Raw genomic sequence first — 120,032 nt, forward strand, 5'->3', positions numbered from 1 at the left:
AAGCATTCACCAATTTCCAAGAAGATATCAAGTCATTCAGACTCCCAGGATGAAATTTAAAAAAATAAAAAGCATCGACATCATTCCAAATGGTGCATTTTACACACCATCTTATCAAGTAATAATTTAGATTAACTTGTAGTAATTACAAACTCAAAACATAAATAATTTATATATCAGCTAAATCACTCGGCCTTCCTCAGTTGTTATTGTATTCAATTCAATGATGTAGACTTGTTTGATTACAAGAGGGCATTGTATATAAACGGCATTTCTAGCCAAAATATACGAGGTAAATTATTTAAGCTGTGAGTTTGGAACTACTACAAGGTAGGAGTCGAGAGTAAGAAAACAACGTCTTTGGTAATAATTTAGATAAGATTGTACCTGACCCAGTACACACACAAATCAATATTATATAAACAAAAGTATAATTATTGTAATTTTCATACAATATTTTCATACAGTGAAAGATACAAGACAAATGAATTTTTTTCATTGATGATTCATCATTAACATAAATTTGAATAACACGGTAATTGATTTAACATAAGTGAATTCATAACAGCCTCTTATTTTGCATTGGATATGATGCTGAAATGAGATATTTCTTATTTTAAGAGAGAATATGAACTTTTAAAAAGTAAATAAAATGTATTTAGTTTATTGATATCAGATACATTATAGTCAAGCATATGTGACATGTATAGTACAGCAAGCATAGTAGCCAATGTGAGTAAACTCAGATGTGTTATGTCACCCACTTGTCTAAGACAAGCTTATTACATTTACTTTGTTTCAATCGTCATGTATATTATATGTTCATATTTTCATCTTGAGCAATATAATAAACATTTTGTCAGACATTAAAGTAAAACATAATAATAATAATATGGTTATTAAAATCAAAACAAAGTACATTAGAACATTGGATAAAACAATGAGATGATCTTTACATCAGATTATTAATCATAGTTAGCATTGGAATGTCTATTCTTACTACTGGTTATTTCTCTTTGTGGTATCATATATATATATATATATATATATATATATATATATATATATATATATATATATATATATATATATATATATATATATATATATATATATATATATATATATATATATATATATATATATATATATATATACACCAAATTACATCATTACAACCCAGATTCAGAGACAGTGTTGCTCTATTTAGCATGACTGCACTAAAGTAAATAAAATGTATTTGATTTAAATTTTGATAGCAATTAGGATGAAATGGATGTTAGATGATAAAAAGGGGAGATGAAATAATCACATGGCTTGCTGACAGTCAGAGGATTGTATTTATGGGGTAGGTTTACACCATCAATCAATCAATCAATCAATCAAAAAATATAATTTTATAAGGTTCCTGCATCAAGTACAAAGTGGCATTCAAAGGCACAGAACAGAAATACCAAACGGAAGGGTTTAAATGCCCTTGCAAAGAGATGTATCTTGCAACATAATATCTTTGGTTCTGTAATTTGTGGAAGACCGACATAGTTGAACAGGTAGACTGACTGTTCCATATTAGTAGGGCAGTGCACATGAAATGTATGTTCACTGTATGGTTTAAGGTTACATAATCATACAGTTATAGAGATGAATAGTTTATATACATAATGTGCTGGCTGCCCTTGGTAACTGCTTTCCACCAAGGTTGGACTAATTAGATATTCGTCAAATGAGACTTTACAGATAGTTTAAATTTTTCAGCAAATGAATAATGTCCATGACTAAGGAATACATTAATATAGATAATTTTCAGTGAAATAGTCTAAGTATAAATAGCTCATATCACAGGAATTCTGTTTAATCATGGTTAACTTTGAAAGCAAAAATTTTGAAAGCTAGCAAATTGCATGTAGATTTTGTGTATAAAAAATAAAATTATGTAATTATCTACTTTTTGTTCACTTTTAATTTATTCAGCTTTTGTAACAATGTGTGAAATTTGTTCAAAGGCATTGCATTATATTGATGAAATTGTGTAATTTTGTATTTAAACATAGTCTGAATTCAGACTCAAGGTATGAATAAATTAGTCTATCAGTACTGAAAATAAATTAAATTTCAGAAAGTCTGTTTCTAGAATAATCTGTGATTGTATACATTTACCTACTGTTATTTTTTAGAACAAATGTAAGAATTGTAGTTTTCTAAAGTATCTTTTTGATGACTTTGTAAGATATTAAATGTATCCACAGTAATCATGCATTATAATATTATTTTCTAAATTAAATGACACAGACAAGTGTTCCACTCATGAATATGTATATTGCTAAATATAGATGCAATAATTATATATTTTGCATCCTGATTGGTGGATGGTGTCAGCCATATTGGTTCAGTGTGTTGGAGATATATTTACTCCACATTGTAAACAACATGGATGTGTGCAACATTGTGAAAGTGAAGTGCAATGTGATGTGTTTTCAGATTTTAGTTCAGCTGCAGGATGATCCGCACACTGCTGGTCAATAACAAATATTTGACAGAGAAGCATTTAAAACTATCATGCTAGTAAAATTGTACCCTGAAATCTGTTTTTGTTTGCTGCTGTAAAGTATTGAGTGCTTTTTTTTTTTTTAATAAATATTTTTTTCACATGACTGCATTGCTGTTTTTTCTTGGCTAACTTTACATTTCAAAATAAACATTAAGACAACAAGTCTTCAGAGAAAACATATACCCAAAATTGTGAAATTGTGAACAGCTTCAAGTTCTCAGGATCTATTATTTCTGATGATTTAAAGAGGGATAAGAATACTGATAACATCAGGAAAAGGGCACAGCAACATCTTTACTTTCTAAGGCAGTTAAGAAAGTTCAGAATTAATAAGACTAAGAGTACAATGGTTCAATTCTACAGCAGTTATTGAAAGTTTACTAACTGTTTCGATAATAGTTTGGTTTGGAGCTGCATCCAAAGGTGATAAACTGAAGCTGAACAAGATCATGGCCACTGCATCAAAAGTTATTGGCACAGATTTGCCCTCTCTTGAAAATCTCTACCACCAACGAATTGTCTATAGAGCCTCTCTTATTGATAGTGACAGTATGCATCCCATAAATTTCCTTTTTCAGTTGATCCCTCTATCTTCTTTGCCCATAGCTTTCCCTAAATAAAAATATGATCCGGCAATAAAGTATACATACATTATAACACAACTAATGTTGTGCAGAACAAAGTAGTATTGATGTCTGGACCTGCATTCCGCCATCTTTACTTTGTTTTTCCTAGTGTATTTTAAAAATGCAAATTGGCAATAAAATATATTATTTTTATTAGGAAGATAGACAGAACGTATGTACGTACGTGTATGTACATACATACACAGTACTTGTATACAGACATACATACATACATACACACACACATACATACATACATACACACATACATACATACATACATACATACATACAGACAGACAGACAGACAGACAGACAGATAGATAGACAGACAGACAGACAGACAGACAGACAGACAGATGGATTGATAGATGGCCTTAGACTGATGATTTATACTGTTTATATTTAAACCCCATCTCCTGTTACATGTATATAGGCTTGAGGATGAGAATATCTGAAAAGTCTAAAACAATGTTTCACAATGAGTGGCCAAAGAATATTCAAAGCACAGTATGAGTGGCCATATATATTCATCACATTTTTAGCACAACTGAACTGAGGTTCAGTAGTGCTATAGGGATCGCCCGGCGTCTGTCTGTCTGTCTGTCTGTCTGTCTGTGTGTGTGTGTAAACAACTTAAAGTCAAAAACTGCTGAACCGATTGCCATGATATTTGGTGGGTCCATTACCTTGGGAAATTGTTCAAATCAAAATGATCGCATCACAGGTGTGTGATTTGGGTCAAAAAATTTGATTTTTGGTCAAAAAACTTAAACTCAGAAACTACTGGACAGATTGGTGTGAAATTTGGTGGGAAGATTCTTAAGGGGGTGTAAAGTAAGATTTGTTCATGACATGATGATTCCATCAGTGATATGCAAATTAGGGCTAAAAATGTGTCTTTTTTGGTTAAAAATCTATAATTCCAAAACTACTTAGCAGATTGGGCTGAAATTTAATGGGAATGCATCTAGGGATGTATGGTCGAAGATATATTAAGCATACCATGATTCCATGAGTGATATGCAAATTAGGTGTAAGAATGTTCATTTTTGGTCAAAAACTTATATCTCAAAAAGTACTTGGTCAATGAGTCTGAAACTTGGCGAGATGTTTCTGAAACTGTTATTCTGCAGATTTTCTTCACAAAATTGGCCCTAGCGAGATGTTTCTGAAACTGTTATTCTGCAGATTTTCTTCACAAATTTGGCCCTAGCGACCATGACCACGCCCTTTAGCAACAACCAAATGGCAGTATATTTTGGTCAAATAACAACATCATGTGGTAGGCAAGTGAGTAAACATTCAAAAAATGTATGCAAATGTGCCTAGCAACTATGACCACGCCCATAGCAACAGCCAAACGGTGGTGTATTTCACAAAGATAACAACAGGGTTTAATAGACAATTGAATAAACATTCAAAAAATGTATGTAAATTTGCATAGCAACAAGACCACGCCCATAGCAACAGCCAAATAATCACGTATATTGCAAAGATAACAACAGGAATAGAAAGACAAATGAATAAACATTCAAAAAATGCATGCAAATACCCTAGTAACCATGACCACGCCCATAGCAACAGCCAAATGGTGGTGTATTTCACAAAGATAACAACAGGGTTTAATAGACAATTGAATAAACATTCAAAAAATGTATGTAAATTTGCCTAGCAGCAAGACCACGCCCACAGCAACAGCCAAATGATCACGTATATTGCAAAGACAATATCAGGAATTCATACACAAGTGAACAAAAACATACACAAATGTATGCAAATATATCTAACAACACGACCACGCCCATAGAAACAGCCAAATGATAGCATTTATCGTAAAAGATAGCAACATGGTTGGATAGACTTGGATAGTTATTCAGCAAATGAACACATATTGTTAGCATGGACTAGCATATGGATAAACATTTTTAAAAACTGTACAGTTGTGCTACAACGCCATTGGTGGTATTTTTTTTATTACACTTTACTGTCCCCAAACAGGCAATTATCTACACGATTAACAAACAAACTAAAACATGTGCACACTTGCATGACCTTATAATGAAATGCAATTCTAAAAATAGGAAAACAGAAATGAAGCTTTGGGGCAGATACAATAAAAGTCATGAAGACAGCATGACATATCATTTATCACCAATGTGTAAATGATATCAAGTAAAATAATGAAAGTAATGAAAGTAAGCCAAAATCCACATGCTGCAGTCAACTAACTAGTTCAACTACCTGTATGTATAGTTTTTAGGGGAAGTGTGTGATTATTTAGTGGGTAGGCTTGCTTTCCCTCTAACTGTTTTTGTGAGTGTGACGTAAAAAATGTGAACCTTCTCATTGAAGGAAACATTTGAAGGCTATAGGGGTCGGATGGATGGATGAATGGATGGATACATACATACATACATACATACATACATACATACATACATACATACATACATACATACATACATACATGCATACATACATACATACATACATACATACATACATACATACATACATACATACATACATACATGTCCTGGTGGACTAAAATTACAAGCACAAATGCTATAAACAAAGGGTCAAATGTTTACATACATACAGCTAGAAAACTGAAGTCAAAAGTCCCGGAAATATTGAAAATTGACAACTTGGAAACCACGTTGGCCAAAATAAGGGGATTAAAATTGTAAGTTCATTCAAAGAAGGGAAGAGGGGGGGGGGGGTCATTCCTCAGTACAATGCTTAAACAGATTTAAACTGAATGTCTTCCGTAACACAATAATTACTATACAATCATTCATTATGCAAATGACTCATTAAAACTGAAAGCTACATCTTAAGAATGCACGCTTCAAATTGAATATAATTTGGTACATCCTTAAAGCACAGATATCATGAAAAACCTATTGATATAGCTTAATGACTGAAAATTTCAATTATGTAAATGAGTCATTAAAACACAGACAATTAAGAAGGTGATTACAACTACAAGGTAAATATGTTAGTTGTGGTGTGAGGAGAGGAACAGGCCTCAGAGCAGTAAATGGAGAACAGCGTGGCAAGATATTCTAGATAATGTGGTAGACTGGAGATATTTACCTCAGTCCTTAGCTTGTCAGTTGTGTACTCATCTAGTCTGTGGGAGTTCTGGCCTTCAGCTCAGCCAATGACATCCAAAATACAGGCATTGATTTAACAGAAACAGAAACTCACTGTGATGGTAATATGTGGGAAACAATAAATGGTGAGATCTTACTACAGAAAAATTCGGCATTAAAATATTTTTTCATTCAAATATTTGAACGGGGGAGGGGGTGTAATATTTTAGAGACAGGAAATTGAGGGAAGGGTCATTTTTAGCACAGCGGACTGGGGAGGGTAACATTTTATTCCACAAACTGGGCTTGGTTTCCCCCACCCTACTCCCCCTTGTAATTACTGGAGGCTTCCGTAGATCATCATGTACCGTGAAGCATACTAGTTATACCAATGAAATGAAGGAGTTGAAACTTTACAGCAGTGTCCACCTAGGAGGGTATGACGTCACAAATTCTCAGAATGACCCTAGAGGGCGGGTCAAACTAGGCTATATGACGATATTCATGAACTTGAAAAATTGGACATTAAAATTAATTTCAAAAGTTATACAGATGAAAATTAAATGCAGTAAGTGGTAGACCTCAATTTAAACATCTTGTCAATCTGATTCATTAAAAGTATATTGTTCTTTAAGCTAACGTCTCCTTCAACCATTTTAAAGGGCATAGACTTAATAGAAAACGGGATTATATTAAGTTATAAGTCGAAAACCAGTCCTTTGCTATTGGTGACTAACCCCAGTACCTAATAATAGTACAGTTCACGGTATACATTGGTAGTATAACACCTGGAATATAATACATTACATGTTTAAACAGTGTTTGTACTTACTTTCCTCCTATACATACGATTAAATTCAATGCGATGGATTGAATGTGTAATTACTGTGTTTGGGTTCAGACATGATGTTGTTTATACCTGTCTCCAACCACCTAGTTAGAGAAATGAATATATTTTATTGCAATAGCTCACATGGCTGTTAAGACAATAGGTACTGATATCGTATGTCTGGAGATGTCATTCAAGTTAAAGTTTAGTGACTTTTATTTCATTTCTGTGACGCTCATAATCATGCATGACCTATTGTTACCTCAGTTAGCTCATCCCCTATGTGACTTATTGTGATTTAATTATTGTGACGACCATATAGAGTAGCATGTTTGAGCAACTTGGGTTTTGACCGCGGAGCAGGGAGCACCTGTCTCTCGTAGCTCTGGGCTTTAATAAAGGTGCACGTCCAACTCGGCCCATTTCCAACTCGGCCCACCAACTCGGCCCACCGTCTACCAACTCGGCCCACCAACTCGGCCCACCGTCTGCCAACTCGGCCCACCAACTCGGCCCACTCTCTGCCAACTCGGCCCACTCTCTGCCAACTTGACTATAGATATTTTGTCCCCTATTCGTCAATTCGTAAATACTAAGTAGTCAAGATGTACAACTCGACGTGATTGTAACTTCAAAACCGAAACACTTTGAAATAAACGATTGCGTTTATTACTAACGTATCGCCCACTTCGACACGACATGCACTCTAAAATGGGTTGATCTTTTTTTTTATTAATCGTTGGGAAGACGACTGTTGAAATTAAAGTATTTCGTGAAACTTGGCCTGTCCATGGAAGTACAAGGCGCTTTTACTTCCAAATTGAAAAGTCTGCCCATTTCAAATTTTTGATCATCACTTGAAAATACAGTACTAGTATATCGTTTTATGAAGGCGTTTGACAACTGGCACTTAACACCTACTCAATTAGCGTCGCTCATCGTCCTCTCAATTACACAAATAAACAGGAAATGTAGACACCTCCCTGTACCACAGACAAGAAAATCCCGTGACTGAAAACACTACTATTACATTTATTTCCGTTCCCAAATAACAATATAACAGTGTAGTTTTTTGGTTGAATATCAGTATTGTGATCAGTTACAAGATAATTCATCTCAGCATATTAGATGAAAAGGTAGTACGGTGTAGTACATTTCGGAAGGTCAATGGTATCTTACAGTCAATTCATAAAAGATTTCATGACACACATGTACCACATCCTGTAAACAGCGCGACACGCCTATCCCCGGCAGAAAGGGGGCATGGAACTAGACTACCCCGGAACCACGCCTCCAAACCCGTAAGCAGTTGTGATCAGTCACATATCTCAGGAGCACCACCAGCGAAAAATCATGTAAATTTCGATCTCTCATAGCGATGTTCGGGTGAGCCCGTGTCGCGACGGGGCATGGATGTATTATATGAATATTACTAGTATTTGATATTATCACGTCATCGACTCAAGACCTTGGCTTTAAATGACACAAACATTTTCGTCATGACGTGCGTGGGCCGAGTTGGCATGTAAATGGGCCGAGTTGGCATGTGAATGGGCCGAGTTGGCATGTAAATGGGCCGAGTTGGCATGTGAATGGGCCGAGTTGGCAATAACGTGGGCCGAGTTGGCGATGGGACGAGTTGGCAATGGGCCGAGTTGGTCCTACCCCTTAATAAAGTCTATGTTCCAATCATACTCCATACATCGTCTCATATGCAGTTTATCTCTCTACTACAAGACCGGCTGATCCAAAGTGTTGATAGCGATGTCACATAACGACAGGAGCACCGTCCGCATTTAGCAACAATCGGGTACACCCCAGTCAACATGTCATGATCGGATCATGGAGGCAGCATATGGAATATCCCTTGCTTTGGGGTCAGCGTTGAGTTTTAGTTTATCGATTCTATTTTGTGTAATGGTGTCATCCCACGGAGTTCCACCTTTCCAACAATCACTTTTGATGTCACTGACAGTTTTTGTCACCTTCCTCCCGATCGTACTCCTCTCCAAAGTGAAAGTCATCTTCAGTATGAAAGACACATGTTTGTTGATTGGAATTGGTGTAGCTGAAAGTATTGGGTGCATTACATACGTATGTGCGATTGCTCGACTTCCAATTGGGGATGTATCGGCAATTACAGCAGGAACGGAGCCTATATTATCAATTATTGGCTCATGGATAATATTTCACGAGAGTTTTAAATTCACAGATACGATTGGAGCTGTCATCAGCATTGTCGGTACGTACCTGGTCTGTCAACCGACGTTTTTATTCGATTATGGCCATCTAGGTAAGGGCAGCAGTGACATGGAATATGAACCCATACCAAATGAACGGAGTATAGGATACGCCTGGGCGTTTGTCGCTGCATTCGGATACGGTGGAGTCATGTTCATTGTGAGAGGTTTAGGACAAGTGCCTGTTCCCACAAAAGCTCTATATTCGAGTCTTACCTCTTCCTTGATATGCTTGACAGCAATGCCATTTTTCGAAAACATGGTTTGGGACATCGATTCATCTTGGATGTATCAAGTCACATTGACGTGTGTATTTACCGCTATTGGTCAAGTTACCTTGATTGGCAGTGCACATTTGGAAAGATTGGCCACAGTAACAATTCTGATGAATATTGAAGTCCCATTGACGTACATTCTACAAGATTACTTCACAAGCATTAAACCAACAATTGTGCCACTTACTGGAGCAGCGATTATTTTAGTTGGATCGAGTTTGACATCATTGCAAGCAGTATGGGATAACTGGAAACGATCGCGACAAAATATTTTTGAACATAAACTTGGTTATGACACTATTGATCAGAATAATTTGGATGACCTGTAAGTATTATCTTGGTTGTAAATTATAGTTACATTATTGTATCTTACTCCATTTCAACCTTATATACTATAATATTGCCTCTGACAAAAAGATTTGAGTTTGAATGCTGAAGTATAATATTTTTTACAATGAGTATCATCACGTCATGACCACAAAAGGAGCCGTGGTATTAGTATGATATACAACTCGGCGATCTTGCACCTCGTTGTATATACTGTGTGTGTGTGTGTGTGTGTGTGTGTGTGTGTGTGTGTGTGTGTCTGTATCTATCTATCTATCTATCTATCTATCTATCTATCTATCTATCTATCTATCTATCTATCTATCTGTCTGTGTCTGTCTGTCTGTCTGTCTGTCTGTCTGTCTGTGTCAGCCTGTCTGTCAGTCTGTCTGTCTGTCTGTCTGTCTGTCTGTCTGTCTGTCTGTCTGTGTGTATCTGTCTGTCTGTCTGTCTGTCTGTCTGTATCTGAGTATGTTTTTTAACCACAGAAGCTTGCAATTGTCCATATTTGTTTACAGATAGTTGTTTCTTGTTTAGTGTTTAATTTCTTTGTTTACAAAAATTGTTTATTATTTACTCTTTTGTTTTGCTCTTTAAAACTATATTTTTCCTGCAAGGTGTCATGTAATAAAGTAATGATTTGAAAATCTTTTGTTGTATTATTTCTAAATCAATTTTGAACGCTTTCTTTTTGTTTGTTTATATAAACCAGCTTTACTATGAATACCTTATTAATTATTTCTGAGTTTGTTCTACTGAGCGCCCGCAATCATTTACCCTTCCTCGATCCCATGGTCTCACCATGTAGTAGATGGGTAGAAGGTCAGTCTGGCCCAAGCTCGATATGTCAGCGAAATACAAAATCTGCTAATGTAATCTCAATCAGACATTCGTGGTCTTTCTTGTCCATGAAACTGCAATATTAGCTATCGAATGAATTTTATTTTTAGGTTCACATTAGGATCCAAAGATGTGAATCCGTCATTATATTTTTTGTACATTTTTGATTAGTTGTCGTCAGGTTATTTTTCTCCTGACAGCAATTTTCCATCGGTTATGATTTTTTTTTTCAAAATCACGATGATCCTGTTCTAGAAATCACGTGCACATTTTCACATCGATTTCATATTGATTCTTTCTTTTACTTACTGGGTGCGTTTAAGAGCAAAACAAATGATTTGTCATTGCTTGGACAGAGGCACATGACATCTCCAAGCACATTTAAAATGTTGCACGTGAAAAACAAAAAAGATGCAGTCGCTCATATCGGCAAATGCTTTCAGTATTTATTGATGACACAGGACGATTTACACAACTAAGCTATACCATTGCAATAGATAAGATACATTATGATATAGCTTTATAACAATTGTATAGCAATTTGACAATTCTAGTTGGGCACATACGTGTAGGACAAGAATGTATGAAAATATGCCGACTTGTCTGCTGAACGGGATGAATGTTATTGCTATTCACTTATTACCTAGCTTTTCTCAATTCCAATAGCTTATTCTCCATTTCGAGATTGGTATAATCATGTCTCTTTGTCTTTTTTTGTTGATGCGTACTTTTGACGTGCAATGAATGTTAATTTCAACATGATCCTCAAGCCAACTTCACAGACATGATTCGAAAGCATCATAATATGAATATTATTTGTCTTCCGTTCTTGTAATTTTAAGACACTATTAGAATCAGGGATTTACATTTCCATGGATTATTGTATCGATATTCACAAATTTAAAGATTAGATGTTCATCGCACTATTTTTGCCTTTAAAGTGGCCATACGGATGAGGATTGGGTATTTATTTTGGATTTTTTTTAATTTACAGAACAATTTTAACATGGCTTCCAGGCTTCCTACTTGAAAAATCAGTGTGTGAAACAAAATAGACACGTCTGTGTTTGTAACTCAATACAGTGCAAAAAGCTAAGAAATGTATTAAAGTGTGTTCATTGTCTGTGATTGTATGTACAACAACAAACATTTACATATTTATTAATCTTTTGCAATTTATTAAGCTACAAACAAGGGCTTGGCATATGTTGTTTTGCATTTATTTTCAAGTAGGAAGCCATGGTATAATTGTTTTATAAATTAAAAATCCAATATACCCATTCCACACCCATATGACCACTTTAAAGTGGAAGAGGGATGGAATAAACGTACATCTAGGATATACATTTTGTGAAATGAAGGGTCATAATTATATTATAAATGAAATATTATTGTTTATTTGTATCATTATGAAATGTATCTCTACCCCTTCCATACAACGATAGTCAATACGTTGTATGGAAGTATTCGTCAATGAATTAAAGGACTTCTAAAAGGGGTAAATATAATTTGTCACAGATAAGTCAGGTTTATTTCTCTGCCTTAACATACTTGCATTGAATACTGCTATCACCTTACATAAGTTTGGGTGATAAAACAGCACCTCGGATACAACATAGCATTGAAATCGTGAAAAGAAGGCTTAGCTACACTTGGTATGTGTTCTGCCATCTTGGGGATTTCCTCCAAGTGTTAACGTTTATGGGACTATGTTTTGTGACTAGTGATGACGTCACATTTACAATCTAGAGTGTCAAGACGGAGAGACTGTGGGAATTGTGATGTCTGTCTGTACATACAGTGGTCCCATAAATCCTTGCAGCATATTCCCCAAATGGCCAAAAGCATGTAAAGAACATTTACAATTACATTAATTTATTCACCTTGAGCATTGCTGCTCATCAGTAACGTAGTTTCTAATGTTAGTATTATCTTGTCAAAAGAGCCATCAATATTATAGGAGATCAGTCTTGTTTTGGATCAACATATTATAATTAGCTCTGTCAGACAACTATTGTTCACACCACAATGGTTGGCATGATGCTACATATAGTACCTGTATCTCCATTTACACATTTACCAATAACATAATTTACGAGACATTTCATGTAATATCATGATAGACATGTTTTGTTCACACAGTAAGCTTAATCTATTTAAATAATGTACTAGGTAGACACTGAGAACAATATGAAATGTGACCTGTGTCATCTGATCATTTGCCGCGAAGTCTTTTTGGTGACTACACGGATGTTGTTCCAGTTGGTGAAAGTACCACCAAAACTTCACAGTATGATTTAACTGGTCTGTAGATGTCATAAACTATTTTAAAGTGGCATAAATACCTCACCTTATGGTAAATCTTAATAGTTAAACATATGGTATTAAAGGTGGTAATATATAAAGGTGGTGTCAGACTATAAAAAAAATATGTATGTATTTAATTTTGCTGCTACCATATAACTGTATTTTATTAATATCTTCACTGAATGATCTTGATTATGTCCTTTAATAATTAAGATCAACTAGTGAACCAGAATCCAACCATTTCTACAAGTAAAAAAGTTCATAGCTTTATTTACCTATTAAATCATCTTTATTTACGGTTGTTTCTGAGGCCGGGATTAAATGTCTGATGTACTATTATATGTCAGTTTACCAAAAGTATTTTGTTACCTTTCGTGTCTGTCTGTCTGTCTGTCTGTCTGTCTGTCTGTCTGTCTGTCTGTCTGTCTGTCTGCCTGCCTGCCTGCCTGCCTGTCTGTCTGTCTGTCTGTTTCTGTTTGTTGTGCTGTCTGTCACGCTATCTGTCTGTCTGTCTGTATGTGTGTTTATGTGTGTGTCTGTGTGTGTGTGTGTCTGTCTGTCTGTCTGTCTGTCTCGCTGTCTGTTTCTGTCTGTCTGTCTGTCTGTCTGTCTGTCTGTCTGTCTGTCTGTCTGTCTGTCTGTCTGTCTGTCTATATATGTATGACTTTTGATACGATATATATAAAGTTGCTGCATCAATTCTAATAACATTTTAGACATCCTCTATAATGGATTTTGGTAAATAACCCATGAATATTGCTTCATTTGCATGCCTAAATAATGATACTCGGTAATACTTTAAGCTATACCTCAAGAACGCAAGCTACAAATTTCATATAAACTAGTGCGAGTATATGTCCTGTAAAATGTGCTGATACAGCTTTCATTTTGATTTGACATTAATTTGCATAATTATTTGGCAATCGCGCAATTCTTATGTGATGATAATTCATGAAATGATTCTCCAGGACCCTAAGTTACGAAAATACCTTCTTTTTCTGGAGTGATGCCCCCCCCCCCACCCACCCATTTAAAATTTTTTTTTAGGAATGTGCACTTTAAACCTTATACAATTTGGTACAGACATTTATGATAATGAAGTGCAAATGTATAGAGCTTGCTGTTGTAACTCTTTATTCAATTAATCATTTTCATAATTTAGAGAAGACGTACTTAATTCCCTTTCACACTTTAAAGCAGTTGAAAGTTCTTGGGTTGACCTTGAAATAGGCATCTGTGTGGTACGATAATACTAATGAACTTATATCTAAGTGCACTGAATGTTATAGCATAGGCAAGAACAGCTTTGAATTCTGGTCGGCAAATGGTATAAGTTTATTTATATTCCATGAAGTGTGGGTAAGTATCGAGATTGATGATTCAACAAAATTAGTAGACAGCGATTCGTCGTTGTAGCATTGACGTCAGGTGTGGCTTAAACGAAATTGCCATAGCGCCCTCAACGACAAATATTTTAGTCTGAGGTACTCGTATTTGACACAAGACACATAACTCGACCCTAACTTAAGCCCCTGGTCTTTTACATTTTTTTTGGTGGGGGGGGGGGGGGCAGTTTACTTCTATTTCCTTTTTGTATTCATACCTTTACATCATCTGTGATCACTTTTGAAAAAAAATCGTATTCCAGAGAGAAACCATGTCTTTTTAGACAATTATTTATAGTACGTCTGCATTACGTGTTCGTATTTAATTGTATGTATTCATTTACTCCTTTTACACCCAGCTAATGACAAACTCTCACGGAAGTATTATGACCGACGAGTATCTTATCTTAAAAGTATCTTATCTTAAAGTAATTTTAAAAATTTTAAATCAAAATTAAATAAAATTTCAGCCTACCTACCTATGTGATCGGAAACAACATTTTCATTTTACTTTGCCCAACCGCGTTTATAAGCAAAAGAAGCTAGCTAGAACCCGAATTACCGCAATGAAGCACGGGATACTTTGATTGATCGGCCGGATGGTAACTCGATCTAATTGAAATTATAATTTATGACTCGGTCTTTACTAAAATATATACTAACAAATTGGGGAATTTTTTCAAAGCAAGCTTTGTAACTACTTAATATATCTTGCCTTTATTCTGATTAAAGAATATTAATTCGAAACGTCAGATAGCGTGTTCCCGTGAATGTCGGATGCCAAAATCACAGATGGTCGTAAGGCAATGGAAATTTAGAGAATAAAACAAGTTAAAGTAAAATGCGAACCTCCCCCAAGAACCAAATTGTACCCCCCCCCCCCCCCCCCCGCACGATGTAGGTGGTCATGTGGTCAATGGTACACTCCTCATTCATGCCTATTAATCATTGGGCTACAATGTTTTATGTGTACTTTACTTTTGAGTCCACTTTTCGAGAGAGCAAAAATGATTCCTAGAAAAAAGACTTGGAGCTGTGTTACAAACAAACAAACAAACAAACAAACAAACAAACAAACAAACAAACAAACAAACAAACAGACAGACAGACAAATTCTGTTTCTACAGGAACATAGTTAATTAAACATAACATGCTAGTATATATGCATGTACAGATATGATAAATTATTATAAGTCCTACAGATAGCTATTCACACTCACGCATGTTTGTTTGTTTGTTTGTTTGTTTGTTTGTTTGTTTGTTTGTTTGTTTGTTTGTTTGTAGCTCTGTTCCATGCATATGGCTTCCCGTAGAAGTCAAGCTTCATCCACGATCACATCAAATGCCAAATGAGTTATGCAAACGGTATAAATGAGTTTCCCGCTGGCCTGCTGGAATGTTTGGTGTGGATTTTGCTTTACAGTGTGTCACAACCTTCTCTTTATTCTAGTAATCAATCTGACATTGTCGAACTCATAAATCACAAACCATAAAATCATAAAATCATAAAATGAATAAATCTTTAATTTACCATACAACATATTGTTATAATTGTTGTCAATATCATACTGCTACGGTTCATATACAATAATTATCATCACTTAGTAATCTGCACTTCCAATCAAAAAATGATAATGTTTCAATTGTTACAGGAAATTCGAACACATATAGATAACTTGATATTTGTAATCTTCTTCCGCTTAAAAGCAATTAGATCGTGACGTCATCAGTTCAGTAACCACAGTAACGTTCAAGTGCACTATATTTGACCTCAGACAACAATGTGATTCGCCTACGCCGTATGGTATCTTTCAAATACGTTAAAATAAAAAACAACTTCCAAAACATTTTCCCACACGTCATACAGTTGTCATGGTGATAAAATATATCCACTCGCGTGCTACATGCTGAGATTTTGTTTATTTATTGTCTCAAATAAAGTTGACCTAATGATATCATTACTACCACATCATGAGAAGTAATGCAGCCAGCTCATTAAGAACGAGAATTATTCAGTAGTCGCCTTATGAATATTTAGTTTTATCGATTCTCAAGTGTATACTACACGGCTTCTACTTAAACGCATAAAATCGAATTTTACATTGCGCCTGCTCGGTTACATCTCTGCTCAGCTGTTCTTTTCCTGACGAAGGTAGGATTATATCGTTGTTGGTGGGGACGCGAGTGTATCATAGACAAAATGGATAAATTGGGATATACTTCGTATCATACGCCATCGTGGACGGCCAAGGTGCGATCAGCTCTCCACCAATTCACCGATCTTTTCAGCGCCTTTGAGAACTACATAAGCCCTCAGTACCACCATGACCGGTTGTACAGGTAAGCCGAAACATAAACACTTTGCGTCTATTCTCATCACAACCTTAATTTAATAGAACTCAGTGGAATGCCATGGTCCTGAAATTCGATTATATTATTTAAATTTGATCGAAATCAAATCGCACTACGTTGCTGCGAATTGTATATGTATTTATTAAATTCGTCCTACGCATTACGGTAGTATTCTAACATATATACAGAACTGTGCTCATCGAGCTGACAACCAGGTCGGAAATCCCTCACGCTCACATGATAAATCATGATGATAATAATCGCAAGCTCACGTAGTATAAAAGAAAATTGAGAGAAACATAAAAAACCCACGTGATTACATGACATTAATAGGCTCAGTTCATTATTCTCACACATTTTGTTTTATTATTTTAATATTGTCCAAATTATTGATGGCGCACTGCGTAGTATCGTCTTTGTTGTTATCTTATTTGCATATGAATAGACCCACGGCGATTTCAAACACATGCATGGATGTTTTTTTTCTCACTAATAGAATTATAGACAAACCTCTCCACTGTCTATATGATAGAATCCAAAATACCACATATAAGAGATATCTACCATATTCTACTCGTCGACATTCTAAACAAACACGATAATAGCACGGATGCTTCTTCGGGTCTTTAAATTGAATTGATTTCAATGCAAGTTAACCATGAATTCAAATGGGAACAATGTACATGTCTGATATATTTAACTCGATTTCCACGGTCACGCACTGGTTGTGGTTGTATCGTATCGGAGTAATAAGTCTGTCTCTATAAAGTGATATACTACAAATAATGTAATGACGAAATATACCAGCTTTGATGAAAATAGAAAACATATTTTCAAAAAAACATTAGTTCAATACTAAATCAATATAATAATAAAAGAAACTATCGACTTAACAATCATTGTCAATAGTTCATTCAAGTTCATAGGAAAGCCAAGGATATTATTCACTTTCATGCGATAAAAAATGACTATATTTGAATTAAAAATGCTCATTCAGTTAGAGTCATCTAAAAAAACAACAACATAGCGTCACAGTGTTCCATGCGTTGACCATAGACCCTACAGTTGGTGTAGGGTCTATGCGTTGACGAAACAAATTTATATGTAAATAAACCACTGTATGTGTGACAGCAGAGGAAATCTGGACACCAACACACAGAGATCTAAATAATAAACCTTGGGTGTATTATTATACATACATATACATATATTGTTCAGATACATACACCTAACACAAGGCGAATGAAGTCTGTGCATTTTGACTTTGTATGAAGCCACACTGCATTAATTGCATCGCTAGATAGGCTAATAATGGGATGTGTGCTTTAATTTGACCTCTTTTTTAAAAAAAATATTTGTCGCGTTCATTTTTTTAATACGTGATCTACTGAAAATAAAGGTTTAAAAATAGGTATAGCGAAACGGTGACATTCAGAAATAGATAAATTAAAACACAGCATGATTGAATTAGTGAGCCGAGTCGGTCAAAGCACTTTCATTCAAAATTTGAATAAACACTGTGTCTTTGACCAAGTGGATAAACCATGGTTCTACTTCCATGGATAAACACTGTCAAAGCTATGTTTATGAACATGCTTATGATTTGAAAGTTACGTGGAATAAATGTCTAGTCTTTGCATTATTGTTTAGAAATATTATTTTTTAATGTTATGACATCTCTAAATAGCATCATATCATGTGCAATACGATTACGAATCGACTCTTTAATAATGACGCAAGCGCTGAGTGCGCATGCGTAAACGTGGCAATCGCCATATTGCAGTTCCCTACATTATTGAGTTCCGCTGTACGTTTGTAAGGAGACCGACCTAAAAATGGTGATCGCAGAACCGTAAGTACCTAAAAATATACTAGATAGAGGGTTAAAGATGTATATCATTGTGTGCTGTTCATGAATTAATTGATAGTGAACACGATCCGAGGCAATCCGAATGAAATATCAGGTTTAGTGCGAGAAGAGCCTCATCGTGTAGAAAGCCAAATCGCTCGGGAATCGGGTAACATGTTATACGAGGCTAATTATTTTACATAGACATGTTGTTTTTTGTAATTGGGAAATGCACGTTGATTTCTACAATTTTTCAAGAGGTATGCTCGTAATGTGCAACTGGTAAGGTTTGTTCTTCATATTATAAAGCAACCAGCAAATACAACGAAGCGACAGAATGTAAACAAAGTTATTTTGGCAACGTGTCTGTCTGGACTTCCGTGTTGATGTTTGTGTTGTCTGGAAGTTGAAACACGTACATGTACATCAATCCCCGCATGTATCCGTTGAGTTTGACTCGAAAATACAATTTTACATTTCTATAATTGTTACTAGGTTTTCATTTTTACATGCTCGTTCTGTGTTCAGAAAAAAACACAGTGTATTCCCAAAACAGAAATAGTAGATGAGATTTTTTTTTAAGTTTGCATCATTTAAAAAATGTACTTGTGTACACTGTGTACTATCGACTTTGCTTTTCATTTGTATACGGTACACTATCAGCTTTTTCCTGCAACTCTTCAAATCAAAAATAATATGTAAAAAAAAAAAGCATATAAAATAAGTAAATATTATGGTCATATATGAAAAACATTTAAAGTCTTGGAAACGAAATGGCTGCCTACAATATTATATTAGTATTTTAATATGTACACTTTCAAATGATGTGTTTGACCAAGGTGTTGTTCTTTAACTTCAGTGACTAATTGCATCCAGTTCATAGTTCAACTTTTGTTATGTAAAATATTACAATGATACATATTGCATATTTGGATTATAATGTTCACACATTGCCTGAAAATGGTAATAAAGTTTGTCGTTTAGAGTGATATTACATTTATAATAATAGAATTTCAGGAAAAAAATGAGTCATCAGTTTCACACTTCCTGCAAGGATGGAACTCAACAGCATGGAATCCATACTGTCATTTTATTTTCTATACTGTAGAATAGGACAGCATGTAATCCATACTAACTACAGGGCATTTCATTTCCTATACATGTACATGTATTGTAGAACAGGACAGTGTGGAATCCATGCTATCTATAGGGCATTTCATTTCCTATACAGTGTGGAATCATACAAATGTAGACCCTCACCAGTGGAGGGTCTATGGTGGAATCCATGTTAACTATAGGGAATTTCATTTCCTACGCATGTATTGTAGAACAGGACAGTATGGAATCCATGCTAACTATAGGGCATTTCATTTCTTTTGTACAGTATAGTAAACATGCATGAATCTATGTGCTAAGATGTACGTCATATCACAGACAAGTAAATATGTTGTCTACTCTCATTGACCAAATCTAGAGGTTACATGTATCTGTGGCACTAAATCTCTTCTCAGGGGGAAGACATGTACAGATCTTCAAGGCCACAGTACATGTAACCTCCAAATTTGGCCAATGACAGTAGACAACAGCTACCATTGACCTTCTGTTCCCTTCTCTTCGTTAGAGGTGTATAGGCCAATGTGTGAGGGGATTGAGGGGACCCTGATAGATGATAGATTTATTTATTGTTATTGTTTAATTCTTGAAGAAACAAAGTTACATGCTACACTACATTTTTATACATCTCAGCGCATTGTAAACAAACTAACAACTAAAAATGGAATAATACAACAGCTAGGAAAACACAGAAAAAAACACCATTAAAATGTCTCAGAAGAAAGGGCACAAATGATGTATAAAATTGCTTGTTAAAAGTTCTTTCAAATGTAAATTTATCTTATACATTGGAGACTACAGGGAATTCAGGCAGACTGAAAACTCCCTTCGTGATGGTTCTCGTACAAGTGATGATAACTACATGTACTAGTTTGGGAATACAAAAGTACAGCATCAGAAGTGAAGCTTTTCCTTGATTGATCGCCGTGTTTATACATCTTAGCAGATTGAATAGAAATTAATGACTCCATAGATATCACCACACCTGATAGTTGGCTATCACTGCTACAAATCAAACTAATTACATGAACAGAATATTTTGATGATAAATTACACGTCTAGGATTAGTTTAGAGTTGTAGTAAATGTAGGTCAGTGTACATGTACATGTATGCCCTAGAGAGCATGTGTATAGTATAGTAGTTAATTTGCTATCTAAATTAGGTTCTATTAATTTCATGACATTATTACATTGGTCCCTAGCTCCGAGTCCTTGTATTAGGAATCTAGGGAGAATTGTAATAAGTAAAAGTGAGTTAAGATAAAATGAGGTGTTTTTTTTATTTTTAAAAAGCTGAAGTATTTAATGGAAATTTATGTAAGTATCCTCACAAGCAAACATAATTTTTCCACTCTCATGAAAACAAATTTTCTTTTTCGGTGTGTTATTGTTGTTACAAAGAGGCCTAGTGCAGAACTTTTACAAGATGTGTAATTGACTGGTCAGAGAGTCACACTTTTTCAAAAACTTGCCAGTTTTAGAACACTGACCTTAATAGAGTAGGGTCAGGTGAGGGTCATAGCCTCGCATATTTAAAAAAAAATGCAAAATGCAATGTACAGTTCTCACAAATGTAAGTTGCTAGTTTCTAAAGGACAGCATTAATTCTATGCAGCAAGGATGGCCATACAGTTAAAGCTGTTAAGTACAACAACTTGATGTAGAGTACAACTACAAGGTCAGATTAGGGTTAAAATTCAGGTGTGACAAACAGGCGTCTGGCAGAGTTTGAGAAGTACATGTAGCTCCACTGATGGGTAACATTAATGTGAAAACTGAGATTGAAACTCCAGCCTTTACATGTACAAAATGTACATGCAAATAAACCCATTCCCACCCTTCCTTATCCTACCCCCATGGAAAGTCCCAAATCAGAAAAGCTGATAAATTATGTCATGTTATACATGAATGTGTACAATCACTGTAATCTATTGTAATTATATAATTGTCATCTATTGTTTTGTACAAATCATCCAAATTTTATATATTACCAAAGGCCTTGTGAGAATTCTTATTACTCTTAAAATTACTGTAATCATAGCACTCATATGAATCCACTACTCTGTATTAAAAGGCCTTTAAACCAGGAGAACCCTGATTATTACAATATACATGTAGGTGAAATGGTAGGGTGGAAGGTAAAATTTTAGAGTGGAAGGTGAAATTACAAAAAAATGTATAGAGTGGAAGGTGAGGAATTTTAGAGTGGAACTCACTACACTACATGTATAAAGGCCTTGAAACTAGAGGAGACCCCTGATTATTACAATGTGGTAGAGTGGAAGATGAAATTTGAGAGTGAAACTCACTACTCTATAGAAGAAACCTAGTTAAGATAAAATGTCCTCAGTCCCAAAAAATAGTTGAAATATGTACATGTAGCAATGTACATTGTACATGTAGCTGGCGTTTCGGGATTAATCCTTCGTTTAGAACCCACACTTCGTATACATTTGTAATGCATGTGAAAATTCTACTCTTCAAGTTAACACCTGGGGAAAACTTTGATTACCGTAGCAGGAGTGCTGAAATCCAGTGTAATCCACTTAACTTAGTATAAGCCTTGTCAGAATCCAGATTATGCACTGTAAACTAATTTCGAAATGATCATTTATCTTCATTAATGGTTGTTTATTTATATTTATTTCCAGATCAGTACAGATGCGTCTTTATACGCTGACTAAGCGACAGTTTGTGTTGGTATTTGTTGCATTCTTTGTGTGTTTCTTTGTCACAGTATTAATCGGTATCGTAGGTAAGTACTGAAATATGTTGTATATTTAATTTGAAATATATACATGTACTAATAATACTGTTGTCATGCATAACATTGATGTGAATTCTTGTATTACACAATGGTAATTGTTTAAGAATGAATGATGATAAATGATTAAAATGTAATGTATTTTATTGATCCTTTTTGGGAAAATGCCATCAGTTAAAATTATAGTACGACAGACAATACACAAGCTAATTATAACACGATATTGATAGTCATAAAAGTTACAAACGTTTGGTACCACAAGACAGCAACATAAAAACATTGCAGTAAAAATGATATACATGCTACTCTGCAGCTCTACACCGTGACTGTTTGTCATTATAACTTATTATTGGCTGTGATAAAAATGAATTCTTGAAATGTTCAGTTACATACATGTACGATCTTTGGTAAATTCAATTTTTAAACACAGTAATATTACAAATGTACTTGATATTGTGTACATGTACATTTATTGTTTTATTTTTTACTTTTTTATCATTAGTTTTTTTTAACAATTGCAGCAATACAAAATAGAAAAAAAGACTGACGATACATTGAAATATATAAACAGAAACAAAACAGAAGAAAAAAAAACGTCCTTTAGGCTTTATTATAAAAAAAATATAAATTATATTTTTAGACCACAACTTGATGAGAGCACTGAGAATACAAAATATGTACAGGTACATTTTCTACATTGTACCGGTAGATAATATTACTATGGAAAACATGCTATCGGCAAACTGTTGTATAATATAGATACAAACTAAAACTACAGTCGTTGCATGTGGTGGGTGATAGCTACTGTGATGTAATCACCCTGTAATCAAGGTAGTGTAAACACTGAATGAGGTGAAACAAGCTGACACTTGAGAAATACGTGCTATCAGAAACCCCACCCTATTCTGTGTGTAGTGCACTTACAATAACATTCATTGATATCTTACATATATGAACAAGTCGCAAAAATAGTTTTAGTTTGTGTCTGTATTAGCTTGTCTGTAGTTAATATACCATTGTTGTGAGTCTCTAGTTCGTGACTTCGTGTTATATGCGGTAAAATAACTCTGCCTCAGCAATGTTTAGATTGGACATCTGTGATTCTCCGTAGGGACCTAACAATAATAACCCAGCTGATTGCAATGAAGAATAGACAACTATATCGATGCAAAACTAGCCGATGATCAATACATGTGTATATTTGTTTTATTTTCCACTGCCATTACAATACTTGTAGGTCTCACAGCGTATTGAAATATTGGATTGACACTGTGCAGCGAAGAACAATCATTCAATATTTCATACTAATATAGAAGTTAGGATCAACTCTTTCTTCACTCTTATTGTGGGAAATCTCCCAGATGTCATAATTTCAAATAATATTGCTGGCATTTACTATTTTGAAAAAAATAGTAAAAATATAACATTTAGAAATTATTCTCATTTAAATATCACATTTAGAATATAATTATTTTCATTTTTCTCTACAATGCAGGTGTTTGAACGCATTTTGATTTTAAAAGATTTTTTTTTTGTAATTGCTTCAGTTTACCTTTAAGCAGTGTACATATGCATTAATAATAAATCACTAAACTAAAAATGCAGTTTATATGAATGGTTTCAATCAATCTCAACTCAAAACACTGCAAAAAAAAACTGACTAGTTTTGCCATGTTAACAGAACATCATCAGTTTTGAAAATCAAGACAAAAATAATAAAGTAATGGTCTTTTATATTATCTCACCAACAGAGATGTGTATCCAATTATACATGTATATAGAAACTGTAAAGTGTTTTCACAAATTGCCTTATCACTTACATTGTAGGTCTAATATGTAGACACAGTACTACAACTATCAAAGTGACCATATATACATGAAGGCTGTCTTTATCTCAAGCAGGAAATATTACTTTTACTTGTCCAAATATTTCAGTAAACCATGTGAAGCCATTAACACCTGTTGTGAAAACATTTAGTCCACTGAAGAAATCAATGGCATGTAGACAAAATACAAATGTATTATGCTAACCCTTCAGTAGCTCCCTGCACAGCAAGTTGATTGTATACTTTGATATCAATTATGAACTTTTTATCTTTCATTTTGTTTTTCAAAATTTGTACCATACCACACTCTCTTGTAGTGTGTGTAGATTGAATTGAATTGAATTGAATTGAATTGAATTGAAAATGTATGGACAAGGTAATATTTCCTGCTCTTGATAAAATAACCTTAAATTTATATTATAAAGTTGATGAATCTCTTTGGATCTAAATTTGTGACCAGTTTGATATTTATTTATCAAAACTTGTAGTATTTCAATCTTTGAAGTGTCAATGGTCCTGTATCAGATGTTATGACATTCTACCAAGATATAGTATCGTCAAAACATTCATAGACTTACAGTTGTCAGTTTAGCCATGAAACTTATCATTGATTTTCAAATCGAGAGATACTCCATTAAATGATTTCAAAACTAATGATGAGTCAAAGTCTCTAGACTGTGGTTAATTATGAATATTTAGATTTGATAATATGCACAGTATGATTTACATATTGTTTATTTTATTTTTGTAAACACAGGTCTGCGATTGGTCGGTAGTTATAATTTACATATTTTTTTTTTTTGTAAACATAGGTCCTCCATTTGTTGATAGTTGTGATTTACATGTTGTTTATTTTATTTTTGTAAACACAGGTCCTCCATTGGTCGATAGTTGTGATTTACATATTGTTTATTTTATTTTTGTAAACACAGGTCCTCCATTGGTCGATAGTTATGATTTACATATTGTTTATTTTATTTTTGTAAACATAGGTCTTCCGTTGGTTGATATGTAGATGTGATTTACATATTGTTTATTTTATTTTTCTAAACACAGGTCCTCCATTGGTTGATAGTTATGATCAGAATGCCTCACAGTTGGTACCTGAACCTGAAAACCTTGCAGTAAGTCCTCTGTTGTGTCTTAAGTGTTTTAAGGTGATACTTTTGGTATTTTGTCAGTAATTCTTGTTATTTTCTTGAGTCTTCTGAAGAAATAACCATAACCTTCCTACACTGAAGTTGATCACAATGCCAATATGGCTGAAATGGGTTGAGTAGCTGTTTTATACTTGACTTGATGTGGTTGGAATATCATTGTTATTTATTATCAAGGGGGACACTGTAAGATATGACATGTTGCTCAGCCCTGATCAGGATTCTTTTTGAAATGATATCTGATATGGTGGCATGCCATATCTTACAGACTAATCAAGCATGGTGCTCATAAATCAAAAACAGGGTTTAGCACCCTTGCTTAATGCCTTGGACTTAGCACCCTTGCTTAATTCCTTGGGTTTAGCACCCTTGCTCAACGCCTTGGGCTTAGCACCCTTGTTTAAAATTAATTCCTTGGGCTTAGCACCCTTGTTTAATGCCTTGGGCTTAGCACCCTACAAATGTATCTCAACGCCTTGGGCTTAGCACCCTTGCTCAATGCCTTGGGCTTAGCACCCTTGCTCAACGCCTTGGGCTTAGCACCCTTGCTCAATGCCTTGGGCTTACATGTAGCACCCTTGCTCAACGCCTTGGGCTTAGCACCCTTGTTTAAAATTAATGCCTTGGGCTTAGCACCACCATGGGCAGGGAGAACACAACATGTACTTGCCATACATGTAAATAAACTCAGTCACGTTGACCATCCTCAGCTACGTTTACCATACTCAGTTATGTCACCATGGCTTTACATCAATATTCAGGGCAGAAAGTTCAGTTATGTATCAGATACTATAAACAGCCCATGACAAATACAAATACAGTGTAACAGCTGGTAACCTATACATGTACATGTACACAGTGGTACACACAGGGAAATAACATTGTATAGCACTACAGCAGCTGATACATGTACATCACCTTCAGGCTTCCAATACTCAAATAACAACCATTGTTGTCTCTAGTTTTCGAGTTGTCAATGTCAAACCAATAAATATACAACTCATACAAATGTACCTGTAGATGTTAAAAGTTGAACATTTTGAAGTTGATCTTCTGATAAACTGTTCTCAGTTCAACCAACCAACAAAGACAATGTATCTTCCAAACTATATCCACTGTTTATCCTGATTTAATGCCAGGAGACAAAGTTCTCCATAATGATGTCAAGTGTGGATAAAACTATTGCAGTGATAATGTCAACTGCAGATTTACAATGTTTAATGGATTACTTTATGATCAATCAAGGCCAATATTTGATCTTTGCTTTATGCATTGTAGTCTATTTGATATTCCCCAGTTGTTTTGTGTTTATGCCTCACTACACATACATTGTACTGTACAATGTATCTTCCTGTATTTCTATTTGTATTTCTGTAACCCTACTCTGAGGATAAACAGAGGTGTGTTCTGTTTTGGAAAAAAATGAGTGGAGAACTTGAAGTACCTCTGTTACATGTACAATTGTACTGAATAGGTTTTAACATGTTATTGTCCAGCCAATACGAATAATGGGAAATCCTTCATCACTGTATGACTCACAGTCACACTAAACATAAATCAACAGATGGAATGATTGATTGTACTCACACACTATAACATGTGTCGAATTAGTGTTTTCACGCTTTTTGTGTGACATGAAATCTTTTGTAAGGTTTGCGCTTATCAGATGAAAAATGATAGAAAGAGTTACTCATGGTGCCTGTATTACATGAGAATAATTTTATAGATAAAAAGTACATGTATATGTAGAATGTTGTCATTAATGATTAAGGCCATTTTAATTTTTCACTCATTGGACTATATTTATCACAGGAGTTGTTCTAGATATCTTGTGAAGGAAGGTAGTCTCTGTTAGAATATTTGTAATGGCTTCAAATTGCTCTTCACAAAGGGTTACTGTCTGTAATATGTACTGTGCAAGTTTTATCATGTTGTCATCTTAATACATGTTGTATGTACAAATATGGATGTCTTTGTAGTGTAGAGGGTACAATCTACCGGGTACAGTACATGTGCATTGTACATACATGTATATAATATGCACTGTACATGTACATGTACACATGCATATGAATTTACTGGAAGCTCCTGACCAAGGGGGTGTAGTGGGGTGGGAAGTGGAGGTAAGATGCATGATACATTTTGCTACCAAGGACAGGGGTACTCAGGTTGTGTACATTTTACATTGTATCATGACACTTTGTGGAATAATTGTCAATACTTGTATTTCTACGCAAAAGGACAGATTTACGTCTGCAAGTAGGACTATTGACACTAGATATTCACTTATACTGACACATACATGTACATGTAGAACAGGTTAAGGAGAGTTTCAAGAGACTTCCTGCAGGTGTCCCATTGTAGGAGAGCTTTTAGGACAAGTACAGGTAGTGTTTGTATGGTCATCAAATCCCACTACAATGTAACTCTTTCATTGCTTCAGTCATGTCAACTGAGGTGACATTTTTGTTAGTGTACATGTAAACGTGGCTAACTACAAAATATGTACATTTGAAATTATTACTGTAACAGTTACTCAATTGATTTGTCATTTGACACAGTCATACCATGCACAAGCCAAGTTATTGTCTTTGAACAGAAAATATGGAATATATACCCTGGTTGTTCTACGTCACAACAACCTGTCACTGGTTCTGTGGTGTTCAAAATATGAGTCACAACATTCTAAAGTGCTATTATTTTTCTCTATTTTAAAAAAATAATGCGTGAGAAGGTATAATTATATTACTCCCCAATAATTTTCTTCATTCACATTCCGATAGAAAATACTTGTGACCTAAGTGTGTGTCAATACTCATCTAGTGACCTGTATAGGTAGGTCACTCTGAGGTTAATCATATTTTCCTTGGCTGAATAAAACAAAAGATATTTGGGAGTAATATCTAAATACATGTACAAATGTACTTATTAATGGTTCATCTTTTGTCATCGTTTTTTACCTTACAGGTGGGACCATTTCATTTAAAATCACCCACATTATCAACATTTAATCAACAACTGTGGTTGCTTGCAACGCCACACTTGGACCATGTCAAAGGTAAAAAATATTGTATGACGTGTGTTTTACATGTACATGAATATATGTATCTTTGTTGTTGAAAATCTATAAGTAATATCAGCATAACTAAAAGGTGCAGTGTGCCCTTAAGCCAATTTGATGTATCACTGACAAACAAGTATTTATTAAGACCCACCCAAATTTGATGTTCTCCAATCTCTTAACCATGTGGTGATGACTTTATAAGAAATGTGTGTTCATCATTTTGACCAACACTAAAAAATTGCCTTTTTAGAGAATACATTGAAAATAAGTGACAGTTTCCTCTTCTTTGGGTAGCAAATTAACTTATATTTGTTCCAATGTTAATGATAATATTCTGACAGTAATGTGTCACATAAAATTGTATTTTACATTTCCTGACTCCAGAAAATGTCAGTGTTTCAGTTAAGGGTAAAAAAATCCCTGTCTTGGAATCCAAGTGGGATATGGTAAATGAGGTGTTATATTTATTGCCATTTCTGTTCTCATTTACGCACATAACTTTGGCCACATAGAGACAATTTCTGACACTGACAGGGTCTATTTACTTTTGCAGACCAACGAAAAGAATATAAATTCCAGACATACATGTAGATGTCAGTTTGAATATATGTTTAAACTAAGCTTGTAAAGTGTTTTTGGGTTATGATATTTTAGTTCATAACTTTCACAAACAAAGTACAAATTGTACTTAGTAAGGAGCCATACATTACTAGGCTGTATTTCCAGATATATGTACCTATATGTCATTAAGTTGAGTTTGACCACCAAGCTAATTTTATACATGCATGTAGTTGCAACACATGTAAGTTTACTTTTCTCATGTAGTTATTATATTTGTCCAGGTACATGCACGTTGATACTGAGTGATTATAGCACAAAGCTGATACTGTAACAATCAATTGCATAAAAATGAATGTACCAAGCAAATATATTAAGTATATATATACATACATGTATATATATAAATATATATTAATTTTGTGTGTAATTGAGAAATTCTGCAATGAATGGATGTGTGTGTAAATGTATGATTTTATATGCAATTGTGTGAAATTTCAGTGTCCAAGCTTTCAAACATAACATGTCAATCAAGAATGGTTAAAAAAAAAGGGGCTAAAAGCACTTACTGGTAGCCATTTTGAATAATTATATAATTACGTAATGTAGCAAAATTGCAAAAATTTATATACAATGTTGCACTTAATGACCTTTCCAAATACATATAGATATATGAGGGTTAAATAACCAAAATTTCCAAAAAATGTTGGAATGATGACCATGGTATATACAAATGTAGTCATACACAAAAGTGCATAGACCTCCAGGAAGTCAGTCTCTAATGGACTAATACAGTAAGAAATTAAGAAACAAAACAATATTTAAAAGTTGTAAAAATATTTAAAGAAGGATGTCCCAAAATGTACAAAGCTAGGAAGATATTTAGCCTGCTGTATATGTGATTACTTCATCAATCACATATGATGTGACATTAACAGGAATTTTTAATATATGTGTCACGTCACATACCAGTACTTGCTTAGTATCAGTGCGTGATGATAAGAGCTTACTTGTAGTGAAAACAAAACTCATATCAGTTTTGAATTAACCATTGAAAATCTCCTGCTGCCACCGATGATGATAATGCAAAAAAATTGTGTGACACAAATATAAGATACAAGATACAAGAAAACTTTATTATCTCACGTATAGAAATTACCGTGACGTGGATCCATACATTAAACACATATTAAAATAAAGATACAATAAATACAAAATAAAATGTACACATTGTACATCTATTCTTACAGGTGAAGTGTTTGCTAAAAATTTTCTGATGAGTGTAGAAATACATGGTCAAGATGTAGACACTACAGTGCATTCATTGAGTGAAGAAGCTCACAACAGAACACGATGGCTGAGGTGTTCTGAGGTAAGATAAATAATACATTGTATCATTGAAAAATTAGGTGGTTTGTCTATAACAGTACAATGTCATGAATTGTGACTTCTAGAGGGGCTAGACTAATTGTAATCTGTACATTGCTGGTTGTGGAGTCATGATGGTAATATAAAGGGTGGGGGTGGGGGTGGGGGGCTGATTCGTGCTCTCACACATTGCTGGTTGTGGAGTCATAGTAAAATGGTTTGGTGGGGTTGATGGTGATATTGTACTCTCACACATTCCTTGTTTAAACCTGATGACTGCCATTTGTTTCTGATTGACTGAATTTCTCGGATAAGATTTTAAGCATACTTTTGCTTTTGCCTACACTGTACAAGGTCATGAAATGGGAACCTTATACATGTAGTCCAAGATTGTTATGGAATGGATTCAATCTTGTGTACTTATATGTAGTATTAAACAGCAATACTTGCACACTGAGTATTTGTTAGCAAGAGTAATATAAAAATGGATTGTCTTTATACATGTATCTGGACTTCACAAATTATATTTTTTTTGTCAATTTCAGCAATGTGAAACGTTTATAGTTCTTCATTTACCATATCTGGATTTCACAAATTATCTTATTATCTTAAAATTTTATGGTTTGGAATCTTTACAAGATAATATGAAAGAGATAGTATTTCAGGTAAGTGTTAATTATATACAGATTCAGAGTTCTCCTCAATTTCATTGTCACAAGCCACAGGCTCTTTTACGGCACTGTCCAAAACATATTGTTTTGCAGTGTCGTGGAAGAAATAACTACTCTGATTTGCGAGAATGCACGATTTTGACCCAAAAAAAAGGGGCTGCCTAATTTGCATAATCATTTGCATATAATTGCCATATTTTCAGATCACACCATTAGAGAATGAAAAAAATGTTTTCAGCAACAAAAAGTCCTAAAATCAATTAAATCCTTATTTTCTATGAGGATTCATTAAGCAAACTAGAATACAGACAAGAGTAGTTTATAATATAAAGAAATTTGTTCAGATTAGCAACAACAATCTTATTGTTATGTTATGTTTCAATTCATGTCATATTGTGTGTCACATTGTTTTCACAATGTGGCAACTCAAATATCTGAAAATAAAATTTTATTTAATAACTTCAGAAACAAAAGGCCACAAGCTAGGCTATAAGATACATTGAGCCATATCAGGCTTCTCAACCAGTGATAGTTGATAGCATGGTACATGTTTTATCTTACAGACTAGCTACATTTGTATAATCACACTTTAAAAATAGAAGTAAAAAAAGAAATAGAACCACACACAAGAAAACTAAACTATCTGTAACATTAAAGTGGTCATATGGATGATAATTGGGGTATTTCTGATTTTTAATGTATAAATCAATTTTTCATATGGCTTCCCACCAGAAAAATCAATGTGAAACGATATATTGCAAAAGACTAATAAATGTGTAAAATCTTTGTTATTGTACGCACAATAACAAACGTTTTATAATTTTTAGCTTTGTACAATGTATTGAGTTTCAAACACAGACTTGGTCAGTGTTGTTTCACACCGATTTGTCACATAGAAAGCCGAAATAAAATTGTTTTAGTAATCCAAAATCCAAAATAAATACCCACTCATCATCCATATGGCCACTTTAATTACAGAGACAGTATGGGGTCTGGTGATGTAAAATATCGGTACATGCACTTGTACATGAAGGCCTTTTTTAATAGTCCTGTATATGGAAGAATGTATATGGTGTACATATTGCATACGGATTGTAAGACTTTGTGTTTACTATTCAGCAGTCGTATATATAGGAGAATGTATAGGTGTACACATTGCATAGAGATTGTAAGACAGGAAATTTAACATGCACTTGTACATGTTGTTTAGAAATTCACATTAATTCTGTTTTTGTTTTTCAGTTTAACACTTATATACCAACATTTACGCAAGTAGAGATATGGTTTCGGTTTGTGTTCCTGGTGACCACATTCATTGTTACAGTAAGTATTAAAACTCTGCTGCATTAATGTTTTTCACCACTTAGATTCTCATGTTTTTACCGTCTGTTATACACCTTTAGAAGCATTCTGTTCAAAGCCTCTAACTAATTTACATATTTTGTGATGGAAAATCGGTGATGTAGAATGTACATTGTCATAATTTACAGCAATCAGAAAAGAAACGCTGTATTTCCTATTCAAATGTGTACAGTTTGGCTTGTGCATGGTATATCTTGTAAAGTATGCATATACTACATTTTGTATTCTAGGTCATCACACATGTTACTTCCCAGTGTATTGAATTTTGATTGATGTGTTTTCGAGTTTAGAATCACATTTCAATTGACACTTTCCACTATGATATACCATACGGTGATGACATCTTGGTTCTCTTTCAGTGTCTCTTTGCCCACTCATTGAGGAAATTTTCCATGAGAGATTGGTCCTTTGAACAGAAGTGGATGTCATTGTTATTACCCCTTCTACTTCTTTACAATAGTGAGTATAAATCATACATCAAGTAGTCCCCATACACAGTATTTGATAGACATTTCTGATATGAGTGATAATACTAGTATATCTGGATATATTCTCTAACAGGATTCTGATATAAATTTAACATTTCTGAATATATTTCTAAAATATATTCAACATCCCTTAACAATATGTTTTAAATAAATTTAACATTGCATAACATCTTTGTGAAACAAATTTAATATCTCTGAACATATTTCTAAAATGAATTTAACAATAACATCTCAAGATTTTTGAAAAAAAATTAACGTTACTTAACATCTTTGTGAAACAAATTTAACATCACATCCAAATTATTTCTAAAGTAATTTTAACATCTTTTGACATATCTTGGATGTCCCCCAAATCTTTGGACAAGTCTTGTTCATAGAAAGATGTTGTGTACTTTATGATAATGTCTCACTCTGTGTAATCATCAAAAGATTTAACCATGAGGGAGCTGGAGAAAGGATGCTAATTCAAAGGTTTTTAAATCATTCAGAGAAGTGTATTAAAGCAAAATTGATTAACAGTTAACAGTATAACATTAAAGTTAGTGGTGTAAAACACAAATTTAACATCATATAGATGTGACTTACTTCATAATTTACACAGCTAAATTTGTTGTTGTACAATCATGTGCATACATGTATACGTTTTTCTAACAAACTCAACAGAAGGTTCAGTAATGTTAAAGGCATGGTATATGCTGTCTATATAATATCGGGGGTGTGATGTGAAAATACGCTGTCTAATATAGGGGATGGGGGGGGGAGATTTGTGTCAATTACAAATAATAATTTAAAGTAAAAGCAATGTCTTCTGTAATGTCTGTGATAATTATGTAAGCGAGAATGTTATATGAATTTTAGTTTATCATTTGTGCTACAACACCATTGCCGTTATTTATATTATTCCACAGATCCTGTTTTCCCATTGACATTCCTTGTGAATAGTTGGGTACCAATTATGATGGATAACCTCTTCCAAGCCACATTCCTATCAGCATTGTTGTTGTTTTGGTTGTGTGCATACCATGCTGTCAGACAGGTAGGTCAATATTGTTTAGCTTGTGTGCGTACCATGCTGTCAGACAGGTAGGTCAATATTGTTTAGGTTGTGTGCGTACCATGCTGTCAGACAGGTAGGTCAATATTGTTTAGGTTGTGTGCATACCATGCTGTCAGACAGGTAGGTCAATATTGTTTAGGTTGTGTGCATACCATGCTGTCAGACAGGTAGGTCAATATTGTTTAGGTTGTGTGCATACCATGCTGTCAGACAGGTAGGTCAATATTGTTTAGGTTGTGTGCATACCATGCTGTCAGACAGGTAGGTCAATATTGTTTAGGTTGTGTGCATACCATGCTGTCAGACAGGTAGGTCAATATTGTTTAGGTTGTGTGCATACCATGCTGTCAGACAGGTAGGTCAATATTGTTTAGGTTGTGTGCCTACCATGCTGTCAGACAGGCAGGTCAGTAGTATTGTGTTGGCTGTGTGCCTATCATACTGTCAGACAGGTAGGTCAATATTGTTTACGTTGTGTGCCTACCATGCTGTCAGACAGGCAGGTCAGTAGTATTGTGTTGGTTGTGTGCATACCATGCTGTCAGACAGGTAGGTCAATATTGTTTAGGTTGTGTGCGTACCATGCTGTCAGACAGGTAGGTCAATATTGTTTAGGTTGTGTGCGTACCATGCTGTCAGACAGGCAGGTCAGTAGTATTGTGTTGGTTGTGTGCATACCATGCTGTCAGACAGGCAGGTCAGTAGTATTGTGTTGGTTGTGTGCGTACCATGCTGTCAGACAGGCAGGTCAGTAGTATTGTGTTGGTTGTGTGCCTATCATACTGTCAGACAGGCAGGTCAGTAGTATTGTTTAGGTTGTGTGCCTATCATACTGTCAGACAGGCAGGTCAGTAGTATTGTTTAGGTTGTGTGCCTATCATGCTGTCAGACAGGCAGGTCAGTAGTATTGTGTTGGTTGTGTGCATACCATGCTGTCAGACAGGTAGGTCAATATTGTTTTGGTTGTGTGCGTACCATGCTGTCAGACAGGCAGGTCAGTAGTATTGTTTTGATTGTGTGCGTACCATGCTGTCAGACAGGCAGGTCAGTAGTATTGTGTTGGCTGTGTGCCTATCATACTGTCAGACTTTGTCATGTTTATAATAGCCTTTTAAACAAAACAAAGAGTAAACAAAATGTAGTACATTCTGTTCTTATAAATAGTCCATGGATTGGCATTTGCCATAAAGTGAAGAAATGAAATCAAAGTCCAAACATCAGAGTATCTTTTATTTCAGTTTTCTTGATTTTGATTGTTATTTTATTGCAGAGTGAAAGACATTGCCTTACATTCTATATGCCTAAATTGATATTAATTGGTGTATTATGGGTGACAGCACTCTGTCTGGCTACATTTCAACAATACAATGAGTTACAAGATCCAACCTTCCAGTATAAAGTAGATACAGGTGGTTTCCTGGTAAGTGTTTCATACATGTACACTCTTGTGTTAAACTAAAGTAGACACAGGTAGTTTCCTGGTAAAGTGTTATCATGTGCTTTCTTGTTATGCGAAATAAAAATATTCTCTCTCTCTCTCTCTCTCTCTCTCTCTCTCTCTCTCTCTCTCTCTCTCTCTCTCTCTCTCTCTCTCTCTCTCTCTCTCTCTCTCTCTCTCTCTCTCTCTCTCTCTCTCTCTCTCTCTCTCCCTCCCTCCCTCCCTCACAATGGCTCACGCAGGATATCGTGAGATCTGCCACGAAACGAAAAACAGCTCATTTCTTTCTCTCATTTCTTCTTACAGGGTCTCAAGATATTTTTCTTCATAGTTGGTAGCATGTATTTATTATATTTGATCTTCCTCATCGTTAGAGCCTATACAGAACTTAGGTCCATGCCGTATTTTGGTAAGTAAATATTTATGACTCCTAAGTGCTCATTCCCTTCACTGTAAAACATCTCATGAATATTGTTCAACCATGAATAATCATTTCTGCTATCTCCCATGATGCAATGGCCCATAGCAAAGATGCCCTATAAAGACACAAGATCAACTTGATGTTTCTGTAGAATTGAAAGTTAGTAATTGAAGGTAATGCAAAATCATGAAATGATACTTCAGAACCCATAGTTCATGAACGTGTCTCTATTTCCTGGAGTGGCATTCCCCTTTAAACATTCCAATGACTCTTCTTCCAGGTTGCAAGTATAAAACATTGTGTGCTTGAGGACACAATATAACCAACTCTGTTATGTTCGGTTGTCTTTTGACTTATCAGAGACTCTTCTAAGAACGTATTTGAACTGTTGATCTGTTTTGTCAACATTTACTTAATAACTAAGTTTTCCACATATCTGTATATTTGTGCAATTTTTTTTAGTTTAATTTGCAACTCCATTGTTTTGGATGCTTGAGTTGTTGAGGCATAAATAGCCAAGTCCTTACTTGTAACGTAATAAATTGCAAAAGTATAATAAATATGTAAAATGTTTGTTGTGTACATACAATGACAAAAAAAATTCAAATTTTTTAGCTTTTTGCAATGCTTTGAGTTACAAACACTGACTTTGTCAATGTTGTTTCACATTGATTATTGAAGTAGGAAGCCATAATACAATTGTTTTATATATTAAAAATCTAAAATAAATACCCAATCCTCATCCATATGGCCACTTTAAAAGAATATTAATCATACTACACTACATGTACATCTAAACAGGTTGAAATCATGTAAAGCTCTTTCTTTATTCTCTTTGCAGACTTGAGGTTAAAGTTCATGACAGCTCTTATGTTTTGTGTAGTTGCAATAAGGTAAGTTTCAATTTTCACTTTGTCATTTCATGAACATTGAGATATTTTTTAAGTGGAAGAAAAAATCAACCAAACAACAGCTGCTGTCATTCTTACTGAACTCTTTCAATGCCCAATGCGTGCTTGATCAGCCAAGCTATTGGTCTATTAAACTGCCACAGGCTGACACATCAGATCATTGTCGTTTTGTAAGGAGTATTTTGATTCGTATTTACTGTACAAAGTCATCTTATTTGGTGAAAGTATCCAATCAGTGATGTTTGTACAAAATATTTTGGTGCCGAAAATGAATCTTGTGCTGTCCAGGATTCAGGCAAACTTCTAATACATGTAGGTCAATTGAGATCATCAACTATAACTCATTACTTATTTCTAATTCCCATTTTACAACAAACCGATATGAAGAATCATGCAGGCTACACAGCGCACCATGATTTCATGTTTTACCACCAAAAGAAGAATAAAATGTGCCATAGTGTAATAGTATAGTCAACCAATATCTCTGAATTACTCCATGTCAAATCTATATGTTGTATGGGGCGCTCCATTCACTAGTAAGTAGTCTGACAGCTATAAGTTACAAGCTGGATTCGATTAAAGTATCACTTCAGTGAATTACTGAGACTGTTGGTAATCATATTTTCTTTATTTTGTATTTACAGTATAACAATAATGGCACTCCGATTTGGTACTGGTGTATTGGACCCAAACTTTGTTCCAGAACTTTCCACACATTACAAAAATTATATCCTTTTTGGAAGGAACAGTCTGGTTGTGAAATAACTGTTCTTGTGTGAATTCTCATATTTTATTATTTTATTTGATTAATATGATATGAGATATTACAGCTAAAATGATGTAGGCTTAGTGTTTTACTCATGGGACATGTTTTTAACGCAAAAATAGATACGTTTCAACTCTAGACTAACAATAACAGAGACACAATAAACACAGCAGAATCCTTTGCCCAATCACATTGAGCACTGATAGAGCATTGCTATTCTTTTACGGTGCAGTAAAACAGGCTTCTAATGAAAACATTACACATGGACTTGATGATTTCAATGGCTGCAATTGTTTATTTTCTAACTGATAATCAATATTTCAACTTGACTACTTCAACATCCCCACTGTGCACGGCAACTATGTAATTACATTAGTTGTCTGAGGGTGTGTATTAAATGTCATGTCACATGAGCGAAACACCAAGCCTACATTTTAGCCGTAACTTTGTTAATTGTCTGAGGGTGTGTATCAAATGTCATGTTACATGAATGAAACACCAAGCCTACATCATTTTAGCTGTAAATGTCATGTTACATGAGTGAATCACCACGCCTACATCATTTTAGCTGTAAGAGATCAACAGATTTCTTGCCTAACAGTCAAATGTATAGCCTCTGAGCTTGTGGGATGTTGACCAGATGGAACATTTAATATGCATCTTACCAGTTTTAAATTTATACTTTGTTGGGAACCATATTTCAATTTCTAACTTATGTTCAGTTGTATGTAGTGACTGCAACATTTCTAACCGTTTTTTTTTTCTGGTATGATTTAAAATTACCTTATGACATAATTTTTGAGGAACCAAAAAAAAGAGGGAAAACTCAACAGCTACAAATTACTTGATGTATCCTCACCCATTGCAATTCATATGGTCAATTTCAATTTCCTCCTAAATAATTTTTAGTGTGCTCTGTGTAGGTGTCATTTAAATACTGACATTAACCAAAATGCAGTTAGTTACAGACATTGCAACTTTAATGACTGGACTGATTTGAATTCTTAGAAAGATCAAATCTTACTTTGTATACACCTTTGACAGACAGATGGACTATACGGCATACATCTGTCACTTTTAACATTTGTGGGGGAGATATTTCAACTTCATAGATGTTGAGTTGAGTATAGGTACTTAAGTACAGCTGTAGCCAGGTAGTCAGATTTAATGTAAATATGACATACTTTTTGAGGGAGCAAAACACAAAATACTTAACACACACAAAAAAAAAACACACTGTAAAAAGTGGAAATTTTCGCTAAAGACTTATTTTCACCAATTTTGCGGGGAAAAGAAAAATGCAAAAATAAGTAGTGACTAAAATGCTTTCTTGCACATGAACACAATGTACCAGTCTGGTAATTAGAGAAATTTGGTCTTTGAGAACTTGCTGAAGACTGTAAAATCACTTTATTTTGTAGTTGTGAAAATATCTAGGTGTACATTACCAAATTACTGTACATTTATGCATACATGTTTTCAACCATCTCTAACATGCTGTGTTGATGTCAATATACCTCTCAATAATGTTTTAGTGTTTTTAAAGTAGGTGTTTTAACACTGACTTTAGCCAATATTTTTATACAGACGTTGCAACTTTAATTGCTAGACTAAGAGCTTAGATAAGTTATATTCTACTTTGTATTAACATAACATATTAGAAAATGGTATATTTTACAGGCATTTATCAGTTTCAGCTTATATTCTATGCAACATACCAGGTAATAGTATAATCCAACTATAAACATAGGTTGAATCAAGTCTAGCAGCTGACTAACAATGTTCATCAGCTTGGTAGACCATTTGTTATTCTGATGAGGATTGTCAACCAGGACTTATCGAAAGCTCAGTGCTAAAATTTTGCTTTTGCTTTATGATCTTTGTATTATCAATTCTAGGAACTGTTGTAGTGGAACAAAATTAACGTGACTTGAGTGATTTGAAGCCTAAGAGAGATCAGACATAACTGTGCTCTGTATTATTGATGTACAGATTTTCTGTTACAAATTGATAAAAACAACCAGTATGCAAATAATACATTGAGAACTTGGCTATGGTTGAGAGAGTCTAATTCATGAGACAAAATTCATGATTGTCCTTAACTCCACTGTACCAGCTGAATTCTTATCATTTTATGGCTTACTAAACTTTTACCTTTATACCTTGGCATATGTATACTCACCCTCAAAAAATGCCACTACAGGTAAGTGTACTGTATTTGTAAAGATCCTGTTTTCAGTAAATTGCGCCCTCTAGAGATGATATATGCAAATTTAGATTCTTACATTATTTGTCTAAATCATAATACAATAGCAGAATAATTCATGCAATTCTATTTGATTTGGCATCTTGATAAAAAATACTAAATTGAAAATAAAATCTCACTAATGACACTGGCAATGTACAGGGTTTTATGGTATTTTTGTTGTGTTAAAAATGTAGAAGTACCAGTGATTGGTAAAGTATCTGCATACCAATTTCTACCAGTTTTCTCAAAAGCCCTTTACATAGGTGAGAATAGAGTGAATGTCTAGTGGTACAGATCAGAAAAAATTGTAGAATGTTCAGCTTACTTTGCGCACTGTTCAACATTATAATTGCTAATGAACAATGTAGGGTGTAATAGTGACTATGTAATAAAAACTTACATGTACATCAATGACTTTAGCATGTAATCTCCAACTGTGGTTCATATTTCAAACTAAGAGGTTGAAGACTATATAATGAATTCTTGTAAGACATGAACTGAAAATTCAAGTATGTTTATCTTGAACTAGGGTTAAAATTTTGAATTCTGAACTTGATAGAAAAATGTTGATTTTTTTTTTATAAGATATGCACTGAAAATGAAATATGTATTGGGTGTGTTCAGTTATGGTTAATATTTTGAACTATGAACTCTGTATTAAAGGAAGGTGTAGCTACTAAGGCAGATGATTGACATATGTTTTTCTTCCTTTTTTTTCAACCAGAATCCCATTTTAAGGACAACCCAGCATTCTCTATGCTCAATGACTCAGACGATGAGATAGTCTATGGGTAAGTTGTCTATCATACCGGTATAGCGTTACAAAACTATGGATTTTTGCTGACAGTCAGTCAATCTTGCATCTACAATTGATGACAAAATTCATCAACTAATTTGATAAGATTTGAAGTGCAACTGATTGAAACAGATTCCAGCAATGATCTGTAGAAATTGGTCAATCCAAATTTTAAGTTTCACAAGCACATTGTTATGTAGTAAACAAAATGTGTATTACTACTGAGTTTGGATTTGTTACTTGTTACATTCAGATGCAATTTACTTAGCAAAAGTAAAATAAGTGAATCTCTCCCTTGATTTATTTTATAGGCTAATGATTATCTCAGGTGCAAAGATATAAAATGCAAGATTGACCCTGTCTGGAGCACTAGATCATGTTTGCATGTCGCTCTTTGGGTTTGAATTGTTTGCAGGCTGATATTGACTCACCTACTTTGCATAATATTACACCTGTGGGTCAATGTGAAGTACTCTAAATAGTCACTAGAATCAGCATGAATTTGTTAAAGTAATAATATGAGGTTATAACCCCAATAATACCTCTTGAATTGTTTGTCGTATCATTGTGAGTGTCATTTCCGCATATTGACTCGAGTCATAAGACAAGTATCATGTTCCAAAAATGGCACAAATGGTGATACGACAAATGGAGAGGTGATATTGGGTAATAACCAATTTATCATATGCCTATGCCCAGGAATTCAAAGCAAATACACAAAAAATAAAAAAGAACACAGCCTGCTATGGGCTTTGTGCATCGCGAGACTGTATTGTCAGGTGACATTCATGTGCAGATAGTCTTCCAACCGTGTCAGTCTGCTACAGTGAAATGTTTTAAATGATCATCGGCTTTCATCAGATTTCAGTATAACTTTGAATGTTTTCGTCAAAATTTCCCTCTTTTGAAAGATGTCTCAGTTTTGTGGCTGTATGTGATAACATCAATATTGAAGATTGGCTATCATTTTGCTTGTTTATGTTTGTGTTTGTTGATGTTTGGAATTGTTGTGTCTTGTCCAATCAGAAAGGTATTTGCTGATGATGTTTTTTAACGTGAATTTCACAAGGTTTAACAGCCCATATCAAAAGTGATATTTTTTAGCTCCGCTGTCAGCGAAAGCTGAAAGCGTAGCTTTAGGTATAGGTGGGTATTGAGGTATAGAGAGTAGAGTGAATCATATGTGTCCGTCAAACTTTTATATTTTCACTATCTACTCTGAAAGTGACAGTCGGAATTCTTCGATATTTGGTGTGCATGTTCCCTGGGGGGAGGCTATTCAGATTTGTTCATGCCAAGTTGATCTGTGCCATTTTCAATTTTTTATGATTTTTTTTCCAAAAATGACATTTTCATCAACTCCTCATAAACTTCAAATCAGATTGCTTTGATATCTGGTGTGTTGATGCACAGGGGGTAGCTTACTTAGATTTGTTAATTTCAAGTCAGCACGTCTTCTCTTCTATTTTTTATGATTTTTTTTTTGAAATTTGAAAAAAAAATGAATATGTTAATGAGTATTATGACCGACGCCATATTGGAAATCAGTCCGCGAGACTTTAGGTAAAGTGTAACTTTTCAAAAGACACTATTGACGTCAAACAAGCAATGTAATATGTGCTATAGTCTTAATTCTACGCATTGTGCGCCCAAATGACAAATATTTGTTCGAAAAAGGGTTGTAAACTTCAAATCCAATTCTCCACCCACCCCTCCTACAGAATGGTTCATTTCAGTATATGCACCTCATTATCATTGTGAGAAGTCTTCCATGCCTGAACTGAAGTGTATCGAACGATTTTTGACAGAGTCAGTCGTCAATAAAAACGATAATACTCTTTCTAAAATTACCACATTTTGAAAGGGAAAGTACTTTGTGGTTCATTTATGGAGTTTTGTTTTTGTACGATCAATATTGGTGGCAAAATTACAGCGTCAAAATTGCCGATGTGGTAATGCAGGACAATCCCAAGTACCCGGATGCACGATCGAGGGACTAACCCAGAAGCAAGTCGTTGTCAGCCATACGTTACAGTGCAGTGGTAACATCGTCCGAGAAATCGCTGCGTTCAGTGTCATTATTCACAGAATTGTTGTTTTCGAGTGAAAACCCGTCTTGAATTGTATAACTCTAACATGTCAAGTTATATTTTGAAAGTTGTATCGCTAGTTTGAGACGATTTTCTCACCTACTATCGGGGCTTACTTGGACTTGGACCTTACTCCAGTTCATCGGGAAGTTTAGCCAGCCCGATAATTCTTTCTGGGTTAGTTTACAACACTTTTGATCCGCAGATTTTGTTGTTGTGATGAAAAGAAATTAAAAATTAAAAAAAAGATCACTTCAACCATTTCGTTGTGTTTTCTTTATGAAAGGTAATCGAACATGAACGAGTGTTACCACTGTAACCAGGAGGGTCTATGCTGTAACGTATGGCAAGGGTTCGACATACACACGCTGGTACATGGTCCGCTATTCCGCGAGTCTAGTAACTTTCTGTAAGGACCAGTAAAGGTTACTAAAATGCATCCGACGGGATAGTGACTTTTCGATAGGTATATTAGGGAGCTCAGAATTCAAACCACCGGCTATATGATGAATTCACGGTCATAGTAAAATTCATTTGATTTTTAATTTGCTATTTTGACCAACTCTGGTTGTCTATTCGCGATAAAATTACGATTAGTTTGGAAACGGGGTAGATTTTCTATGATTCTGTGTCATAAAAGCATGTGTTGTGTAGTTTTCGAAAAGCACACCTGGTGGGAAAGTCGCCCAACAGGCGATCTCGCGCCATTGCTGTACTACGTGGCACTTTATTCTGGCGGGGTGTCTCTTGAAAACGGGAATAGCGAAGGATGAGCCAATCAAGTGAGACCTTTCAAATGTAGCTAATATTATAGCCAATAAAATTAGTTGTACGATGATATGTGTATAATAAGGGTAAGGCTGGCCTCTACACTGTAACAAGTAAATAGTAAAGTTGAAATCTTTGTCGCATGAATTCGTATTTATGTACGGATGCGTAGTCTTTCTGAACAGTAATTTTTAGATCAGTTAGTATTTAAACTACGTTTCTGAGTTAATTATTCGGTAGGTTATTGACGAGCTCCCTTTGTAAAAACGCTGTACAAATTGGATGTAAGTGAAGCTCAATCATAACAATGGTGGCTGTCAAAATCGAAGACGCAATTTGACCGTGTTGTTATTTCAGTGAGTTTATTCAGCAAGAAAACAACGTGTTCTATGTTTTTGTACTTCCTACATGATGTGATGATCATTTTTTTTACCGGTACAACTTACAGCCTACAATGAAACTGCTAACTTAGTAACAGTGTACTAACACTGACATGATTCCGTGTTCCGTGTTCATGTTTTGGGGCACATTTCTAAATACGCGAAACCAGTTATTGAATGTGTAGTGGATATTGATATTCAGTTTGAAAAATTAAAATCCTGAACTTTATTTTGCGAACGGTTTTGTCATTTCTTAGTAATTATAGGGCCGACTGTATCACGTTTAACGTTTATGTCAACCCGGAAGTACATAGACACGAAAATAGACGAAGTGACTTGTACATGTAATTAGTAACAAAATTTTGCTGTAACTGCTGGTAACCTTCAAATTTATTTATTTTTATGTTGTAAATACATTCTAATATGCACTAAGGACAACACTATAAAGACTTGCTCCATGGGAAGGTAATTTTTTGTCTTTTAAAAATGTAATAGTTAGATCAATGTGTACCAGAAATGTTATGTAGTATTTAAGCTAGAAATAAGACCACATAACATCTTATTACTCCCCCCCCCCCCAATTAAGACAAACTACTCACAGAAAGCAACAAAAAAAGAGAAGAAGCTCCAAAACATAAAAAAAGAATAAAATTACAGTAAGGAGTTGATGATGCACAAACAACTACAAAGAAATAGACAGTTCAATTACAACACACGGTTTGAAATAAATATGGGGTTTGGAAAAGTGAATTAGAAGTAGAGCAAAAACTAAGAGAGATGAAGAGCCTAAGTGAACAAGCGAAAGCACTTAAAGATAGGACCACCAAATTTTTTTGCAGGACTACTACGTTATCAATTTTACTAGTCCTGTGGGATAGTGACTTTTTTACTCCAGTGTCGAACCCTGTTGGCTGAGAATGACTCTCTTTCGGGTACTTGGGGATTGTCGCCGTACGGAAACTAAGATGGCGATTAATACATTTCTTCCCTATATATATATCTACTACAACTAGTACAAGTTGAATGTTGTTGACTTGGTAAATTTGTTAGAAAATTGAAATTCAAATTGCCTCAAAATTATTTTAGATCCCTAGTTTATTTCATTCACCATTAAAATTTTCCAGGGTTAAAGCTGTAAGACACTGGAATTATTTATAGCCAACCTCAAAATCTTCTCTCTTTTTTCTTTTTCTTGTGTGCATTTCCCAGTCATTTTTTTCTGAGATTTTGTGCAATTTTTCATAACAGTAGATTTTTGTTATAAAATGGTGACTATGGTATAAAAGTACAATACATTACCAACTTCTGTGTAAAATGTGTTTTATAGTGAGACATCATATGAAACCACTAACCACTTTATTGCATCGCTAAAACAAAACTGCATAGTGAAGAGCTGAAGAACTGAACCACTTCTACATGTCACCAAAATAAAAAATAAAATTTAAAAAATAACAGCGGAGCTATTCTGACCGATAGGTCGCTTGTTGTTAAATGTCATCAAGAACAACTGGTCTAGGGCATAGGTATATGGTAAAGGGTTATATCTTATTCCAGACCTTCAACCAATAATACAAAGTGCGAAAGCATGAAAATTTAGAAAGACATGCATGCAGGGAGTTATCATAAAATCTATTTTGTAACAAATTTTGAATATAAAGGTTTACTTTGGGACATGCATGCTAAAATACAACATATAAAATGTTTGCAGACTAAAACAGGACATTTAAGATGAAGCACGCAGCATTTTGTTAATATTTAGATAGTTGGTAGTTAAGGAAAGACTCTAGTTATGTATTATATGTTTTTGTGTGTAATGTAAATATGTTCAAAACTATTTTAACTTACCAGAGTTTTATGCCTTAGTAGGACATTTTTAGTAACCTTTTACTTGCATATACATGTACTTCTCACCAAGAGCATCAGACAACTTGCAGTATAAGAGTGTCAAAACTGCAGGAACTTGTATAGAGCAATACACACTGCCAATTTCAGCATGGCATGGAATACCAACACAAGAAGTTATGCTTTTGTCTACCTGTCCACTGAGATAGTAGATATACTGCATACATTCTACAAAGCACTCACTTCTTTGCTACAATTCTGATGCATTTTTTTCATAACAGCCTAGGAGGCAGCTTTGATGCTACTTAACTTTTTCATCATAAACAGTATCTTAAACTCTCATATTTTTCTAGAGCTAAACTATTGACTTACTGTGCATTTCTTATTTTAGCTTCCTGGCAGGCAATGGTACATATTTTTTACTTTCAGCTTAACTAATGCCTTTTGTAACTTCTAGAAACTACCGGTATGTGCCAACTTACATTTCATCTGCAGCCAGCATTTTAACATCTCTTCAAATGCTAGGTGGTTTGGTGTCATCTACAGTGGTATTACCATGCAAATCTAAATTCTTGCTTCCATACATGTAGCAGTGTTCTTGCTATTGCAACTACAACTACACTTCATCTAAACCATTCAAACTATCACCTCTTAACATCTGTATGCATAACTCTCTAACTCTCAATCATCGTCTTACAATTATATGCTATGAATTGCTTTGAAGTAACCTGTTTGGAAGAACAGGATACATTGTGATAAATACTGATGTGTTAACCTTATTACCACCGGTAATCAATAAAATGTAGTATCAAAGTGTCACCTCAGGACATCAAAACATTTGGCATTGTCACAATCAGACACTGACATGGATTTAATCAACAGAGATTGTTTATGTATTTGGTACCCCATTTTGGTACCAATTGGCTAAAAATCAGGGTCTTGCTCATGGACTAGTAGTTTGGATATATTTGTTGATACAAGTCTGTGTGTTTCGATGTCCTGTACTGCCATTACTTTGGTACCAATATCAAGTGAGTTCACTGGTAGTAAGTTCACAGGTTAAAACACAACAATTAACACACAGTATGTCTGGTTATGGCATATGCAGCACTTCCAAGCAATCTATTATATATGAAATGTTGTCTGTCTTGTGTCATCTGTTCAACGTACTCCATAATCAATTCACTTTTATTTCATTAAAATTAATTAATTATTCAGTTTTCTAACATTTTTCTGTTTATGCATCCCATCAATGTTATCTATTTGATTTATGATAATTAATAATTGACTTAGTTAAAGGCCAATGTCAGACAAGAGTGATTCTAACTGATATGGCTCCACATACATGTATAGGGTCATCGATGGTGAGGTGTTTAGCTTGTACACCTCTTACCACTGCATTCAGGGTTTGATTTAAAATTAACCAGGTTTTCTCTTGGTACTCCAATTTCATCCTGTGTTTTGGTGGGCACTGCTAAGTGGCGACCATACAACAAAGTTTCTGAATTCATTTGGACTAATAAAGATTATTATTAGATATGATGGTAGTAATTTAAGACCATGGTATTCAAACATTGGGGTTTAGGATTTTAATAAAAAAGTGGAATAAAAATGAACTGCTTATTATATATTTACCAATGAAGTCTTTAGACTATTATCTAAGAAAATCAACTACAGTAGTTTGGGATTTGTTTGAGATTTGAAATCATGGTCCTTTGAAAGAAGAGTCAAGTCATAGAAAGTTCTGTGGAGAAATATTACATGAAATGAATAATGCAGTTATCATGATAATAATTCTAATGATATTTAGTGTGAATGCCAATGGCAGAATGACAAAGCATGCTTTCTTACTTTAAACACAGTGAACTGAAAGCGAAATTTTAAACCTTCATGCACACAGATTGCTATGCTGTAATACTAAACAAATTTTTACCATCTAACTAACATTTTTACAACTTTTTAGTGGGGGAAACTCTTTATTAATGACATTTTTCCTACCTTTCCTTTGGTGATCAGGATGTATGACATAAATCCTCGTAAGCCACTGATTAAGAGGTAAATTATAGTCCTATACAAGTCATTTCAACTGAACTTGGACAGCCATTGCTTCACAGGTGCATTGGTCTCATCAGTGCTAAGTATTTGCAGACTTATGCATTACATTAATTTAGTATACTAATACTTGGAAAATATATCAAACCTTTACCTGTTCAATCCTAATTAGCTTGGGGCCTTTCAACTAATTGTTGATGGTACTGTAACTGTGTATACATGTACTCCAGCCAGCATGACCCAAACCATCTCAAATTGTAAATTTTAGAGGTCTTATTGGATTTGTCCCTTGATAATCATACATACAGCACAAATAGGTCAAATTGAACAAACCTTTTTGGAAAAAATAGGCCTATAGTTACTGCTCCTGTGAGTTAAATTTTAATCCATTCACAGACTTCTGTTGGTTGCTTTAATGTTCTCCCACCATCCTAAATTGTAGCAGTAGGTACACGTACCTACATCAATAGTGACTGAAGAAAATCAAACCTCATTGTGATATACTTACTATTTCAAGTAATACTATCGAGTCTGAGACAGTGAGAGTAAGCTTTTTGGTGTTTTTTTCCGTCCTCACTACAAGGGTTCTCCAAACTCAGTTGAAATGGCATGCATATCATTCCTCTCTGCATAATATTCTTGCAAAGGCAATAATCAACAGACACTACGAAATTGTGTTTGTGCTTCTGCAATAGCCAAGTGGATTTTTGTACACCTTGTTGTCAATGAAGAGTGCCAGTATATCTCATCCTTGTAGTGCTGCAGAGTCATACAAACATGCCAAACACAAAATGCATCAGCCATCTTTTACTACCTTGTCAAATATCAAGGTAGAAGTATGCTAGTGTAGATAGCACCATGGCCACACATCACAGACTCTACTAATTAATGATTCATTTACCAGGAATGGCCTGATTTTGACAACTTTTATTCTGCTGCATGTACTATTAGCGATTTAGTGACCTTTGACCAGGAGTATGAAAGATGGCTGCATATCTAAGTCAGGTTGATGTTTAACTAGAATATCAAAGATGGTGGCAATGATATTGAAGGTAGTTTGACCTTTGACCTGGAATATCAAAGATGGCGGCATTGATATCAAAGTCAGTCTCAAGTCATCTATTCAAAATCATCAAATTATTAATGTGAAATACACTGTAGTGAATATATAGCAATGGACTTCAATAACATCTTTTGTATAATACCTATCACTAAAAATAATTTTTAAAATTATATGAAATTGCCTTTGTCATGTACCTTATACATGTCACTGCAGTACTGCATTGGTAGAGAATACTGTCCATGTATTTATGAGGACACAATAATTGAACAATATTCTTGTCATCAATGAATGATTTCTTGAATGTTTTTCTTCACTTGGATCATGTTTATGTACAATAATGACTATAATTATAGATGTTTGTTTTTTTATCTAAAGAATAATTGTTTATAACAAAACTTGTAACTTGCTACTATCTTTCAGAAATCGTTTAATATGTTTGCATGTTTTCACTAAGAATTTATTATTGTCTGTTAACTTATTGAGTAGGGAACTTGCAAACCCGAATGTTGCATCATGGGAAATATGATTATAAATACTAATCAATTAGTATTATGAACAATATTGTTATATTGTTTATAACCACAAATGATCAATTCATAGTCACCCTGACCATTGTGAGAGGTTTACTTTGTCGGTAGCTCCAGATTAGGTAATACGATAACCTCAGATAATCCCATAGTCCTTTGCATCTGAGCATGTTCAGTCTGAATTGCAAGTTCCCTATTATAACAAATAAGCAGTTCAACTTTTTAGTAACGTACTGAGCTTTCAGTCTGTCCTGTTTGATGATCCTCATCAGAAAAGACAATGTCCATAGTGATAATTGGCCTGTATGTGGTTTTAATACCAGCTGATTATAAATGTAAGGTTATTTCATGTTGATCTGTAGATCTTGATGTTAATAGTTAGTATTCTGTCAAGGAAAGTAATTGGGCTATGTCAATAAAAGAAACAAGAACAGCAGTCGATGTTATGATTGTAGTTATGAGAATGTGAAGCTGATCATTCTGTTGAGCAGGATATATTGAAAACTCTTATGTTCTTAAAGGGGCACAAGCTAAGTTTATATGTTTTTGGGATGTAATTTTTTTCTGCATATTAAAAAGGTACTCACTCATTCTACTTACTGATGTATATTTAACCCCTTGCAATTGACTGAACTCAAACCTGGTAGTAGGATATAACTTATAAGCGACGCAATGACTTGTTTTATCATAGGTGTAAAAAATGTAGAGGAATTCCCTACTATGTAATCAGCAGTTCTAACAATATCAGAACACAAACTGTACTGTCTTTTGAAGGCATCCATCCATATTAACATAATATTGGGATAGTTTAGGCAGGAGTTTTTTGTAGCATTTTCACTTGAGTAAAAAACTTATAAACTCAGCTTGTGCCACTTACTAAGTTGAACTGCTTGTGTGTTATCACCATTGTAAGGTATATAATCTACCAATGCTGATGAATATTATTGGTGTCTACTTATTGGTTTCTTTCAATTTTACAGGTTCTTAAACCTCTCTAAATTGTTGTCTTGGGTTTAACATTTTCTTGGTTCTGCATGTTGGGGGAAATGTCAAGACTTTTAATCATCTGTTGTTGATCTGCATCTGCTGTATATGTTACAAATTGTCCTAGACATTACTAATGTACTAACTATTATACTCTGAAGATTTAATCAGCTTGCAAAGTCTTCAGTGTTCTTCTAGAAATGGAATCTTCTCTTTTCTTGTTCCTCTTGATTTATTTCCATATTTATGAAAGATTACATATGACAAATACTTCATTTTGCAGGTCTGATAGTGATGATACGACTACTCTCACCGGTGGAAGACCACCATCCCGTTATCAAGCCGACAGTGATGAAGAAGCATTCAACTAGAAACATAAATGATAAAACTCGAGAAACAGATGAAGAAAAAGAGTCAAGGCCAGTGGTTTTTTTCACCACTGCAAGTCTTCTGCCTGAGTTTCTGAGTGAATACAACTTTTAAAATGCCCCAGTTGGATATGCTATATCACAAGACCTCACCCAGTAGATCAGTCTAACCAGTCAAGCTGATGTGGTGGTACTTTGGAGTATTTATTTTGGACCATTGCATGGCATGACTTAACAGTTGTAGGTGAGAGTATTCCAGGAGATCAAAGGATTTGGAAAAAAAAATAGTGGAACTGAGATATAAACTGTCAGTTGATGATAACAACAGTAAATTTGCATTTTAAACTGATGACTCAGTTCACTAGCTGTTGACTTCATGTAGCTGCTGGGATAACCATTGTTATTCATTATGTTTATTTATACTGTAATGAAAGTCAAATACCTGATAAAACAATAATGTGAATTTGAAAATGTTTTGTATGAAAATTCTCATAAAAGAACTGGATTGTATTTCCTGATAACCAGTTAATTAATCACTGAAAGATATTTGTATATTGCCAATTCCAAATACAGCGACTTTCTCGTTTAAAATTGATGATCAAGTTTAATAACTAGTCAATCCTCTTAATTATGCCAAATTGGGAAATCAAAGTCAATTCACATTTATACAAGAAACAAGTATGTAAATCAGCTAATTTATTATGCAGAGTCATGTTATCAATATGAACAGCCCAATATTGCCAGTATTTGCCTGCCATACTTGTTCAGGACATTTTCATACAAACGGGCATAAATTCCCTTATTATATTATATTATATAATATTGTCATTCAGATCTTCAGTTTTGTTTTATAATGAAATTGTCATAGTTTTATTGAACCAACAGTCTCTTTAGATATTATTACCAGCAATTTACTTATGCATGTACCCGGTAGAACAGGGTAACATTACGTTTGGTATGACTTCCTTTTTACGGCCTCTTCGCCTTTGAATTGTAGTAAAGACTCACATGTGCAATGAAAATGAAACAAACCAATTGAAATTGAAATATGTTAGGGTTAGTAATATTTTGTTGGTGTGTTTAAGTTGAGGAGATACAGACAATGAAATTCACAATAGTCTATAGGTTTTATCACAAACTCTAGAGTCAGGGAGAGAAATGGGCAAGGGCAATAATTGGCTTTGAACAAGGAATTACATTGTAGTTAGGGCATGATTAAATCAATAGGTTTTACAGTCAGCTAAAAGTACAATTTTATCTGATAGAGGCTTTTGTAACGAAAGCGAGAACAAACTATAAAACTTTACATAAAGTAACAGTAACTAATGTTAATAATGTGTAGATGGTGCTTATGGACCACTTTCTGTGTTTCTTGGTAGAGAGGTTTATGTATACAACAAAGAGAAGCGATAAACAATTCTGATATTGCTTGATACTGCAGAAGTCGTATTTATAACATTTTTGTTTACTGTTCACAAGTCATGGATTGTCATATGTACCTAGTTTTTTTTTGTCATTTCAAAATTTGTAGTTTCATTCAAATGTTATATTGTTATTTCTTATTTCTTAGCTGAATACGTTGTTAGTTTACTCAGTTATTATTGTCATTTGCATATATTTTGCATGTCAGCATTGTCTGTATATTTATATCTTGACATGTCGTGTGAAGACATATTAGGCAAACTTCACAACATATACAGATGGAGGACACTGATTGGACGTTGAGCAGGTGTACATTCTTCATATATTCATAGACTGCTGTGAATAAATGACCACAGTATTATTCTTTGGATTGTGGGCAGATGTTGATGTCAAGTTGCTGTTTAAGTCAGAGTTTGGTGTGGAAATGTTTATGTTCAGAAAATGTAGATGTCAGGAAAATCCTTAACCATGTGTGCTATAAATACCAATCGTCATTCTTTGATAGTGTATGTCTTTGTTACTCTCTGATTCATTGTCTTGAACACACATTTGCCGGGGTGTGATGTTTTGTACATTTCTTATTGTATCAGCAAGACTATAGGGTGGTGCATGATATATTTGATTATAATTTCACCAAATATCATTGCATTATCACAGTATATTTTTCTTCAAATTTCTTTTAAAGAAAGTGTGTGAAAACTGTGTGAATATCTCTTAAATGGGCAGATATTGAAGTACAAACTAAACTAAGATTTACCCATGATATTGTGTCTTACTAACTGTATGTCTGGATGTATGTCATTGGCAAAGTATCTATAAAAACCATGGACTACCTTAGTCAAATAGTAAAAATAGCCTTGTTCGGAAAAGTCAATAATCTGTTGTATTTTATATAAGAGTGCAAAGGAAGGGGGAGTATGTTCAATAGAATTTTAGAAGTCTCATTATGGAGACAAAGTGTTCAAAAAATTCATGTGAATTTTATTGACTTCTCACTTTCAAAGTACGGTAGTGAAATGCATGTATTCCTAGCTCCATGTATGTCATTTAATATTCATGTACTTCTTATTATTAAATCTTTGCATTTTTTCAAATCATGACTAAATTTTCACTTTCTGCTTAACAAATATCTAGTGAAAGTAACATGTTTTATCAATTTCACTCATTGCAGTCTTCACTATTATTTTGTTGTCTCATTCACTGGTGAAAATTGAAGATTTTTTTTTCGTAGCCAGTCTACAGCATTTGATCTGGCACTACACTAACATCCATTCTACCATGGAAGTGGGTTATACATTTTTTGTACTTCACATTTCTACCAATTGTGATGGTACTAGCCATATCAACCAGATAATATTAATTGGTATCTCCATAAACTGATTGGTCACAGTGGGGAGTTGAATAAGCCATTTTTGTCTCACAGCAGATCACGAGATTCCACTTGAGCTATTACATCCATAGCAACCATGTGAGGGTGGTCAAGCTGAAATTGTCTGACCCTTAGCAACACTATTGTTCTCAACATCATCACACATGGCCATGATGAAAGCTTGACCACGATCACATGTTTGACAACCGTTTCTGCTAAGCATATTTTTATTTCTCGCGAGATCTGCAACAAGACATAAAATCCATCATTTAGATTCCATCAGATTGTCGGATGTAGTCATTATGTAAATGTACATGTGTAACTACAAATATACATTACCTAAAGTGTGATAATTTACATGCCATGCAAATGTTATGTAAATTTATACCAGACAGTGAAACAAGCACTAGCTTAATTTATAAATCGTGATATTCTGATAATAGCTCTTTGGGTGTGCTAATTATCCAGTTGAAATGGCTACTAACACAAACTGGTTTGTAAAACGAGTGTTAGCAGAGTCGCAGTGTAGAGTAACCATGCATTTCAGGCCCTATTGTCATGTAGACTTTTTCAGTCAGTATCATTTATTTAGTATTGTATTTTGTAAATATCATGTACAGCAAAAGGTTGATAATACAGTATTTGCAGTCTTCAGAACAGTAGAGTGATTTCATGTAGTAGCCCCCCCCCCCCTCGACTCCAGCCCTACCCAACCTAGAAACAGAATCAAATAAAAAGTAAACTTTTAGAAAAACCCCGGACTCTGTGTGATAACTTTTTGAGAAATATGCTTGTTTTAGATCATTGACAAAATCAAAACACGTTAACATATTTTCAGAATTTGAGAATGATGACATGATGAATAAAATGGTTTTGGTACATTCTTTCCAAGAGTTTGACAGCTAAGTGTGCCACTTTTAGGTGAACAGGAGTTGGAAGTGCCAAAGGAGGAGGCTACTAGAATGGGCGCTGTCTGTCTGTCCATACATAATACGTCATATCTGGGATATGCAATATACGATTTCTTTCAAACCTGACACAAAGGTGACATATCACATAGCCTGGACATGTGCACATCAATTTATTTTTTGGTATATGCAAATTTGACTATGGCGGCAATATTTGCAATGAATTAACTCAAAAGCTGTAATACACAGACACTCCATTCAAGTGTCTAACCCCATATTATCAGATGCAAGCTATCTTTGGAGACCCTTTGACCTCGACCTTCAGTGTCACTTATCAAAATTAAACCAATTCCTGTCTATCACAGACACATTGTTTATATATTGCCAATTTCTAAATCATGTTTACAAGTAATATGAAGAAAAGGACTGTACACGAGTATTTTTAGTGCGCATAATATTTACTCCATTCAGTCACATAGAAGTAAAGTATTTCAAGTTGAGGGTGTCTTCCACGAAGACTTGTCATATACTTTTAGGTTATGTGCACTTATTTCACCACATGCTAATCTTACAAAATCAATACGCTTGTAGTAGAGTTATAGTTGTGTAGATTCGAAAGAAAGAATTCCGTTCCATAACCCACCAGTCTTCTTCCAAATGACTATAGCGCCCTCAACCGACCAAGCTGTTGAAAAGCAAAGTCCCACTGCTCCATTTTGACTTGTCAATGAATAGTTTAGGTCCTGTCACCACAGGGAGAAGCGAACATGTACTTGATTGATTGGGCGATCTATTGATCGATTGATTATTTGGTTGAATGACTTATTAAACTTATCTAGGTATAACCCCACGAGTATCTGTTTGATTGCTGGTTTATTTAATTATTTTATTTGTCCCTATACTTGTCGTTCGTTTGCTTGTTCATTTGTCATTTATTTGATAGTTTATTTATTTATTTGTTTGTTTGTTTGTTACACGGTTCCTGGGTCCCCTGTGGTCAAACGAGGTCACCCTTGATTTGGGTATACATCATGCATCACCCGCTTTCCACCTTGTGTTTTTCTTACTATAGCCATTTAAAATACACACGAATCTATCTATTTTGTGACATTTGTAAATATTGGCCAAATAAAAAAACAAATGGGCGATAAACCTTTGGCGAAAAACCGGGCCGAAATTTACGAGCTAAGGGTCAAGTATGCTTCTTGAAATCGCCGAAAAATCGGTATTCCTATCAATAATTCCAAAAATTGATTCTTCTAGCTCGGAGGAAGAAATATCAGTTGAGATTTTCGCTTTTATAGTATCTAAAATGGTGAATTCTTGTGAAAGGTACGACGAGTTGAAAATACCCCTGGCAAAAAACGGCTGGTAATGAGCACCATTATAAACGTACCACACAGATTGAAGTGTACACAAGAATGGAGGCGCACAGAGTAATGAGCTATTGTAGGTTTGTTTTACCCATCATGCTCTGCACCCCTTCCAGTGGAAATATATTCAAGTCAAAATGTTATTATTTTTAGCCTGTAGACAAGGAAAACTACGATCTATGAACAGATTTGGTAACTTATTATTACTATTTAGATATGTGTTTTCAGACTTTGAAAACGAGGTTTCTTTTTTCTCTTTTCGCTAGGAAATCTCATCGGCATGCAATCGTGGATGAGTGATGACGCCACACACATTATTGCTGATTCTCAAAAACGTACCGCTCACACTCTTGCCCTTCAACAAAGCCTTTTGGAAAATGCAAGTGTTGGGTCACCATTGATCGGAATGACGTCCTCATTGGATGGTGCTTTAAATAGTCCAGAGTATCAGCACACACACACTACTGGTGACACGAATCCCATCGCCCCATCTCTACGGGACGATAGTGACGACTACGCTGAAGATCGAAGAGACCGCAAAGACACAAACGGACATTAAATTATACCAATGTGTTTGCCCAGGAAATATTCATTAAATATACACATCAAGTAATTTTTTAGAAGTGTGAGTTTCTTTATTGGCACGTTTCTTGGTGCCGGTGACTAGTGATCACAGCATGCATCCAATGTACACACTGCATGTTGTCCCTTTAGACTTAAACAGCCAACTGTTGTCAAGGGCTTGAAGTATTATTTAAGATCCAATTTACTTTTTTTCCTTACATCGCATAAAAACGTTAGATAATTAAAATGTGCCTTCTTTCTGAAAAGCAAGGTTCTTCAACTTTCTCCAAAGTTTTCCACACGAAAGTTTATCCCTGGTCCTTTTGAAGTAATAAAAAACGTAGGAATTTCACCACCATCTTGTTTTCTACGAAATAGATAGTCATATATTTTCACATAAAATAAACACAATATTCAGCGGCCATATTGGATTGTAAACTGACTTAAAGTTGGTAACATTAAGAGACTTTGTATAACTGTAACCCCCAGATTTGTTATTGATTTTAACTGAGAATACTCGGATTGCAGTTTATCTGTTATGAGGAAATTAACAGCAAAGGTTTACAGAGTTCATTTCCAAGACGCATTGTACAACTGACATTTGTAATACTTGCCGACATTTGACATTTTCATGTAATTTATTATATAAAATCCCCATTTGTTAAAGGTTATATTGTAGTGAAATTAAGATTATAATTAACTGATGTCACTTAATCTCTATAATGTCATCTACAATATCAAACTGATTCAAATCTGATGTAGTCAACTTGGCGCGCTTTCTGTATTTACCGACACAAGTAAAGATGGAAGAGGATGAAAATACATAAATACATAAATACATCATGTGATACCTTCCATTTTCACGGGAATACTGATCACTTACTCATGGAACAAAAAAGAACACACAACATTAAACCTCAGACACCACAGAGGTAAATATAAAATAAAGAATTCACTACATCTGATTTTAATCAGATTGATTCAATATAGATAAATGAACTGGACTGACACTTATTTGTACTACAAACTCATCTTTCTATTGTTGGAAGAAGGCCCATGCATCCACCATGGATCCTACAGTTATGGCACGTAATTAGTACCTTAATTCCTCTCAATGGTTCTATTTCAACAAACTCAAGTGACGAGAACAGAGAAAAATTCATTGTGAAAGTTACATTAACACCTAATAATTCGTCACCCCTATGACGTCACTTTACCCACTCTCCTGTTGTTGTTTTTATTGGTAGGCCATTTTTACTGTTCTAGTCTCTTACCGTTTCAAATTTGTTCTTTCTTCCTTTTAATTTTACATTTTTTACACAGGTTTATTGGATTGATTTGAACTTTTTGTTAAATTCTATATTCTTATTCCTGGCTTCGTACTTTTTTTAGCCCTTGAAAAACACTGTCCGTGCACATGCGAAACGTCGTAATTCAAATAAAGCATGCGCGGAACGAAGTTTTAACCAGACTTGGACTTGTCCTTTTATTCAAACTCATAAATGTACCCTTGGTACCGAAGTTTCGCCATATGCAGTATATTTACGGTACTGATTACTGGTGTTCACAAACAATAACGATTTCACTTGGGCGGCTAGGGGAGCTTATCAAAGTCTTGGTCAACGCAAACTCACCGAGCACAATGTCGTGCAACATAATGCTATTGGTGAAACCAATCTTAACCTACACAGTTGACTATTCGTTCGTTATACTTCTGTATCTTATTATCGGTTGTGTTCTTGACATTGTCGAGCTGATCAAAACATTATTGAGCGGACTGGAAAATTATCCAGAGGAAAAAGGGAAAACAACAGATTACGTCATTACTACTGTTGGGAATATTAGTACAAGGAATGACACCAATATAAGTCAAAATGGTGATGATGAGTAAGTATATGTATATGTCTTGCTAAAAACAACACCGTTTAGATAAAGCTAGTATTTTTCTTATCGATTACAATGTATATGATCGTCTTGTACTGTCCATCATTGAAATTAACACTACAGTAGAGAAGGGTGATTCTGAAACATTAGCGCACAGTCCCTCATGGGAGGGACTGTAGAGGGACTGTGATTAGTGTTTAGATTGTACTTCTTTTGATAGTGGAAAGTCCATTCTACCATGTTTTATCATTTTTAAAACAGTTTTGATTGAATTCTGTTGAGACCATTCAGTTTTCATAACTGAATATATTACTTTTGGTGAAGATGATGTATGCTCAAACCAACAATACGAGAGCATTTGTATTAGTTCTCCTTCACTAAATTGACTAAATTGAATCAATTTGTTCTCCGTAGTATTTCTACTACAAATCAGATCAGTTTACCGTAAGTTAAAGACATGTTGCTCTCCTGCTCCCCCACGAATCTCTTCTCGGTGCAAGTTGGCCTCCGAACATACATCCAACATTCACATTTTATTCAAATTCAAAACTTTATTCCGTAATACAAATATAGTCAGTAAATAACATGTTAACAGTAAACTTCAATTATTTTCCTTATTTAGGAAGTGTTTATGTACCACAGTTAATTTAATTCAGAAATAAAAAGTATTGAAAATACCCTTTTCTACTATAATAGCTGAATTCATTAAAAGTTGTGATTCACTTATGGTGACACTTGCAACATTCACTTAATTACATGTAATAACACGGCCTAGCTTGTATTACTATCTCATTAATCAATTTGACCTCACACAGTCGGGTAGCCTATATACAATTTGTGTTTGTTTATAATACAATTATATACTTTGTAATGTATGTATGTATGTATGTATGTATGTATGTATGTATGTATGTATGTATGTATGTGTGTGTATGTATGTATGTATGTATGTATGTATGTATGTATACATGTATATATGTATGTATGTATGTATGTATGTATGTATGTATGTATGTATGTATGCAACCTGTATTATGTATGTATGAAAAAATGCATAATGAACGAGTGATACAGTCCGAATTAATAGATGCAATCAAACACTTCGAATCAAAATTCTTTGTTAAGAATATCAAGGCACGACATGTAGTAGGATAACACCTGACTATATCTGAATGTTATGGAATAGAACGTCTACCGCGCCAGTATTTATCAACAGTAAGTAATGCGCAAACAGATCTAAAATTCACACGCACCAAAAATAACCCTATAGAACACGCCTGAAAGATAGAATAAACGTACTTAGATATTATATTAGGGGATGATGTAAATAATCTATTAATTCAATGGGGTTCCAGCGTTCCGAGACGGAAAACGATTTCCTCCTCTTCAACCTCAATCAATCCTCATCACCAGAAACCTTACAAATTCCTGAAATAGACATACCTGATACACTATGATCGTTGGTAATAAAATACATAGATACGGGATAGGGACGATTCTTTGTCTGGTAAGACGGAGATGTTCCACGAAACGATCACCAAGACAACGTATAGTCGAACCTATGTATAAAAAAAATTAAAACTATTTTTCTGGCATGTAATGCAATACACTACGTTAGTACTGATACAAGTAAATCTATCCGTAACAGCCACACTGCCAATAACAGGATTAGTATAAATAATGAAACGACATGTACCACATCGAGTACGATCGCATGAAAATGAACCATCATTAACTTCCAATCCATGTTGTTCTGCATGAACCACCATATCTCTAAGAATGGTATAACGACGCCAAGCTGTTAAAGGTGCTTCAGGAAATAATGAATTGGTCACCCTATTAGAACGTTAAATGCTTGTATATAATGTTCTTAACTCTAGTGGAAAAGGGATGATTTGTAAGAGCCATTATGGGATGATTGTTATTACTCTTCTGATCATGTGATTTGACACAAGCTTCCCTAGACAAAGATGACACCTTTAGTAAAGCCGTATTGGTAACCGACACTAGATAACCAAGTTGGTGGAAGTACGTGCAAAATTCAGCAGACCTTTCCCATGAAATCCAAATCACTACTACAAATATGACGTAAACGAAGTAATTGTGAATAGGGAATGGAATCTTTACTCTTATTAGAATGTGATGAACCATACTGCAAACATGAATGTGAATGAGTAGGCTTAGTATAAACAGATGTAGCTATATCATCACCCTCAATCCTATGGGAGATGCCAAGGAGATTTGTTAGTATCTGTTCCTTATTATGTGTGTAAATAAAGGATTACAATTTAGATGAACGATCAGTTGCAATTTCTTGTTCATTTTCACATTAATTTGATGTTAATAGTGTAAATACAGTGGGCTTGGAAAGTATGCATGAAGATGTGATATTGAGATTTAAGTTACTGTTTCAATGGAATTTTATTGCAATGTTCAGATGGCATTCGGTAAATATTTATCAGTTTGGCTATACTAATTAAGATTTCGACAATCCCTTCTATCATACAGACAATATTAAAATAAGACTTAAGAATTCCGTACAGTGAAAGTATTTCCAGCCAGTTTTTTTTCCATTACTAGTTTGATTTGAATTGTTATGTTTCCCACATGTGTATAACAGGCATTACTTTTGTAATTGTGTTACGGGTGACAGAACAACTTTTAATATTCGCTAAATTTTGATGTTTTGCGAGGTCACCGTGAACTCTCAGCTGTCGTGAATTAATACTTAGAACAAATGTTTGCATTTTGCGAATAGTATTCTTCTAAGATGACAACATTAAGTTATTATAAGATCAACAGTGTCATAGAATGACTGATTACAGACAGTTCGAAGAACAATGACGTTATCACATTGTTTAGCTAGTTTTCATATTTGTCAATATCATTTGCATTGAATTAAGGCGACGGCAACACTTCCGTTTTATTCATTTATGGTGCTGATTATTTTATCATCTAATAATTTGATTATTGTGTATTTTGTGTTGATAAGAATTTAATGTTGAAATAAAGTTCGGATTCATTCTTTGGAAGAGACGGTCTGAGGCAAGGAGCGTCCATCTGCTTCCTGACTGAGCCAATTCTAAATGGTCCAGGTTAACCACGAACATTGTTTGTAGTCTGAGCTAATTCCCTAAAGTCCAAGTCGGTCCCGTGTACAGAGGGGAGAGAGAGAGAGAGAGAGAGAGAGAGAGAGAGAGAGAGAGAGAGAGAGAGAGAGAGATTTGAAATAGTTACGTTAACAGTAGAAGTCACCCCTCTAAATTGTTACAATTGTATGCTACATGTGAAGAAATAAGTGATACATACTTGTATAATTTGATATAGTGTTACCATCCAGAAATATCATATTCGGAATTTTGACATATTGTACCTAAATTAATTTAAAATTCACGTTTATACTACTTATTACTCACAAACAGGAGCTAACAACAGCGTCATCTACAAATATGTTCATTTATCTACTAATCCTGTACTAATTACATTTATCTCTAGTAGCTAACAAATGTCAAGTGTTTTTTTGATAAAACAACATAGATTAGTTCTTGTAAACAAGATAACTTGTTGATTATCGAATTCAAATTAAAATACTTAATTTTCCAATGGCGTGATCAACACTTCTTACACGTGAACAATTTACATATGGCATGATCTTGAATCTCAATCTTAAATATTCTGGTGGAAAGTTCACCGTATCTTTTAGAACAATGAATCTAGGTGAGAGATCATTTAATTATAACAAGTTATGTTTACAAAGATGACATCACCTTAATTTCAAGGTGACAACTAGAACTTATATGGTAGGGACGTGGAGAAATAAAGACTATTCTTATATTTTGATCATAACGCAACTGTTGGTGTGCGGTGTCTCTCTCTGCCTGGGTGTAAGAGCGTACGTGTATGTGACGATATATGTGTAGCTAATTCCTAACTTAGACAAGCTCGTAGATCCTGGTACCCTAGAAAGACAGTCAGAGTGGAGAATCGCTTACGTTCTGCTGTTTTACCCACAACTACCATACTTAGACACTGAACCGTTGTATGAAGCATCCCCCCTACAGACGTAACAATAACATTAGCATTTCAACAGACAGTTTTTTTCTTTTCATTTCAACCACTCTCGTGTATTCTCATGTATAGTGAGGGGGCCGCCACAGTAATGACACTGAGCTGGGGAAGGGAGGGGGTTAAAATGTTACAATCGGTGGGGAGAGGCATATTCTATAAAGTGGAATTAGGGGTGGTCACAGTTTATTTTGATTCTGTCATCTCACCGTAACATTTTGCTATTGACATCGTTGTAACACGAAATCAGAACATGACAATTATCATTGAATCAATTATTAGTTGTGGTTCCTGAATACATTTTAACGTCATAGACGACATACACCAAAATTAACATATAGAATATAATTTTTTTGGTGGTTTAATTGTGCATTTTTTCACTTGATTAGAAAGTTTGTAAATTCAGCTTGTGTTACTTTCAAATCAAAAAGCGAATGCGCCGAAGCAAATTTTTCATGTTTACACTAATCTTACAGAATATTCCATATTCTCAAAAATCCCCAAAGTACCTAAATTCTAATCTTAATATTGGCTCAATCTGAACACCGAAGATATATCTCAACTGTGGAAAACCATCAATATGTCAAAACATGACAAGCAATGTACAAAAATAAACAACGAAAATTGAAATCAATCTTCCAGAAACGAAATAAATACTTGATATGGGATGCTATAAGCTGAATGACATTTGCTACCTTATTTTGTCCACTGTAACGTAATTTCTGCTTGCTAGCAGACATCTATCGAAATCTTACTTTGGGTACAATACAATAATTTCACAATAAATGACATATTGTCATGAATCTACAAGTTTAATATTTTAAAAGATATCGTGTCTGGAAAACAATTGTCCCCATGGCGTCCCGTTGTTTCAAATTTACGGACGCTCTTTACTTGTAAGCGTCATTTTGTAATTTACATATAGTCATGTTTAGACAATAGACATTCCAAGTTTTCCTGTAAGCTGGTTTTATAAAATTTAGTCAGTCAACTCCTGGCCCTGGTCTTGGGGAGAGGCCGTGAGACCGAACTCATCAGAGCTTTTATAAAGTCTCTGATCCAGTTATACCACATACATTTTCTCGTATGCAGTCTACCCTTTACTACAAGTCAAGCTGATCCTACATTTTGATAAGATTATAATAAAGAAATGATTGCCTTAGCACAAAACGACGTCAATCTCTACTACTATTCGGCGGTCAAAACTCAAGTCGCTTAAAACCTACTACGCTGGGTCGTTACAGTAATAAGTCACGCACAGTAGATGAGCTTCCTACTATATACTAGTAACAATAGGTCATGCATAATTATGAGCGTCATGGCGATAAAACAAAGAACAATAAAGTTTAACTTGAATGACGTCTCCAGACATACGATATCAGTACCTGTTGTCTTGACACCCATGTGAGCTATATTGCTATAAAAGATATTTAATTCCCTAACTAGGTGTTTGGCGACATTTAACAGCATAATACCTGAACCCAAACACATTAATTATTCATTCATGACACTCTGAATAGTTTTAATTTAAATAATATATAGGGCAATCTGCGTATTTATAAATAATCAATACCAATCGTTCTTTGTCACCATGTACGTCTACAACCTGCCTACGTAGGAAACTGATATTGTGACAATATATATGTTTGGTTCAACTCTCCTTGTATATCTTTACTTTCACCAATGTATGAATATTAAATGTACAGTACACACACTGAAGCTACAACTAAAGTAGAAAGAATAGAGTTTCACTTCGGTGGCGAGACAATTTTTGCATCTCATATGACTTTTTTGCAACGAACGCCATCGTCATGAATTTAAAAACAATCCCGTAGTACGAGTACTCCAATATTGCTAATACTCCTAATTTAAAAAGTATCAATTATTTCAAACCTATCATTTTAAAGAAGAAATAATGGCAAATGTCAAAAGAAAAAACCCCGAGGCATCGTTATATGGGAGTGGTCGAAGCAAGGCAAAGATGTATAATTTGTGAATTGTTAATTTTCATTCCATTGCGACATCATCCGATCGCTTGACCCCTCAACTTTGTATAGAAATAACATAGCAACGGACAGACAGAGAGACAGACGTTGATAAAGTTACCATAGCAACAGACAGACAGAAAGAACAGAAGACAGTGATAAAGGTAACATAGCAACGGACAGACAGACAGAACAGACAGACAGGGATAACAGTTACATAGCAACGGACAGACAGATAGAACAGACAGAGAGATATGAATAACGGTAACATAGCAACGGACAGACAATTAAAACAGCGGTAAAGGTGACAAAGACGTAAATGGACAGGGGAATAGAAATCAAGGTAGATACATTGACAATTTGGCAAATGGACTGATGTGCATATAGGCATGCGAGAAAGGGGTGAAGAGAACAAAAAGTTGATAAATAGTGAAGTAGATGATGGAATAGGACCTAAACTGGTAAAGATTTTGAATGGCAGAGGGGTTAGTTGAACAGGGAGGTACAAAAGGGGATATCGTTAAATGTTGGTTATTGCAGGGGAGGATTTTCTAACTCACAGAGACAAAGTAAAATCACTTTAATAGAGAAGCCAGGCAGAGACCAACAGCTACTAAGAAATCGGAGGCTCATCTCATTAATGAATTTTGATATGAAACTTGTGTCTAAAATGTTTGGCTCGACGAATGGAACAAACTCTTCCATCTATTACAGGAATAACTCAGTCAGCCTTTGTAAAAGGTAGACAAATGGTGAGGCAAAATAAAAAAAAAGTTGTTTGGTTCCGGTTTCCCGACCCCCACCTAGATTTTCACGCCAACCCTAAACTTTTTTTTATGTATTCGAGAAAAATAATTATAATAAAATCGTGGGTGCGGAAACTGACATCAACTTAAAAAGACAATATAAGACTAATCTTCCAACCTGTAATGGCTGTACATCTGATAGGAAGAAATAAACAACACAAAGACCATTTGGAAAACAATGGAAAACTAGACACTCACACATGAATAAAAATATATAATAAAATAGAATAAAAAATCTATCTACCCCACCTATTTTAAAATTGAATGTAATCGGAACCACACAATTTGCTTATTGAAATGTAACTTTAATATAACGTTTTTATCTGTGTACCTGACAGATTTTGTTGGCGAATGTTTGGATATATGGTCTGATATAAATAATTTAGGACATATATGATCATGACCAGTTAATTTGGAATAATAAAAACATATTAGTAGGAAGGAATTCAATAACAAAAGGGTTTGACATAAAATAAAAAATGCATGGGTTTATTACATTCTATCCTAAATTCTTTAAAAGCTAAACAGTCTTTGCATTCAACCAACGAAATTTACATTAATATTGGTAAAGAAAGATTTTTGGTTGAGTCACTTTCAAAGGCAGATTTATAGAGTAAACTTTTAATTAAAGAATACAAATGTCAAGTCGACATCTAAGGAAACTCTTGAGAACTATCTCAACTTCACTGGTCTCAATTAGAAGAAAATCTATGAGCTCAGTTTTAAAGTATTTATTGATAGTAAGTCAAAGGAATTCCAATTCAAACTCCTACATACAAATCAACAACTTAATCCAGCAAAATACCAGACAAACCTTTGTGGAATATGTCATAAAGAACCAGAAACATTAGAACACCTCTTCTATAATTGGAAAGATACCGAGGCTCTCTCGGGGGAAATTATTAATGTAATGGTAGGTCATTAAATATATTGTCAATTCTGTCTAAACTATGCATGATGTTAGGTGACCCAAATGAAAGATTGATCATAAACTTTATTTCTTTTGTTATTCGTGAGTATATCTATTGTGTAAAATTGAAAGAACGTAATCCATCCTTTAGGGGGTTTAGTTTGTTACTGTGTAACATTTATAATATTGAACTATTCAATGCTCGGGCAAATGATAAGGTTGATTTTCATCAAAAGAAGTGGCCAGCCTTGCATCAATTTGTGCAAAACTGAATATGAAACTAGTGAAAATTTTATTTTACAAGGTCACAATCCATCTCTTGTCTGTATTTCCTTCTTTTTTTCTTTCCTTTTTTTAAAAGAATTGTAATGTTGTGTATTCCTTCAATTCTTTATTTATAATGGGAGTAAAAAACATTTCAATTCAATTCAATAAAATCAATCTCCGGCCTTGACCTTTAAACTGATAATTAGGTCAGGGGACGTTGTCATATTTCTAATAAATATTATTATATTATAGTCATATGATAAACACGGCGATTTAATTTTGTGATATATGGACTATACATAACTGGTAGTCTTAGTGTATGACCTATACATAACTAGTAGTCTTAGTGTATGACCTATACATAACTAGTAGTCTTAGTGTATGGCCTATACATAACTGGTAGTCTTAGTGTATGGCCTATACATAACTAGTAGTCTTAGTGTATGGTCTATACATAACCAGTAGTCTTAGTGTATGACCTATACATAACTAGTAGTCTTAGTGTATGACCTATACATAACTAGTAGTCTTAGTGTATGACCTATACATAACTAGTAGTCTTAGTGTATGACCTATACATAACTAGTAGTCTTAGTGTATGACCTATACATAACTAGTAGTCTTAGTGTATGGCCTATACATAACTAGTAGTCTTAGTGTATGACCTATACATAACTAGTAGTCTTAGTGTATGACCTATACATAACTAGTAGTCTTAGTGTATGGCCTATACATAACTAGTAGTCTTAGTGTATGACCTATACATAACTAGTAGTCTTAGTGTATGGCCTATACATAACTGGTAGTCTTAGTGTATGGCCTATACATAACTAGTAGTCTTAGTGTATGACCTATACATAACTAGTAGTCTTAGTGTATGACCTATACATAACTAGTAGTCTTAGTGTATGACCTATACATAACTGGTAGTCTTAGTGTATGGCCTATACATAACTAGTAGTCTTAGTGTATGACCTATACATAACTAGTAGTCTTAGTGTATGACCTATACATAACTAGTAGTCTTAGTGTATGACCTATACATAACTGGTAGTCTTAGTGTATGGCCTATACATAACTAGTAGTCTTAGTGTATGACCTATACATAACTAGTAGTCTTAGTGTATGACCTATACATAACTGGTAGTCTTAGTGTATGGCCTATACATAACTAGTAGTCTTAGTGTATGGCCTATACATAACTAGTAGTCTTAGTGTATGACCTATACATAACTAGTAGTCTTAGTGTATGGCCTATGCATAACTAGTAGTCTTAGTGTATGGCCTATACATAACTAGTAGTCTTAGTGTATGGCCTATACATAACTAGTAGTCTTAGTGTATGACCTATACATAACTAGTAGTCTTAGTGTATGGCCTATACATAACTAGTAGTCTTAGTGTATGACCTATACATAACTGGTAGTCTTAGTGTATGGCCTATACATAACTAGTAGTCTTAGTGTATGGCCTATACATAACTAGTAGTCTTAGTGTATGACCTATACATAACTAGTAGTCTTAGTGTATGGCCTATGCATAACTAGTAGTCTTAGTGTATGGCCTATACATAACTAGTAGTCTTAGTGTATGGCCTATACATAACTAGTAGTCTTAGTGTATGGCCTATACATAACTAGTAGTCTTAGTGTATGGCCTATACATAACTAGTAGTCTTAGTGTATGACCTATACATAACTGGTAGTCTTAGTGTATGACCTATGCATAACTAGTAGTCTTAGTGTATGGCCTATACATAACTAGTAGTCTTAGTGTATGACCTATACATAACCAGTAGTCTTAGTGTATGGACTATACATAACTAGTAGTCTTAGTGTATGGCCTATACATAACCAGTAGTCTTAGTGTATGGCCTATACATAACTAGTAGTCTTAGTGTATGACCTATACATAACTAGTAGTCTTAGTGTATGACCTATACATAACTAGTAGTCTTAGTGTATGGACTATACATAACTAGTAGTCTTAGTGTATGACCTATACATAACCAGTAGTCTTAGTGTATGGCCTATACATAACTAGTAGTCTTAGTGTATGACCTATACATAACTAGTAGTCTTAGTGTATGGCCTATACATAACTAGTAGTCTTAGTGTATGGCCTATACATAACCAGTAGTCTTAGTGTATGACCTATGCATAACTAGTAGTCTTAGTGTATGGCCTATACATAACTAGTAGTCTTAGTGTATGACCTATACATAACTAGTAGTCTTAGTGTATGGCCTATACATAACCAGTAGTCTTAGTGTATGGACTATACATAACTAGTAGTCTTAGTGTATGGCCTATACATAACCAGTAGTCTTAGTGTATGGCCTATACATAACTAGTAGTCTTAGTGTATGACCTATACATAACTAGTAGTCTTAGTGTATGACCTATACATAACTAGTAGTCTTAGTGTATGGACTATACATAACTAGTAGTCTTAGTGTATGGACTATACATAACTAGTAGTCTTAGTGTATGGACTATACATAACTAGTAGTCTTAGTGTATGACCTATACATAACTAGTAGTCTTAGTGTATGGACTATACATAACTAGTAGTCTTAGTGTATGACCTATACATAACTAGTAGTCTTAGTGTATGACCTATACATAACTAGTAGTCTTAGTGTATGGCCTATGCATAACCAGTAGTCTTAGTGTATGGACTATACATAACTAGTAGTCTTAGTGTATGACCTATACATAACTAGTAGTCTTAGTGTATGGACTATACATAACTAGTAGTCTTAGTGTATGGACTATACATAACTGGTAGTCTTAGTGTATGACCTATACATAACTAGTAGTCTTAGTGTATGGACTATACATAACCAGTAGTCTTAGTGTATGACCTATACATAACTAGTAGTCTTAGTGTATGACCTATACATAACCAGTAGTCTTAGTGTATGACCTATACATAACCAGTAGTCTTAGTGTATGACCTATGCATAACTAGTAGTCTTAGTGTATGGCCTATACATAACTGGTAGTCTTAGTGTATGGCCTATACATAACTGGTAGTCTTAGTGTATGACCTATACATAACTAGTAGTCTTAGTGTATGACCTATACATAACTGGTAGTCTTAGTGTATGGCCTATACATAACTAGTAGTCTTAGTGTATGGCCTATACATAACTGGTAGTCTTAGTGTATGGCCTATACATAACTGTTAGTCTTAGTGTATGGCCTATACATAATTGGTAGTCTTAGTGTATGACCTATACATAACTAGTAGTCTTAGTGTATGACCTATACATAACTAGTAGTCTTAGTGTATGACCTATACATAACTAGTAGTCTTAGTGTATGACCTATACATAACCAGTAGTCTTAGTGTATGGCCTATGCATAACCAGTAGTCTTAGTGTATGGCCTATACATAACTAGTAGTCTTAGTGTATGACCTATACATAACTAGTAGTCTTAGTGTATGACCTATACATAACTAGTAGTCTTAGTGTATGACCTATACATAACTAGTAGTCTTAGTGTATGACCTATGCCTAACTAGTAGTCTTAGTGTATGGCCTATGCCTAACTAGTAGTCTTAGTGTATGGCCTATACATAACTAGTAGTCTTAGTGTATGACCTATACATAACCGGTAGTCTTAGTGTATGACCTATACACAACTAGTAGTCTTAGTGTATGACCTATACATAACCAGTAGTCTTAGTGTATGGCCTATACATAACTAGTAGTCTTAGTGTATGACCTATACATAACCAGTAGTCTTAGTGTATGACCTATACATAACTAGTAGTCTTAGTGTATGACCTATACATAACCAGTAGTCTTAGTGTATGGCCTATACATAACTAGTAGTCTTAGTGTATGACCTATACATAACCAGTAGTCTTAGTGTATGACCTATACACAACTAGTAGTCTTAGTGTATGACCTATACATAACTAGTAGTCTTAGTGTATGACCTATACATAACTAGTAGTCTTAGTGTATGACCTATACACAACTAGTAGTCTTAGTGTATGGCCTATACATAACTAGTAGTCTTAGTGTATGGCCTATACATAACCAGTAGTCTTAGTGTATGACCTATACATAACTAGTAGTCTTAGTGTATGACCTATACATAACTAGTAGTCTTAGTGTATGACCTATACATAACTAGTAGTCTTAGTGTATGACCTATACATAACTAGTAGTCTTAGTGTATGGCCTATACATAACTAGTAGTCTTAGTGTATGACCTATACATAACTAGTAGTCTTAGTGTATGACCTATACATAACTAGTAGTCTTAGTGTATGACCTATACATAACTAGTAGTCTTAGTGTATGACCTATACATAACTAGTAGTCTTAGTGTATGACCTATGCTTAACTAGTAGTCTTAGTGTATGACCTATACATAACTAGTAGTCTTAGTGTATGACCTATACATAACTAGTAGTCTTAGTGTATGGCCTATACATAACCAGTAGTCTTAGTGTATGGCCTATACATAACTGGTAGTCTTAGTGTATGGCCTATACATAACTAGTAGTCTTAGTGTATGGCCTATACATAACTGGTAGTCTTAGTGTATGGCCTATACATAACCAGTAGTCTTAGTGTATGGCCTATACATAACTGGTAGTCTTAGTGTATGGCCTATACATAACCAGTAGTCTTAGTGTATGGCCTATACATAACTGGTAGTCTTAGTGTATGGCCTATACATAACTAGTAGTCTTAGTGTATGGCCTATACATAACCAGTAGTCTTAGTGTATGGCCTATACATAACTAGTAGTCTTAGTGTATGACCTATGCATAACTAGTAGTCTTAGTGTATGACCTATACATAACTAGTAGTCTTAGTGTATGACCTATACATAACTAGTAGTCTTAGTGTATGACCTATACATAACTGGTAGTCTTAGTGTATGGCCTATACATAACTGGTAGTCTTAGTGTATGGCCTATACATAACTAGTAGTCTTAGTGTATGGCCTATACATAACCAGTAGTCTTAGTGTATGGCCTATACATAACTAGTAGTCTTAGTGTATGACCTATGCATAACTAGTAGTCTTAGTGTATGACCTATACATAACTAGTAGTCTTAGTGTATGACCTATACATAACTAGTAGTCTTAGTGTATGACCTATACATAACTAGTAGTCTTAGTGTATGGCCTATACATAACTGGTAGTCTTAGTGTATGGCCTATACATAACTAGTAGTCTTAGTGTATGGCCTATACATAACTGTTAGTCTTGGTGTATGGCATATACATAACTAGTAGTCTTAGTGTATGGCCTATACACAACTAGTAGTCTTAGTGTATGGTCTATAAATAACCAGTAGTCTTAGTGTATGGCCTATACATAACTAGTAGTCTTAGTGTATGGTCTATACATAACTAGTAGTCTTAGTGTATGGTCTATACATAACCAGTAGTCTTAGTGTATGGTCTATACATAACTGGTAGTCTTAGTGTATGGTCTATAAATAACCAGTAGTCTTAGTGTATGACCTATGCCTAACTAGTAGTCTTAGTGTATGGCCTATACATAACTAGTAGTCTTAGTGTATGACCTATACATAACTAGTAGTCTTAGTGTATGGCCTATGCATAACTAGTAGTCTTAGTGTATGACCTATACATAACTAGTAGTCTTAGTGTATGGCCTATACATAACTAGTAGTCTTAGTGTATGACCTATACATAACTAGTAGTCTTAGTGTATGGCCTATACATAACTAGTAGTCTTAGTGTATGGCCTATACATAACTAGTAGTCTTAGTGTATGACCTATACATAACTAGTAGTCTTAGTGTATGGCCTATACATAACTAGTAGTCTTAGTGTATGACCTATACATAACTAGTAGTCTTAGTGTATGACCTATACATAACTAGTAGTCTTAGTGTATGACCTATACATAACTAGTAGTCTTAGTGTATGACCTATACATAACTAGTAGTCTTAGTGTATGACCTATACATAACTAGTAGTCTTAGTGTATGGCCTATACATAACTAGTAGTCTTAGTGTATGACCTATACATAACTAGTAGTCTTAGTGTATGACCTATACACAACCAGTAGTCTTAGTGTATGGCCTATACATAACTAGTAGTCTTAGTGTATGGCCTATACATAACTGGTAGTCTTAGTGTATGGCCTATACATAACCAGTAGTCTTAGTGTATGGTCTATACATAACTGGTAGTCTTAGTGTATGGCCTATACATAACTGGTAGTCTTAGTGTATGGCCTATACATAACCAGTAGTCTTAGTGTATGGCCTATACATAACTGGTAGTCTTAGTGTATGGCCTATACATAACTGGTAGTCTTAGTGTATGGCCTATACATAACCAGTAGTCTTAGTGTATGGCCTATACATAACTGGTAGTCTTAGTGTATGGCCTATACATAACCAGTAGTCTTAGTGTATGGTCTATGCATAACTGGTAGTCTTAGTGTATGGCCTATACATAAGTAGTAGTCTTAGGGAGCGATCAGTTTTTTACGGCCGGGGGGGGGGGGGGGGTAAATGGGGGGGGGGAGGTGGCACCTCAATTTGGGACTCAAAGAATAAGGGCTGGGTCACCCTATTTTCAATAACTGAACGAAATCATGAACCACCCTGCTGTACCTAAGTTTCCGTTCAGCAAATGTATACAATATTACATAAACAATGGCTACAAATATACGTTCAAATATAACATAAAGTCTTTGTCTCTTGATACATCCCAAGCATATGACATGGAGTCACAACATTGCACCTTTTAAACAACAGTTTTGTTAGAAATGACTTCTCAGTATTACAGGCCATTAGTTGCATTGTGTCATGATGTGGTCTAAAAACTTGCATGTGTAGCTGTACAAGTAACATATAAGAAATGAAATACCTTGAAATTTACTGGATGGACTGACTCTAAAATATGTTGAATTGCACACAAACATAGCCAATAGAGACTTACTTTCAAATAATTTAATGAATTTGTATCTCTAAATGGTAACTGACCTCCACTGTGCATGTTTTCCCCAAATTTTCTCACTTTCTACTTGATCTTTTTTAAAATAATTATTTGTGTCCATATGACTTGAAATGATTTAAACTTTTGAAACCCTGAAATTAGTGATAATTGTATGATATAACTAAGTTGTGTTTTACTTCTGAATGGTGCTCTAAATGGCCTCCAAAAGGTGTTCATTGTTCAAAAAGCTTTTACCATGGCAGGGGGACACCCCCTCCCAACCCCCGCGCTTGTATAGCAGGCGCGAACGTGCTTAGCATGCACTTCTCCCATACTTTTTCCAGTTCTCTCTCTACTTTGAAACTTACTGAAGCCCATAGGTTTACAATTCTATTAACTCCATTTCTAATATTGTACTTTATAATTTACTGAATTAATGGTAATAGTTCACCCAATCTAAGAGATTGAGTTACCAAATTACCAAATACCAAATTATAAATATTTTGCATGCCCATGAACACACAATCATACTTCTCATAGGGTTCCTGTCTAAAGAGCTTTATACATATGAATCATTGGATTTGGGACAGCAATTTACCAGATACACTTAAAATTACTGTAAATGTAAGAAGTAAAATTAACTATGCAGTGTGCTGTATTGTGCTTTGAAAATCTAGAGTGTCTTTTGCAAGAACATGAAGAATTTTTCTTATCGACAGATGTGGGGTGGGGGGTGGGTGTTAGTGTGTTTTTTTACTTGTCGGGGGGGGGGGGGGGGGTGGGTGGGTCGGATTGTTTTGTGGATGAATCTCAGGGGTCGCTCTTTTTAAGTACAACACAAACAAGAAGTCACCGGCCCACCCCCGGCCGTAAAAACTGATCGCTCCCTTAGTGTATGACCTATACATAACCAGCAGCCTTAGTGTATGGCCTATACATAACCAATAGTCTTAGTGTATGACCTATACATAACTAGTAGTCTTAGTGTATGGCCTATGCTTAACCAGTAGTCTTAGTGTATGGCCTATACATAACTAGTAGTCTTAGTGTATGACCTATACATAACTAGTAGTCTTAGTGTGTGGCCTATACATAACTAGTAGTCTTAGTGTGTGGCCTATACATAACTGGTAGTCTTAGTGTATGGCCTATACATAATTGGTAGTCTTAGTGTATGACCTATACATAACTAGTAGTCTTAGTGTATGACCTATGCTTAACTAGTAGTCTTAGTGTATGGCCTATACATAACTGGTAGTCTTAGTGTATGGCCTATACATAACTAGTAGTCTTAGTGTATGGCCTATACATAACTAGTAGTCTTAGTGTATGACCTATGCTTAACTAGTAGTCTTAGTGTATGGCCTATACATAACTAGTAGTCTTAGTGTATGACCTATACATAACTAGTAGTCTTAGTGTATGACCTATACATAACTAGTAGTCTTAGTGTATGGACTATACATAACTAGTAGTCTTAGTGTATGACCTATACATAACTAGTAGTCTTAGTGTATGGCCTATACATAACTAGTAGTCTTAGTGTATGACCTATACATAACTAGTAGTCTTAGTGTATGGCCTATACATAACTAGTAGTCTTAGTGTATGGCCTATGCTTAACTAGTAGTCTTAGTGTATGGCCTATACATAACTAGTAGTCTTAGTGTATGACCTATACATAACTAGTAGTCTTAGTGTATGGCCTATACATAACTAGTAGTCTTAGTGTATGACCTATGCTTAACTAGTAGTCTTAGTGTATGACCTATACATAACTAGTAGTCTTAGTGTATGACCTATACATAACTAGTAGTCTTAGTGTATGGCCTATACATAACTAGTAGTCTTAGTGTATGACCTATACATAACTGGTAGTCTTAGTGTATGGCATATACATAACCAGTAGTCTTAGTGTATGGCCTATACATAACTAGTAGTCTTAGTGTATGGCCTATACATAACTGGTAGTCTTAGTGTATGACCTATACATAACTGGTAGTCTTAGTGTATGGCCTATACATAACTAGTAGTCTTAGTGTATGGTCTATACATAACTGGTAGTCTTAGTGTATGGTCTATAAATAACCAGTAGTCTTAGTGTATGACCTATACATAACTAGTAGTCTTAGTGTATGGCCTATACATAACTAGTAGTCTTAGTGTATGACCTATACATAACCAGTAGTCTTAGTGTATGACCTATACATAACTAGTAGTCTTAGTGTATGACCTATACATAACTAGTAGTCTTAGTGTATGGCCTATACATAACTAGTAGTCTTAGTGTATGGCCTATACATAACTAGTAGTCTTAGTGTATGACCTATGCATAACTAGTAGTCTTAGTGTATGGCCTACGCATAACTAGTAGTCTTAGTGTATGACCTATACATAACTAGTAGTCTTAGTGTATGACCTATACATAACTAGTAGTCTTAGTGTATGGCCTATACATAACTAGTAGTCTTAGTGTATGGCCTATACATAACTAGTAGTCTTAGTGTATGACCTATGCATAACTAGTAGTCTTAGTGTATGGCCTACGCATAACTAGTAGTCTTAGTGTATGACCTATACATAACTAGTAGTCTTAGTGTATGACCTATACATAACTAGTAGTCTTAGTGTATGGCCTATACATAACCAGTAGTCTTAGTGTATGGCCTACGCATAACCAGTAGTCTTAGTGTGTGGCCTATACATAACTGGTAGTCTTAGTGTATGGCCTATACATAACCAGTAGTCTTAGTGTATGGCCTATACATAACTGGTAGTCTTAGTGTATGGCCTATACATAACTGGTAGTCTTAGTGTATGGTCTATACATAACTGGTAGTCTTAGTGTATGGCCTATACATAACTGGTAGTCTTAGTGTATGGCCTATACATAACTAGTAGTCTTAGTGTATGGCCTATACATAACCAGTAGTCTTAGTGTGTGGCCTATACATAACTGGTAGTCTTAGTGTATGGCCTATACATAATTGGTAGTCTTAGTGTATGGCCTATACATAACTGGTAGTCTTAGTGTATGACCTATACATAACTAGTAGTCTTAGTGTATGACCTATACATAACTAGTAGTCTTAGTGTATGGCCTATACATAACTGGTAGTCTTAGTGTATGACCTATACATAACTAGTAGTCTTAGTGTATGGCCTATACATAACTGGTAGTCTTAGTGTATGGCCTATACATAATTGGTAGTCTTAGTGTATGGCCTATACATAACTAGTAGTCTTAGTGTATGACCTATACATAACTAGTAGTCTTAGTGTATGGCCTATACATAACTGGTAGTCTTAGTGTATGGCCTATACATAAGTAGTAGTCTTAGGGAGCGATCAGTTTTTTACGGCCGGGGGGGGGGGGGGGGGGTAAATGGGGGGGGGGAGGTGGCACCTCAATTTGGGACTCAAAGAATAAGGGCTGGGTCACCCTATTTTCAATAACTGAACGAAATCATGAACCACCCTGCTGTACCTAAGTTTCCGTTCAGCAAATGTATACAATATTACATAAACAATGGCTACAAATATACGTTCAAATATAACATAAAGTCTTTGTCTCTTGATACATCCCAAGCATATGACATGGAGTCACAACATTGCACCTTTTAAACAACAGTTTTGTTAGAAATGACTTCTCAGTATTACAGGCCATTAGTTGCATTGTGTCATGATGTGGTCTAAAAACTTGCATGTGTAGCTGTACAAGTAACATATAAGAAATGAAATACCTTGAAATTTACTGGATGGACTGACTCTAAAATATGTTGAATTGCACACAAACATAGCCAATAGAGACTTACTTTCAAATAATTTAATGAATTTGTATCTCTAAATGGTAACTGACCTCCACTGTGCATGTTTTCCCCAAATTTTCTCACTTTCTACTTGATCTTTTTTAAAATAATTATTTGTGTCCATATGACTTGAAATGATTTAAACTTTTGAAACCCTGAAATTAGTGATAATTGTATGATATAACTAAGTTGTGTTTTACTTCTGAATGGTGCTCTAAATGGCCTCCAAAAGGTGTTCATTGTTCAAAAGCTTTTACCATGGCAGGGGGACACCCCCTCCCAACCCCCGCGCTTGTATAGCAGGCGCGAACGTGCTTAGCATGCACTTCTCCCATACTTTTTCCAGTTCTCTCTCTACTTTGAAACTTACTGAAGCCCATAGGTTTACAATTCTATTAACTCCATTTCTAATATTGTACTTTATAATTTACTGAATTAATGGTAATAGTTCACCCAATCTAAGAGATTGAGTTACCAAATTACCAAATACCAAATTATAAATATTTTGCATGCCCATGAACACACAATCATACTTCTCATAGGGTTCCTGTCTAAAGAGCTTTATACATATGAATCATTGGATTTGGGACAGCAATTTACCAGATACACTTAAAATTACTGTAAATGTAAGAAGTAAAATTAACTATGCAGTGTGCTGTATTGTGCTTTGAAAATCTAGAGTGTCTTTTGCAAGAACATGAAGAATTTTTCTTATCGACAGATGTGGGGTGGGGGGTGGGTGTTAGTGTGTTTTTTTACTTGTCGGGGGGGGGGGGGGTGGGTCGGATTGTTTTGTGGATGAATCTCAGGGGTCGCTCTTTTTAAGTACAACACAAACAAGAAGTCACCGGCCCACCCCCGGCCGTAAAAACTGATCGCTCCCTTAGTGTATGACCTATACATAACCAGCAGCCTTAGTGTATGGCCTATACATAACCAATAGTCTTAGTGTATGACCTACACATAACTGGTAGTCTTAGTGTATGGCCTATACATAACTGGTAGTCTTAGTGTATGGCCTATACATAACTAGTAGTCTTAGTGTATGGACTATACATAACTGGTAGTCTTAGTGTATGACCTATACATAACTAGTAGTCTTAGTGTATGGTCTATACATAACTGGTAGTCTTAGTGTATGGCCTATGCTTAACTAGTAGTCTTAGTGTATGGTCTATACATAATTGGTAGTCTTAGTGTATGGACTATACATAACTGGTAGTCTTAGTGTATGACCTATACATAACTAGTAGTCTTAGTGTATGGTCTATACATAATTGGTAGTCTTAGTGTATGGCCTATACATAACCAGTAGTCTTAGTGTATGACCTATACATAACTAGTAGTCTTAGTGTATGGCCTATACATAACTGGTAGTCTTAGTGTATGGCCTATACATAACTGGTAGTCTTAGTGTATGGTCTATACATAACTGGTAGTCTTAGTGTATGACCTATACATAACCAGTAGTCTTAGTGTATGACCTATACATAACTGGTAGTCTTAGTGTATGACCTATACATAACTAGTAGTCTTAGTGTATGACCTATACATAACTAGTAGTCTTAGTGTATGGCCTATACATAACTAGTAGTCTTAGTGTATGACCTATACATAACTAGTAGTCTTAGTGTATGGCCTATACATAACTAGTAGTCTTAGTGTATGACCTATACATAACTAGTAGTCTTAGTGTATGGCCTATACATAACTAGTAGTCTTAGTGTATGGCCTATACATAACTAGTAGTCTTAGTGTATGACCTATACATAACTAGTAGTCTTAGTGTATGACCTATGCTTAACTAGTAGTCTTAGTGTATGGCCTATACATAACTAGTAGTCTTAGTGTATGGCCTATACATAACTAGTAGTCTTAGTGTATGGCCTATGCATAACTAGTAGTCTTAGTGTATGGCCTATACATAACTGGTAGTCTTAGTGTATGACCTATACATAACTGGTAGTCTTAGTGTATGGCCTATACATAACTAGTAGTCTTAGTGTATGGCCTATACATAACTAGTAGTCTTAGTGTATGGCCTATACATAACTAGTAGTCTTAGTGTATGACCTATACATAACCAGTAGTCTTAGTGTATGGCCTATGCATAACCAGTAGTCTTAGTGTGTGGCCTATACATAACTAGTAGTCTTAGTGTATGACCTATACATAACTAGTAGTCTTAGTGTATGGCCTATACATAACTAGTAGTCTTAGTGTATGGCCTATACATAACTAGTAGTCTTAGTGTATGACCTATACATAACTAGTAGTCTTAGTGTATGACCTATGCTTAACTAGTAGTCTTAGTGTATGGCCTATACATAACTAGTAGTCTTAGTGTATGGCCTATACATAACTAGTAGTCTTAGTGTATGGCCTATACATAACCAGTAGTCTTAGTGTATGGCCTATGCATAACCAGTAGTCTTAGTGTGTGGCCTATACATAACTGGTAGTCTTAGTGTATGGCCTATACATAACCAGTAGTCTTAGTGTATGGCCTATACATAACTGGTAGTCTTAGTGTATGGCCTATACATAACTGGTAGTCTTAGTGTATGGTCTATACATAACTGGTAGTCTTAGTGTATGGCCTATACATAACTGGTAGTCTTAGTGTATGGCCTATACATAACTAGTAGTCTTAGTGTATGGCCTATACATAACCAGTAGTCTTAGTGTGTGGCCTATACATAACTGGTAGTCTTAGTGTATGGCCTATACATAATTGGTAGTCTTAGTGTATGGCCTATACATAACTGGTAGTCTTAGTGTATGGCCTATACATAACTGGTAGTCTTAGTGTATGACCTATACATAACTAGTAGTCTTAGTGTATGGCCTATACATAACTAGTAGTCTTAGTGTATGGCCTATACATAACCAGTAGTCTTAGTGTGTGGCCTATACATAACTGGTAGTCTTAGTGTATGGCCTATACATAACTAGTAGTCTTAGTGTATGGCCTATACATAACCAGTAGTCTTAGTGTGTGGCCTATACATAACTGGTAGTCTTAGTGTATGGCCTATACATAACTAGTAGTCTTAGTGTATGGCCTATACATAACTGGTAGTCTTAGTGTATGGCCTATACATAACTGGTAGTCTTAGTGTATGGCCTATACATAACTGGTAGTCTTAGTGTATGGCCTATACATAACTGGTAGTCTTAGTGTATGGCCTATACATAACTGGTAGTCTTAGTGTATGGCCTATACATAACTAGTAGTCTTAGTGTATGGCCTATACATAACTGGTAGTCTTAGTGTATGGCCTATACATAACTAGTAGTCTTAGTGTATGGCCTATACATAACCAGTAGTCTTAGTGTATGGCCTATACATAACCAGTAGTCTTAGTGTATGGCCTATACATAACTGGTAGTCTTAGTGTATGACCTATACATAACTAGTAGTCTTAGTGTATGACCTATACATAACTAGTAGTCTTAGTGTATGGCCTATACATAACTAGTAGTCTTAGTGTATGACCTATGCATAACTAGTAGTCTTAGTGTATGACCTATGCTTAACTAGTAGTCTTAGTGTATGACCTATGCTTAACTAGTAGTCTTAGTGTATGACCTATACATAACTAGTAGTCTTAGTGTATGACCTATACATAACTAGTAGTCTTAGTGTATGGCCTATGCATAACTAGTAGTCTTAGTGTATGACCTATACATAACTAGTAGTCTTAGTGTATGACCTATGCTTAACTAGTAGTCTTAGTGTATGACCTATACATAACTAGTAGTCTTAGTGTATGGCCTATACATAACTAGTAGTCTTAGTGTATGGTCTATACATAACCAGTAGTCTTAGGGACTGGTCAGTTTCTCCAGCCTGGGGGGGCAGTGGATTCTTAAATCGGGCCCATAAAAATCACTGAACCCCCCCATCTCTTAAACCAAAACCAGGCTGACCCCCGCCCTATCACTTAATTCTAAAACATGATGACCCCCATATATAATATTCACACGACAAGTATTTTTGATCGTGACTCCCTGGGGATTTTCTTTACTCTTGAAGCCAATATTTAGGCTATTCAGACCCTTTCAAGCGATAACGTAATCTATGCTTTATATTTTATCAGAAAGTATTCTTTATAACTTCCATAGGGTTGAAATATGTTCTTAAAAAGTTAAATAGCATCATCATATATATACATGTAGCAAAGGTCAGCACATCTAATGGTAGTATCGTTGGTAGGGGAGATTTGGAGTTTATGGCAATTTTAGACTATCTTGGCAAACATGTCACATCTTTAAAAGACAATATCATCTCAAATTAGAATAGGGTGAAAATATTTAAGAACAGTTTAATACCATTATGACAGTAAAAAGGTTGTTGGTGCATCTGATTGTTGGTTGAATGCATGAGTGACCTCTGGGGGTTAGGGAGTCCTTGGGGTTTCCCCCCTGGCAGATCTGTGTTTTTTTGCTTCTATTAAGGCAATGTATACCCTTTGAGGTAATATTTCCAAGCTTCGAAAAGCTAACGTAAATGTAAGTTTTAAATGAGTTTCCCATGTCACATAAAAATGGGCCCGTAACATTGGTATCGGGGCATTAATATTGCATGTACAGTCAAGTCAAATGTATGTTAGAGAACTTTAGGTGGTCATACCTAGTGTATAATAGAAACTGGAATCTGATGAGATGTGGTGATTTGTAGTGTGAATAACATGTAGTGTCCAAAATAGAAATTGTATTAATCCCTTCTGACAAGTTCATACTGATGAGTAGAACAATTTAGATTAACATATTGTATAAACTATATGGAGATTACCATTACGAAACTGGTGGTCTTGGTGGATGAACTATACATAACTGGTAGTTGTGGTGTATGAAAGACCCCCAATCAAGAGATCTATGTTTGGGGTAAAGGCCGGTGTAAATTAAGGCAAGATTGTCATTTCAATATCTAGACTAATATTGAGACAACTTTCCCTCTCTCTTCTTTTTTACAGATGTTATAGTTTGGCGATTTTGATGCTTAAGGAAGGTCCCACTCCAGTAAGTAATTTTACAGTGACAATCTTGACTAGATAATGGTATTATATTTTCTTGAAACTGTGATATATATATATGGGGGGGGGGGTGCTAAAGAAAGGTCATTGAGCAGTGAACACCAATGTCATCTTAGTTTAAGAAAAGTTTTGATTGATAGTAACCTAATAGCACCTGTAATATTACAGTCTGTATTTCAAACAACTATATCAATAAATACCATCCAGGAAACATTTTTTTATATACTATTAATAATGTTTTTTTTGTTCCTTCATTTTCTAGTTATTGGTAATTGTGATATTTGCCTTCTTGACAAGGAGAAGAAATGTGTGTCGAAGTGTTGGCCGTGGAAGACCTGCAATACCCATGTATGTATGTATGTATGTATGTATGTATGTATGTATGTATGTATGTATGTATGTATGTATGTATGTATGTATGTATGTGTGTGTGTGTATGTATGTATGTATGTATCATTTTTTTGTTTGAAGGTGTTCAAAAGCATGATTTTAGACAACAATATCTGAACTCCTTTCTTAATAATCTGCAGGCTATGATACAGGAAGAAAAACTAAGCTGCCCTTTCCCTGGACCAGTAAGCCCACTTGCAAACTTCATGGAAAAGTAATTTTATAATGATGATTTCCTTTGTCAGTTTTTTATACTTGTATTTCTTAATTTGTTTGTGCTCGTACCCTAATGTAATACTGTAACTATAAGTTCTACTACTACTACTACTACTACTACTACTACTACTACTACTACTACTACTACTACTACTCCCACTTTCAAAGTACATCTATCATGAATAAATATTTTGAATGGCTGTAATCTTTGTTTTCTCTCAATGAAGCACCTGTTTAGATCTGTGGTGCTGTTAGAATGTTTATTATTTCTATGTGACTGTCCCGGCCTGGAATAAACAACCTCCATTTTTAATGAATGTACCACCATGTACTGTTGCTTGGTTGAACAAGTATAAATTTAATACAATGGGATATTTGTTTATATTTAAAAATTGGGTGCCTTGCCCAATTTCTTTTGTCTGTATTAACAGTTGTTGCTGTTTATAACATTGATGATGTAAAAGCAAATAAAAAACCCATATTTTCTTTAACCTATCTGAATGAGCCACTTTTTTTTTATTGTTGCCTGGTTAAAGAGTGTGTGCTTAAAGTATCAACGACATAAGGTTGTCATGTCTCCCTTGTTACATGTATGTGACTAACACACGATGCTTTCGTGTGTTCTTTCTGCATGTTGTTCCTTCTGTGAAAGTAATGTTAAACTGCCCATCGGCCAACTAGGTAGACAAAAAACTATAGTCATCGGTTTTGATTCGTAGGATCCTTAAAATTATGGGGATCGTAGACGGTACCGTTCAAAACAGGCGAATAGCAGCTCCGGGAGTGAAGCTTCAACACCGCGGTCATACCTGCTTACTGAAACCTAATCATTGTAGTTTCCAGAGTGCCACCAAACGTATATATCTACTAGGAAAGACCAATATGGGTTGCTGTGGCCGGCAACCCGGAATTCCGAACACCGTTTTACTATGTTTGACCCCTAACCCCATGACCCCTGACCCCACTTCAGTGATTTCGCTTGTTGGACGTAGTACCGGAAGGTTTTGGATAAATGTACTGCGTTAATATACTTAGATCATGAAGGTTTATACCTCCATACTTAAATATACTTCGATTATTCACGTTGGTAGGACGTCACAATATACGTTTAGAAAGGTCATACACACACATCATAATTAAATGTATGGTAGTTAATGAAGTGTACAATTTTGCAAAGTACATACATACATACATACACACATGCATACATACATACATACATACATACATACATACATGCATACATGCATACATGCATGCATGCATGCATACATACATACATACATACATACATACATACATACATACATACACACGCATGCAGACAGACAGACAGACAGACAGACAGACAGACAGAGGAAGGCATACACAAATACATTCGTATGACTCTCTCACAACTTATCACTGAATATAGGTCTTAGAAGGGCCGCGAAACATTTTTTAATTTACTCGGTAAACGACCGCTCCTGAGGTTTAATTTGGTTCAAATCATGAGCAAAATATTTCGGGGGGGGGGACCATCAGAATTGTCTTGCGCCCCTTTGAACCCTCAATTTTCTTCATGCGCCCCCATTTCTCCCCAGCCCCCTTCCATGCCGTAAATTCTGACTCCAATCTAAACGGCCTCCTACATGTCCATATTTTCATAAGGGGGTAGGGGGGGGGGTGAATTTTTTTGAGCGGGAAGTGGGCGCTGCGACAACAAAATGACCAAAATATTTCCTCCCCGCCCACCCCCTGCCGAAAATGTGCCCATTCCCTCAAGTTGAGTTGACAGGTGGTAATTAAATTGGCGAACTGCCAAGCAGTGCTTGTGTAATAACTATATATAGCATTCGGCGAAGCGCGCAGCGGGGATTTCCCTGAATAGCAAATAAACGAAAGCACAAAATCACAACAATGACCCCATGCCAGGCTGATGTTCTGTGGCATATTTTGATGACATTGTACTTGTAGTATCGGACAACCTTGAATTAGACGTCTGTTTTAGAGTAGTCAGTCCACTCATCAAGGTAAGTACTTGGTTTAAGTAAGGTGTAAGATATTATCACACTACATGAAAAGTCCAATTTACCCAACCTTTACCCAACCTGTGACCCACCTAACCACCATCTCTGTCCAGGGGTAGTACGAGACACGGTACCACTTACGACTGTCTACAGCCCCCAGGGGAGAGATCACAGGGGGTAAATTAAGTCAAAGGTGGAACTTCGGCTCATAATAACCACATGTACACATCCTCTGCTCAAGATTTGCCCCAGTGGAAAGATATGGTCAGATATGACTTTCGTATAGTGGCGTGATCAACTACAACAGGAAGTCATTACAGGCCAGACAAAATAGAAAAAATTGTTCAACGGAATGACTGACTCAACTTAGCTGGTTCCTGCACTTTTTCAACCACTCCTCCTAATTTCTTTGAAAATCAATTTCGTAAGAATTCTCTTTTGTAGTTGCACTGTAGAAACAGTATACTACTCAGCAACTACGATACCACTCGCACCGTTTTGTGTACACTGTGGTTGTGGAGTTATGATTGGGCGAATGGTTAGAGTGGCAGGTTGAAGCCCCATCGCTGCCATTTGTTTCTGAATGGCTAAAGTCCTTGGGCAAGATTTGAACCACGATTGTGCCTCAGTCAACCCAGCTGTATAATTTGGGACCTGGTAGGATAGAGGTTGCAATGTCAATGCCCTTTGTGACATCACCTGTCCTTGTGATTGGCAGTCTGAGATGTCGATTTAAATGATAATACATGTATAATAACTTATTTTCTCTTTTCCCAAGATGATCTCGAGATGGTGCATCGCCTTATCATTTACAGAAATTATATATTTGATATTACTTTTCACGACTGTTGTGCAGGACAACTGGTCTTTGGGCAGCATTGAGTCCATAGCCCTTCTTTTGCTGTTCATAGTATGTAAGTACTCTATTGGGATTCCACATCCCTATAGGATGAAGGCATACATTTATGAGATAAATTCAGTACAGGCATTCTGATATGGGAAGTGACAGTTTTGCTATAGGTAGACATAGTCACTGCTGTATGCATATTGTAGGCCTATAGCATAATTCACAACTAACTAGATATGTTAGTACAATGAATGAACGAAATTCGTATCGTATCGTATCGTATCGTATCGTATTACTGTGTACTGATTTCGAAGTAATGTTACCGATGACATATATTAGCATTCCATACTGTGGCCCTATTTTGATTGAAAGTGTCAGTAAACTGTACGCAGGGTCATGATAAGGCCACACGAATTTGATACTTCCATTTCGTAAGGGCTAAACCATTTGATTTGTAGGGGGGGGCATCTGGAGGATTTTCGAAAAAAATGTTGCCGGCCAAAAGCAGGAAAAAATTGTTGTGCTGCAAGTGCAGAATGTCAAAAGAGAACCTAAACCTTTACAGTTTCTATATACTAACTGTACCATCAAATCAAATTACTAAGAATATTGACCTGACATAGTACCTTGAATGAATCCTGTAATTTTTCATAATGATAATGGTATGGAATGCAGCAATATACTTTGAGAAATGTTTCTTGGTCTTAGTTTTCTGAATTCAAATTTCAATTGTGATCAGGAAAGGGTATTGTTGTCACTTTGACATTTTAAAATAACACCAGATAGCACTCTTTTAGCCCTTAAATTTCAAACATTTCTAGGGCCGGGACGGGGAATCCCCCTCCCGTATCCATCCCCACACTGCTCTACTGTATATTGATTCAAATCTTACCTCGTATCATTACTACATCGACTAGGAAGTATTCTTTTAGTAGTCCTTGAATTTCGAAAATCTCCAGGGCCGGGAGGGGGAAACCCCCTTCCCGTACCCACTCCCACTTGGCTCCCTCAAACTTTTATTCAACTTTGTATGTATGTCTGTCTGTAGGCATGTGTGTGTATGTATGTATGTATGTATGTATGTATGTATGTATGTATGTATGTATATATGTATGTATATGTGCGCGCGTGCGTATGTGTGTATATACAACCATGAAGATTGACAGTCACTGGACTAGGGTTGTCAGTAATATCGTATGCGACGCGACGCGACGTGACAGTAGTCAAATAAGCACGTAAATATATTTAACAAAAATTTGCTGTACACCTACTAGGCAAAAAGAAATTGCTGTCATAGTGGTTGAAAACAAAATATGTTGTGGGTCCAAATCCTCCAGCCCCCCCACCCCCGGAAATCAAATGGTTTACCCCTAAATAACATCGACTGACATCGTAGACAGACATACGGAGACCCAGATAGAGCGCACAGACCAAACTAGACTCGGTAAGATTACTCACCATATACGCATTGTGTTTGTTTTGAAATAATTCGGGTGATACTCGTACCCATTCGGGATAACTCGGAGGAGCACATATATGTGATTTTATTGACTGTTTTCAGAGTTGATGAGACATTGGATTTTAGAAATACAAGTTTAATCAATCATAAAACAGCCATAACAAGGAAAAAATGAGAAAGTCAATGTCATTTCTACCCAATTCGAGATCGCACGTCGTAAGTAGGCTACATTGAGTACATATTCCGGAAGTGCAAAACTTAGTCCGCTCTGCTCGAGCATGCTCGTCCGTGCGTTACTTCAGGAATCACAGTCCCTGTCTGCGACATAAAGTAAATTTTGCATTTTTCCCTATTTTGTTGTCAAAAACACAGCCTAATCTGCAACCCACAATAAACTTTTTTGTCACCTATCTAACGATTTTGATGTTTTCAAATTTACGTAAAGATCGACCGACTGTCGACAGCAATGCAACTATTTTGTAAAGATGATATATGAAAAATAAGATGTACATGATGTAGTTGGTTCTTACTAAAGAATATCACTTTACAATTGCAATTACATATTGTCACTGCATAAAAACAGTGTTTATAATATAATTTTCTTAAGAGTCGCATTTGATGACTCATGTACTGGAAAGTCAAAAATTTGTGTGTTACACAATGCACGATGGGTCATGATAGTGACATATTTTAAGTCCCCCTCAGAATGTGCATTTGCAAAATTTAGTATTGTAGAATTTAGGTATTAAGAGTAAAACAAATTATAAATTTTCTAAAACATTTTGGAATGGCAAAATGTGTATGTGGAATTTGTGGAATTTTCCAATGACTCCGTAGTAACTATACCCCTTAACCTCGATAAAAATCAGAGCAGAGACAGCCCTCTACGGCCCTTTTCAATCACAGAGAAAACAAATGCCACGTAAAAAGAAGTTTAGGATAGGCAGTTAAAAACTAGGTAGGATGGGGTAACTGGAACCAAACATTTTTTAAAGCAAATTTTGAAGATCTTTATGTAGAATACGTGTGTACGCACTGACTTTATCCATGGAAGTATGATTCTTGCGACCGCGTACGCCATCACACAGGCACTTATTATTTCCCGAGATATGTATCAGAATATGTTTCTATCAGAATACAATAAAATATCCAATAATATTGACGTATTTGGTCAATTCTACTTGAAAGGGCTAAAATAACACGGGTTTCTAGGATCGCGTAAAAGTCCATGCACCCCTTTTACATTCGTAGTGTACGGACTTACCCAGAAACAGAAACACCGTCACTTTGAAAACATATAACAAGGGACCAGAAGCTATTATATTTGTACTCTTTGGATGAGGCATACACAATTCCCCCTCCACTGTCTACGTCCGGATTATACAAGACCCACATGATAAGTGTCAATAGCTGTTAATATGTTGAGAACTGCCTTGGTCGGATTTACCAGATGCTCCTCCCAGATGAACAAATGCTTTCCATTGCACATGCGCAAACCTACTTCCGTAGCGTGGGCACCTAGCTTGGCTGAACCATGGTCTTTTGTCTTTTCTTTTAAAAAAAAAATCATTTCGCACATAACTAGATTTCATATTGGCCATTTGTCAATGTTGTTTAGAATGGTCACAAGGACATGACAACTCCTTCCTTTGAGTCTATGTAAGGTTTGCATTAATTATTTAACCTGTGTGATGTCTACTAAGCTAATTGCCTAAGAGTTCAAGTGGTGTCGTAAGTAGAGATATCGATATGACAGCGATTCTTTGTATAGTTACAATAGTTACATGATCTACCTCCTGGGTGCAGAGACAGACATTCACCAATTCTCTTTGTTTGTATTTAGCTCCAGCTGCAAAGGTGGCATGGTGGATGTTTTTCGGGGCATTGTGCCATGGCCGTATTTGCGGAGTAGGTGTTTTATTGATGCAATATTAATGTTGTTTTGAACGTTATGAATATTGTTATCTTCCTACAAGACGGTTCTCCTTAAGGTATTATATATATTAATGATTATGACTATAATAATTAAAGGAGAGAGACGAAGATAAAATTTAACAAATTTTCTGAGATATTCTAGTTCTAGTATGTTCGCATTTTAAGGGAAAATGTCTTCATAAACATTGACAATAATTATCAATGCCAACAAGAGGGAGTGTTTTGGAAAGCGATGTCGATTTGTCAGTATTGCACTTACGGGAGATATTCAGCTTCAAATTTGGTAGTTAGCAGAACAAAAAGTTCGTCAATTTGAACTCTCGCAAGGAAACAAGAATTATAATCCCAGTCGGATTAGATAGACGATGACCATCTACATTTGACATGGCGTAAGATTCAATGTAGTCTTCTAAAGATAATGTTGCATCCATATTCCTCCAAATTTATCCATAATTGGAATCACTATTTACTTTGAATTTGTTTTCACACCGACAGGAATGCCGAACAAATTTAAAATGCATACTCAAATGGGTGATAGTGCAACTTTTTATGGCATGTGAAGTTGCTTTACACATATGCATTGGTATCGATTTAACAAGCAGAATCGCTGTTAGCATATGCATCCTTTGTGCTGTCATTTGGCTGAAATATACAGTTATGGTTTGTAAATTGAGAGGTTCGGTAAGTAATATATATTTAACCCCATGCAAGCCAAATCAAACACGTTCTAACAAAACAATATATAATTTACACACTTGGTCTACGGCACAACAACGAACGTCTATGCCAGTGTTTCTGCGGTTCTCAAAACATTAGTCAAAACGTCCAAATCGCTATGTTTTTCTTGGTATTTCGTAAATTAAGTTTGAGCAGTTATGATTGTAACATTCTTTTTCTTCATTCAGCCGTAAAGACTAAGGTTTTTTACTGCACTCGTGTATCGACATGTCATGAAAAGGCCCTTCGCTTCGGTGATTTAGTCCACACATACTTTTGTTAACTTAACAATGGATACATATCACTCTCATTAGCTACCATTTATTGATCATGAGCCTCTCACATTACCAGGAACTCCCAAATTAAGCAATGTAGACTTTGAGTTTTTAATTCTGACTATATTAAGGGTCATATTTATTTATTTTTTATTTATTTATTATTTATTCAACACAACCCAAAACCAGCTATGGAAGCTGTTTTAAGGTTGGCATACACAATAGAATAAAAGAATAAATACAAAATGAAACATATTATTAATCATGACAATGAAAAACAAACAAACAAAGACAACAAACAAACAAACAAACAAACAAAGAAACGAACGAACGAACAAACAAATTGCGATATTATTTTCCTTTGTTTTACGTCGTCATATACATTGCACGAATTTGCAGGCTACTCCTTACAAATAGTACCACCGGTAGATGGCATTTTGTCATTATTGCAACGGATATGATTTGACCAATGCCAGCTTTTGTTAGAACGTTGAGGAGTACAGTAATAATAACGAGATAATTACTGCTCATTGTTTTACCGCAGAGGGAAAAATCTGGTCCTTCATCGTGGTGTGCAGAAGAAGGCAGTCTCAGTGATGATGATGATGATGATGATGATGATGATGATGATGATGATGATTTCGATAGGTAAAAACTAATATAATACACTTGATGTCACTATTGGATACTAGCCAATAGCACGTGACACTGTCTAAACCAATCACTGAAGGCTGTATGAAAACGACGTGTTGTAATTATATATGAATTTAACACACCAATTGGAGGATTTTTAGAAGCCACTATTGATATCAATGGTTGATCAAATAAATCGAACACTTCGAATATTAAAAACAGTTACGCTTTTATAAAGTTTTAAAACAAATGTCATTTGTTCTATGTTAATATCAAGTCATGGTTTTATTGATATGCTTTGTAATTGGCATACGTGATGTGTTGGTTACACTTAGCTTATCAATTAAGTATAAGCTTTACTAAATATGCATAGAAATTGATATGTTTTGGTGAATAGCTATGTCTTAGGACAATAGGTCACGTGACCAAGAGTGTTATACAGCGGATTTCAAAACACCTTTCAGCGGTTCTGTTTGATACAACCATGCAGAAACTAATAAGGAACAACACGTTACACTTTAAGATAGCAAGAATGAATGAAGACAGTTTCTTGTTACATTTTGTCTAAATGAAATAAACTAACATGTCACCATTACATGCAGACATCAAATGCAGATATCAAAACATTGGTGCCCGCAAGTCTGCATCTAGTTGCAATAAAGCCAGACACACTCTTAAGCAATCAGCTGTGCAAAATGTCACTCCTGGCAATTTCCTGACGCCAATTCCTCTCGCGTGCGGGCAAATTTTCATGAGATTTTGGTCATTCGTGGCCGTGAGTCAAACATTGCGTTTGGGTTACTGTTATTCATGGTCAAGGTTTATGTAAGATGAAAAAATGCATTGTTACAATGACAACTAAGCAGTAGTATTCAATACAAATTAAAGAAAGCCTTTTCTTATTGTTTTGTTAGAACGTGTTTGATTTGACTTGCATGGGGTTAAAGATATATTATAGTATACTTACCAAACCTCTCAATTTAAAAACCATAAATCCATAATTTGTTGTGAACAAAATTCTCTAAAGATTCCATCAATTATGGAATCATGGTGGAATGGCTAGAGTGGACGGCTCTGAAACGTTAGATGACAGGACTGCCATATGAACCAGAATACTTTAGGACAAGGTAGACGAGACGACAGCTGTCACCTTGTGTGTCCCACAGGGTACATGTGTTTGTGACCTCCGCAGAGTTAGGAAGTGATGTGCTGCATGTTGGTCCGAGACCGTGCCTAGGTCAATAATGACTGCACAAATGTCCGTTGTCATTATCAATTCCCATTGTAAAATCACGAATCTTGTAAATGCTGTACTGACAATGGTAATATAATGAAAACATTACACTGAAATCAATTTTTGTTTATCACAGGAAGGTCTCTCGGCTGTTCATTTCCGTTATCTATATGGAAGTCCTATTCTTGGTGTTGTTGACAAACATTGTGCTACGATACACTAATCTAACATGGGTATATTTATTAGTCCAAGCTGTGGTGTGTGAGTATATTATTGTTTAAATATATCAACAGTTCAATTTGCAAATACGTTTTTAAAGACAAAAGATTGCAACACAAGTTTTGACATGTGCAGCAACGAAAAATAATATTTCACGACAACAAAATTTTTTTGTATAATCTGTCAAAAAAATGAGTCACTCATGGAAGAATTTGATTTCTGTGACATGTTCTATTCTATTCTATTCTATTCTATTCTATTCTATTCTCTTCTGTTCTATTCTATTCTGTTTTCCTCTTTTTTTATTTTATTCTATTTTATTTTATTTTATTTTATTTTATTTTATTTTATATTACATTATTTTATTTTATTCATTTTTTTTATTTTATTTTATTTTATATTCCATGCCATTCTATTATATTCTATTCTATTCTATTCCATTCCATTCCATTCTACTCTATATTCCTATATTAAGCAACTTTACACTCCTATCTTGTACAACATATATTGTATATGATGTAAATAAAAATATTGTCTCTCACAATGTGTTTTCAGCTCTCCTTGCTAAACTCGCCTTTCCCGTGTTTTGTAGAAGGATATACACACACGTGGCAAGTATTTTCGTTTAAATGAATACCTCTTCAATATGGGACAGTGTTCGGAATTTCATTACACAGGATTCCAACGACATATTACAGCCTAATTGTAGGGCCATCACAGACAGGAGTATGCAGTGCATGGTCCAGAACTGTCCCGGCCATCCTTTTTATAGTTACAAATTTGTATACCAACAAATCAGCCATCTGTCACATCTAATATGCTAATCCACTGCAACTAATTGATTTAAATACAATGTAAACACCCAGCCACCAGGTAGTCTAACATGACAATTCACTACTAACCAATTTACATAAAAGTAAACACTCACTGATTTACAAAGTAAGCAAGTTTGACCAGCGGTTAACCTAAAGTCAAGGTCCAGGTAATATACTTTACTAAACATGTCACCACTCTGTGGGTTTATAAACATGATAAACGTGTAGTAAAGAGCTGAAAACAGACAGAAGGTAAACGTATTTCCACCATCTTTTCCATATGTTTCTCTGTGTCTATCTGTGCTATGTGTCTGTCAATGTTTGTTTCTGCATATATATTATTTATCTGTTTCTCTGTCTGAGTCGGTCTCTACCCCCATATTTCTTCCTAGTTTAATCACACGGTTTGGTCAATATAGCATGATAATTTCTCAATCCATAAGGCTAATAAGCAAGCCATGTGATATCAATAATGATGCTGTAGAAATACATGTATCGTGTAATGGTCTAACAAATAACCAATTCAGTAATGTTCAATATCTGAAAACTAGAAAAGCTTATCAAGCAGACTCAAAGCATGCCTTAAATTTGTAAAGACTTACCATCATATAGTCCATTTCATTTTAACTTAAAACGGGCAGTGAAAAACAATATTTAAGATCTTGAGGGAAAATGTCTTAAAAATGGTTGTCAGAAACAAACCACATTTTCTCTCAGGTGAGCACATATGAATGCTATTCTGCAAACAGTCGCGCAGGCAAGCACCAGCCGATAATACCGCTATATATACAATAACTATGTTTTCTTACTGTTTTGTATCTTTTTTTCTTGCACAGTATCTCCGAAGACAGACCATCCGTACCCGGTATGCAGTACTTACAATGATTGTCCGTGCTGTTGTCACATCGGTAGACATAGCCATGTTCATCGCAACTGTGATATTACCTCTGAAAAGAGAACAGCTGGATTCACTGGACACTCCTGAAGATAAGATAGCGTTTTATGGATTTTTTGTTTGTTATGGTGGAGCATGGATTGCCATATACGTTATTTTGATCGTTCTGGGTTTGAAGGTAGGGGTGCCCTTTCTTGTTAAAAAGGTTTTAGTGGTACCAGTCCCTAGTAACTGGAAAAAATGAAGAGAAAAAGCTGATCACATGTTCCTTCCTAAAAATTCAAATGAATAACAAACTCAAAAACATTTAAAGATTGTGAGACAAAATCTACCAAGGGACTGGTGCGAGTCTATAACCAATACAGGGCGACACAATTTCTTTTACATATTTGCACTAGATAATGAGTATTTGAGCCTTGTTGTCTGGCTAGACACAAATCATACTAACATTGATGAATTATTATCGGCGAAAGAGGAATTGGGAAATAAAGAAACAAACTGAGATATATATGAAGAGATGTTCACAGAAATGATAAATCCAAGGATGAAAAAGTTCCCTGCCACCATATGTTTACTTATTTTATAATCGATAGTTGATCTCATGGGTAAGAAACAACTAGATCTTATGAAAAGAGTAACCTGAAGGAGACCCCGGGGGAATTAAACGTTGACATTCCACCAGGCCATGTACTTTGTACTACATGTATAAACATGTGGTGGGGTTGTACAAAAAAATGGCACCGGATGGTAGCTGTCAAGCAAGGCATATTGGAATACATCGTAAGGTTATGAGATCATCTCCGATCATGAATTTCTCTTTTTATTTTATATTGTCATTCCTCGGTTTCCTTCTTTTCTTTATTTCGCGATTTCTCTGTGTTCCCTTTTCGACACAAAGAAATTTAAAAATGTATCAGTATTGGTAAGAATTGTGTCGGGAAAGACCGTGAATTGTAGCAAAGTTAGTAAGATCTTTGTTTATATTTGCTCAATTCAGCTGGCTGTCTTTGTAAGTTATTCTTATATTATCAAATGAAAAGTCGACTTATCAGAAAATACTAACCTGTCTTAGTTTGAATTATTATGGCTTGGTATACCACCTTCAAAGATACATTTATCATCAACAATTTTATATTTGTACCATATTTTAACTGAACCCCTTTGATAAGGACAAGAGAGCAGGACTTTTGATTGTTCCTTAGTCAAGCATTACCCATGCATATGCATGGATTTGCAAGTATATTGAAGTGTGGATGAAATAGGGACAGCGCCCTCCCTTGATAGAACCGTAAAACGTATGTCATGATATAATTAATACATCCGTCACGTTAGATGGTATGTCAAGCAGCAATTGATATAACTCCTAAGTGGTAATCATTAATTGTTCAAATTAGTCATTTACTATGCAAGTCGTGTTCACGACATCTATTAGATTTAAAAGTCATGCTACCATCAATATACATACTCACTCATTATAAAGTCATTATGAGCAAGAATTTTAGATGATATATGTATTATCTAATTGCTAGTTATCGACAATTATTATGCAAAATATCGACGACGAAGAAACAACAATATAAAAGTCTTGCAATGAATCTATGCTCGCATTTAAGAATGGTTATGCAAGTGGGTCCTCTTGTTGCATGTCTGATGCAATTGAACAATGAATCTATGCTCGCTTTTCAGAATGGGTATGCAAGTGGGTCCTCTTGTTGCATGTCTGATGCAATTGAACAATGAATCTGTGCTCGCTTTTCAGAATGGGTATGGAAGTGGGTCCTCTTGTTGCATGTCATGATGCAATTGAACAATGAATATATGCACTCGCTTTTCAGAATGGGTATGGAAGTGGGTCCTCTTGTTGCATGTCTGATGCAATTGAACAATGAATCTATGCTCGCTTTTCAGAATGGGTATGGAAGTGGGTCCACTTGTTGCATGTCTGATGCAATTGATAAACCAACTGTAGTTTATGCGGCATCAGATCAAACAATTCAAGACATAACACGCGACGTTCAAACATGTTTCACAGACGAAGATCTCACATACATCGATGAAAATGATGACGAGCAAGAAACCCCAACGTATACATTTGAAACCCTCGGAGCTAGAGAAACAGCACGTGAACAGGAAACACATAAAGGTGATTTACATACACAGTGCGCACTTCAACATGAAATAGTTACAAAGACGGACTTGCCATGATTTTTTCAGATTGTTTTTAGTTGAAGTAGAAATATCTAGTAAAGGTGCTGTATTAATTAAAATATTAGTCCAAAAATTGCCTATTCCTCATCTATATGGCACTTTATCTCCTAAATACTATACGTTGTGAAGCCTTGTGATTGCAAACTATTACATATTGTTGTGCGACTCGGATATTTCAAGTTGTGTTAAAGGTTCACATAATAATGTTTACTTTGATATTTCTCAAACGTTGGTGTATACATTTCAAAGATATATTTACTAATCATTCTTTTTTCGAAATGCGCTAACTTAATTCAACGAATCGATCATTAATTTAGCTATGTACAGTTTTGGTTATCAATATATTCCATGTTCAACATCTTCTATCGTACAGTTATTAGCAAGCTGCGTTAACGTAGAGTATATATGCATCGGAATTTAGAGCTTCTAGTTTTGCTGACATTACTTTGTTTAAGAAAACTCAAACCTTTCTTAAAGTAAAATCAAGAAAAGATTAGGGGTCACAATTAGAATTTTGAAACAGAGGTCGACATTATATCAATATACCAATGTACACCGTCATAAATACCAATATAGCCGAAGAAGACTGAAAGGTATGTTGGTGTTATGGGCATATGAAGCTTAAGATTGTCATTTTCCTTGCATACAAGACGGCGAATCCTCAACTTTCTTCTGAGAAAACCTTCATATGGTTAAGTTTGTAGAGATAATATGAACTTTAGTACATGTATAATATGCACTGAATAATGTATACTATTTAACAGAAATGCGAGTGTTTCCTCGTAATTGGAAACCCATGGAAAGTGACGAAAATTTGAAGATGGTTGTGCTGGACTTACTATGTCCGGAATATGAAACTGTTGCCCACAATTTCCATGCTTCCCTTTACTATAATCAACTACATAAATATGATATTACACAGGTAAGACTATTTGACAGTTTGACATTACTTAAGCACTAAACCCCGCGGATTTGACCTATTGACGACATATACGCGCGAGAGTGAGCTAGTGCACATATGGAGTAAACTTGTGAAGACTATTTATACCAAGTGTTTATATGAGAAAAATCCTATTTCATAAACAGAAATGAAACTAGAATAGTTTCCCTGAAGTCGGTGAAATATAATGGTATCCACTTATAAAGCGCTCCTTCCACAACGAATATATTAAAGCCTTCACAAAGCAATCTCTATCCTACTAGGTCCTCATTTATACAACTATGAATTTTTATCCTCAGATTGAACTCATCCAGAATAAAGGTCTTTACAAGCAGTTTATGGTAACAAAGGATCACATGGATGAGCTAAACTACAATGGCGGTGAGAATGAACGCACTTTGTATCACGGCACAAGCAAAGATACAATAACAAAGATCAGTGGTGGTGGATTCAACAGAAGTTTCGCGGGGAAAAATGGTGAGACAAATGGTTTTTTTTTTTCAAAAACAAATTCCCCACTGTCATACATCCCGTTTCACATCACCGTTCATACAAACATGCATAAAACAAGAAATTGCACATCATACACTATGATAGCAAGATCACGATTTATTACAACATTGTGTTTATTATTAAACAACCCATTCAAAAGAACTGCAGCTTGACACAGACACGTGGGCGACAATGTTTTGACGTCAGCAGTTGACGACTGAATGGTGGCATAATAGATCATTTCATTCAGATATTAAGTCGACAGACGAAACCTGTATGTGCCTGAAGTGTAACATGTGCAGTTTCTTATTAGTCTCTGCGTGGTTGTATCAAACATAGTTGGTGAACAATAACCTGCACTGGGCTGTAGCTAAACGTTGTACTCATGGACTTAGGTACAACACGAATTACCTTGTTTACAAGTTAGCAAAACCCACGTTGACAACAATTACATGAACACTCACAAACATACAAGCCTGACTACATCGCAATATGTCATTCTCCTTTGCTCTTCACTAACCTCTTGTACGGCAACCGAGATGGCTCATGATCTCTTCTTGTGATTACTACTACCATCATGAAGCTATTTCTTCATACCTGCATATGTACAGGGCTTTCGACCATTCGGAATGTAAGATAGCGACAGTTGACTTAAAATGCGGATTTCTTGTTTGTTCACAGCAACAGCACTTGGTGAAGGGTGTTATTTTGCTGTGAATCCTTCATATTCGGCCAACTTTTCAACCCCTGATATTAATGGAAACAAATATATGTACCAAGTAAGAGTCTTGACGGGGGAGTATACCAAAGGAGAAGCAGGACTGCGAACTCCACCACCGAAAATCAGTAATGATTCCACCGACTGTTATGATAGCGTGGTGGATGACGTCGATGATCCATCAATATTTGTTGTATTTAATGATGCGATGGCCTATCCTGAATACCTGATAACATTTAGAGTCAACCCCTGATATTAATGATAACCCATAAGAGCTAGAACCTTCTTTGATTAATTCATTTCATTTTTGATGTCGTTCATGATGATGGGTTTACATTATATGAGCCTGTATTATTTAAAACACCATAGTAAGAATTTGTGGTGAATTATCAGATTTAAACTGAATGCCTTCCGTAAGGGCAAAGTCTTTAGGTTTTCGTTCCTACACACAATAATAATTAGAATACAACATAACATATGCGATTAGTTATGTTTGAAGTATGTACCAAATTATATTGAAATTGAAGAATGCATTTTGAATTTGAAGATATACTGAAAATTAGTAATTATGCAAATGAGTCGTTAAAACTAAAAGCTACATCACACAACATTTTAGAAGCTGTGCGCTTTGGTATTGTTGTTGATGTATATTTTAAATTACAATTAATTTAAAGAGTGCATTCTTAAGATACAGCCTTCCTGGTATCATGAATGTATATATCAAATTATATAGAACATGAAGCTTGCAGTCTTCATATGGGGCCTAATTACTGAAAACCATTAATTATGCACATGATTTATTAAAAGTAAAAGCTGCATCAGGACATGTGCTTTTCGTTAGGTTTGAAGAGCCTAATTGCTGAAATTTGTTAATTATGCAAATGAGTCATAAAAACTATAAGCTATATTATCAAACTTTATATAATACATGCACTTTGCTAGGGGTCCAACTCATGGGCTAAAGCTTACTACACAATTAATGTACAATCATTCGTACGTCTAGTGTTTTTCTTCTATTTGCCACTATCACTACATCTGTTTTCTTTCCCAAGTCATGTCCGTGTACATTTCATCAAACTATCACAGAAGGGTATTCTGACCGACATTTCATTTGTTTTGGAAGTCGTAGCAATATTGTTCAAAAATAAGGCAAAATTAAGTTTCTGAGGCCATGTTATCGAAAACACACAATTTCATTCGCCTTATTAGGATACATAACAACCAGTGGTTGCATTGTGGTTTTGCTAATATAGACAGACAGTCAGACAGACATGCACGCTCGCACACAGACAAATATATATCACTTATACAGCCTCACACACACACATGTATCCTTTATCCATCCTCATCTCACCTGTGGCTTCGAAGTTTGGGGAAATAGATATTCCATGCACAAAAACTGGCAATCCTTGCAATGACTTTCAGCTCTTACGAATAATGCTGCCCCATCATTTAGCCAATTGGAATTACTTGAAATGTTCAAAAGTGTACAGCTGAACTTGACTAAAGCTCGTCATACAATTGTTTGAAATTTGTTATATTGGTATGAATTGTCATCATAAGCAAGTACATGGTGTGACCGTTGCAGTTGTCAATGTTGCATGTTTCGATGTGATTTCCAATGATGTATCATCTACAATATCCATACTGTTAAGAAAATAATAGATTCCCACACCGCCAATGGGCTGAGATGGAATATCTCGCACGAGTTGGGGAATTTTTGTCTTACTGTCGACTGCGGTTCGTGTGAGACAAATAAATCCCCACCGAGTGTGATATATTCCATCTCTTCCCATTGGTGTGTGGGATTCGTTGTCCCTTTTTCTGGTAGGAAAACACTTTAAAACCAGGTTATTACTGATTGAAATAACAACACAAAGGACGTCTTTACTTTTTGTGTTTTGTGTAACTCCATAAAAACATAGTTCTTTTAATTAATTCACATTCGTAAGTAATCCCGGACACCATAATTGAGATCAATACTGTATTTATTCTCAAAGACTCACATCAATAATAAATATTAAAGTATTAGAAATATATGATCTTTTCTGAGTTTTTATATACTTTTTATTAAAGTGTGATGGTTAAGTGTTGACAATGTTTTCCAGCATCAGGTAAATTTCATGCTTTCAAATATAATGAATGCAGTAAACGACATTATATTTAAAAAAATTCTAAAATGACAATGTACATGGAGAGATGTAAATAAACAATCAGGTGTGGACGTTGATGGCGTGTTTCATAATCCAACATTCTGTCGTCGATCTTCCTAACCATTATCATATTGACACACACACAAATAACAATAGGTTAAAATTTCATCCTCGACTCGTGACTGAAGTTTGTCATGCATCAAACTTAAGTAAACATTGTTTGTTCTATTTAACGACAATGAATAAACTAGTTGTTTTACAGACGGTGTAGTTGAAAATTCCGGTGTGAGCGTTGGGGACGTCTTTCATAATCCAACATTCTAATCTTTGATATTCCTGGCCACAAAGATAAACAGGCAACCACCAGTCAGTGCTAGAGGAACAGACAGCCAAGCAAGTATGATGGAATACCCAAAGCTTGTGTAGTCATTGGGTTTAAATTCTACTGCATACCATATGGTTCCGATGAGAACAAGAACGGCTGTGTGTCAAATGTAAAGTGTAAATTGTTCATTATTATACAATGCACAAGCCAAGTTGAACAAAAACTACGGAATATATATATATATACTCTAGTCATTATACGTCACGATAACGCGCGTCTATGTCACGACAACTCGTGTCTACGTCACTGGTTCTGCTGTGTTCGAAATATGAGTCAAAATTGTCATTGCTTTCCCCGATTATTCTTTGATATTACTGGCTCTGGTATAATAATGTTACAATTATTTCTTCATTCAGGCGGAAAATACTCATTGCCTAACGTCTAGCGACTCGTAGTGACAAAGGCCCCTTAGGTCACTCGTATTTTCATTGTCTGACGGAATAAAAATATAACATCTAAATATATTGAAACTATGTTATTTCAAATGGACATCTACGTACAGATGGACCACATTAACCTATATTCGAGCAGTTAAGTCATATATATTAAATATTGTATTTAATTTCTCTATACTGAACAGTTGGATAATATCAAACCTATTATTATAGTCCATTCCCTTTTGGGACAATATTAGTATGAATATATGGACCATTTTCGGGTGTTTGTAAAAAATGGGTGCGTAGATTTGGGGAGGCTAGTCTAAAATTGAGTCATCTTGCCTAGATCTAAGAAGGTACCAATCCGTTCACGTCATTATATCTACTCCTGAAATTTCAAACAATATTCTCAGGAATGATATTTCTCATCAGTTTCGAGGCATTGTCAGGCATCATGTGTAAACCCAATCTACATCTTGATTCTTTTACTGTTACTTGCTGGCCCTCGTCGTTGCCTAAGGAAGCTTTATGAACGTCGTTCAAGGTACATGTGCATGGTCGGGCTCACCTCTCCCCCCCCCCCCCCGCCACCACAAAGGAATATACAGAGAAGCAAATTATAAGTTAAATATAGCTCTTGGTGTTCAGTAAAAAGTAAGCACAGAAGATTGTGCCTGACATCACATCATCCTAGTCATTGAAAATGGTGACAGGTTCGAAAGTTAACGACTATAGTCTATAGGTTACCAAAATGGTGGATGATTTGAAAGGTTGATGAAACTGTAAAACTTTGAGAGGGCGCCCTTCCTTCCGTATTTGTACTCTCTTGTTATGGTTCAGGGAGAACACTACCTCTACGGTGTTATATAGATAAATGAACTGACCATATCTTCATGTATTAAAGGCACAAGTGCTTGATGATCATTAGGAAGAATATTACGTACATGTGAAGGGTTATCAATATTGTCAACCTACCTGTTGCAATGATAGTACCAGCTGCAGCCTTCATCCAAGCCTTGCTTAGTTTCTCTAAGTACGCCAATACAGCGACAACCAATGCTAGTGTCACCAACAGAATTGATATGACAGTAGTAAAGCGATTGAAGTACATAACATCTAAAAAAAAAAAGAAAAAAGAAAATGAGTAAAATATTGTGAATTTAACATTGGGGTACGGCCCTTTGTTGGACAAAGTGAGTGAGTGAGGTAGAGAGTGAGCGAGTGAGTGAGTGAGTGAGTGAGTGAGTGAGTATCTGTACGTACGTACGTACGTACGTACGTACGTATGTGTGTGTTTGTGTATGTATGTATGTATGTATGTATGTATGTATGTATGTATGTATGTATGTATGTTTGGCTTCCTACCCCAATAAATTCATGGTAAATAAATTCATGTATGTGTGTGTGAGAGAGTGAGATACCCAGATCACTCGCGCACAAATGAATTAGCTCAAAGTACATAAAGTCCTATGGATCTCAAGAGTATGTACTTTCCAGATTGAGATCCAAGTATTGGGCTGGCTTTTACTGGCTGAAAATATGACTTGAGCATATATGCTGATTTCAATTGAATAACTAATATTTGATAAAACCAACTTACTGTCAAAACTTGGATTATATGACGTTACAATGTCACTACTGTGATTGGTTTAAGTTACAATTTAATGTATTCAACTCAAACCCTGTCCCCACTTGGAATTTTGTCTCGTGTTTAAATAATCGAATTCGGTTCTCTTTCACCCATAACAAGATTGAACTGATTTAGTTGAATTGGTTCAAAACAATTTGAAAGGGGGGGGGGGGGGTTCGAACCGTTTCAATTCGGAACCGACGAAAAAGCAAAGTGATTTGATGAATAAAAGTAAAGTTCACTTCAGTATGTCTTTCCTTTCATCAAATAAAGTGGCTAACCCTATGGTCAATTTGTACAAAAAAGAAAACGAAATTAGTGAAAATACATTATTTTACAAGGTCACCATCTTTTCATGCAAGCCATTTTTTTCTATTTTTTCTTCTATTTTTTCTTTTTTCTCTTGTTTTGTAATGTGGTGTATTTTTGCGTTTTGGAAAGGAAATAATACATCTAAAAGTTTAAAAAGTGCATTGATTTAACTCCACTGTATTGCTTGGTTTTCATATCGGGACAGTGAAAACATAACCCGCTGTCTTCATAACTCATACTTTTTACAGAATGTTATTCCCAGCAAGAATTAGTCATATGTAATACAATAATTACAAAATATTGCATATTAATTGTTATAGTTTATGTGTTTTTTTATTTCGAAAGTTGGACTGAAAAATTTCAGTTGCAGTCAGTTTCTCCAACCCGAATTCGTTTACGTTTTGGAATCAGATTCAGTATAGTACACCCGACGGCAATGTTAGTAATCCAATCTTCAGTCTGGATCTGACCTTGCAATTGAAAGGCTTTGAATGGTTTAATACAGCGGTCATTGCAATGGCAAGTCGAAAGTAATTGCATCAGGCATCTATGACATTTTGACCTCGATGTGTGAATTTGTGAATAATGGAGATTCTATGCAATTGCGTACTCAATGAGACATTTAATTTATTATTGAAGCTCATTAAATGACGCTGTACATTTATCATACTTATATGACCTTTAGCTTACAAAGCAATCTTGTCACACATACATAACATTAATAGATCAAATCGCTCTCTTTGGCTTAGAAATACCACATACTTATATTTTCAAATATCATCAACAAAGCTGATAATTCCAGGGCTGAGAATACAACACCTTTGATTACAATAATAGCAATTCAAATGTGTAAATAACATCTTGTATCGTGCAACAGATCCAGCGATATCGAAGACTAAAGTCAATTTCACCAAACGGAGCGTTTCTCTGTCCCTGTAAATAGGCCAAGTCATTTTAGTGTGTCAATTGAATAATCCTAATGTTGTTTTGATATATTTCAAATTTACAATTTTTCAACAAGTTAACTTCTTACCGTGAGTGCTTTCCGCAGTATAGCCTGCACAACTGGACTCCTTGGAGATGAAAAATGATCCAATTTTGATTTTAGAGCAAAATATCCACAATCCATTGCTAGTGGCTCTGTAAACATCAATGACCTGTATTTCATATTCGTCCCAATGAGGAGTTGCAGTTGAAATGATGTACAATGTATCAGCCAGAATAGTTAGAATTAATGCAGCTAAGAACTTAACCTTTTGACCCATACTTTATGACTCCTCGTGTGTTTCGACGGCGCTGAATACAATGAGTCCTAGCGATGCTTCTGAGACCTGGTAATGAATGAAATGTCATGAGCAGAGACACGCTCGATTGTAAACTATTGACCCTGACCCCGTTCTATAACTATACACTTCATGTAATTTGATATAGGTGAATCATATCACGTGTCTTAATTGATAAACCTTACATTATGCCACGGAGTATAATAATATATATGTCGACAAGTAAGAGATGAAACCACAGTCTCTTGTGAGCTAAGAGTAAATAAACATGGATGTCTGGGATAAAATAATTACAAATTTAGATATTTTAGAAACATGAATTTCCTTGCAAGCAATGTTACCATGGCATCTATATGGTTTCAGTCGCGGTGCAAAAGTGACAGTGAAGACAACAATGTTCACCGACGTAATCTAGAGAAGGGCTATGTTATGATTTTGCCTGCCTGCCTGCCTGTCTGTCTGTCTGTCTGTCTGTCTGTCTGTCTGTCCGTACGTGTACAATGTACATGTGTATGTATATATGTGTGTGTCCATGGATATGGACGATATCTCAAAAAGCACCACATCAATTGCACACCAACTTATGGTAATTGAAGGAATTGATGATGTTATGTTCAGGTAAACATGCTAAAACTATTAGTGAGTCTTGTACAATATTAGGCAATTAGACAAGGGATAAAGGATGCAAGCTTTAAATTGTATACCCTTTGGTGATAAGAAACAGCATGTGTCAAATGTTGATTTTATTAGCCGCCTCTGTCCATACATTATTTATCAGATATGCAATATCTGATTTCTTTCAAACCTGACACAAAGTGACATCTCATGGTGGGCATATGCATGTCAATTTTGTTTATATATGCAAAATTGACCAAATGATGCCATATTTGTAGTTAATATTGAGTGCGTAATTCAAAAGTATAATACACAGACACTCCATTCAAGTGCCTGCCCAATATTGTCAGATGCAAGCTATCTTTGGAGACCTTGACCTTTGACTGTGACCTTGACCTACAGGGTCAATTATCAAAATCAAGCCAATTTCTACCTATCACAGACCACATTGTAGTATTTACATATTAGTAATTTCTTTTAAATCATGTTTACAAGTAATAGTGAAGACGAGAACTATACACAAGTGTTATTTTTGGTGCTCATATCAAAGTTACGGAATGGCAGCCATATTTGCAGTTGAAAATGATTATTTACTGAAAACTGTGATATATAGTCTGTCACAGACATATTGCATCGTTTACATGTCACCACTATCTTTTAAATGATGTTTACAAGTAATATTGAGAAAACAAAGTATATACAAGCAGTACTTTTGGTGCTCATGTAATTTTTACTCAATGGCAGCCATATTTGTATGAAAGAAATCACTATATTACTGCATAGCTCAAACGCTTCAATACATAGACTCTATTCAAGTGTCTAACCCAATATACATGTAATCACATACAAGCTTTCTTGTATGAATAACCATTGACCTTTACCTTCACCTACAGGGTAGACCATCAAAATTAAGCTATTACGTACATAGTCTGCAGACACTTTATCGCAATTATGTGTGGCTAATGTCTTTTAGATAATGTCTATAGACAATGCAGAACCAGATAAACATATGCATTACATTTGGAGCTCATGTCACATTTTACCCAATGGCGGCCATATATTGTAGTGTGCAATCATGATTTACTACATAACTCAAAAACGTTAATACACAGACACTACATTCAAGTGTCTACCCCCATATTGACAGGTTTAAACTTGTTGACAATTTTCCTAAAATCCATAGAAAGTGTAGAATCAATAACATTTCGAGTAAATAACGTTTTCTAAAGGTGTAGTAAGTGACGTGTTTATTTGTTGTAAAGAATATCACCAACTATGCGTGGGTGTAATCATGCCATGGTGAGAATGTTTTACGACGCTCCGATATCATAATCGCGGTGACAATATTTTACTGAGTTCCGTGGTGGACGTTAGGCAATGCCGAAAGCGAATCGTTATGACTCGAATTTATCAGTTCTTTTCGAGTGTCCGAAACACAATTCAAGCTGACTTCAATAATATCAACGATCGCCTATATTTGTAAAGGACAAGATTCTATTATTACTTGGTCTGTTTAGTTATGAATGAATGTCGCCTAGATGGAATTCCAAGAACATCTTCATCACTGTATCGCGTCGTTGGCGGAATAATCAACAAGTGGCTTTTAGGAAAATGAAAATGAGTTTTTATGATCAATAATTGACTACTCTGTCAATGGATATCGTACATTAATACATGGATTTATGTCTTCATCAAATTGATACATCCCATAGTTTGATGGACGAGTAACCAAGACTCTTGTCACGTGATGTTTTCTACCAATCAAAGTAATGTGTGTGAGATTAGACATGGAGCTATCGCTTATTAGAGCGTATCTGTCACCAGACGGATTTATCCATTCCAGGGTCTCATCACGGCATTCTTTGTGTTCGTAGCTATAAAAGACACACGAAAGAACTTACAACAATATGCATCAGAAAGCTCTGTTTATTTCTGGATTGAGTTTAAGTATCTTTGCTGATGTTTTCTATCTCATTGCAACAGTAACTCCTTCCTGGCGGCAAACCGAAATTCCAGACCGTTGGATCGTCAATGAAGGATTATGGCAAAAGTGCATGACCGACCTACGGCTTCACTCTGGAACGACTTGCTCCGAACTGGGGATGAAACATATTGACGGTAAGAGACTAAAATGTTAATAAAAATACGATAATCTAAATGAACATGTGAAAACATCAAGATATTTAATATTTTCATATTTATACATTTTCTACAACGCTTCTTGTTGAAAATATTCAAAAATGCTATATGAGTCAACGATAAGAAAAAGGAACACAAAACTAACGATTATATGGTAAAATTAGGAATTTATCTAAAATATTGCAAAATAAAAAGAGCTGATAAAAAAACCACATGGCGATAAAAAGCTGTTACAGGTGCTAATGTTTACATGGTAGGTCTCAAAAGTGTCTCGCGCTCAAAAATTATTCTACGTTCTTTAAATCTTTCAAATCTTCTGGAACAGAATTCCACCGTCATGGACTATCTTAGACGTCAAGATCCTGATCGTTAAGCTTATTACAAGATCCGTGGACCTACGAGACTGTAACCATTGTTTGGTCTTAGTTTGTAAGTAAAGTCGAAATAACATCGAAATTTAAAATGATACAGAATTTGCTGAAAAGGGTCCAGACAATTATGTTCTTTTACGTTCTCATTAACGTCACGCATCAGTGATCTAATTATGATATTGGATAAGCCAATTGCATGTTTTAAGTGAACCGAGAAGGGACATCTACTCACAGGTGGTCATAATATTTTAAAGACGAACTACCACCCCGCGCCACTGACATTAAAAAGACCTGATTTCTTCTGAGACAATGTATTTGTGTCATGGTCGGTTGAAGATGGAGGTTTCAGGACAACTGGGAATAAGGCTGTTTAATTCGTTTTGTACTATTTGTACGCCGTGTTACCTTTGAATGGTTCAGTACCTTTTCATTTCATTATTAATACTAGGGTGTTAAAATGAGGTCAGTCGTTTCGCAAAGTCTTTTTAGTTGGTCTCGGATGTCTCATCCTATTACTACAACATAACATTGAAATATCTCATGCACCTGAACTATTCACAGCATGTTCTGATAGCAGTTAAGCTTATATTACAAGCAAGTGTGCTGTGAAGACTCGAGAGCCAGTAATTCATTCCTATAGGTTCTCGCATTTGTGTCACCTTCACCTGTGTCATCATGAAACTATTCAACTCTCTAGTTCGGCCACACATTGAATATGCAGTGCAATTCTGGAACCCATATCTGAAAAAGGACATCGAACGCTTAGAAAAGGTGCAAAGGAGGGCTACCAAGCTGATACCTGAACTTCGACATCTCACTTACGTTGAAAGGCTAGAAGCACTCAGTTTAACAACATTAGAACAAAGACGGTTGCGAGGAGATTTGATACAAGTCTTTCGGTTTCTGAAAGGATTTGACAAAATTGATCAAAGCGTTTTATTCACCTACCATCCAACAAACAGGACAAGAGGACACTCACTCAAGATTTTTAAACCAACTGTCAGACTGAATATCCGGAAATACTTCTTTTCTCAACGTGTTGTACTCCACTGGAACAATTTACCAGAACATGTTATTGGAGCAGAAACTGTTAAAGACTTTAAAATTTTCTTGGACCAGTACTGGAACACTACAGGGATTATATAGGCCTTTAAGGCTTTTCTCCCTTACTTGCCATGGATGGATGTTACCATGGCAATCATATTAAATCAAAACCTTATCAGTGCAGTGGGGCCTGTCACAACTGACAATGTAGTAACTAACCAATAATATATCAACCCGATATTGTAGTAACAATGTACCGATAATGTATCAAAATTAATCGATAATTTATCAATTGACCTATAATGTAGTAATTTTTGTTACAATATCGGGTGATTGATACATCATCGATTATTTACTACATTATCAATTGTAACACATGTTAGGGTCATAGGGGTCAGACAGGACCATCATTTTCTAGAGCTCAGCTTAGACTGTTTTTTACACCTAGTAAATGTAAATTCAAACTGGGCTTCTATGGCCTTCAGTTTCCCTGCTGTGAACATGTACTGAAGAAGACCCAAGTTTCTATTTTCCGATAGCAGTCACACTGCATTCAATTCATTCAAATGACTCTCCCCTAGCTGCACTTCAGTGCAAAATATAATCAGGTAACATATTTCGATATTAGATTTGTTTGCAACTTCGGCCTTGTTGCTTTCCAAATACAAAAACACAGTAAACTTGTTTTATTGATTAAGAATCCTAAATAAATACTCATGTCTCATCCATATTGCCACTGGTCACATGATTTTTTTAAATTATTAAAACAATACTGTAATGTTTTGTCAGGTTAATCGGTTTTTACACGTGATAATATCAAATTTACAAGCCACAATATTTATGCCCATCCCACAACGCTAGCTTATCTTCCAAATGAATCCTCGTTCTCCGATAAATTTCACCCTGGGCCAATCGCAGTTTTTACAATAATGTCACGAACTGCTATTTTTAACCCTTGCCATTTTTTTGGCAATTTCCTTCCGTTTAGGCCTAAAAGTAAATTGTGTGGTTCTGATTATGTTCAATTTTTAGAATAGTTGGGGGTAGGTAAATTTTTTTAAATATTATTTTTTTTTCATTTTTCATATGGTTATGTTTAATTTCTAATGCTTTCCATTGTTTTCCAAATGGTATCTGTATTATTGGTTTCTTACCATCAGATGTACAGCCATTGCAGATTGGAAGAACAATTTTATATTGTCTTTTTAAGTTGATGTCAATTTCCGCATCCTCTATTTCTCGCGAGACAGAATAATTTTCTCTGTATTATTATTTATTTTTTTCTCGAATTTAAAGTAAAAACAATTTTAGGATTGGCAGTGAAATATTAGGTGAGGTCGGCTAACCGTAACTGAACAATTTATTTAGGCCTTACTGAGATATCACAAGTTTTAATTCTTGTAAATACAAGTCACGAGATAATGACGTTGCTTGACCTTGACCTTGACACATTGTGATAATAGACTGTAACCTGAACTCATAGCGATATTGTATTCTGATAATGAAATGACAATGCAAAAGGGTCTAGCTGTTTGAGATAAGTGGTGATTAGTCATCTGTTCTATTGAGTTCTTGACATCAAAACTCATTATTGCATTCGCAATTACCTAATTAGAGCGCGTTGCTGTACATAGGTATCTAATTACTGTTCACTGTCTGTTTGATACAACCACGCATGCGCAGACACCAACAATTGAGAGATAAGATATCATTAAGATAGCGATTTTTTTAATGAAATAAATTATTTAAACATATACTCAACTAGCATAGGCGCCAATAGCTCGATGTCTGTATTTAATTTCTGTACATGGTAGCACATTTCATTCTATTCACATAAAATATAGCAAGAAACTGTTTTCATTCAGTCTTTCTATCTTAAAGGTGATTCAAAATGCTCAGATTCACTATTACTATTTTGCTAGACGACATGTTTGTGAAATGTATTCTGGTTTTAAAGCTTTAAAAAAGCATCTGTGCAAACACCTTTTTCAGTCAGTTCCCTTCGGATTTACTTCAAGAGTTCTCGGGTATTTCCAGTCCCACCTAGACCACGGGATTTTATGATGTCATAAGGAGTACTCGTTAGCACTAAGGCTATGACGAGTGTAGTCAACAGGTGAATAAAACTCAACAGTGTTCTGAAAATATACATTGCTGGTGGTTGTAATAGACATCAGTAAACAAAAACTACAGTCTACAAGTCTTATTAACCAACATTTACTGATATTTACTCACACATAAACATAAAGTCTAGTCGTTTTGATTTATTTTGCCATAATATGGGGACATAATATTTAGCATTTATACCCACAGACACTGACAATTACTCAGATAGTATGAGTTCTCCTTATGACGTCACAAAATCACGTGGTCTAGGTGGGACCGGAAATAAAATCCGGAGGGAACTGACTGAAAAAAGGTCATTTTAAGGTGTTTGCAGACGCTTTTTTAAAGTTTTAAAAACAGAATACAATTCACAAACATGTCGTGTAGCAAAATAGCAATAGTGAATGTGAGCATTTTGAATCACCTTTAAAGTGTTGCATGTGCAGTTCCTTGTTGTATCAAACAGAGCCAATTAACAGTAGCTTGCAATGCGATGTATATTGAATAGATGAAAAGGATGAAGTCATCGTTTTACTTTGAATCAAGTATATTAACGACAGAGGTATTGATTATGAAGTATAATTGTACAAGAGAATGGTCATATTTACAGTAATGAAGTATATAAATTTCTGACTAGCTCTAGTTCCACAATAAATGGCGTAATTTGACGATTATCGCACATTGACAATATTTAGTGACAACTTTCACTTTGTGAACACGTACTTACATCGCTGTGACTTTCATAAGAAAAATCAACTACCCTCGTCAGAAATGGGAAGAAAATGATATTTGTAAGTGCTAGTCGTTTTATTCGATGATTCTATTACAAGAGAATGACTTTTCCCATTCATTAAAAGTCACTTTTGTCTTCCATTTTTGAATAAAGTGAAGGAAACTAATTTTGAAAAAATGTATTTCAGACATTATACCATGCACAATCAAAGTAATTGTCTTTGAACAGAAAATATGGATTATACATCCTGGTCCGTCTACGTCACGACAAGTGTCTACGTTTCGTGGTGCTGGAAACATGAGTCAAGCGTACCAAACCGCCATTCTTTTTTCCCGATTTTTCATAGATTATGCTTCATTATATGCGTGAGTTAAGGCCTAGCAACTCATAGTGACGAAGCCACTTTAGGTCAGTCGTATTTCACTTGACTGGACGAAGAATATCATGTGGAGTAATGTAGGTATGACTTCATTGGCTACGTTTAGATTGTTGATGTACTGTTAAATGACCGGACGGGGTAATCCAAAATCTGCTGCATAATATTTGTGTCATTTCCTCGCTTATTTTTCAGCGGCTATCCACGTCAATCGCTTCACTACCATCATCTCCATTCTATTGCTGATACCAGCATTGGTTGTCGCTGGGTTGGCGTATTCTAAGAAACTGGACAAGACATGGATGACAGCTGCAGCTGGTGTTGTCATAGGAACAGGTACATCTATATCATTATCCTACACAAATGATTGAGCTTAGTTCGTATAATGTAATGGTATGTTTGAGTGTCTGTCAAAAGTACATGAAATATGTATCTCTAGATCTTGTAATGTTGGTATACAAGCAATAATACATTAGAACGTTTGCTAGCAAAGTATGCATCCGAGTCAATGTAGATTTGCATTAAAGTATTGTTACTCTCTAGAATACGATAATGTATACAGCATGCGCAGCGTGCGGTGGAGCGATGTCAAATTCAAAATATTTCTGGTTACACAGATATTACTAATGCTGACTGCACCTCTTAGTCAAAGACTAACCGCATTATAATGTTATGATATGCAATTTTCAAAGTATGCATCATCATGCATCATGTAGTTACACCAAACATTTTAACAATACATGTTGTATAAAAAAAGAAGAATTATATTTGATACACACAGTACTGAGATGTACTAAGATATATATTAGCTCCGTGAGCAATTTAACAACACTGCCTTTCGAACCATTCGTAATAGAGAAGGTCATAGCATAGTTATATATGTATATATGTATGTATGTATGCATGTATGTATGTATGTATGTATGTATGTATGTATGTATGTATGTGAGTATGTCTGTGTATGTCTGTGTATGTATGTATATATATATAACTCGGTGAGTATCAATCTGCTAAGACAGTGCTCTATACCGCAGTGGCAGAGCGTAATAGTTATATATATATATATATATATATATATATATATATATATATATATATATATATATATATATATATATATATATATATATCTTTCACAGCCATTCTTGTACTGGTCGGAACCACATGGTATGCAGCAGTATTCAATCAGGACAACTTTGGCTATTCCATCGTAATAGCTTGGATGTCTGTTCCAATTACTCTGATTGCTGGTTGCATGTTCATCTTAATGGCAAGGACTATGGAGGAATAACGGATGTTAAACCACGCCCTCAACGCTTGCACTGGAATGCTGCATTGTCATTTTTCACATTTCGTAAGGGAAGGTTATAATAGTATGGGGATGAGAGAGAGAGAGAGAGAGAGAGAGAGAGAGAGAGAGAGAGAGAGAGAGACAGACAGACAGACAGACAGACAGACAGACAGACAGAGACAGCGACAGACAGCGACAGAGACAGAGACAGAGAGAGACGGGGAGAGACAGGGGGAGAGTGTGTTTGTGTTTGTATTTATGTTTGTTTGTTTGTTTGTTTGTTTGTCTGTTTGTTTGTGTATGTGTGTGTGTGTGTGTGCACGCACTTGTCTGTCTGTCTGTGTCATCGTTTTCTCAAAAAAAAACGCTTGCTCAATTCAAGTGTGTAAACAATGTGGACACAAGTTTAATGGACACTAAACTTGCATCGTGCATTAAGGAAAACAGTGAACATATAATATGACGAGTATCTATTAGTCAGCAGTTATATGTTTATTTTTTATTTCATATGAAGATTTGTAAAGAGTAGTGATGTTTCACTACTAAGGAAACCGAACGTTCTAAGATAGACACACACTAAACTTCTTGTTGTTCAGTGTGATAGATTAAACAAGTGGGTGGCAGTGGGGCCTCTGTTGTGCATAATTACCCCTATGATCAAGATAGTGTAAACAATGCAAATCCCCCCAAAAAAAGTACTCTGCAAGATAGTGGAAGTCATGAGAAACGCCATTTTACCGTCACGTGAGGCCATTCAAAAGCTTATATAACAACATGTCACAACAATAGTTGTTGTTGTTTTTGTCTATCTTAATAAGCAATAGCTCGGTTTCCACAGTCATAAATGATATATAGAAACAGTCACATCTACCTGTTCATTTTAAACAAACTCGTTTGTATATCATTCACGTACCTAGACATTCGTTCGTCAAAGTTTGTTTATTACAAGTTATTACTACGGAAAGCAAGCTATCGGCAGACCACTAGGGGCATGGGATTAGCCATATTTCTTTACAAATATCTATTACCAGTCTGTACTGCTACTTCCATAATATATAATACACCGTTACCATTGTTAAATAATTTGATAACCTGTGTTTAGTCATGATTACAAGTGATTACTTGTGATTACCCAGTTTATTTATCAATCAGTTCTAGCTTAACGTACAATTATACATTTTTACACATATTGCTTGGTGGCTTTTTTTTGCGATTTATCGATTCGGAAGTACAAAGTTATGGACTTGGCATTCCGCGTTTTCTTACAACTAGATAAACGCTGAATTTAAAATCTAAAATAAATACACATTTCTCATCTATATGGCCACTTTTAAGTTATTTCCCCTAATGTACAAACTGATACCAATTCACAGTAATGATAATGATATACAGACGAATAATCCGATTTGCTAACATTAGATATAACATAAAAGCACTTTTATGACTCAGAGCCAACAAGTTCTTGAACGTGTTTGGTCGCTTTTATAAGGGTTACGCCGATTGGTTAGAAATCAGTGTAAAAACCAGTTGGTATAATTATGACGTACATTAACATAGTTATAAGGGTCGGTTGGTAATCAAGACAAAAAAATCTGTTACACGTATAGTCGGTGACTATAACTACAACGGAGAAAGACTGTCGTATTTATTGTCGGTGGTTATAATTGCAACGTGCAATTACTGTCATGCTTTCCAATAAGTGGGTATATGTGATGTATGGCATTGCCCCCACCCCACACCTCCTTCCCCTCTCACTTCGGAAGTAGACTATATTTGTATTACTTTACAAAGTGTCCATCGATCAAACTCCTGGCACATATCCACATCGAAGTCTAACAGCACATCCACGTCGATTCACCACGACAGTCAACAGAACCAAAGTAAATATCCTTGACACTGAAAATAGATATTTTGAACGGGGAGTGAAGGAAGCTATCCACATCCAGGCAGTTGAACCATCATTGAATAGAGACGGAGGGAGATATATAAACTTACAGGCACGTATTACCCCTTATTAAGCTCACGTGTCCTCAAGGTCAAGTGTACTGAATAGTGGGTCAATCTGTTGACAAAAACTGAAGTGTCGAACATTCCAGGTAACATTTTCAAGTTGTTTTTGGAAAAAAAAAGCTAAATTGAATACTCGATTAAACTCGTTACTGTAATCATAAGGCAAGCACCAATCAAAGCCACCGGTACGGACAACCAGGCAAGTATCATGGAATATCCAAAATCAGGTATGTTCCGGTTAAGGTATGCCGTATACCACGTGATTCCACTAAGGATAAGAATTGCTGTAGGTAAAATAATTACAAAGATTGTCAAGACGGAGAGACTGTTGTAAACGTGATAAGCTTCCCCTATAAACCCCAAGGCTTGCAGTAAATACCCAGAATGGCCGAACACATGTCAAGTGAAGTAAGGCTTCCTTACAAGATTTCAAACTAGACAAAGTTACCGATTTGCAATTTTATCACCCCAATCATATTTAAGTTGATAAAAATAATCAATACAAATGTACTGAATTTCGAAGGTAGAAGTAAGCCTGTCTGGACTTGTCCTTTATATTAAGTTGATAGCAGTAATCAATACAAGTGTACTAAAGGCAGAAATGTTATTTTGGACTTACCATTGAGAATAATGACACCAGCAGCCACCACCATCCATTTCTTGGCTACTTTATTTAAGAACGCTAACACACCCAGAACCAATGCTGCTGTGGTCATTGTGATAGCCGTAATGGTACAGAATCTATTATAATGAAGATGAGCTATGGAGGAAAAGACAAGACAAAAGATAACATTTCACAGACTGAAGTAAAATTACTGTGCAAACCGAGTTTTCAGCTGTTACTAACCAAATAAAATTACTGTAACGATTTATTTGAACTTTTTAAGGCATTTCGTTCTAATTTATTTCACAGTTACACCTGTCAGGTATTCCACAGTTACATAGGTATCTACCCATTATTATCTTACCTCTAAATTCTGATGAAGAATTGTTATCGAAACTTCAGTAAGGACTTTGATAAGGACTACATTACTTGCACTCCTAAACTAAAGCTAATTCTTTTCGATATGCGTGGTACATTACAAAAGATATAGCAGTGCCTTTGTTGTGCGAACCAAAAATACCAGGCCTGTACATAATCGAGATAGCGTGAACACTGGAAGTCCCCAACATGTACACTGCAAGATCATCAGATACGTCACCCTACTGTGAGTATACTTAAAACAGACGGCTATTATATATATATATATATATATAGTTTTATTATATATATATATATAAACTATTACGCTCTGCCACTGCGGTATAGAGCAATGTCTTAGCAGATTGATACTCACGCCGTTACAAGCGATTCGTAAAGGCGCACGGTACGTGTACAGTGTCGCAGACATCAGTTGAGTCCCACCCGTTTATTGCAGTCGAATTGCCTAGTTGCAGGTAGTGGTTGTCGTTAGAGATGTTGTTTTAATTAGGTATATATATTCCTACATTTTTATCTTTCGAAACAGACCTTCAATAATTATTTCATATTTATGAATGTAAAGAGACAAATTTGAATATGAACTGACAAAAAAAGTGTAACCATCATCACCAATCAAATTATTTTTGTTGAGACATCGCTTTGTGATTTCAAACCACACATGCGCAATATAACGTCTTTCCGTCATCCATTACAAACGAGAAAATAAATAACGTAACATAGAGCACGATATCATTTTTTCTCTGGTACAAAATTCAGCGTTGGATATATCCTCCGTTCTTGTCATGACGACTGATACAAGCGTTTGTTTACGTCATACTATATTGACTTTGTATTTAAAGTTATGTGTCTTATTACGACCTTCGGGTTATGACGTAATATCATGATACCCAAACACCACATCGTTGTCGTAATGGAAGACAGCTGCCTAAATGAGATGACAGAAGAGATCACGCCCAAATCGAATACGAATCCATAAAATGCACCTCTCATTTGATCAGAGGACACACATTTTATAATATAAACTTTCCCATATTGGTGAAAAGAATTTATAGCTGGATTCTCACCTGCAACATTTTTCACTCCGAGTCCATAACAACTTCTAATTTCGTTAAATATCAATTCTGTTGTACACTGTTGCCATAACCCTTCTGTGGTAACACTCAAGTTAGGAATTTCAGTACGCTTCCAGGCAGGAGTTGATGTTGCCAAAATGTACAGAAGATCAGCAAGGCCGCATAAGATTAATCCTAGTACAAGCAGAACCTTGTCGTTCATGCTGGCAGTGAATTGTTTGCAGTGACAGATTCATAGATTGTTGTCAAATAGACCCAAGAAAAAATTTGGGAGTGGCCCACAACAACTAAAACTTGCATAATTACATTCTTAACCGTTGTAAGTAGATATTAGATAACAACGGATATGTACTGTTTACTTTGATAGTGACGTGTTAGAGTACAGCGAGGATTCACCTCGGCCAGGTCAGAGGTTTGATGACCAAAGACGTTAGTGGCTCAACAATACCAACGATTTGCGTTGCATACATTCCCATATAAAACATAGTTACTTATCTATCTATCTATCTATCTATCTATCCATCTGTCTGTCTGTCTGTCTGTCTGTCTGTCTGTCTGTCTGTCTGTCTGTCTGTCTGTCTGTCTGTCCGTCCGTACGTGTACAATGTACATGTGTATGTGTATATGTGTGTGTCCGTGGATATGGACGATATCTCAAAAAGCACCACATCAATTGCACACCAACTTCATCTACTAACGGATTGGTTGGAATGTTCAACTCTAGACTAAAACTTCACTTTCTTAAAATTTGCTGTAAAATTGGCAGCAAGTCAAAAATAAATAACTTAGTAATCGATATTTCAACTCGATGACGCGGAGATGTGACAGCACCGTATACAGCGCCCTCAAGTGACATTGACTCGATGTCACAAGAAAGCGTTTTCTGAGATGTTAGTAATATCTCATTCTTGCAGATATCAAGTAACGCATTTTTTACAGCGCTTTTTGATGGACGTAAACTTGCCATTGTTTCATATAGGAACATCCGGGGTACTTGCTGGACAGGTGAAGCTCTTTTGAATTTACCAACGATCAATTCTGAGAGCAAAAGAAGTCCCTAATCAAAAACAGCGATAGCTGTTTGGCCTGTATTCTGGTAATCAATCCGAATTAAAATCACAATTACAAAATTTTAGATACATTTCCCACCATAAAAATGTTCCCTAAACATATGGAAATAAACAAATATTAAAATAATAGACCGTAGGATATGACATGGACGTTATGCCTTCCTTATCTCAGACAGATTGCTATCCAATTCACATGCTCTAACACCAATATTGAGGCATTAAGACATAATAAAACAATTAACGGTATCTTCTGTTCATGGCGAACAAAATATTAATGTGACAAACAGTTGGTACGTAGTTTAACAAGAACCTATAAACCTGCAGTACCTAGTCTCTCTCTCTCTCTCTCTCTCTCTCTCTCTCTCTCTCTCTCTCTCTCTCTCTCTCTCTCTCTCTCTCTCTCTCTCTCTCTCTCTCTCTCTCTCTCTCTCTCTCTCTCTCTCTCTCTCTCTCTCTCTCTCTGATTTGTTCTCAGTACGAAGGCCATTATTCATACATCAGAATATAATCATTCACACATCACAATGTACGTCACAAACCAGTCACTCTCAGACTGCTAAAAAAGTACTTTTCACTCGAATTATCAACAAGAAGATAGAAACATAAATCTAAAGTTTGGCCTCAAAGGCCATTTTTATTGAAGAAATTATATAATGTATAACCGCATTTAAGATAAAAACTGTGTCACAGCAGTACTGTGTGTCATGGAAGAATGTATGGCTATACACAGACAAGTGGGCTATACATGGAAGTTGATGACTACAACAGCGCCTCCTGGAGGCATACAGTGGTTAGGCATAGACTCCATATGTAAGTATATCAGCCAGATTGATATAAATTAAATCTAAATACTATTTGATTTCTAGTAAGTAATTATAAATCTACAACAATGGCATCTCATGCCTTCATATTTGCACCCTTAGGAGATGTTGATGAAAAATAAAATATTTTCAACTATTTCAGATATATGAGTGCAATGATATGACACTGATGTGGAAGATAATGATTTTCTTTGAAATGAAATCTTCTACTACGTAATTAGTAATTGCAACGATTTTTTGACAATGACGATGACGACAGAACATATAACATTTATATGAAAGACGTATAACAATTCACATGAAATTAGTTAACTGATATTAATAAGTAAAGAAACACGTAAAATTGCGGAAGGCAGAGGAGAAATTGACAGTACATTTTTTTGTACTAGAAGGTGAAAAAAAGCAAATACAGGCGACACGAATACGAGAATGAAGTGGAATCTGTTATGTTCTCCCTAAAACTTCCTCGCAAGAGGGCGTGCATCCCTTCAATTTCTGTCTGCCTGGGAGGCAGCGGATCATGATATTTCGAAACATTGCCCCTGGTGTGTGATGTATGGTTTTTGAAACCATTTTGAAATGCGAATTTATATAATATTTGAAATTTGATATTCATTTTACGTATCAAGACGGAAATGAGGAATATAAGAAAGCTCTAAGCCGTTTCATTTATTCAGATAGAGGACAGTGAGATATGTTTACAGGGATGATGATGATGATGATGATGATGATGATGATGATGATGATGATGATGATGATGATGATGATGTTGTTGTTGTTGTTGTTGTTGTTGTTTATAATCATGATGATGATGATGATGATGATGATGATGATGATGATGATGATGATGATGATGATGATGAGACTTTGAATTAAACAGTTAGGATAGATAAAATATTTTGTCCTAAACGTCAAAGACAGTGGTGCCATTTGCTTTTAAAACCCCGTGTCTTTGCAATTGGTTTCCAAATGCATATTTTGAATAATATCAACACCCTCGGAGGAAGTTTTTTTCAGGGGATAACGTTTTCGGCAAAACTTACAAATCATCTGAGACATGAAGATGACAAAAAAACTGTACATAGCTGGACTAAAACAGTGATGACTTCGTCCTACAACACTAGTTCTTTAGCAGAAATCTAA

General features: G+C 35.2%; 4 protein-coding genes and 1 long non-coding RNA gene across 6 annotated transcripts; 4 read left to right on the forward strand and 1 right to left on the reverse strand.

Moving 5' to 3' along the window:
* The first annotated feature begins 18,614 nt into the window (after positions 1-18,614).
* Positions 18,615-54,272, forward strand: LOC144432616 (transmembrane protein 181-like). 2 transcript variants are annotated; one of them, XM_078120876.1, is made up of 17 exons: positions 18,615-18,682; positions 22,444-22,547; positions 25,439-25,506; positions 28,507-28,597; positions 30,412-30,533; positions 31,075-31,194; positions 32,443-32,523; positions 32,922-33,021; positions 33,959-34,086; positions 35,378-35,527; positions 35,852-35,954; positions 36,808-36,859; positions 37,522-37,604; positions 39,757-39,846; positions 40,616-40,682; positions 47,784-47,822; positions 50,677-54,272. In XM_078120876.1, the coding sequence occupies exons 1-17, from the start codon at positions 18,666-18,668 to the stop codon at positions 50,762-50,764; spliced, it is 1,503 nt and encodes a 500-aa protein (XP_077977002.1). In that variant the 5' UTR covers positions 18,615-18,665; the 3' UTR covers positions 50,765-54,272. The 2 variants fall into 2 exon arrangements, with proteins under 2 accessions (XP_077977002.1, XP_077977003.1); XM_078120877.1 differs by lacking the exon at positions 47,784-47,822.
* A 31,248-nt stretch (positions 54,273-85,520) lies between these two features.
* On the forward strand, positions 85,521-89,575 carry LOC144453933 (uncharacterized). The gene is made up of 3 exons (XR_013482458.1): positions 85,521-85,645; positions 88,881-88,945; positions 89,468-89,575. It is a non-coding gene; the product is annotated as an uncharacterized LOC144453933 (long non-coding RNA).
* Positions 89,576-95,681: 6,106 nt separating this feature from the next.
* On the forward strand, positions 95,682-100,076 carry LOC144432881 (protein mono-ADP-ribosyltransferase PARP15-like). Its single transcript, XM_078121178.1, has 4 exons — positions 95,682-95,903; positions 96,733-96,890; positions 97,208-97,385; positions 98,082-100,076. The coding sequence occupies exons 1-4, from the start codon at positions 95,699-95,701 to the stop codon at positions 98,369-98,371; spliced, it is 831 nt and encodes a 276-aa protein (XP_077977304.1). The 5' UTR covers positions 95,682-95,698; the 3' UTR covers positions 98,372-100,076.
* Positions 100,077-100,591: 515 nt separating this feature from the next.
* LOC144433053 (uncharacterized) lies at positions 100,592-104,240 on the reverse strand. Its single transcript, XM_078121364.1, has 3 exons — positions 104,009-104,240; positions 102,009-102,149; positions 100,592-100,752 (listed from the first exon to the last, which is right to left on the reverse strand). Exons 1-3 carry the CDS (start codon positions 104,238-104,240, stop codon positions 100,592-100,594), a joined length of 534 nt encoding a protein of 177 aa, XP_077977490.1.
* A 3,818-nt stretch (positions 104,241-108,058) lies between these two features.
* Positions 108,059-108,529, forward strand: LOC144433054 (uncharacterized). Its single transcript, XM_078121365.1, has one exon. The coding sequence runs from the start codon at positions 108,059-108,061 to the stop codon at positions 108,527-108,529; it is 471 nt and encodes a 156-aa protein (XP_077977491.1).
* Positions 108,530-120,032: the final 11,503 nt, after the last annotated feature.

This window comes from Glandiceps talaboti, chromosome 3 (assembly GCF_964340395.1).
Source record: "Glandiceps talaboti chromosome 3, keGlaTala1.1, whole genome shotgun sequence".
Classification (NCBI taxonomy): domain Eukaryota; kingdom Metazoa; phylum Hemichordata; class Enteropneusta; family Spengelidae; genus Glandiceps; species Glandiceps talaboti.

Excerpts from the sequence above, each read along its gene's own strand:
- LOC144432881 (XM_078121178.1), top strand. The coding sequence starts at position 95,699 with ATGTCTGATGCAATTGATAAACCAACTGTAGTTTATGCGGCATCAGAT. Across the intron at positions 95,904-96,732 it reads TGAACAGGAAACACATAAAG|AAATGCGAGTGTTTCCTCGT; the intron begins GTGATTTACATA and ends ACTATTTAACAG. Across the intron at positions 97,386-98,081 it reads AAGTTTCGCGGGGAAAAATG|CAACAGCACTTGGTGAAGGG; the intron begins GTGAGACAAATG and ends GTTTGTTCACAG.
- LOC144432616 (XM_078120876.1), top strand. Across the intron at positions 28,598-30,411 it reads ACACTTGGACCATGTCAAAG|GTGAAGTGTTTGCTAAAAAT; the intron begins GTAAAAAATATT and ends CTATTCTTACAG. Across the intron at positions 31,195-32,442 it reads TGAAAGAGATAGTATTTCAG|TTTAACACTTATATACCAAC; the intron begins GTAAGTGTTAAT and ends TTTGTTTTTCAG.
- LOC144433054 (XM_078121365.1), top strand. The coding sequence starts at position 108,059 with ATGAAACTATTCAACTCTCTAGTTCGGCCACACATTGAATATGCAGTG.
- LOC144433053 (XM_078121364.1), bottom strand. The coding sequence starts at position 104,240 with ATGGGTCAAAAGGTTAAGTTCTTAGCTGCATTAATTCTAACTATTCTG. Across the intron at positions 102,150-104,008 it reads TACTGCGGAAAGCACTCACG|ATGTTATGTACTTCAATCGC; the intron begins GTAAGAAGTTAA and ends TTTTTTTTTTAG. Across the intron at positions 100,753-102,008 it reads TGGTACTATCATTGCAACAG|CCGTTCTTGTTCTCATCGGA; the intron begins GTAGGTTGACAA and ends TTTGACACACAG.